We start from the raw sequence: 144,179 nt of genomic DNA, 5'->3' as shown, positions 1-144,179 counted from the left end.
TTTCTAAAGCTCACTTCAGACACGACTCTAAATACCGGAGTTAGAAAGATCCCATTGAAAAGATAGGATACGCAATTGACGTAAGGGGATCTGCGGTATGGAAAAGTCGCGGCTGAAAAGTGAGCGTTAGACCCTTTTTTGAGTGACTCCAAATACCGGAGTTAGCCTAAAACCAGCGTTAGGAGCCTCTAACGCTGGTTTTCACGGCTAACGCCAAACTCCAAATCTAGCCGATAGACTTTAATGTGTCTTCCATTTCTTCTCATCATCCAGTTTAACTCTGACACTTTGTCCCACATTCAGCTCCTGTAAGGGCCTCACAGATTGTTTTCTGTCGTAGAAGAATCAATAACCCCTTTTAATCTTTACCCAATCGCATTTTCTCAAGTGCGCTAACCCGATCCTATGTTCTCAAGTGTGCTAACTCGAACACATGCTCTCAAGTGCAGTAACCCAACATGAAAATATGAATATTTCCCATTTCAATGTTCCTCACATAGAAAAATATGTTGTATATTTTCTTAAATACATATTTTTACATATAGCTGATGTAATTTTGGGCAATATATATCTATACCTAAATATATACATGATTATATAGGTACAGTATAGATATACACAGATATTTATAGGACTATATGTATATACTGTATATATATATATATATATATATATATAAAAAAGAACAACATAATTAGCAAATGGGTAATATAAACACAGTCAGCAATGGTTCCTATGGAAAGTTCCAAAATAATAGTAACAGTTTCCGATATCAGATACTGGTGTGAAAGCTGTTAAAGGTTCCACACTTCAATTAAGCAGGAATGTTCCAAGGTAGAATAAGAGTTCAAATATTGAATGCTGGATCTAGTTAGGTAACTATACACAGTCCCATATTTATGCTGAGTATGATGTAATGAAACAGCATAAAAACGTGTACGGGAGTTCCAGTGTAATCAAAGTAAACCATAGGCGTGACAAATGCTGTATTAGATCCCCGCTGTAATATCTAGGAGCCTTAGCACAACCAGGTGTGCGTGAACAAAAAGTACCATATTGGGTGAAGCATACCTGTTCGCATCGATGCTACTGCCGGACAACTTCCACCGATGTTCCTGGACAGGCAGATGCCAACCATTCCCATCAGCAGGAAATGTCAGCGTCTATCCTACACGATTCCACAGTGGGCGGTTCTCTGACGTCAGAGATCTGTGCGCCGTCGGACAGAAGGTATGCTAAGTCCCAGAGTCAAGTGAAGGTAAAAGGCTCCTAGTTGCAGAGACCAGGCTTCGGGGTCCGAACAGCCAGAGCGGTATCCTACCGCTGTATAAGATATGATCAGAGGCCTATGATGAAGCACATGTGCACATGCGCGAAACGCGTCAGTTCTTAAGATTGTGTTTCCACCTGTGCACTTGTACCAATACTGTTCAATAAACCATCCTTTGAACCAGCACTTTGGGACTTGGATTTGCCTCCTTTCTGTTCTCCTTTGTGGGGATTTACCTTTATATATATATATATATATATATATCTATATCTATGTTAAAGCCTTTTGCCTACCACCTGAGAACTCATATCTTTGAGCACTTATAAATTTTGTATGCAATATTTTTATTTAATAATGTTTAAATATATATATATATATATATATATATATATATATATATATATAAAGGTGTGTATTTATGTGTTTATATGTGTAAATATATATATATATATATATATATATATATATATATATGTCTGTGAATACATAAACATACAAATACATAAATATGCATGTACACACAAATATACATTATAAATATATATATACTGTATATATCTCAAATATACATATTTTGACATGTGCATGTATGTATCTCTATGTTTAAGCTCTTTACAGTCCTTTTTTTTTTACTAACACTTTAGAACTCATATCTTTGAGCCTTTACAACTTTTTATGCAATATGTTTTACTTGCACTTATTCCAAACTGACAATTATACCTGATAAATTATTGGGAGTTAGTGAATAAATATATATTTATCGGGGGCGGAGCCGGCTATCAAAGGAACCAGAGCTCCTGGCTCCTGTCAAGAGCTCCTGGCTCGTATATTGTATAAATGGTGTATATTTGCACTTAAACCAATCTTTTTTATTCTGCAGGGGGTCCCCTCTTTATTCAGCACTACTGGGGATGATAGGGGCCCCCGGATAAACATTCCTAGTTTTGTGACAGGATCAGAAGATCAGCCATGTCGGAGGCCCTGGATGAATGGAGGTTAGCTGTGACGCATCTCCTCCATAACCATTTTGCAAGCTTAACGTCTCTATTGAATAAATGCTGTTCCGGAGTGGTGGCAACAGATGACAAACATACATAACCTGTTGATCAACATGTTGTTCCTGCTGTGCACCTAACCAACGCAACCACTCACCGGGATAGTTTCTCTGATGTCCTAGTTCCTGAGACTGCGTGCCGCCATCTTGACCCTATGCGGCAGGGAGATGCTCTTACCTACCGGTTCAGCGAATGGCCAAGTTGTCCTGTTGGTGATGGGAACTGTCCTATTGTGGACCCTGGTTTGGGGCAGTATATGAGGCCGGTATGTCATGCAGGGGACCAGATCTCATTTTCGGCACTTCCTTTGAGAACTGTGCATACAGCATTCACTGGGGGCCGCATTATTATGGACGCTCTCCCTCCGCTTTATGGAGCCGGTGCCGTGGCAGGTATGACAAAGATACAGGAGTCAACAGAACAATCGCCGACCTTACCTGGATTGATCAGAGGAGCCCAGATGTCTGGTATTCTGAAACCAGTGAAGATCCTGAGGGGAGGCTATGTTATACATTTAAGTTACTTGTGGCTGTCGGCCCGATGTGTATTGCATTCAGTGCAGTATCTTAGCTTCCACTATCGTCGGGTGTATTCTCTGAATTTACAGTGGGATCCTGGAGGTATATTCTGCATTGGCATAGGTTGGGCAAAGATGTGTCCCCAGCCATGCCAGGTGTTTGGTGGTAACATGCTCCACAGAGAGAGAATGCTCCAAAGAGAGAGAACTTTTTAATTTCCCTCACACTGGACTTTCTGATTAGTATAATGTGCATTTGTTCTCTTTATATGGTTGCCTGAGTTGACTGTTTTATAACTATATAAGATAGCAAACTGCATTGCTTACAATGGCCCCTTACAGTTCTGCCTGATCCCTCAGTATTATTTAGAAAATAACTTTTATCTTACATTCTATGTTTGCAAGATTGGTTTTTGCTTCCATTGTTTCATTTATATATTTTGATGTACATGTATAAATTAAGTGTTTCTCCTATGGTATTAAATATAGGGATTTTGGCTTTGTTTAAGGTTACATAAAGCTACTCATATTTTATTCAAAAGAAGCTATGTTTGTGTTGTTTTTACTAAATAATAACTATATATTAACTATAACTAAATATATATAGTTTTTACACCAGGGGAACCTTCAGCTAAACAAACACGGTTTCACATGTCAGCACTGCAATAAACCTCCTCCATGTGTATTGGATAGATATTTACATCTTTCAGTGTGAGTGTGCTCTACCCTATTTGTAACGCCCTGGATATAGGGATGCAGACGAGATTACAATGAGGCCTGTTGTCTCAACCTTTTTGTCCTCTCCAGGTTATAGCTGGGACTATATATACTTTTCTGCACCTCTTGATTAGCCAAGAGTCACATGTGTCATAGCATCTTACGCATTAGATTCCACTAAAGTAACTCTTATGGTACTCTTGTACTGGGTATAGGGCCCATACCTGGCCAACGGGATTTGTTAGAATTACGATTCTTCCTATATCAGTAAAGATGCTTATATATTTTGCCTCAAGCTAACAAAGGCCATACTATATTAATTATTTTATTATAGAAACAGTTTTAGCTTTATAGTACACTTCTGGGTCATCTCTATTTTGGGTTGTCTGTACTAGCTATTTGGCAGTGTCACATTTAACACACTGAAACTTTAGGCAATCTCGGATAAATATTATTTTAACTCCCATTTCTTAATATCTACCAACATTTGTTTATGCTGTCAGCTTTTTTGTAATCCCAGTGGTGATGGTTTAGAAGAGGGCTAACGTTTTCCACACCTGGTGACTCTCTCATATGTTTAGCTGTGCTTTCACTAACAATTTAATGACCCCTATTCTTTTAGAAATTATAGGAGAGATACTGCCCTGCTGTAAGATCAGCTCCGCCTCCCCCCACCCCATTACATACTTTGGGTTAGAACATTTCATTAGATATTTTGTATACTGGCAAATAGAGTGTCCAGTTTGATGATGGATAATAATGTTTACATACTTCTCAACAATATAGATTGTACATTTGTCCTTTTTTATATGTCAGTGCTTTTATATTCTATGTATGTGATAATGCTAGTGCATTCTATATGTATACTGACATATAGAATGTTCAGTTTGATGTTGGATAATAATATTTGCATATTCCTCAATAATTTTGATTGTACATTTGTCCACTTTCATATGTCAGTGCTTTTATATTTTATGTTGTTCTAAAATTGAAAAAGTGAGGTTAAGGTTATTTTTTACTTGGTTGGATTATTCTGTGATGAAACAGAAACGACTCTATGTGTTTAATAATGTGCATATTATGATTTTTTTCTTTTTTCTCCTGTATTCATGCATATTTTGATGTATCACAGTTGCGTTGTATTGTGACTTCAACCTCAATAAAAAAATTATTTAAACAAAAAAATATATATATATTTATCAAATACCAACACATGTAAGTTACTTGTGAACAGTATTGGTGTATTGAAAAAAGGAATAATGTGGATATCACAGATTGTTGCAACAAAAAGGGTTGAAATAGCATTGTTTATTTTACATAATTAGGGCCAGATTAGAAGTGGAGCGCTAATTATAGTGCAGGTCACGATAAGCAATATCGCTGGACCTCCTTGGTAACATTAGCCCGCAACTTGATATTATAGGCCCATGGTAAATCCCATTTACCAGAGAATGTATACATTTAATGACTAATGTGAATTTGCTAACTTGTGTTCATATTACAAGCCGAAAATTATCGTTTGCTCTCGAGTGAAAGCCAAAGCTTCACTTGAATATTTAGCACAACTTGAAGTGTAGGGGTTAAAAAAAATAATCACAAAACACACACACACATATATATATATATATATATATATATATGTGTGTGTGTATGTGTATACATGAGTGTTTATGTGTTTCTAGGTTTAAATATGTATGTGCATGGTGTAAATATGTATGTATATATATATAATGTAACTATATATATATATATATATATATATATGTTATCAGTTTGCGCTGTGTATGAATGCAAGAAATTAATCTGCACAAAACGTCTCTCCTGATGTGTTTTCATTAGCTGCTGCAGCTGATGTATCCACTATCACCAGTGTAAAAAGGATGAAATCTTGGTAGGTAGGTAGGTCAGGAACAGTGCTCATAAAAAGGGAGAGAAGAAAAAAGAAACAGACTTATGGTGTAGTATGTTCACAATAAATGGTGGGTAGCATGTATTCAAAAACTTGCTCACCTTTTTCAACCTCAAACATGTGAAGTATGAAATGTACACGAAGGGGATATATATCCCTATCTGTGGTAAAGATGATGTTTTCTTTTTCTTGCTTCCACTTCTTGGAGTATAATCAACTGTCTGCAGTTTGGTGAAATCTTTCCTTGCTAAATAAAACTCTTGAATCCGAAGTGGTGTTAGATATAACCTAAGTTACAATATTTTTTAATTATACCTGAATAGTAACCTCCAAACGTATTATATATTTATGTAACTATATTTTTATTAAAAAATATTTATTCCTTAGTTCTGTTCAGTTAAGCTTTATATACACACTGGATATATTTATGTAGAAAATAGATTATGAATCAATTACATAAATATATTTATATTTAATTCACTTTATTATAAATACAGGATATCCTATATTTAGTATATTATCTGCATTTAATTATAATTTTGTAGTTTATTAATTATACAGATATAGTTATTGGATTGTCATTCCATTTTAATATAAATATATCCCATATTCAGAATATCTCTTGATAATGTTATTTTGAATGCATGAAAACACGAATGTGATATAATTTATAGGACAACTGATTTAATATGTATTCCTTTACATGTCTGAAAAGCAAAAGAGATGTTATTATTTTAAATATACATTTATATGTTAATTTAATATATTATATAAACCTGGGACATATTTCTTAATAAATTTTGAATGCATGGACTTATGTTTATGACAAATATTTATAGGACTGCTTATTTAACATACATTACTTTTTTATTTGGAACCAAATTCCTAAGACAAAGAAAATTAAATGTATTTTTATTCTCAAAACAGTTTGCTAAACATTTTAAATTCACCAATATAGCTACCCACTCAATTCAGCAGATACTTATCTAAGAGACGTAACATCTGGATATCTGTGTATTTAGTTGGTTCAGAGAGGTTCAGTGATTAATCATTTGCTTATCAACATGCCTGTGTTAATTACCACATCCTCGAGATTCTGCTAGCTTATCTGAACCAAAGTACAGAATTGTGTCTCTGTCACCCCAGGGGGCATCCTGAACTAGATAAGTATCAGGGCAATTATTTTATGTCCAAATGCAATAGTTAACTGTGTGCCCACTTATTGACGTCACTTCCAGTCCGGTGAGACAACAAGGAAACATCAGGAGAAAGTACAGGAGAAAGTCTCTAGCAGGATTAATTCCTCTCAGTATTCCCCAGACCTGGATTTAATGTATTTCACATACCATACTGAATGGATGTTGCATTCCAGCATATAAGGATTGTTGCAGTGACACACAGTTAACTATTGCATTCAAACATCCAACTTGGATTACCCTTCTAAAGAGCATTAACTATTTTAAACAATTATTGCTTTGAGGGAAATACATATGTGAGTCTTTATATATACTGTAAATATATTTATAGTATATATATATATCTTGGTAGGTAGGTGTAGCACTGTAGGTCTAGATCAGGGTCGGGTTAACACATGAGAGATAACTAATAGGCATTTATTCAGCGTGTCACATAGAAAGGGAGGAGTTAGCATGTCTGGGTCTTTCGCTTGCAAGCTAACTTTTTACTTTTAACTTGTAATAGCTTGCCACTTGTAATCTGGCCCTTAGTGTTCAGGAATCTTAACAGTTACACATCTATAGGCACAATGTTTAAGCCAAGGCATATCATATGCTTTGTCTGGGATTTTGTTTTCAACCTGGATTTTATTTTATTCATAAAGGACTTTTGTATTTTAATACCAGTGTGGTGTAAGCCTTTTCTTCAATTGTGGCAAGGAAATAAAAAATCACATTTTACAAGCAAATTGAAAAAAAAAGGTGCAATAGAAACTGCTAGGAAAAGTCTCATTAATGAGAATCCAGCAGAACAAGACTGGAGAATAAGTAACCTAGGTACTAGTGATCATACAAGCTGTACAAGTTAATGAGAATGTCACTACTGAGTTAAAATGATTGTTTTGCCATAGAAAAAAATGGTGAAACTAGATCAGTTTACTTTTGGAGGATATAGTAGAAAGAAGTATAATGAAAAGAGATAAAACAGGATAGAAAACACTGAAATGAGAGGATAAAGTTATTTAGCTGCTGACTGCTGGGAAGCAACAAAGAAGCAACAAAGAAAAAGAGCAAGTGAGAGCTGTGTTTGTTGAGTTTGTTCTATCAGGTTATTTGCTTGGTCGTTGGTCTTTTCTGTTTTGATCTCACTTTTTTCTTTGCTGCTGTTGGGTAGTCAGGATGCAACATAAGAATCTTGCTGTCTTGAAATAAATATAGAATTTACTTCCAGTATATGTTGATTGATCAAGAGACCTCCATAGCTTAAAAACTCAATCTTCTCTCAATGAGTCATTAAATGCTTCTCTCTTGCATCTTTATTATAAAAAACATTCTAGACTGTGCAGAAACAGTGATGTTAGTTGCACATAGAAAATAATAGTTTTTAAATTTGTAATTTTATTAAAGAAAATAATGTCATAACTAATGTACAATGGAATTTGCTTTTGAATATGTATCAATTTACATACTAGCAACTAGTAAAAACTTTCATTAGCACATGTGTTTATTTTTTTAATCAACCATTAAAAAGCAAGGCAATTCTAAACTTAACTGACCCACTTGGGTACCTTGCATGACATCATTAATTACATCACTGAAGGCCTCACATGTGACATAGGTAATGCAAATTTATACCATTATGATATCACTAGTGATATCAACTGCAACATTATGCTACACACGTGAATGAAACAGATTAGCACTATTGCACTCTTTCAGACATCTCTTCCTTATTCCAACCCCTAAATACTTTTTTAGATATCTTCTCCTCCACATGCTATAGACTTTGCCCTATGGGTCTAATGTTAAAAGTATCTTAAGATACACAAGAAATGCTTGTTCCGTTTCACCAGTCTCACAATCTGCCTACCGAGAGATATGCTATAAAAAAGTGTGTTGACCCTCGCTGTTCAGATCAGTGTCAATGTGCCTTCCTTAGTAAATTAGAGGGCTTGATACCTATTCATCAATCTGCCTATATTGCCATTTACCTGAATCAGCCATTTGTATACATTGATTGCTCTAGAAAAGGCAGTATATCTGCTGATACGTATGGAGCTTTTTAAACTGAAGCTGCTTATGTGTTTTTATTAATCTTTTTAAAATTTACCTAGCTGTGAGGATCACTGCTTTTGGATTAAGCTTGTCCTGTTAAAGATTTAATAAACTTAATTTTGGAACACATTTCCCTGTGAGTGCTTTCCATTTAGTGGCAAATTGTCTAAGGGATAATACACAATGCTATGATTTGTTTTCTCCTAAGATTCCTGACTTCAGTGACACTTGAAGAGGGAAGCACTGTCATTACACTCTTGCATATGTATGTATCTCTTTGTTACAGCCCTTTGCAGCCTTTTTTCCTTACACTTGAGACCTTATATTTTTGAGTCGTTATAACTTTTTATTGCAATATTTTTATATTTTTTATTAGATAGTGTTTTTATGAGTGTAACTGTACTTTTAAATGTATTTTTGATGTGTTTGTGCAACTTTTCATTCAAGCATATCACCTAATTAGAACTTTGAAGTAGCACTTTAAATTCAATTGTGCTGGAGCTACTTTGCACACTGCTTGTAATCTAGCCATTAAAGGAATATACTCTATGATTAGGTGCTGGATTGGGAAGACCTAAAGAACATTTATGTGAACCCTTTGAAATTAGTTGGTTTTCTGCAAGAATTGGTCATAAAATGTAATCTCATCTTCTTCACAGTCAAAAGTATAGACAAACACAATGTGCTTAAGCTAACAACACACACATAAGTATAATCTTTTATGTCTTAAGTAAGTAAGTGAACACTTTAATAGCTAGTTGATCCTCCTTTGGACAGATGGCAGATTTTCTTTTTTTGAGGCCACTCTTTAGTGGATTTACTTCAATGTTTAGGATCAATGTCCTGCTGCATCACCCAACTTCTACTCAGATTCAGCTGACGCACAGTAACCCTGATATTATCCTGTAGGATATATTGATAAACTTAAGAATTATTTTTCCCTCGATGATGGCAATTTGTCCATACCTCAAAGCAGCAAAGAAGCTCCAAATCATGATGCCCCCGCCACCATACTTAACCATTGAGATGATGTTTTCATGTTGGTATATAGATATGTGTGTTCTTCTCAAACAACTCCACCTTAGATTTATCAGTCCAAAAAAACTTTTCCAAGTAGCGTTGGGAAGTGTCAAGGTTGTATTTGGTGTGCAGGAATGTATTTTTGGGAAAGCAGCAGCTTTCTCATGTTGTCCTGTAATGTACACCATGCCTGATCAGGGTTTTCTGTATTAGTAGACTATAGATATAGATGTTAACCAGTTTCAATTTTTTTTTTAAGTTTTAAGCTGTCACTATAAGTTCCTCTTTTACCTTATTGAGAATTGTGCGGTGTCCCCTTTGAGTCATCTTGGCTGGACGGCCACTTCTAGAGAGAGTAACCACAGTACTAAATCATGTCCATTTATAGAAAATGTGTCTAACAGTCGACAGATGAATATCTAAGATTATTGAAATAACTTTGTAACCCTTTCCAGCTTTATGCAATGCAATAATTTTTGATCACAGGTCTTCTGATAGCTCTTTTTTGCTATGCATGGTTCACATTGAGGCCTATTTAACAAATGTCTGTCGGACCTGATCTGACAGTGCGGATCAGGTCAGACAGACATTGCTGAATGCGGATTCTCTGTATTCAGCACTGCACCAGCAGTTCACAAGAGCTGCTGGTGCAACACCGCCCCCTGCAGAATCGCGACCAATCGGCCACCAGCAGGGAGGTGTCAATCAACCCGATCGTACTCGATTGGGTTGAATTGCAGCTATTCCTGTCCGCCTCATCAGAGAAGGCAGACAGGGTTATGGAGCAGCGGTCTTTAGACCGCTGCTTCATAACTGGTGTTTCTGGCGAGCCTGCAGGCTTGCCAGAAACACAGGGCCTCAAGCTCCATATGGAGCTTGATAGATAGGCCCTAAAGACAGATGTATTTTGTGAGTAGCAAACTCAAAATGTCAAAGTAGCTCTTACCCACATCTCCAGTCTTGTTTGAATAATTGGACACCAGGTTTGACAATCGCCTTTTGTGGAAGTCATATTTTTTCTAACCTATACTGTGAATATTTGAATGATATATTCAATATGTACAAGAACAATACAATAATTTGTGTTACTACATATTATTGACCATTTGATATTGCAATCTTAAATTGTCTACAGTCCCTTTAACAAAGAAACACAAAATAACAATATTTAACATGAACAAATTATAGGGGGCGCCCTTGTGAATAATGCATTACAATTAATAAATCTCTAGTAAGACACAATAAATGGAACTAAATATATATAAAAAAAGTGTTACAATGTACTATTATTGGATCTCTAATGATACACATTGTATAGGACTGACTATTCAGTTGACACAACGGGCTATATACAATGTACCTGGTTCAGAGATAAGCTATTCTTCTAATTAGTAAAGCAACAACACATACAATAACACCAGCTAAAATTGGCAGTATAGAACATATATATCTGTGGATAAAGATATATTAATATAAAACTAATGATACTGAAATCAACAGTGGGAAAAAGTATATGAAAGTCTCTTGTGTTGATATGATCGATGGAGGCAGCAATCTGTAGAGGACCCAGCCTGGATCCAAGGACAGTAGTCTAGAAAAACAAGAAGATACAGATTGTGCCACATGGCCCAATATTGTTTGATCAAGAGATGTTCAAATAATGTGTATGGTTACACTCACATGTATTAAAGCACTCCAGGTAGTGCAATAGGAGCAGCCTCGGTTCTATAACAGTCACCCAAAAGACCGACTTCTTATGATAGATGTGTGATCTATAATGGGAAAAGACACAATGGTGCCTATATGCCCTAGTACAGTTTAGCCAGAGTAAATGCAAACAGTAGGTATAATATGCACTCACATTTGTTGTAGCATCTCCAATGATGCCAATAGGGCAGGATAGGATCAATTCAGTCACCCAACAGACTAATACAAGGCAAAACAGGAAACTCCAAAAAGAAAAAATTCTTACTTCTCTTTCTAGAGGGCCGGCCGCATCCCTTTGAGAAGAAACTGTGAGGGGAGGATGAATGATATTTGTGTATCTCAGCAGCAGCTAGATTTGGTTTTCTTCCGGGGGTATTTGACTTCTGGGTGACCACATAGCTCCCCCTCTTGGACCCACAAGTTCCAAGTCATCAGTTACTTCCTGTTTAGAGTTATTCCTCTTAATTTTTGTAGATTCAGTAAGATTGTGGAGGCTATCATCCTCTGTTCAAAGTCTTTCAATAGAGCTTGCAGTGTGGTATAGATTTCAGCCATAGAACCTGGAGTGCTGGGGAGGGGTGTTAAGTGCTCTCGGTAGGCCCCCACCTAGTCACCTAATGATCCAGATCAGGGTGAAAAGGTAATTAAAACATCAAAAATTTATATGATTCCATTCAGTAGAAGGCAAGTACATAGAGTAATAGTTAGTGATGATGCTGTGAATTCCAGGACATAACCGGCAGAATACTTGGATCTCTTTTGCAGCCTCAGATATTGCGACCAGCCATGGCCGCTGCCTAGACATGCCATAAACCTGTTTTTTTGTTTGCTTGAAATTGTATTGTAAAAGCAGTTTAAATATAGATTCACACTAATGCTGCAGTTTCAGTTTTGCACTGACTAATATTTGCAAACTGATAGTTACTTTCTATTAGTATTCATTGGTTGATGGTTAAAACATACTTCTTGTACATACCAGCCTATGAAAAAGCTGATATTGCTGTTTTAATTTAATATTTCATTTTAGGAGTGCTTATTAAATATTTTCAGGAAATATTTAATTTAAGAATATATAGATGAAAACAAATTTGTGCTTTAATCCCTTCAGGATCCCTAACAAGAACATGCATTTTACTGCTTCAACTTTTAGCTAAAACAAAGATGAATTTGTCAACTTTTGTCTTTTAAGCACACAGAAATAATTATAAATGATTATTTAACTACTTTAGGATCCCAGCTATATCTGTTTAGTTCTTTATAATATTATCTAGTGCCAAAAAAAAAAAAAAGGTTTCAAACATATTTGCATGGTGCTGTCATAAAACTACAATCTAAAAGAACAAATATAAAGTGATTCACTCTGTGTAAGTGATACAACAATGAAACTATAAGTATAAAAGATAGTTATACATTTCTATCTATGCACTGTGCTTGTTTGATCACATTTTTTATTTGCTTTGTTGTATCACTTACATAGAGTAGTGGTCAAGTTTTCTGACTAAGAATTTAACATGTAGAGTTCAATTCCCCTAATAGCAAAATATATTCTGTGTACTGTGTTTGTTTTTACAAAACTACAATCTCTTTAGAGGCCAATAGGTTTAAGGTATTAGATGAAAGATCCAATCTTTTTGGAGTTGAAGACTAAGGATTATGTCTTAACTGATGCATTTGCCTATTTTACAAGCTGAATTATCAAATTATGACCTCAATCACAATTGATGGGAAACTGCGTTTTCGTCTGTTTTTCTGTCTGAAAGGCTACTTTTTATAGTGATAACAATAGCCTGATTTAATCTGATTCTCACACTTGCAAATGGGTTTTCGGTTGTCAGAAAAAAAGCCCTATTTACCCTATGGAGTCGAAAACTTCTCGGGTATCACAATACGTTGTCAGCTCACTTTTCAACAGCTTTTCACATCAATTATTCACTTATTGGGCCCCATTTATGAAGTTGCAAAAGCAGCTTCGGGGCCCCAGCATTTCTGGCTCCTTTACTGCTACTTAAACTCTTGTCACCTAAAATGTGGTGGAGTGAAATCATCCTGATCAAATCGGAATGATTGACAGCTTTTGCTTGCGTAAGATAAGCTGTTAGCTAGCATTGGGCAGTATTGCCCAGGCAGTGGGTTGTGCAATGTTAAAAGCCAGGTTTAAAGATTTGCGGTAGTGAACCTTGTCCTTTCACCATTAGTAAATGGGGCCCATTGACTTCAGCAGCTCAAGGTGCTTGATAAGTCCTCCGAAGGGCTTTTAAGACACGTATTAGACTATTTCACGGCTATTCCCAAACAGCCTTTTAGCTTGCACCTATGTTATACACTCTGAAATGGCCACTGGAGACATTCTAAAGGTATGTTAACATATGTGGTATCGACTCATTAAAGATTCATACATCCCTATTGGAGAGGCTGCGTACAGTCAACAGTGTATACATTTACCGATTTATAGGAACATATACATATGTAGATATGATGACTACCTGATATCATGTAAAGCTAAGGGCATCTGCAGGAAAATTCAATTCAGTACACCAACAACTACAAATAGCATAATTTTTATTTAAATTTTTCTTTTTATTCGGGTACTACAATCATACAGCAAATATCAAGAAAGACAAAATAATACAAACATAATGGTACAAAATAGATTACATATTAAACAATGCACTAGTAAGACCTTCTCTAAATAGGATACTATCACCTTTCTGTACCAATTCCAATACCCCATTCATTTATTTGAATTTATGCACACAACTGTACCTTATTTAAAACTTAAATAAAGGCTGTTAACCCTCATGGCTAAGTTCTCTTAGCTGTATTAGTGCAATTGTCATCCGAAACACATATACTAGCCCTTCTTAACATACTAGAGTGATAATCTATAATAACTAATAATTTGTTGTGCTTATCTCCTAATACCGTTTTCATCACTTGGAGTTTTTAGAGATAGAAACCTCTATTGAAATTCTTCTCATCTCTCGATATATCATAGGTTCACTAAAGTGCATAGGGAGAGGAGGAAAAAAAAAAGGGGGGGGAAGAGAGAGACAGGGTGAGGGAAAAAGAAAGGGATGAGGTAAAATCAGATATCATCCTGTGATCTGACAATTTTTTAGTCACAAGTATCCTCTCTTCCCTAAAGGGGGAATGTCTATCCCTGGAACATTTCATTCCATTGATACCAAATGTCATAATGTATTTGAAGCCTATCTTGAGTTCTATAAACATATTCTTCCATTTTTTGGGTGTATGTCATTTGGGTAATTACCTCCTGAACCATGGGTCATGTAATCTGTTTCCACGCTCTCGCTATAGTAAGCTTCACTGACGTGAAAAAATAATTGAGAAATAGTTTCCTAGGTAGCACCATCCTTGGGAATGTCAAGTGTAATAAGCCTAATATGGGTGTGTATGGGATATTAAAACTTAGGTCCCCTAGAATTTTTAAACACTTTTTCCAGAAAGGTCGGATTTTGGGGCAGTCCCACCAAATATGTGTCCAAGAACCCAATTGACCACAAAGCGGAGAGGAGTTTGGATATATCTTATGTAATCGTGTCGGCACCAAATGCCACCTAACGGCTACTTTATAGTGGAGTTCTCTAAGCACCATACTGTGCAGAGCCTTCCTAGCAAAGGCCAATTATCTGTTCCAGATACCAGTGTCCACTGAGACACCCAAGTCTCCCAGGCTCTCTCTCTCAGGGTTGGATATGAGTTCAATTTGGACATCTGTCAATATGTAGTAATTAAATTACATAGTTCCCCCTGTCCATCTACCACTCCTTAGGTAGCTCTCCCATTTGGTCAACTCTCTCGTGCCCTCTGTCTGGAAACCCCATTACAAGGCTAAATAGTCTAAAATAGTCTAAAAACCTAAATGGTATTTCTGGGGTATGTTAAATTTTTTTTATAAATTCCAACGGCATTATCCATCTATCCCCAACATACAAATCCCCAATGCAATGGCAGTTTAGACTTTCCCAGAGTGAACTGTGTGTTTCCAGCATACAACTTGTTATGCTCCTAATGGGATGTATTGGTGAAGGGTGAGGTGCAACACCGCAAGAGTGTTTAACTTTATCCCAAAAATTCAAGTTATCCAACAATATGGGGTGATCAATTCCCATATGCCTTCTATAGTGCATTGAGATCCATATCAGGTCTGAGAGCTTTAATGAACATGGTATAAAAGCTTGCTCAACATCTTGCCATCTGGAAATACTCGCTGAGTTTCCCCCATGCTAGGATATGAGATAAACACGCTGCATCATGGTAATGGATTTTGTTCGGGAGTGCAAGCACCCCTTATCAATTGGTCTCTGGAGTATGTTCCTAGATGTTCGCGGGCTTTTCCCCTTCCATATATACTTTGTCACCATACCTTGCAGTTTGTTTAATACAGTTCTAGGTACCTGCACTGGGATACTCCTAAACAAATAAGTAATCTTGGGAAGAAAATACATTTTTAGAGCAGCTATTCTGCCTGTCCATGATATTTTGGCAAACTCCCAGGAGTCTAACAGTTTCCTAAACTCAGATAATCTGTCTACGAAATTTCTGGTGATGACTGTGTCCGGTCCCAGAAATACCCCCAGATGCTTAATAAAGTCTGATGACCAATTAAACGAATATCTATTCTGAAGATGCACCAAATCATCTGCCTCAATGTTTAGATGCAAGACTTCTGTCTTTGTTTTGTTTAGCTTATAGTAGCTAAGGCTTCCAAAAAACTTAAAGATAGATACAACAGCTGGTAGGGATTCGCAAGGGGATGTCAATAGAAGTTTAATGTCATCTGCAAATAGGACGATTTTGTGCTGGGAGTTACCAATCTCTATACCTTTAATGTCGTCTGCCTTCCTAATTGCCTGCACCAAAGGCTCTACTGCCAGTGCAAACAGCAGCGGCGACAGAGGGCACCCCTGACAAGTACCGTTTGATATTACTAGCTTATTGGACATGAAGTTTATCCCCCTAATTCTTGCCGAGGGACATGAATACAGTGCCTGTATCGCTATTCTAAACTCCCTGGTAATCCCAAATACCTCCACTACCTCCCACAGATAATCGCACCTCACCCTGGTGAAGGCCTTCTCCGCATCCAACGACAGGGCAAGGAGGGGGACCCCCTTTTTCTTTGCCTCTGTGAGTATATGCATGAACCGCCGTGTATTGTGTGGGCCTTCCCTACCAGGAATGAAGCCCACCTGGTCCCCGTGTATCAGAGAGGGAATCACTGTAGCTAATCTGTTTGCTAGAATTTTTGAATACATTTTTGTGTCCATGTTAATTAGCAAAATTGGCCTATAGCTACTACAATTTTGGGGAATCCTTGAGGAACTCTGCTGGAAACCTGCCTAATGTGGCTATTTCATAAAAAAAATCTAAGGAGAATAGGGGACAGACGTTCACTGAAATTTTTATAAAATATACCTGAAAAGCCATATGGGCCAGGGGCCTTTCCTAGTTTCAAGTTCAAGTTCAAGGTCTAAGTTATATAGGGACTGGTAATATTTATGAAAAGTTGCCCCTATGTCCCTAGGAGAGAACAGGGTTTTGGGTCCCTCCCTCAGTGACAATATTCTACGCTGTGCTGTCCTATTTCACAGTTTATTTGCCAAGTGGGTGGTCGCCTTATTGTTGTTATAGTAATATATCTGCCTGAATTTTTCTAGAGATCTTTGAACTCTCAAGAGCTCCAAGTCTCTAATCTGGGTTCTGGTTATCTGAATCTGTTCGTTAACCTGGTGAGTGTAGTTTTCAAATAATTGCCGTTGGAGACATCTCAAGCGATATGTTAACTCCGCCAGCGTGCCTCCCCTTCTTTGCCTGGCAACTGCATCAAGTTAAATTAAGCTTAAAGGTGTATTTATTTGTGTATATATGTGAATATATGTGTACACATATACGCACATATATACACATGTATACACATATTTACATATACAAATGCACACACACATATATATATATATATATGTATGTGTGTATGTATATTTGATAACACAAGTATATATATGTACAGTGTGTATGTGTGCACATACATATGTACACATTTAACACATATATACACATGTATATATATATATATATATATATATATATATATATCAGGGCTCAAATTTCACTTGCCTACTTGCCATTGGCGAGTGAAATTTAAACAGGGGTGAGTAAGATAGTGAGTGAATGCTGAAACATCCAATCACTTTCAGTGTCTGATAACAATAGTGAGTAAATCATCCAATCACTATAAGTGTCTGATAACGTAGTCATTACTGGGTTAAAGCACCTTCAAGGTGGAGCGCGGCGGCCTAAAGGCTTTAATGTAGCTGGGGATATTATTAACTTTTGGAAATAGTATACACTAAGATAAAGAGATCTAGTGAATAGTTGAGAAACAACTGATATATAGATATATATTTATATAGATATACTGTAGGACTATTAAGAGGGATTTAATTTAATGATAGTGAGTGTTTGCATTACTTTGTAAAATACATATTCTTGTTGTACCGGGCGATGAAGTGATTGTAAGAGAGAGTTTATATCAATATAGTATTTGGGTTTTATATTCTTCATCACTGATGTTCCTATTATCTAGACTATAGTATCTGGGCTTTATATTCTTCATCACTGATGTCTCTATTAACTAGATTTTAGTATTTGGGCTGTGCATTCTTCATCACTGATGTTCCTTCTATCTAGACAGAGCCATTCAGAATGTCTAAGTGGATTTAAAAGTAACATCCGTCTCAAACTGGAAATATTAATTAATAAATAATTAAACTTATTTTCTTCTTAATCTAACAATTTTTTTTTAAAAAATTAGAAAATAAGAGATGAGAGCCAATGATTGAGGAACAAAACTTAGCTTGGAAACTGTCTCTGTATACAACGCTAGCCAAATAATTTGTAGGATAACATATTTTCAAGCTAATACAGAGCTAAATAAACAATATGGATTCAAATGATAGATAATATTTTCTAGCATGCCCTAACATGTATTTTGCAGAAAAATGTACTTCCATATTGTCTAAATGTTGAAATTGATTTTCTGTTAATCAGTCTGTTAGTACTAACCAATTACGCTGTGACTGCCAGCTGTTCATCCCTGAGTCTCATTAAAGTGGGTATTTAAGGCAGAACACCGGTTACACTTTAGGTCTATGATTAAGGCTAAGTTTCCCAGCTGAAACACGTAAGACTGACTGGTAGCCGATGGTCACAGCGTAATTATTACAAAATCAGCTTTTTATATGAATTATTTTACTCCCCTCACCTATTTTTGTCTATCACTGTGTTGGATTTTTGTGAATTTGATTTGAGACTTTTATTAAACTCACCCCGTTTGATGAAGCCTGAGTTCGCTGGATCTTTATTTCGTTGAATAATCACTATAAGTGTCTGATAATGTAGTCATTACTGGGTTAAAGCACCTTCAAGGTGGAGCGCGGTGGCGTCATGGGAAGAAGCATGGACAATGTGCTGGAGGTATTTTATATTACACAATCCTTACCTTGGCTAGAGTAGGTAATTAGGCACAACCGGAGCTCGTAAACTGTGACCTTGTGTCTCCAGGACAGCACACTAAATACGCTGCACAGCACAGCACAGCTTATAAATCAACATCCTGACACCTTTACCGCATTAGTGGCAGCAGACAGTCGACTAGGCTAGTCAGTCAGTGAGACTGAGCTTAGAGAAAGTGGCAGCCTTGAATGCGAAGTAGCGAACCGAACCGAGTCAGACAGCTGCATTATACTTCGCATGGGTAAGTAAGTATAAAAATGTGAATATAAAGTATTTGTCTGGCATGGGTCACAGACACTTTGCTATATTTAAGTTCAGTATCGTCTTCATCATTCTTTAAACTTTTAATGTGATCAAACATACAAGTCTCCAATAATTCAAATATTTTCATTAAACATGATAAATATTCCTTTTACAGTTTGCCCAGGATACAAAAAATACACAGCTGCACTAAAACAACCTCACAGCAGAAAATCTACACTAAATAGTTTGTAACAACAGTGAGCAAACAAGTCACCTCCAGGAAATAAAAGTCCCAAATCAAAATTAAATGCAGTAGATATAAGAATACAGTCACTTGTGTTGCTATATTTATTTTGTTTTTGAACTTTATTATATTTTCACTGGTTACTCAGAGGGATGTAGAATGCAACACTGGAAGTGACATCAGTGACACCAGAAATTAGCGTATTAATGTATTGAGGTGCAAGGGATAATGTTGAATTCTTAAAAGTAGGTGTATGGTCACAATGCCACTAAAGGACCATAAATGCAAATAATACACAAATTTCAGGGATTTATAAAATGGGGGAAAAAAAACAATTAAAATCATGAGGTCTTGAATACAAGCAGAATAGACATAGCTTGGTCATGTCTAAACTGTTGTATATTAAATCATAGTTAAAGGACCATTATGTGCCAGTTTCCTTGCTACTGTCAATTTATATTTATGTGTTACTGTTGACTAATGACCCATTCATGACCGGACATAATTTGTGTTGAATAATAATAAAATTGGCTGAAATTGCCTTGTAGGGTGGATCAGGGACTACCTTTATTAGCAAAATACTAGTATCACCATCTAATTAAATATATATTTTTAAGAAAATTGTTTCTATGAAAACACTGGCAAGTGCCAGTATATAGAAAATATACAGTATATAAAAAATAAAATAGACACAGGGCAGATAGTAACCACACGTACAGTTTCTCAGCACTGGTGTATAGCACACAGGGAAGCAAAGTACTTTTACACACACACACAGCAGTCACTCTTTTTCCTACAGAATAAAGAACAGCTGCTTTTGTTTTATTACTATATTTATCATTGTTTAATTTGTTATGGTATAAAATAAAAATAAAATTAAAATTACTGCACAACAAGATGTTTTTCAATGGCTAAATATATGCAAAGATTGGTGGGACAGTGGGCGTGGTGCGGGCGGGCAATGGGTGGGATTAGATATGGCTAGTAAAATTTTGGCCTGGCTAGTAAGTTAGGACTTGAAATTCTGAGCCCTGTATATATATATATATATATATATATATATATATATATATATATATATATATATATAAATATATATATATACAGTATATATATATGCACAGAGAAAGTCCAGCACTCGCTAACAAGCTCTCACTGGAAGAGTTAGTTACCGCATCTGGCCATATGGGGCAAGCCTAGGTACCACGTCAAGGTCTCATCCAAAACCTGGGTTCCTAATACAGTCATACAAATGTCAGTTCTTAATCAAACAAACTGGGAACAAGTTAGGGTTCACAGACTTATGTGATCACCCTAGACATATACAAAACACGGAAGGGGACTTCACTCTCAGACTGGACTGGGTACACATCCCATGAACCTGCAACATGCTCATCCCTGGGTGCTAATAACACTCTCAGGAAGCTGTGCTGTCTCCAGAGTCACAGGCAGTTAAGCCCAGACATGAACCTGCAACATGCTCAGCCCTGGGTGCTAATAACACTCTCAGGAAGCTGTGCTGTCTCCAGAGTTACAGGCAGTTAAGCCCACACAAGTCTGGGTGCAAGGCCCATAGGGAAAATTACAAAAAAAATAATACAACACACAGAGAAAGGTCAGCACTCGCTTACAAGCTCTCAGCTAAGATTAAAAGCAAAACTGGAAGAGTTAGTTACTGCATCTGGCCAAATGGGACAAGCCCAGATACCACGTCAAGGTCTCTTCCAAAATCTGGGTCCCTAATACAGCCATACAAATGCCAACTCTCAATCAAACAAACTGGGAGCAAGTCAGGGTTCACATACTTATGTAATCACCCTAGATATATACAAAACATATATACAGTATATATATATATGCACAGAGAAAGTCCAGCACTCGCTAACAAGCTCTCAGCAAAACTGGAAGAGTTAGTTACCGCATCTGGCCATATGGGGCAAGCCTAGGTACCACGTCAAGGTCTCATCCAAAACCTGGGTTCCTAATACAGTCATACAAATGTCAGTTCTTAATCAAACAAACAAACTGGGAACAAGTTAGGGTTCACAGACTTATGTAATCACCCTAGACATATACAAAACACGGAAGGGGACTGCACTCTCAGACTGGACTGGGTACACATCCCATGACTCTGCAACATGCTCAGCCCTGGGTGCTAATGGCACTCTCAGGAAGCTGTGCTGGTCACAGGCAGTTAACCCCAGAAGGCCCATAAGGAAAATTACAACAAAAATTAAAACAACGAACAGAGAAAGTCCAGCACTTGCTTACAAGCTCTCAGCTAAGATAAAAAGAAAAACTGGAAGAGTTAGTCACTGCATCTGTCCAAATGGGACAAGCCCAGGTACCACGTCAAGGTCTCTTCCAAAACCTGGAAATATATATATTTTATTCCAAAGATCAGAAGGCACTCTCCGGATTTAACTTCAATTTAATCTTTTAATCATATTGGGCTAGAAACACACATTTTCTTTTTAAATATCAAATGTCTTTATTAAATACATTAAAAATTGAATACAATTCAAAGTTATTTTCTTAAGATGTTGCTCCACATAATACAATATAATACTATGAGTACTATCATATCATATCATGGGCCCAGTGCTCTAAAACTCTCTGGTGAGGCAAGACTCAATAAGCCTTTCCAGTACTATGAGTTTGATCTTATATCGTTAACTCAATTCTCTAGTGCTCTCTGGTGCAGCGACATTTTATTAAAAGACTTGTCGATACTATGGGGCTCCTCAGGGAAAGCTTTACAGGTCATTTTTACTTTGAGAACTGATTGTTTCATTAAAAAGATTTCCCCTATTTCTTGTTATGAAGGAGACATACTTATGTACATTTCAAGATAGTGCTCAATAAAATAAACTGATGATTTATCTCCATATTGGTGAATTTTTGAGGAACAGTCCCTCTATTATATCATATCATATATTTACCTTATATTTGCTTTTTTTTCTTAATGCACAGAAAATCTTTAAGAAATTGCCCTATTTTTTATTCCATGTTTATTAAAGAGGTTCTGTATTTCCGTTTGTAAAAAGTTTTTCACATCTGTAGAAGTTTAAGTAACTTTTCCATTAAATTTTACAAAGCTCAAAGTATCTATCACATTTATTGACACATTCAAATCAGTGAGTGATTTTAAAGTAATATTCTCCAAGATAATGTTATTTTTTGGGCTGACCTTTTATTTCTAAACCAATGAATTTTATATACATACATTTCATCCTCGTCAAATATGATTTGATATGACATGATTATTTTTATCTTTCTTAGCAACACACTAGCAGATACTACAGCTATTCAGGGAAGACAAAAATTTAGAAAAGACAAGGATTTGAATACCAATTATTTTTATCTTTCTTAGCAACACACTAGCAGATACTATAGCTATTCAGGGAAGACAAAAATTTAGAAAAGACAAGGATTTGAATACAAAAATAAGATAAATTCTCCTTAGTGAGTTTTTAATCTATGCGGTACTGACAATATGTGGGGGTGATTGTATTATCTATGATTTCTAGTCCTTTGTCGATTTCCTTTATATATTTGTTTATCTTTTAATTTATTAGATTATTATTATTATTATCAGGTATTTGTAGAGCGTAAACAGATTCGGTAGCGCTATAAACATAGTCGGTATACAGGATAACATTTATAGGGATCAAATGGGTAGAGGGCCCTGCGGAGACTTGCACTGCGGTAGTCGGCTCTTATGAAGGCGATCTGCAAACAGCTGGGCTCATAGGTTTACATGCTAAGATGTATATGCTGCTGCCAAAAGATTGTGTTTTTGCATGCTTCACAGATTTTACTTTTTTGCTTGACAAGCCTATATGTAGGTAAGATGTTGTAGCATAATTTCAGTAGAATTTCTTTTTTTACTAGAATGCACAACTTCATACATATATGTCTGAAAATTCAGGAGTCCTGGCATATTAATTTAATTTGATGTAAAATTTATAAATAATAAGGCCATATAAAACTGGTAGAACATGTCAAAGCAATTTACCCAACATTCCAAAATGTAATTAGTTGTTTTCGTCTATGAGATCACATAACTGACATATTCTATCCAGGGATCTAACTTAGTAATGTATTCATCCACAGAATATGTTTGCTTTTTTTAATTGTTAAAAAAAAAATCTTTCAAATGATAACATATATTTTGAAGAAAAATAGACCATAAAACATCTGCATCTGAAATATGAGTAACATGATTTTATTCTTGTCAAAATTATCCCTATAGAATATAGGAAATGATCAAACTGTTTTCATGTCTTTTCTCCACAGTTCATCAGCAGCAGCTTTGGGAGTGTAAAAATGCAGAAAATGAAGAATAAGTGTAAATATAACAGACATTCTTGTATTAAAAATGTATGCACAAGAGGAAATAAAGTGTACTTTAATACTGGACTGTTTTAGCCCCACTACCAGTCGTTATATTTTCTTTTAATAGTAAAAAATTAGTTTTGTTTTTCCCTTGGAACCCTTTTTCTGGGTTGCATGTATTTTCCTTTATAGGTTAGTTTTACTTTTTACAATTTTTTTTTTTTTTACTCTTCTAATAGGTGATAGTTATTAAAACACTTTTAAAAAATATATAGGGCTAGATTACAAGGGGAGCGCTAAATTATAGCGCTCCCGCAAACAGGCAAATTTGGCCGTTTGCGGGAGCGCAACAATTAAACAACCATTACAAGATTAGATCTCTGGTTAATTTTCTAAAAGTGGCTCAAATGCCCTAAAAATAGAGGGCATTGACATTTTTTATTTTTAAAAAATGTAGCTTTTTAAAAAACAAAAAAAACAAAAAACATCACTAAGAGGTTTGGGGCTTTAAAGTTGGTGGGGTGTTAGAAAAAAAAGTGCCTTTACATTGCGGTCTATGGGAACTGTGTGTTCCCATAGACTGCAATGTTAATATATATGTACTGTGTATGATTCTATACATATATATTTATGTGTTAATACATACACATATTAACAGATAAATATATATGTATTTATTCATATACAATTAAAAATGCTGCCCATCGCTGCACTACATACCTCCTTCGCTGTGCAAGGTTCTGATGCCATCTCTGACAAATTCAAATTGGCTGACAAATTCAAATCAGTCAATAGGATGAAAGCATTTATTATCCTATAAACCTCATCCTAGAATATGTGAGAAACATTTGGTGAAAACATGTACCATTTTAGGAAATATGTGCATAATAATTTAAAAAGAATCCTTAAATATCAAAGTAGGCAAATTCAATTACTTCAACATGTATTGTATACTGTGCAAACCTCCAGGACACTGATTAAAAAAGGATGTTAATGATTGACTTTGCAATAGATTTCTTCCTTTTAGAAAACGTAAATCATGACGTGTTTATGTAGAATTATGGGGGGGGGGGGTTTATAGAAAATATTTTTGTCAAACTTCAAGCACTTTAGTAAAAAAAAGATTCATGCTTTCTTTGGAGTGACTTCTTTATTTGTTTGGGTGATGGGGGGGGGGGGTGAAACAATGTCATAGACTTCATTTTAATTTTACAGAGGCCTGTCATTTGTGTTTTATATTGTGCTAACTGTACATATTAGTCGTCTTTTTAGTTGTCCCAAAAGATGTTTTCCAAAGTTTATCTACAAGTGGATATAAAAAGTCTACACACCCCTGTTAAAATGTCAGGTTTCTGTGATGTAAAACAATGAGACAAAGATAAATCATTTCAGAACTTTTTCCACCTTTAATGTGACCTATAAACTGTACAACTCAATTGAAAAACAAACTGAAATCTTTTAGGTGGAGGGAAGTAAAAATAAAAAAATAAAATAATATGGTTGCATAAGTGTGCATATCCTTAAACTAATACTTTGTTGAAGCACCTTTTGATTTTATTACATCACTCAGTCTTTTTTAGACATGTGCACATTAGTTTCGGTCCGATTCGTATTATTTTGAATTTAGTTTCAGATCGATTCGAATTTGGATACATTCGAATGTATTTGTTTTGGATTCATTCGGATTTGAATACATTCAGATGTATTCGGATGTATTCGTTTAAGATTCAATTAGTAAATTCGGAATTCTGTATGTGTTATGTTGATTTAGATGGTTCCAAGTTACACAAACAAAATTATTTCACTGTTTTATCTCACTAAATCTCACTAAATTTAATTTTGATACTGAATTGTGATTAGTCCATGGCCATTCGAATGTAACGAATAAATCCAAACTAATTTGGATTTATTCGTTACAAATGCATTCAGCTTAGTTTTGTTTCATTGTTAGAGTAATTCGGAAATTTGAATCAATTTGAATCTCCGAATTTGGCAAATTCGTCCAAATTTCGATTCGGAACGAAACGAAATGCACATGTCTAGTCTTTTTGGGTATGAGTCTATCAGCATGGCACATCTTGACTTGGCAAGATTGTGAGGGCATCTCCTGTGCACAGACCTCTTCTGATCACCCCCACAGATTTTAGATCAGATTCAGGTCTAGGCTCTGGCTGGGCCATTCCAAAACTTTAATCTTCTTCTGGTGAAGCTATTCCTTTGTTGATTTGGATGTATGCTTTGGGTCGTTGTCATGCTGAAAGATAAAGTTCCTCTTCATGTTCAGCTTTCTAGCAGAAGTCTGAATGTTTTGTGCCAATATTGAATGGTATTTGGAACTGTTCATAATTCCCTCTACCTTAACTAAGGCCCCAGTTCCAGCTGAAGAAAAACAGCCCAAAGTATGATGCTCACCATGCTTCACTGTGGGTATGGTGTTCTTTTCGTGATGTTCAGTGTTATTTTTGTGCCAAACATATCTTTTGCAATTATGGCCAAAAAGATCAACCTTGGTTTCATCAGACCATAACACATTTTCACACATTCTTTTGGGAGACTTTAGATGTGTTTTTGCAAAATGTAGCCGGCTTGGATGTTTTTCTTTGTAAGAAAACAAAGTCTTGCCACTCTACCCTATAGACCAGACATATGAAGAATACGGGAGATTGTTGTCGCATGTACCACACAGCCAGTACTTGCCAGATATTCCTGCAGCTCCTTTAATGTTGCTGTAGGCCTCTTAGCAGCCTCCCAGATGATTTTTCTTCTCGTCTTTCATCAATTTTGGAGGGACGTCCTGTTCTTGGTAATGTCACTTTTGCGCCATCTTGTCTCCACTTGATGATGACTGTCTTCACTGTGTTGCATGGTATATCTAATGCTTTGGAAATTATTTTGTACCCTTCTCCTGACTTATACCTTTTAACAATGAGATCCCTGTGATGCTTTGGAAGCTATCTGCGGACAATGGCTTTTGCTGTAGGATGCAACTAAGAAAATATCAGGAAAGACCTACTAGAACAGCTGAACTTTATTTGGGATTAATCAGAGACACTTTAAATGATGGCAGGTGTGTACTGACTCCTATTTAACATGATTTTAATTGTGATTGCTTAATTCTGAACACAGCTACATCTCCAGTTATAAGAGGGTGTGCACACTTATGCAACCACATTATTAGTTTTTTTGTTTACTTCCCTCCACCTAAAATATTTCAGTTTGTTTTTCAATTAAGTTGAACAGTTTATAGGTCACATTAAAGGTGGAAAAAGTTCTGAAATGATTTATCTTTGTCTCTGATTTATTTTTTTTACATCACAGAAACCTGATATATTAACAGGGGTGTGTAGACTTTTTATATCTACTCTATATCTGCTTGATACGTCTCATTCAGGCTTTGATATTCAAAGATTCTCCAGCTTGGAGAGAAATTGTAGTTCAGACTTTATAAACACTGAACTTACTGACTTTTCGAAAGACAAAGAGCGGAATTCTCCAGCATTGCGAGATCTCTCTCATTTATGTGTGTGAAGCAGACAAGCCCAGTGCAGTATAGTATGATATGAAAGTTTTGTTACAGATACACAAGATAACAAGTGGAGCACTAAATTAACCAGCTATTACAAGTGGCTGGTTATTGCTACTGCAAGCTCAGGGTAGCAATTAGCACTCCGAAAATTAACCAGAGATTAGGCCTCTAGTTATCGAGCCGTCAACCGCAAATACGCTGGAATTCTGCAGCGTATTTGTGGCGAGGCTGATTCGCCTTAGTTTTCAACCCCTACTGCTCGGCAAAAGTAGAATATAGTGACGTAAGCTTCGATCTGCCGGACTCAGTCCGACACAGATCGATGCTTACATCACTCCAGATGTTCCGAATGCAAGTTCAGCACAATCTGACTACTTTTGGTAGTTATCAAACTACTAGCAGGTACGCTCGCCACTATTCCTGGCCAGCATACCTGGATTTCAATCCGCGGCGGATCCCATAGGAATCCATGGGAGTCTGGCCATAGCGAAAGCTCATGTTCGCTGCTGCCCAATATCCCATTGATTCCTATGGGAGATGTCTGCACCCTAACATGTACCCCGAAGTCTAAACAACCCTAATCAGTCCCCCCCTACACCGCCGCAACTAAATACATTTATTACCCCCTAAACCGCTGCTCCCGGAGCCCACCGCAACTATAATAAATATGTTAACCCCTAAACTGCCGCTCCCGGAGCCCACCGCAACTATAATAAATATGTTAACCCCTAAACCGCCGCTCCCGAACCCCGCCGCAACTATAATAAATATGTTAACCTCTAAACCGCCACTCCTAGACCCCGCCGCAACAATAATAAATATGCGAATCCCTAAACCGCCGCTCCCGGAACCCACCGCCACATACATAATACCTATTAACCCCTATCCTGCCCCCCCTATACCGCCGCCACCTATAATAAATTTATTAACCCCTATCCTGCCCCCCTACACCGCCGCCACTATAATAAAATTATTAACCCCTAAACCTAAGTCTTACACTAACCCTTACACCCCCCTAACTTAAATATTAATTAAATAAATCTAAATAATATTACTCTTATTAACTAAATTAATCCTATTTAAAACTAAATACTTACCTATAAAATAAACCCTAAGATAGCTACAATATAACTAATAATTACATTGTAACTATTTTAGGATTTATTTTTATTTTACAGGCAACTTTGTATATATTTTAACTAGGTACAATAGCTATTAAATAGTTATTAACTATTTAATAACTACTTAGCTAAAATAAATACAAAATTACCTGTAAAATAAATCCTAACCTAAGTTACAATTAAACCTAACACTACACTATCATTAAATTAATTAAATAAATTAGCTTCCAATACCTACAATTAAAGACAATTACACTAAATTACAGAAAATAAAAAAAATATTACAAGAATTTTAAACTAATTACACCTAATCTAAGCCCACTAATAAAATATATGAAAAAAAATAATAAAAGTCCCTACCCTATTCTACATTACAAAGTAATCAGCTCTTTTACCAGCCCTTAAAAGGGCTTTTTGCGGGGCATGCCCCAAAGTAATCAGCTCTTTTGCCTGTAAAAAAAAATACAACCCCCCCAACATTAAAACCCACCACCCACATACCCCTACTCTAACCCACCCAAACCCCCCTTAAAAAAACCTAACACTAACCCCCTGAAGATCTCCCTACCTTGAGTCGTCTTCACCCAGCCGGGCCAAAGTCTTCATCCGATGGGGCAGAAGAGGACATCCAGACTGGCAGAAGTCTTCATCCTATCCGGACAGAAGAGGACATCTGGACTGGCAGAAGTTTTCATCCTATCCGGGCAGAAGAGGACATCCGGATCGGCAGACATCTTCATCCAAGCGGCATCTTCTATCTTCATCCATCTGACGAGGAGCGGCTCCATCTTCAAGACCTCCGGCGCGGAACATCCTTCTTGCACATGCAATCAGCCAATCAGATTGAAGTTCAATCCGATTGGCTGATCCAATGAGCCAATCGGATTGAACTTCAATCTGATTGGCTGATAGCATCAGCCAATCAGATTTTTCCTACCTTCATTCCGATTAAGTAATATTTAGAGAAATAATGTACCGGAGTCCGCACAAAAATTGTAACAAAGAGCTGTGGGTTGGTAGTAGATAGCAGAGGAGCTATTTTGGGGGCTTATTTATACATGCACAACTTGTGGTATGTGTGTGTGGAGGATATATGTACAAATGCCAGTCTTAACATACAGAGTGGAAGAAATCCAAAGATCACATAAAGCAGTGGAAAAAGCGTTTGGGGTTGTAATTATTTATCCCTCATTAGACACGCTTTGTTTGTGATAAATGTAAATTCAAGCCCTTATTCAAACTGTATGCTGTACTGATTGCACAAAGCAAATGATGAGGTATTCCAATGATATTAGTGCGTGTGTAGAGACCAAATGGCAGCAGCACCTGGGGGAAGAACAATCACTCTACGCTGACCAGGCAGCAATACAGTGCAAACTTGTTTTCAATGCCTCCTTAGGTGAAAAAAGTGCTGCTCACTCTACTAGCACCTTCCGCTAGCTCACACCGCTAAAACTGACAGGCAGAATATTAATGAATAGCACCATCAACAGTTCTATTAGTCCTGTTAATGCTCACAATTGAGCATGGTCTTAGTAACGTTTGTGCTTGGAAACAGCTGTAACTTACGATCCTGATTAGCACACTCCGCTATCACTGACAGGCAAGATTTGAATAAAATAGCACAGTCATAGTTTTGTAAATACTCACAATTGAGCATGATCCTTTTTGTGCCTAAAGAAATCTGCTGCAGCTTGCGGCTTGCGGTCCCGGCGTCCTCACTGATCCTCCTACACACACACATTCTGTTTGGCCCCTAAGCTCCTCCTTCCAGCCTCCTGTGTCAGCAGTTCCCTTGTCAGCTACCTTCAGGGTATACAGGAACTTTTGTGCGCTGAAGTGGAGTCCCAGCAATCCACAACGTAAATGAAGAAAAAAAGGTTTGTTCCAAAACCCAGTTGCAAATAAGTCCGTGATGCTGACACTCAGGTTATATAAAAGATATAAACTTTATTTAGGTAATCCATAGACATACAACTGGACACCAGGATTAAAACAAGGGTGAAGACAGTGTTTGACCGGTTTCGGTCCTCAGACCGTAGTCATAAAACTAAAATCATGCAACATGTGCATGCTATTTAAAACAAATAGGCTGCTCTCATTGGAGAAGCACAACACACCCTAAATTAACCCTTTAGTTACTTGGCTGAAATATGATTGTAAATATAAATATAAATATAAGCATACTAATATCTTCTCATCATAACTGTTGATGCTGTAAATAAACAGGTGTAAGTAAAACCATCCAGTAAGACTTAACCCAAAATAGTAGATAAGAAGTATGCTTATATTCTCTGTGAGATTAATCTCATACATATTGTACTCACAGATGGACTAATTTGTCTCATATGGAGCACACAAATTGTTGAACTGCTTTAAAAACAGATAGTCACCAAACATACCAATATTTAGGGGATACTCGTATATGCATACGGCAGTATGCAGCAAATATATTAATAAAGTATATGTATTCATATTATGGGGAATAATTATAGCTGAATATAATTTAAACTAAATGTAGCTAAAACAATGAGGGGAAGAGATAGTACACAATGTACAGCAGAAAGAAAGAGAAAATATAATATAATATAAATGTACATACATACAATTGGTGTCAAAAAATTGTTATAAAGCAGAACAAAATATGATTCCAAGACAATTTTGCTGAATGCAGACTGTATAGTCCACAAACAACACTGCACAGAATATTATGCATTAATTAAAAAAATTCAATTAAATAGGTTAATGTGCATAACATGGAAACATCCTGTTTTAACAACATAACATAATAACATAATTCCACATAAGAAAATGTATGAATTTACATATTCAAACAATATAAATACAAGATCCCCCCTAAGGAAATCAATACAATATTCAACATAATATAATATTGAACATGTTAGTTGTAGTTTTTCATATCAATATGTGGCAAAAGAGGGTCTGGCAATAGCACACAAGTACATCACCCTCTCGGTATTGCCACAATAGCCTAAATAACAATAGATAATATCAGATGACCTAATTGTAAGGTGTAAGTCAACGGTATATTGAATATTGGGGTCCGTGGTATAATGGATGTTAAAATCCTAACATACTGAGATGGCCGCATGCTATTTTAGCGGTCCCAATAATTAATGATATCAAACTCAGAGTTGAATCCCACAGGTAGCAGGCTACCAAGTTTGGATCCAGTATATCTCTTGTCTCGATAATATCTGGAATTTATCACCACCACGAGGGGGTCTCATAACCTGTTCGATAGCCTGCCACCTGAGGGATCCAACGTTACCCCATGTGTTTCCAGGAAGTGTCTGGAGAGAGCTGATACTGCTCTATCATGGCTAATATGTGCAAGATGTTCCTTGATCCGGGTGCCCACCCCCTTGTTGTTCTGCCCACATATTGCCGACAGCACAGTGTGCACTCCACTAGATAGACAAAAAATTTGCTTGATCATTTCACACATCTCCTAGTCTCAAACACCTCAGACAAGGTATCAGAGACAAAGGTAGTGGAAATGTGAACATGATCACATGATTTACAGGCTCTTTTGCCGCACCTAAAGGTACCCTTAAAGTGCAACCAAGAGCTTTGTGGCTGGTTAGTTTTTAACAGACTGGGAGATAAAATATTTCCCAATGTCACATTACGTTTATAGATGAATTGACATCCATCCATAATGGAACTACGTAATTTGGAGTTACCCCTAAGAATAGGAAGATTCCTCCTAATTATGTCACAAACCTTGTAGTGCTGGTTAGAATATGATGTAATAAATAAAGGCTTCTGTTTGTTCTTTGGTTCACCTGATGCATTTATTACTTTTTCTCTCTTGGGGACCAGCAATTGAGCTCTCTCTAATTCCGATTGCCTGATAGAATCCTATCAGCCAATCGGAATTCGAGGGACACCATCTTGGATGACGTCATTTAAAGGACCAGCCATTCGTCGGGTAGTCATCGTGCAAGAAGGATGTTCAGCGCCGGAGGTCTTGAAGATGGAGCCGCTCCTCGTAGGATGGATGAAGATAGAAGATGCCGCTTGGATGAAGATGTCTGCCGGTCTGGATGTCCTCTTCTGCCCGGATAGGATGAAGACTTCTGCCGGTCTGGATGTCCTCTTCTGCCCCATCGGATGAAGACTTTGGCCCGGCTGGGTGAAGACGACTCAAGGTAGGGAGATCTTCAGGGGGTTAGTGTTAGGTTTTTTTAAGGGGGGTTTGGGTGGGTTAGAGTAGGGGTATGTGGGTGGTGGGTTTTAATGTTGGGGGGGTTGTATTTTTATTACAGGCAAAAGAGCTGATTACTTTGGGGCATGCCCCGCAAAAAGCCCTTTTAATGGCTGGTAAAAGAGCTGATTACTTTGTAATGTAGAATAGGGTAGGGACTTTTATTATTTTGTTTTTTTTATTTTATTAGTGGGCTTAGATTAGGTGTAATTAGTTTAAAATTCTTGTAATATTTTTTTTATTTTCTGTAATTTAGTGTTTGGTTTTTTTTTTAAATTTAGTTTAGTTTATTTAATTGTATTTAATTGTAGGTATTGGTAACTAATTTATTTAATTAATTTAATGATAGTGTAGTGTTAGGTTTAATTGTAACTTAGGTTAGGATTTATTTTACAGATAATTTTGTAATTATTTTTACTAGGTAGCTATTAAATAGTTAATACCTATTTAATAGTTATTGTACCTAGTTAAAATATATACAAAGTTGCCTGTAAAATAAAAATAAATCTTAAAATAGTTACAATGTAATTATTAGTTATATTGTAGCTATATTAGGGTTTATTTTATAGGTAAGTATTTAGTTTTATGTAGGATTAATTTAGTTAATAAGAGTAATTTTTATTTAGATTTATTAAAATAATATTTAAGTTAGGGGGGTGTTAGGGTTAGTGTTAGACTTAGGTTTAGGGGTTAATTAGTTTAATATAGATGGCGGCGGTATAGGGGGGGCAGGATAGGGGTTAATAAATTTATTATAGGTGGCGACGGTGTAGGGGGGACAGATTAGGGGTTAATAAGTTTAATATAGGTGGCGGTGGGGTCTGGGAGCGGCGGCTTAGGGGTTAAACAATTTATTTAGTTGCGGCGGGGTACGGGATCAGCAGGATAGGGGTTAATAAATTTATTATAGGTGGCGGCTGTATAGTTGGGGCAGGATAGGGGTTAATAGGTATTATGTAGGTGGCGGCGGGGTCTGGGAGTGGCGGTTTAGGGGTTAACATGTTTAATATAGGTGGCGGCGGTGTAGGGGGGTCAGATTAGGGGTGTTTAGACTCGGGGTACATGTTAGGGTGTTAGATGTAGACAGCTCCCATAGGAATCAATGGGATGTCGGGCAGCAGCGAACATGAACTTTCGCTATGGTTAGACTCTCATTGATTCCTATGGGATCCTCCGCCTCCAGGGTGGCGGATTGAAAACCAGGTACGCTAGCCCGGAAAAGTGCCGAGCGTACCTGCTAGTCATTTGATAACTTCCAAAAGTAGTCAGATTATGCCGAACTTGCGTTCGGAACATCTGGAGTGACATAAAAATCGATCTGTGTCGGACTGAGTCCAGTCTAGTCACAAAATTCTACTTTTGCCTGTCTGTAGGGCTTGATAACTTAGGCGAATCAGCCTCGCCACAAATACGCTGCGGAATTATAGCATATTTGAGGTTGACGGCTTGATAACTAGAGGCCTATGTATACAATTGCTATTAAGATTGTAGCAGATACTGTTGCCAGATGGCAAAAGACATGTGCATACTCCTGAGCTCATCTAGAATTACTCTTTAAAAAACGGCACTAAGAGAACTGAGCAAAATTTATAACAGAAGTCAATTTTCTAAATATGTTATGCTCTGTCCAATCCATTTAAGTTTTATTTTGACTGACCTTAGCATTACTGCTAGATGAAGAATATTACATGTAGAGTAGTGTTTGAATGGACATTGTTGTTAAATGAAGATAAAATAGTTGGCACAACATTTCAGTGCAGTGTTAATCTGAATTTATTACATTTTAGCTTGTCAATATTTCAGTGCATTATCATTGTATGTTCCACTGAGTTTGAGCATATTGTTGGCATAGGATGTAACCTAAAATATATGCAGAACAAGGATCAGCAATAAGATGTTGCTCAATATTTGCAATTTGTGAAAACAGTGCATTGTTCATGAATCAGTTCTTTATGATAGTATCGGGATGATAATATTGACTAATAAGAAAGCATTTTAGTGAAGTATTTTATTGCAATGTTAGTGCTTGGAGACAGCCAAGGTTTGTAGACATGCTGTGGTTATCTGGTATTGTGTCAAAATTACACAATACAGAATTATTTTTATTTTTTTTCAGGTTACCAGTGGCAGTACAGTATCTAATTTGATTCATTATTATTATAGGGGTTAATATTATTTGTGCAGGATATAGTGAAGAAAAAAGGTTGCAAATATCTTTTTCTTATCTTTTTCTATATTCTATAGACTGGTACAACATTCCACTGGAGACTATTCAAATGTTGTATGAATCAATACCAAAGAGGTTAAAAGGTTTATCAAAAGCAAATGGTGGTCCAACACCTTATTTATGAAGAATTATTGACTATTACCCAGGTGTTTACATTATTTTGTCCAACGCCTGTATGTCCTTCATGGCATCATGTCATTTTATCATTGATGACATATATTATGTTATGTAAGGAATTCATAGCAAAACCCAAAAAACTGTTATGTTCTGAATTTCCTAGATTTTTTTTTTTTTTTTTTTTTTTTTAAAAATAAGCACATAAATCCATGTGTTCTGCATTTAATTTTAAACAAAGTATGTTTTGGAATTTTGCAAAACAAGAAGGGAAAAGCACTCAGCTGGGCAATGACATATATATATATATATAATAAATTTTAAGATGGTAGCCATCTAAGATGCAGTCTGTTTTAGTCTACTTGTGCTTTCACAAAAGAGAACGTTCCTGTATTATTAAGTATGGTCTTATCCAAAGGACTGTCTAGCCCTGAATAAAAACAAGTCTACAATGAACAAATACATTTTTACAGCTAACTCCAGATATATATATATTTATATATTTTGTCAGTAAACATTTACAAATGTTGAAAGAATGGTTTCAAGTCTATGTTTCACCAAATCAAATCAAGTATACATATTAGTCAAATTCTACAAAATAGCTCTAATTAAAAATAATAAGAAGAAAATTGTCAAAGAAAGAATTGTGCAAACAGTTCTGGATATTTATCAAATAAAGTTATATTTTGATATTACATTATCTTTGCTAGATAATGGTCTCTTTTAGTTGTTTTATTGTCCGAAAACACACAAGAATCTTTCCTCTTAAAAATATTCTACATCTTCAGTCTGTCTTCAAAAATACTTAGAATAAGCACAAAGCTTCTGCCTTCTTAATATTATTTTAATTGTACCAAAAAATGTATCTAATAAGTAAAAAATATTTAGAAATTAATGCTATAGTAAAATATAAATTGATGGCACCAGAATGTAACATGTTTATATGTTTTTTAACTTACCTATGGCTAGATTTAGAGTTTTGTCGGTAACGACCCGCGTAGCTAATGCATACTTTTTTCCCCCCGCACCTTTTAAATACCGTTGGTATTTAGAGTTCACAGAATGGCTGCGTTTTCAGTGCGTTAGGCTCCAAAAAAGGAGCGTAGAGCATAATTTACCGCCACTGCAACTCTCGATACCAGCGGTGCTTACAGACGCGGCCAGCTTCAAAAACGTGCTCGTGCACGATTCCCCCATAGGAAACAATGGGGCAGTTTGAGCTGAAAAAAAACCTAACACCAGCAAAAAAGCAGCGTTCAGCTCCTAACGCAGCCCCATTGTTTCCTATGGGGAAACACTTCCTAAGTCTGCACCTAACACCCTAACATGTACCCGAGTATAAACACCCCTAACCTTACATTTATTAACCCCTAATCTGCCGCCCCCACTATTGCTGACACCTGCATATTTTTTAACCCCTAATCTGCTTACCTAATCTACTTACCTGTAAAATAAACCCTAATGTAGCTACAATATAAATAATAATTATATTGTAGCTATTTTAGCATTTATATTTATTTTACAGACAACTTTGTATTTATTTTAACCAGGTACAATAGCTATTAAATAGTTAAGAACTATTTAATAGCTACCTAGTTAAAATAATTCCAAAATTACCTGTAAAATAAATCCTAACCTAAGTTACAATTAAACCTAACACTACACTATCAATAAATTAATTAAATAAAATACCTACAATTATCTACAATTAAACCTAACACTACACTATCAATAAATAAATTAAATAAAATACCTACAAATAAATACAATTAAATAAACTAACTAAAGTACAAAAAATAAAAAAAGCTGTTACAAAAAATAAAAAAAATAATTACAAACATAATAAAAATATTACAACAATTTTAAGCTAATTACACCTACTCTAAGCCCCCTAATAAAATAACAAAGCCCCCCAAAATAAAAAAATGCCCTACCCTATTCTAAAATTAAAATAGAAAAGATCTTTAAAGGATTACTTTCTGTTATAATTTTTAAGCTAAACAACTAACATATTAAAGTTAATAAACATTAATTAAAACCTACTGACCTATATTTTCTCCAAAACTAAGTTTCATAACGTTCTAAAAGTTATATCTTTTATTCGCCGATGATGTCACGTTATCCTGCCCACTATTTTCAGCACTGTGTGTTCAAAATACTTAAACCAATAACTTTGTGTTTAAAGCGCCATTTTGAAACCTAGGTATTGTAAACGGATTGGTACAGAGCAAAAAATACCCACGGAGTGGGTTTGGAAAACAATTAAATTTGCAGACAAGATTTCTGATATACGGTAGAGATATGTTAATGAAATGCTATTGATAAAAAGCGTATTTGGGGTAGTTAGTTAGTAACAGGCATAGAAAATATTTACTTACAGTGGCCCTTTAACCTTACCAGCCCTTAAAAGGGCCTTTTGCGGGGCATATCCCAAAGAATTCAGCTCTTTTGCCTGTAAAAAAAAACATACAATACCCCCCCAACATTACAACCCACCACCCACATACCCCTAATCTAACCCAAACCCCCCTTAAATAAACCTAACACTAAGCCCCTGAAGATCTTCCTACCTTGTCGTCACCATGCCAGGTATCACCGATCGCTCCAGGCTCCGAAATCTTCATCCAAGCCCAAGCGGGGGCTGGAGATCCATCATCCGGCTGAAGTCTTCTATCAAGCGACGGCTGAAGAGGTCCAGAAGAGGCTCCAAAGTCTTCATGCTATCCGGGCAGAAGAGTAGATCCGGACCGGCAACCATCTTCTTCCAAGCGGTGACAAGCGGCTCCATGTTGAAGACCTCCGTCGCGGATCCATCCTCTTCTTGCGACGTCCTAAGTCCGAATGAAGGTTCCTTTAAATGACGTCATCCAAGATGGCATCCCTCAAATTCCGATTGGCTGATAGGATTCTATCAGCCAATCAGAATTAAGGTAGGAAAAATCTGATTGGCTGATGGAATCAGCCAATCAGATTCAAGTTCAATCCGATTGGCTGATCCAATCAGCCAATCAGATTGAGCTCGTATTCTATTGGCTTATCGGAACAGCCAATAGGATGCGAGCTCAATCTGATTGGCTGATTCAATCAGACAATCAGATGTTCCCTACCTTAATTCCGATTGGCTGAATTTTATCAGCCAATCGGAATTTGAGGGACGCCATCTTGGATGACGTCATTTAAAGAAACCTTCATTCGGACTTCGCAAGAAGAGGATGGATCCACGCCAGAGGTCTTCAACATGGAGCCGCTTGTCACCGCTTGGAAGAAGATGGTTGCCGGTCCAGATCTACTCTTCTGCCCGGATAGCATGAAGACTTTGGAGCCTCTTCTGGACCTCTTCAGCCGTCGCTTGATAGAAGACTTCAGCCGGATGATGGATCTCCAGCCCCCGCTTGGGCTTCGATGAAGATTTCAGAGCCTGGAGCGATCGGTGATACCTGGCATGGTGAAGACAAGGTAGGAAGATCTTCAGGAGCTTAGTGTTAGGTTTATTTAAGGGGGGTTTGGGCTAGATTAGGGGTATGTGGGTGGTGGGTTGTAATGTTGGGGGGGGGTTATTGTATGTTTTTTTTTACAGGCAAAAGAGCTGAATTCTTTGGGGCATGCCCCGCAAAAAGCGCTTTTAAGGGCTGGTAAGGTAAAAGAGCTTTTCTATTTTAATTTTAGAATAGGGTAGGGCATTTTTTTATTTTGGGGGGCTTTGTTATTTTATTAGGGGGCTTAGAGTAGGTGTAATTAGCTTAAAATTGTTGTAATATTTTTATTATGTTTGTAATTAATTTTTTTATTTTTTGTAACTTAGCTTTTTTTATTTTTTGTACTTTAGTTAGTTTATTTAACCCCTTAGTGACCAGAGCACTTTTCCATTTTCTGTCAGTTTGGGACCAAGGCTATTTTTACATTTCTGCGGTGTTTGTGTTTAGCTGAAATTTTCCTCTTACTCATTTACTGTACCCACACATATTATATACCGTTTTTCTCGCCATTAAATGGAATTTCTAAAAATACCATTATTTTCATCATATCTTATCATTTACTATAAAAAATTTTATAAAATATGAGGAAAAATGGAAAAAAACACACTTTTTCTAACTTTGAACCCCAACATCTGTTACATATCTACAACCACCAAAAAACACCCATGCTAAATAGTTTCTAAATTTTGTCCTGAGTTTAGAAATACCCAATGTTTACATCTTCTTTGCTTTTTTTGTAACTTATAGGGCCATAAATACAAGTAGCACTTTGCTATTTTCAAACCATTTTTATTTCAAAATTAGCGCTAGTTACATTGGGACACTGATATCTTTCAGGAATCCCTGAATATCCATTGACATATATATATATATTTTTTTAGAAGACATCCCAAAGTATTGATCTAGGCCCATTTTGGTATATTTCATGCCACCATTTCACCGCCAAATGCGATCAAATACAAAAAATCGTTCACTTTTTCACAAATTTTTTCACAAACTTTCAGTTTCTCACTGAAATTATTTACAAACTGCTTGTGCAATTATGGCATAAATGGTTGTAAATTCTTCTCTGGGATCCCCTTTGTCAGAAATAGCAGACATATATGGCTTTGGCATTGCTTTTTGGTAATTAGAAGGCCGCTAAATGCCACTGCGCACCACACGTGTTTTATGCCCAGCAGTGAAGGGGTTAATTAGGGAGCATGTAAGGAGCTTTTTGGGGTATTTTCAGCTTTAGTGTAGTGTAGTAGACAACCCCAAGTATTGATCTAGGCCCATTTTGGTATATTTCATGCCACCATTTCACCGCCAAATGCGATCAAATTAAAAAAAACGTTAAGTTTTTCACAATTTTAGGTTTCTCACTGAAATCATTTACAAACAGCTTGTGCAATTATGGCACAAATGGTTGTAAATGCTTCTCTGGGATCCCCTTTGTTTAGAAATAGCAGACATATATGACTTTGGCGTTGCTTTTTGGTAATTAGAATGCTGCTAAATGGCGCTGCGCATAACACGTGTATTATGGCTAGCAGTGAAGGGGTTAATTAGGTAGCTTGTAGGGAGCTTGCAGGGTTAATTTTAGCTTTAGTGTAGAGATCAGCCTCCCACCTGAAACATCAGACCCCCTGATCCCTCCCAAACATCTCTCTTCCCTCCCCTACCCCACAAATGTCCCCGCCATCTTAAGTACTGGCAGAAACTCTGCCAGTACTAAAATAAAAGGAAAATTTGGGCTTTTTTGTGCATTTTTTTAGCATATTTACATTTGCTTCTGTGTAGGATCCCCCTTAGCCCCCAACCTCACTGATCCCCCACCCAACAGCTCTCTAACCCTCCCCCTCTGACTTAATGTGCGCCATCTTGGGTACTGGCAGCTGTCTGCCAGTACCCATTTTAGTGAAAATATGTTTTTTTATTAAAAATAAATGTCCCTTTTCTGTAGTGTAGCTCCCCCCCCTCCAATACCAACCCCCCACCCTTGCAGATCGCTTAGATGCTTTTTTAAAAAAATGTTTATTTAATTTTTTATTACACTTTTACTCCTAACTTTTTCTGTAGTGTAGTGGTTCCCACCCGCTCCCGCCCTGTGCACTCGCCCGCCCGCCACCCCCTGTGCACACCCCCGAAAGCTCCGCCCCCGATCCCGCCCCCTCAACCTTACAGAGATCACCGATGGCCGCCCACCCACCTCCCGAGTCGGCTCCCATCCACCAACGATACCGGCCATCGATGTCCGGTGCAGAGAGGGCCACAGAGTGGCTCTCTCTGCATCGCATGGCCAGAAAGTGTTATTGCAGGATGCCTCGATGTCGAGGCATCACTGCAATAACCGGAAAGCAGCTGGAAGTGAGCAGGATCGCTTCCAGCTGCTTTCCAGACTGAGGACGTGCAGGGTACGTCCTTGGTCGTTAACTGACATTTTTTAGAGGACGTACCCTGCACGTCGTCAGTCGTTAAGGGGTTAATTGTATTTATTTGTAGGTATTTTATTTAATTTATTTATTTATAGTGTAGTGTTAGGTTTAATTGTAGATAATTGTAGGTATTTTATTTAAGTAATTTATTGATAGTGTAGTTTTAGGTTTAATTGTAACTTAGGTTAGGATTTATTTTACAGGTAATTTTGTAATTATTTTAACTAGGTAGCTATTAAATAGTTATTAACTATTTAATAGCTATTGTACCTGGTTAAAATAAATACAAAGTTGCCTGTAAAATAAATATTAATCCTAAAATAGCTACAATATAATTATAATTTATATTGTAGCTATATTAAGGTTTATTTTACAGGTAAGTATTTAGCGTTAAATAGGAATAATTTATTTAATAAGAGTTAATTTATTTCGTTAGATTTAAATTATATTTAACTTAAGGGGGTGTTAGGGTTAGGGTTAGACTTAGCTTTAGGGGTTAATAAATTTATTAGAGTAGCGGTGAGGTCCGGTCGGCAGATTAAGGGTTAATACTTGAAGTTAGGTGTCGGCGATGTTAGGGAGGGCAGATTAGGGGTTAACACTATTTATTATAGGGTTATTGAGGCGGGAGTGAGGCGGATTAGGGGTTAATACATTTATTATAGTGGCGGTGCGGTCCGGTAGGCAGATTAGGGGTTAATAATTGTAGGTAGGTGGAGACGACTTTGGGGGCGGCAGATTAGGGGTTAATAAATATAATATAGGGGTCGGCGGTGTTAGGGGCAGCAGATTAGGGGTACATAGGGATAACGTAGGTGGCGGCGGTGTGCGGTCGGCAGATTAGGGGTCAAAATTTTTTAATAGAGTGGCGGTGATGTGGGGGGACCTCGGTTTAGGGGTACATAGGTAGTTTATGGGTGTTAGTGTACTTTAGAGCACAGTAGTTAAGAGCTTTATGAACCGGTGTTAGCCCAGAAAGCCCTTAACTCCTGACTTTTTTCTGCGGCTGGAGTTTTGTCGTTAGATTTCTAACGCTCACTTCAGCCACGACTCTAAATACCGGCGTTAGAAAGATCCCATTGAAAAGATAGGATACGCAATTGACGTAAGGAGATCCGCGGTATGGAAAAGTCGCGGCTGGAAAGTGAGCGTTAGACCCTTTCCTGATTGACTCCAAATACCAGCGGGCGGTAAAAACCAGCGTTAGGAGCCTCTAACGCTGGTTTTGACAGCTACCGCCAAACTCTAAATCTAGGCGCTAATGATTTACGGCTAGATCACGAGTTTTGCGGTATGAGGAGTGCGGTAATAACTTGCACGTTATTGTCACCGCTCACTTTCCTGCAGTGCTGGTATTACAGGTTTTCATCAGCGTTAACAGGCAAGAAGTGTGCGTAGAGCAAAATTGAGCTCCATACCGCACTCCAATACCAGCTCTGCTGAAAGCTGCGGTGAGCTGGTTTTACGTGCTTGTGCACGATTTCCCCATAGACATCAATGGGGAGATCCGGCTGAAAAAAAGCATAACACCTGCAAAAAAGCAGCATAAATCTCCATAATGCAGCCCCATTGAATCCTATGGGGAAGCAAATTTTATGTTTAAACCTAACACCCTAACATGAACCCCAAGTCTAAACACCCCTAATCTTACACTTATAAACTCCTAATCTGCTGCCCCAACATCGCCAACACCTACATTATACTTATTAACCCCTAATCTGCCACTCCGGACATCGCCGCCACTATAATAAACATATTAACCCCTAAACTGCTGCACTTCCGCCTCGCCAACACTAGTTAAATATTATTAACCCCTAATCTGCCGCCCCTAACATCACTGCCACCTACCTACATTTATTAACCCCTAATCCGCCGCCCCCAACGTCGCTGCCAGTATACTAAATTTATTAACCCCAAACCTAAGTCTAACCCTAACACCCCCTAACTTAAATATAATTAAAATAAATCTAGATAAAAATTACTATCATTTCCTAAATTATTCCTATTTAAAACTAAATACTTACCTGTAAAATAAACCCTAAGCTAGCTACAATATAACTAATAGTTACATTTTAGCTAGCTTAGGGTTTATTTTTATTTTACAGGCAAGTTTGTATTTATTTTAACTAGGTAGAATAGTTACTAAATAGTAATTAACTATTTACTAACTACCTAGTTAAAATAAATACAAATGTACCTGTAAAATAAAACCTAACCTGTCTTACACTATCACCTAACATTAGACTACAATTAAATAAATTAAATTAATTAAATACAATTACCTAAATTACAAAAACAAACAAGCACTAAATTACACAAAATAAAAAAAGAAATTATCAGATATTTAAACTAATTACACCTAATCTAATAGCCCTATCAAAATAAAAAAGCACCCCAAAATACCCCCCCCCAGCCTAAACTAAACTACCAATAGCCCTTAAAAGGCCCTTTTGCGAAAGAAATCAGCTCTTTTACCTGTAAAAAAAATACAAACAACCCCCCAACAGTAAAACCCACCACCCACAACCAACCCCCCAAATAAAATCCTAACTAAAAAAAACTAAGCTCCCCATTGCCCTTGAAAGGGCATTTGTATAGGCATTGCCCTTAAAAGGGCATTTAGCTCTTTTTCAGCCCAAAAGCCCTAATCTAAAAATAAAACCCACCCAATAAACCCTTAAAAAAACCTAACACTAACCCTCGAAGATCCACTTACAGTTTTGAAGACCGGACATCCATCCTCAACTAAGCAGGGAGAAGTCTTCATTCAAAAGGCAAGAAGTCCTCAACGAAGCCGGAAAAAGTCTTCATCCAAGCCGGCAGGAGTGGTCCTCCAGACGGGCAGAAGTCTTTATCCAGACGGCATCTTCTATCTTGATTCATTCAGCACGGAGTGGCTCCATCTTCAAGACATTCGGCGTGGAGCATCCTCTTCTTTCGATGACTAACGACGAATGAAGGTTCCTTTAAATGACGTCATCCAAGATGGTGTCCCTTGAATTTCAATTGACTGATAGAATTCTATCAGCCAATCAGAATCAAAGGTGAAAAAATCCTGTTGGCTGATGCAATCAGCAAATAGTATTGAGCTTCAATCCTATTAGCTGATCCAATCAGCCAATAGGATCGAGCTCACATTCTATTGGCTGTTCCAGTCAGCCAATAGAATGCAAGCTCAATCCTATTGGTTGATTGCATCAGCCAATAAGATTTTTTCACCTTTATTTCCGATTGGCTGATAGAATTCTATTAGCCAATTGGTATTCAAGGGACGCCATCTTAGATGACGTCATTTAAATGAACCTTCATTCATTGTTAGCCATCGGAAAAAGAGGATGCTCCGCCCCGGATGTCTTGAAGATGTAGCCGCTCTGCGCCTGATGGATGAAGATAGAATATGCCGTCTGGATGAAGACTTCTGCCCTTCTGGAGGACCACTTCTGCTGGCTTGGATGAAGACTTCTCCCGGCTTCATGAGGACTTCTTGCTGCTTGGATGAAGACTTTTCCCAGCTTCGTTGAGGATGGATGTCCAGTCTTCAAAACTGTAAGTGAATCTTCGGGGGTTAGTGTTAGGTTTTTTTTAAGGGTTTTTTGGGTGGGTTTTATTTTTAGATTAGGGCTTTTGGGCTGAAAAAGAGCTAAATGCCCTTTTAAGGGCAATGCCCATACAAATGCCCTTTTCAGGGCAATGGGGAGATGATGTTTTTTTTAGTTAGGATTTTATTTGGGGGGTTGGTTGTGTGGGTGGTGGTTTTTTTTACTTTGCGGGGGCTTTTTATTTTGATGGGGCTATTAGATTAGGTGTTATTAGTTTAAATATCTGATAATTTCTTTTTTTATGTTGTGTAATTTAGTGTTTTTTTTGTAATTTAGGTAATTGTATTTAATTAATTTAATTTATTTAATTGTAATGTAATGTTAGGTGTTAGTGTAAGACAGGTTAGGTTTTATTTTATAGGTAAATTTTAATTTATTTTAACTAGGAAGTTATTAAATAGTTAATAACTAATTACTAATTAGTCTACCTAGTTAAAATAAATACAAACTTGCCTGTGAAATAAATATAAAACCTAAGCTAGATACAATGTAACTATTAGTTATATTGTAGCTATCTTAGGGTTTATTTTACAGGTAAGTATTTCGTTTTAAATAGGAATTATTTAGGTAATGATAGGAATTTTTATTTAGATTTATTTTAATTATTAGGTGGTGTTAGGGTTAGACTTAGGTTTAGGGGTTTATACATTTAGTATAGTGGCGGCGACATTGGGGGCAGCAGATTTGGGGTTAATAAATGTAGGTAGGTGTCGGCGATGTTAGGGACAGCAGATTAGGAGTTAATAATATTTAACTAGTGTTTGCGAGACAGGAGTGCAGTGATTTAGGGGTTAATATGTTTATCATAGTGGCAGCGATGTCCGGAGCCGCCGATTAGGGGTTAATAATTTTATTTTAGTGTTTGCGATGCGGGAGGGCCTCGGTGTAGGGGTTAATAGGTAGTGTATGGGTGTTAGTGTACTTTTTAGCACTTTAGTTATGAGTTTTATGCTACAGCTTTGTAGCGTAAAACTCATACCTACTGACTTTAGATTGCGTTACGAATCTTGCGGGATAGGCTGTACCGCTCACTTTTTGGCCTCCCAGAAAAAGCTTGTAATACCGGCGCTATGGAAGTCCCATTGAAAAAAGTCTCTACTCAAATTGCGTAAGTTAATTTGCGGTACGGCCAAAAAAGTGTGCGGTGCCCCTAAACTCACAAGACCCCTAATACCAGCAGGAGTGAAAAAGCAGCGTTATGAGGCTTAATGCTGCTTTTTCACTCATACCGCAAAACTCGTAATCTAGCCGTTAGTCAATACAAAGCAGGCACCTCATTTTATAAGATTATATTGATGATATTGTATTTTTATTTTGCAATTAAAAACACATTTTAAAGATAGTTTCAAAGATATGTTGATAGTCCATTTAAAATTATTTTCGTAATTACTTAGTACAGATTAGCCCTTGTTGTAATCCATTCAAGCTTGACATGCCAATGGTTTGTCTTTAATCTCCTTTTCTATGGTAAGCCAATCTGTGTCTCTATCAGTGTTTTTCTTTATTGATTTCTATTTATATTATTTTGTCTCACTATTAATCTGTCCATTTGCTGCTTTTGACTACATTTATAGACAACATTCAATTTTGCCCAGAGTGGCAGACAATATGGATCTGTAAAATTGTTCAATGCTTCAGTTTGTATCATTTTATAATATTAATAAACCACTAAAAAGATTACACCTAAACAGCGAATAATTATATCTACAAATGATTGGCAAAAGCTTGCTAAATAATAAATATGGCCATTATTTAAGATACTACAATTCAAATGATTACTTATTAATTAAGGCCTTTGCAAAAAAGGTCCACAAAAACATCACCAACTACATGATGAATAAAAGCATGGGAAATCAGTATCTGTATCCAGGGAACACCAGAGCACTATTATATAGTTCTTCTCAAACAGTCCTGGAGTCAGCAACTGTTTTCAGGATGGTGTGTCCAAAAAAGAATGCAGATTAGGATTGAATGTATGAACATATATTCACAGATAAAGGGCTATAACTATAGTGGGTATAGAATCCTTAACAGATAATACTTCATGCCACTCCCTACCTTATAAAACAAGATATGTTTTCTCTCTCCTCTTAAACACTTCTCACTCACACATACAAGACTTTTCTTGTAAAAGCTGTTCATACTGTATACTAAAAAGAGCTTAACATTCATATCCACCCAGACTAGTAATGCCTTCAAGATATAAAGTAGAATAGACTCTATCTCTACTTATGTGATATATCTTATAACCTGTAGTCATTGTTCAATATGTAGGTATTACAACACGCCCCCTAAAAGAGAGTATCAGGGAAAACCTAATCTCCACAGAAGAGGAGGTCCCAATAACCCCCATAGCAAAACATTTTCGTATACATGGAGAGGGCACATTACATTTCTCCTTTGTGGGCATAGAGCAAGTAAGAAAAGATCCTCTAGGTGGAGATAGGCTCCAAACCTTCTCAAAAGAGAGGTATATTTGTTCTTCACACTAGAAACCAGAGCACCAGAGGGTATTATTAGAAGGTACAATGTTAACTTCTATGTTGAATAAAATATACCTCAACATAAGAGCAACAGGAGAAAATGAGTCATTATACGGGATAAAATAGGATAAAATATGAAGAAAAAATAGAGAAAAAAAGATATGATGTAAAGAGATAAACTTTTTAATTGTGGATGAGTATGTAGATATAGTTAAGTCAACAATCTTTCATTATAGACAAAGTCACACCACATGATTTTTAATATGGAAAGTGAATCAGATTATAATTTATACACACAGAGTATTAATATGTTAAAATATCCCCCAAGTAAAAGGTAAACTAAAATTAAAAATATAACATCATAAATACTGAATTTTAAAGAAACAATTGTAAATTAAGACAGCAAATTGATTATTTTAATATTAGTAGTAAGAAACATTATCTGTGATTAAGCCATATAGAAAAAGCAAAAACACTGGAGTTAAACTATATAAACAATAAGAGACAAGTATTGATCCAAAAGATACAAATTAGAATATAATTCAGTACTTAGCAAATAGCAATTGTGTTATCCCTTGTCTCATTGGCTACAATTGATTACTTAAGTGTGTCTATGAGGGCTAACAATGGTATCTGATGAAGCGCATGTACGCATGCGCAAAATGCATCAGTTTGTTGGGAAGGTACTTGTAATCTGTATTTTCAGCACTGAATAAAGCGTTGATTGGCAAAGAAGTAAGGAACTGGTTTCATCTTTTTCTTTATGTATTTTCTTGTGTTATGCCCATGCTATGCCCATTCTTTCTTTTAGTAGTGGTAGTAGTAGAAATAGACTAATAGATTTTATGTGTGGATAACCATTATACTATTCTAATATCTAAAATGAATGCATCTGTTTTATATAGGGTAAAGGTTGAGAATAGATGATCTAATACAATATTTTGTGAAAGATCCCTTAGACATATGACAAAAGCACAATGATATAGTTAATTTCTGATTGATAACTTAATTATCTTGTCTCAAACTTTACTATTTTAAAATATTTGCGACACTTAAAAACCATATGTAACCAATATATCTCAAAATCATTATCAAGTTTAATAATTCCAAGTAATCATCAGGTTCCATTCTTCTATGTATCTCAAGTAGATAAAAGACATAAATAAATGTACATTTTTTGCATGTTTAACCCTTTAATTTGTGCAGTTAGAAGCACAGACAACCCAAAGTACTAAATCAGAAAAAATATATTTTGTGAGCCAGAAAGCTAGTTGACATGATAATCAAAAGTCTGTGGGGACTCAGGTTGTGCTATGGGTGTTATTTAAAGAGGCAATAAAAAGTAAGCTCTAAACAAATATTTTTCCGTTATCTTTTTTTGAAGTTTAAAAAATAAAATCAAGGAAACCTTTCACATCCCTTAGATTAAGTCATTTATTTTAGTGTATTTAAGTTAGCCACACAAATCATATTATCAGGATCGCCACTAACACCACTACATAAAAGTTCACCGTCCCTATTCCCTATATAATGAAGCCAATTTATCAAGTGTCGGGCGGACACCGCTGAATGCCGACAGCATACGCTGTCAGCATTTAACATTGCACAAGCATTTCTAGTGAAATGCTTATGCAATGCCGCCCCCTGCAGATTCACGGCCAATTGGCCTCTAGCAGGGGGTGTCAAGTATCCCGATCGTATCTGATCGAGATGATTGCTTTCCGCCGCCTCGGAGGTGGAGGATAATTAAAGGAGCAGCATTCTTAAGACCGTTGCTTCTTAACTTATGTTTCCAGCAGCGCAGAAACTGCTGCATTCGCAGCTTGATAATTTGGACACAATAAATAACATATTAGGCTAGGGTTAACCTTTTTTGAATGGGTCATCACATTGTTATTTTAAATTGTTTATAGCCAAACGCCACCACTTAACTTATTTGGAGGAGCCAATCTGAACTTGTAACTGGAGTAGATGAGGCTTGCCATTAAATTCAATTAAAAAAACATATGTGTGGCAGGGTTAAGCTTGTAAAGCCTGCCATGAGAAAAAGGAACAAAATAAATAATGAAAGTGTACTACACACTTTTTGTACTATGCTTAATTAAACTTAATATATTATAATATCAAAGTATTTGCAGTCCCTTTATGGGGTCTCATTTCAATCTCTTTATTTTCAGTCCATTTAAGTGATCTCATGTCCATTTCCTTATTGTTTTATTTCATATGGATATCATTATAATGGTAATAATTGGAGAAGGGATAAAGTAGAACATTATAAGGAGACCAGGTCCAATGACTTTAGAGAAAGGGATTCTAAACATGAGCCTACAGATGTTTTATTTTAGAAGTGAACAGGCCAGGGGGGCTGCTTCAGTGAACAGATTAATTCAAGATCAGATAGAGGAAGAGAGATAACATTTAGAAAGGAGGAATATGCCATCACAAAAAAGATCTTTAGAACAAGAAGGGGAACCAGAGCTGGACAGAGAGTACAGACAGGCAGACAGAAGGCCAAGGTACTAGAGGAAGGAAAGTCAGCTGTGTTTAACCTTTCTAGCGTCATTTTAGACAATACAGATATTAAATTACTCAGTAAAGGTTTAAATTTTGCACCTAAGGCACCTCCAAATAACTTTGAGGTCTTTGTAGACGTACAAAAGTTTGTTTGTAAACTTACACTAAAACGTTACTTAAAGAATCCTTGTAACAGAGCTAATTACAATCCTGAGTATTTAGAATGTAAAGATCTAGATACGCTAAGAATCTTGCGTGATTTAGAAAGAGCTAGCTGTAATGTAACAAAGCAATCATTTGAGGAATCTCTATAATTACTGAATCTTATGGATTTATCCATTTATGAGGAAGAATAGCAGATTATTCACTCCCATTTTAAAAACAAGTCTAACTTTTATCCCATAGGGGCACAAGGTGATCACATTCCGGTATTTTGTAAATTGGTCATGGATGATCTTGAAAGGGCTTTTGCTCACACTAAGAATTTTTTAAAAAAACATTTAGATAATCTCACCACTCTTGAATGTAAATCCTGACAAGGGTGGGGGGATTGTCATCCAGGATCGGGAGATATATTTAAAGGAAGCATATCGCTTATTAGATGATTGCACTACTTACTCCATGCTGGACAGGGATCCCACCGCTGGTTATGTCAGAAATTTAAAAAAACTTATGGCTAGATTTAGAGTTTTGTCGGTAAGGACCCGCGTAGCTAACGCTGGCTTTTTTTCTGGCCGCACCATAAAAATAACTCTGGTATTGAGAGTCCACATAAAGGCTGCGTTAGGCTCCAAAAAAGGAGCGTAGAGCATATTTAACGCAACTGCAACTCTCGATACCAGAGTTGCTTACGGACGCGGCCAGCCTCAAAAACGTGCTCGTGCACGATTCCCCCATAGGAAACAATGGGGCTGTTTGAGCTGAAAAAAACCTAACACCTGCAAAAAAGCCGCGTTCAGCTCCTAACGCAGCCCCATTGTTTCCTATGGGGAAACACTTCCTACGTCTGCACCTAACACTCTAACATGTACCCCGAGTCTAAACACCCCTAACCTTACACTTATTAACCCCTATTCTGCCGCCCCCCGCTATTGCTGACCCCTGCATATTATTATTAACCCCTAATCTGCCGCTCCGTAAACTGCCGCTACTTACATTATCCCTATGTACCCCTAATCTGCTGCCCCTAACACCGCCGACCCCTATATTATATTTATTAACCCCTAATCTGCCCCCCTCAACGTCGCCTCCACCTGCCTACACTTATTAACCCCTAATCTGCCGACCGGACCTGAGCGCTACTATAATAAATTTATTAACCCCTAATCCGCCTCACTAACCCTATAATAAATAGTATTAACCCCTAATCTGCCCTCCCTAACATCGCCGACACCTAACTTCAAATATTAACCCCTAATCTGCCGACTGGAGCTCACCGCTATTCTAATAAATGTATTAACCCCTAAAGCTAAGTCTAACCCTAACACTAACACCCCCCTAAGTTAAATATAATTTTAATCTAACGAAATTAATTATCTCTTATTAAATAAATTATTCCTATTTAAAGCTAAATACTTACCTGTAAAATAAATCCTACTATAGCTACAATATAAATTATAATTATATTATAGCTATTTTAGGATTAATATTTATTTTACAGGTAACTTTGTAATTATTTTAACCAGGTACAATAGCTATTAAATAGTTAATAACTATTTAATAGTTACCTAGTTAAAATAATAACAAAATAACCTGTAAAATAAATCCTAACCTAAGTTACAATTAAACCTAACACTACACTATCATTAAATTAATTAAATAAAATATCTACAATTGCCTACAATTAAACCTAACACTACACTATCAATACATTAATTAAATACAATATCTACAAATAACTACAATGAAATAAACTAACTAAAGTACAAAAAATAAAAAAGAACTAAGTTACAAAAAATAAAAAAATATTTACAAACATAAGGAAAATCTTACAACAATTTTAAACTAATTACACCTACTCTAAGCCCCCTAATAAAATAACAAAGCCCCCCAAAATAAAAAATGTCCTACCCTATTCTAAATTACTAAAGTTCAAAGCTCTTTTACCTTACCAGCCCGGAACAGGGCCCTTTGCGGGGCATGCCCCAAAGAATTCAGCTCTTTTGCCTGTAAAAAAAAACATACAATACCCCCCCCAACATTACAACCCACCACCCACATACCCCTAATCTAACCCAAACCCCCCTTAAATAAACCTAACACTAAGCCCCTGAAGATCTTCCTACCTTGTCTTCACCTCACCGGGTATCACCGATCGGTCCTGGCTCCGATATCTTCATCCAACCCAAGAGGGGGCTAGACATCCATCATCCGATGGCTGAAGAAGTCCAGAAGAGGGTCCAAAGTGTTCATCCTATCCGGGAAGAAGAGTAGATCCGGACCGGCAACCATCTTCTTCCAAGCGGCATCTTCTATCTTCATCCGATGAGGACCGGCTCCATCCTGAAGACCTCCACCGAGGACCCATCTTCATCCGGCGACGTCCAACTGAAGAATGACGGTTCCTTTAAGGGACATCATCCAAGATGGTGTCCCTCGAATTCCGATTGGCTGATAGGATTCTATCAGCCAATCGGAATTAAGGTAGGAATATTCTGATTGGCTGATGGAATCAGCCAATCAGAATCAAGTTCAATCCGATTGGCTGATCCAATCAGCCAATCAGATTGAGCTTGCATTCTATTGGCTGTTCCGATCAGCCAATAGAGTGTGAGCTCAATCTGATTGGCTGATTGGATCAGCCAATCGGATTGATCTTGATTCTGATTGGCTGATTCCATCAGCCAATCAGAATATTCCTACCTTAATTCCGATTGGCTGATAGAATCCTATCAGCCAATCGGAATTCGAGGGACGCCATCTTGGATGACGTCCCTTAAAGGAACCGTCATTCTTCAGTTGGACGTCGCCGGATGAAGATGGGTCCGCGGTGGAGGTCTTCAGGATGGAACCGGTCCTTATCGGATGAAGATAGTTGATGCCGCTTGGAAAAAGATGGTTGCCGGTCCGGATCTACTCTTCTTCCCGGATAGGATGAAGACTTTGGACCCTCTTCTGGACTTCTTCAGCCATCGGATGATGGATGTCTAGCCCCCTCTTGGGTTGGATGAAGATATCGGAGCCAGGACCGATCGGTGATACCCGGTGAGGTGAAGACAAGGTAGGAAGATCTTCAGGGGCTTAGTGTTAGGTTTATTTAAGGGGGGTTTGGGTTAGATTAGGGGTATGTGGGTGGTGGGTTTTAATGTTGGGGGGGTATTGTATGTTTTTTTTTACAGGCAAAAGAGCTGAATTCTTTGGGGCATGCCCCGCAAAGGGCCCTGTTCAGGGATGGTAAGGTAAAAGAGCTTTGAACTTTAGTAATTTAGAATAGGGTAGGGCATTTTTTATTTTGGGGGGCTTTGTTATTTTATTAGGGGGCTTAGAGTAGGTGTAATTAGTTTAAAATTGTTGTAAGATTTTCCTTATGTTTGTAAATATTTTTTTATTTTTTGTAACTTAGTTCTTTTTTATTTTTTGTACTTTAGTTAGTTTATTTCATTGTAGTTATTTTTAGGTATTGTATTTAATTAATGTATTGATAGTGTAGTGTTAGGTTTAATTGTAGGTAATTGTAGGTATTTTATTTAATTAATTTAATGATAGTATAGTGTTAGGTTTAATTGTAACTTAGGTTAGGATTTATTTTACAGGTAATTTTGTAATTATTTTAACTATTTTAGCTATTAAATAGTTCTTAACTATTTAATAGCTATTGTACCTGGTTAAAATAAATACAAAGTTACCTGTAAAATAAATATTAATCCTAAAATAGCTATAATATAATTATAATTTATATTGTAGCTATTTTAGGGTTTATTTTACAGGTAAGTATTTAGCTTTAAATAGGAATAATTTATTTAATAAGAGTTAATTTATTTCGTTAGATTTAAATTATATTTAAGTTAGGGGGGTGTTAGTGTTAGGGTTAGACTTAGCTTTAGGGGTTAATACATTTATTAGAATAGCGGTGAGCTCCAGTCGGCAGATTAGGGGTTAATGTTTGAAGTTAGGTGTCGGCGATGTTAGGGAGGGCAGATTAGGGGTTAATACTATTTATTATAGGGTTAGTGAGGCGGATTAGGGGTTAATAACTTTATTATGATAGCGGTGCGGTCCGCTCGGCAGATTAGGGGTTAATAAGTGTAGGCAGGTGGAGGCGACGTTGTGGGGGGCAGATTAGGGGTTAATAAATATAATATAGGGGTCGGCGGTGTTAGGGGCAGCAGATTAGGGGTACATAGCTGTAATGTAGGTGGCGGCTCTTTGCGGTCGGCAGATTAGGGGTTAATTATTGTAGGTAGCTGGCTGCGACGTTGTGGGGGCAGGTTAGGGGTTAATAAATATAATATACTGGTCGGCGGTGTTAGGGGCAGCAGATTAGGGGTACATAAGGATAACGTAGGTGGCGTTCGGCAGATTAGGGGTTAAAAAAATTAAATCGAGTGGCGGCGATGTGGGGGACCTCGGTTTAGGGGTACATAGGTAGTTAATGGGTGTTAGTGTACTTTAGAGTACAGTAGTTAAGAGCTTTTTGAACCGGCGTTAGCCCAGAAAGCTCTTAACTACTGACTTTTTTTCTGCGGCTGGAGTTTTGTCGTTAGATTTCTAACGCTCACTTCAGCCACGACTCTAAATACCGGAGTTAGAAAAATCCCATTGTAAAGATAGGATACACAATTGATGTAAGGGGATCTGCGGTATGGAAAAGTCGCGGCTGAAAAGTGAGCGTTAGACCCTTTTTTGAGTGACTCCAAATACCGGAGGTAGCCTAAAACCAGCGTTAGGAGCCTCTAACGCTGGTTTTCACGGCTACCGCCAAACTCCAAATCTAGGCCTTATTGTGTAGAGCTAAGGAGAAGCTGATTATAACTAATGATGAATTTTCTTTCCACTTTGAAGCTTCACCTAAAATTTCAGGATTCTACCATAGTTTCTGGTATTGATTCTTTATGTAACCATCTGTCCCAATATGTGGATTATTTTTTTACAACCTATTGTACAGAAAACTAGGGCCTATCTGAGGGATAGCACACAAGTTATTAGAAATGTTGAGGGTGTTCCTTGGGAAGGGGACTATTGGTTAATCACATGCGATGTAACTTCGCTTTATACTTGTATTCCCCATGATCAGGGTAGTAGGGCTGTCTTTACAGAACTCTTGAGATGGAATATGCCAAAGGACCACATAGATTTTATCATTGACTCTATAGTATTTATTCTCAAACATAATTATTTTTTGTTAGAGAAAAAATTCTTTAAACAAATCAAGGGGACGGCAATGGGGACTACATTTGCACCCTCATATGCCAACCTTTATGTCAATGATTTTGAAAATAAATATATATGGTATAATAACCCTTTTTTATAAGAATATTATTAAATATATCACTATATTGATGATCTCATTATTTTATGGAAGTGAGATGAAGCTGACATTGGTATGTTCATTAATTTTATGACTAATAATAGTCATAACCTCATATTTACTGCGAATATTTCTAATATTAAAATTGAATTTTTAGATCTACTCCTCTATGTGGATGAAAATAATCAGATAGCTGTTAGTAATTACAGAAAGCCCACTGAGAAGAACAGCTATATAGAAGCTACAAGCGGTCATAAGATGAGTTGGATTTCTAATGTACCATATGGCCAATATCTCCGTATGCGGAAAAATTGCACTCATATGTCTAATTTTATCTCTGAGGCAGCCATTCTAGATAAAAAAATTACTGACAAAGGGTATAAAAAGGAACTATTAGAGACAGCTAAAGATAGGGCCCTCAATACTAATAGATTTGATCTTCTGAATAATTCTAAAACACAGAGTAGCGCAGGTGCAGATTTTGATACCCCTAGATTTATTACTAGGTACAATGAAGGGGCTACCACTATCCAGAACATTTTAAAGAAACATTGGGTTATCTTAAAAAATTACCCGGTGTTGGGAACTAAGTTGGCAGATAAACCGCAGGTAACCTTTAAAAAAGGAAAAAAACTGATCTACTTGCACCAAGTAAGCTTAGGTATCCTACACCACCCATTAATAAATCCAATTGGCTGACTGTGATTAAAGGAACCTTTAGTTGTAAGAAAACAGTATGTAATATGTGTAGCCATGTTGATAAATTGCCCACTTTCACTAATTGGAACGGTACACAAGAGTTCAACATTAAATGTAGAACTACTTGTGATTCGACCTTTGTGGTATATCTAATTAGCTGTGGGTGTGGTCTCTTATATGTAGGGCGCACCAAAAGAAAGATATGATCTAGAACTAATGAGCACTTATATAATATAAAAATAGCAAAAGAAAAAGTAATTAAACACAGTATTCCAATTCATTTCTCTGAAATTCATAATTGTAATTCATCATCTCTCAAGGTTAAGGTGATAGATTGGATTTCTCCAAATATTCACAATATACTGCTTGCTCTGAGGCAACAGGAGACCTACTGGATTTATAAAATTGGTAGTTTACATCCTAGGGGTCTGAATGTTGATTTAGATCTCACAGCCTATATGTGATTTTATATACATACACTTTGATTCTGGATTTGGCGACTTTATTACTAGTTTGTCATCCCTTATAATTATTAGTTCATGATCCCCTTTAGATAATATGTGCTAATATATGTTATGTTTTACTTGTTGGTATTAATGATTTTTTATGGGCTTTTGATCAATTATTAATTTAATTGATTAATAGTTTAATTAATTAATTTTTTATTAATTCATTTTTCATTTCTTTTTGGGTATTTATTATTATTATTATTATATATATATTATGTATTTATCTATTTTTGTATGAGTTTATTATGATTTTTAAGATTATTATTATTAGAGATTGTGAAACATATTGATGAATGGTTTTTAATATATATAGTTCATCATTTGATTTTTAATATTTTTTGTTATGATGTATCAAATGTTATTTAGATGTACTCTGTTTTAGGTTATTTTAAAATTAATGTTTGTAATTGCAATTTAAGTCACCAGAGGGCGCTCTCTCTTGAATATATAAAAGAGTCACGAAATTTGGCTCCAATATCCGACTTAGAATCTGTTTCAATCCAAATGAGCCCTTGAGAAAGTCCGGCCGAGTCACGGACATACGCGTAGGGATATTCTCACTTAGACTTCACTAACAACTGTACAGCCTGAGAGGTACTTGCCTGACGGGGGACACTCCGGATCCTTTCTCCATGCCAACGTCAGAAGCTGTCTTTCTTTGAGACGGCCAATTGTGAACTTGGACATTTCCATGTCGAGTGGGACTCAGACTGCTGCTGCCTTTGATCTTTTCCTGATTGGGGACTTTTGACTGTGCTTACCTGAGTTTAAGTTTTTATGTATTCTTGTTTCTATATATTTAATAAATTATTTAAGTAGTTTTTGCGCTTCTCTTACATTTCTGCTCCATATGTCAGATGATAACTGTTCTGGTGTGCTTATCATCTTGAAACCACCTGATCGTTTGTCCCCTACTTTAAAAAAAAAGGTGTTACTAGCTTTATTTTATTGCTGTAACAGGGGGGCTAGGGCCTCTTTTAGTGTCCAGAAAGCACTAAAAGTCATCTAGCAGAGAGATGATTACAATTCCTATAACTATCACCTGCTGTTTAGAAGGACACCCAGTAGCCCTAATTTGGAAGAGGCAAATTCCCTATTTAAATGAGAAGTAATTTTGTTTGTGGTGCCACCATAAGAGCCTTCCCCTAATTCTACTACCAATACAAAACTGTATGTGAATCTTAATCTGTCACAAAGGGGATAAGGAGAATAAGGAGAGACCTCTGGTTATAGCATACTCTCTCAGTAGATAACAATAATTCTGCCTGTGTATAAGACAATAGCACTATTTCTGCTTTCAATTGACATCTTCTAAACAAACTGAAAAATATTTATATTTCTTAGCATCTTTAACATATAAAATAATGCATATATTTCATTTAAATATTCCTAAATAAATATGTGTATCCAAAATACAGTAAGATGCTCAGATCTTCATTCTGTCAGCTAAGTGATCTATTACATTATAATTCATGTATTGTTAGTCTGTAAAGTTCTGGGATTTTATAAACATTTATTTTTCTAACTCAACTTCTCAGAACACTTGGCTAATGACATTTTATTTTTTGAAGTGGAAATTAAGTCTAAAACTGTATATCATGCACTGAAAAACAACATTAAACAATATTTTTCTTGTATGAAAAACTAATTATCCACAGCATATTAATGTTATCCTTTAGCACAACCATAATTTTACAATGTGTGAGCAGCCATTGCCACACTGTTTTTCATTTCCATAATTTGTTATATAGTTCTGAGTCGTATACACACCATTGACCTACTGTGTTTGTTATATATTTGTACAGGACATGATTGGGTAAACAAAGGAAGCAAAGTTGGTAGATAGAAAATAAAACAATAATTAACCATTTAAAGGGACATTCTATTGCAAAAGTGACATGCCACAATTTGTTTAGCATATTGATAAAATACCACTTGGTAACAGCAAGGCTTGCAGCTCCCAAGCAGAATTGTCCTCAAAAACAGGAGTTTTCTGTTTAACCTTTTTATGTTCTTTTTATTTTTAAATATATATGTCTATATATATCTGATGTATTTTTTTGTAAAATACATATCTATACATATATATATATATATATATATATATATATATATATATATATATATATATATACTGTATGTATATATATATATATATATATATATATATATATATATATATATATATATATATATATATATTCCAAATGTAGTAAAAAAGCTGGACTTTTTGAGACTGGTCCGGTCCCTTTGTCAAATGATCACCAATTGTACGTTCGGGAAAACCTATATAACACCCCCCTCACCTGGTTTGACAAAAGGACCGGACCGGTCTCGAAACGTTATGATGTTTTAAACTTTCTATTAAAAGCTACACTTTATTGAAAGAAGTCTAGTGAGTGCTTTCTTACTACATTTTGAATATTACTATTTTTGTCATATGAGGAGTGCATACTGTTCTGCTATTGAATATTATATATAATGATGTTGCGAACTTAAAATTTTCTGTTTGCGAACAGCGGACGCGAACTTCCGCAAGTGTTTGCGAACGGGCAAACCGGGCGAACCACCATAGACTTCAATAGACAGGCGAATTTTAAAACACACAGGGACTCTTTCTGGCCACAATAGTGATGGAAAAGTTGTTTCAAGGGTACTAACACCTGGACTGTGGCATGCCGGAGGGGGATCCATGGAAAATTACATAGTTGATGCAGAGTCTGGTTTTAATCCATAAAGGGCATAAATTACCTAACATTCCTAAATTGTTTGGAATCACATGCTTTACAACATCAGGTATGATGTTGTATCGATCAGGTAGTGTAAGGGTTACGCCCGCTTCACAGTGACAGACCAAACTCCCCGTTTAACGCACCGCAAACCACCGCAAACAGTCCATTTGCACAACCGCAAACTCCCCATTGCCACAAGATAGATTTGATAGATAGATAGATAGATACATAGATTAGATAGATAGATCAATGGATGCAATAGATACATTTGATAGATACAATAGATAGATAGATAGATTTGATAGATCAATAGATAGATTTGATAGATAGATAGATAATTTCCAAGACAGAGAATTACATGACGTGCGGTCTGTGACCCATGGTAAGGTTCCCAGAGGCAGTTGCTGTGCCCGAGGCTCTGATTAGAACAGAGCACTCTGTAACATATCTGCCCTCGGCCGAAATCGGAACATTCTTTTGCTTTCTGCCTGTCGGCCAAATGTCCGTCTGCCAAATGTCCGTCTGCCAAATGTCCTTCTGCATTTTGTCAGAGCACCGCGTGCAATCTACTGTGCCACCAGATATGAGTGGTGTGTTAAGTAGTACTTTTCTTATCAGTTTAATCCCTGTTACGTCCCCTATCAGGGGACGTGTATATGGCATGGATTTTAGGAACCGGGAGTTGGAAAAAGATGCTTGGTCGGTCCTCCTACTTCAAATATTGGGGCACTGCGCGTGCAATCTACTGTGCCACCAGATATGAGTGGTGTGTTAAGTAGTACTATTCTTATCAGTTTAATCCTGGTTATGTCCCCTATCAGGGGATGTGTATATGGCATGGATTTTAGAAACTGGGAGATGGAAAAAGATGCTTGGTCGGTCCTCCTACTTCAAATATTGGGGCACTGCACGTGCAATCTAATGTGCCACCAGATAGGAATGGTGTGTTAAGTAGTACTATTCCTATCACTTTAATCCCTATTACGTGCCTTTTTTTGTTTTGCTTTTTGAAGCCACAGTGCAGCACCAGAGGCCAGAAAAATTTGGCATGTACACATGCCTGAAAAATTAGGTATTGTTGCAGCCGCTGCTGTAGCAGCGGCCAGAAAAATTGATGTTTGTTTCCCTGGCAGAAAGTGCCCTAAAACATTGCGGTTTGAACCCTAGTTGGTGGCGGATAAGTCATGCAAGTCTTTCACATATAACATACAGCAGCTTGTGGACCATTTATAGCCCAAGGCAGATCATTTCATCAGGCCTTTTTTACTGGAATGTATCGCCCAATGTCAGTCCCTTCGGGATCCATCCCTCATTCATCTTAATAAAGGTGAGGTAATCTAGACTTTTTTGACCTAGGCGACTTCTCTTCTCAGTGACAATACATCCTGCTGCACTGAAGGTCCTTTCTGACAGGACACTGGAAGCGGGGCAGGCCAGAAGTTCAATCGCAAATTGGGATAGCTCAGGCCACAGGTCAAGCCTGCACACCCGGTAGTCAAGGGGTTCATCGCTCCTCAGAGTGTCGAGATCTGTAGTTAAGGCGAGATAGTCTGCTACCTGTCGGTCGAGTCGTTCTCTGAGGGTGGACCCCGAAGGGCTGTGGCGATGCATAGGAGTTAAAAAGCTCTGCATGTCCTCCATCAACAACACGTCTGTAAAGCATCCTGTCCTTGCCGGCGTGGTCGTGGGAGTCGGAAGATTACTTTCACCTTTTCCCCTGTTAGATTCCCGTTGTGCTGTGACATCACCCTTATACGCTGTGTAAAGCATACTTTTTAATTTATTTTGGAACTGCTGCATTCTTTCCGACTTGCGGGAATTTGGTAACATTTCAGGCACTTTATGCTTATACCGGGGGTCTAGTAGCGTGGACACCCAGAACAGGTCCTTCTCCTTCAGCTTTTTTATACGAGGGTCACTCAACAGGCACGACAGCATGAAAGACCCCATTTGCACAAGGTTGGATGCCGAGCTACTCATGTCCAGTTCCTTGTCCTCAGTGATCTCACTGAAGGTATCTTCTTCCCCCCAGCCACGTACAACACCACGGGTACCAGATAGGTGACAACGAGCACCCTGGGATGCCTGTTGTGGTTGGTCTTCCTCCTCCTCAAAGCCACATTCCTCCTCTGACTCCTCTTCCTCACAATCCTCTTCCAGAGTTGCCACAGGTCCAGCAAGCGATGCTGATAAGGCTGTTTCTGGTCGTGATGGTGACCACAACTCTTCCTCTTCACGCTCATCTACCGCCTGATCCAGCACTCTTAGCAGGGCACACTCCAGGAAGAAAACAAACGGTATGATGTCGCTGATGTTGCCTTTGGTGCGACTGACTAGGTTTGTCACCTCCTCAAAAGGACGCATGAGCCTACAGGCATTGCGCATGAGCGTCCAGTAACATGGAAAAAAAATCCCCAGTTCCGCAGAGGCTGTCCTAGCACCCTGGTCATACAAATACTCGTTAACGGCTTTTTCTTGTTGGAGCAGGCGGTCAAACATTAGGAGTGTTGAATTCCAACGTGTCGGGCTGTCGCAAATCAAGCGCCTCACTGGCATGTTGTTTCGCCACTGGAAATCTGCAAAATTCGCCTTGGCCATGTAGGAACACCTGAAATGGCCACACACCTTCCTGGCATGCTTCAGGACATCCTGTAAGCCTGGGTACTTATGCACAAAGCGTTGTACGATCAGATTACACAAATGTGCCATGCACATGTGTCAACTTGCCCAAATTCAATGCCGCCAACAAATTACATCCGTTGTCAGAAACCACTTTGCCGATCTCCAGTTGGTGCGGAGTCAGCCACTGATCCACCTGTGCATTCAGGGTGGACAGGAGTGCTGTTCCGGTGTGACTCTCTGCTTTCAGGCAAGTCAACCCCAAGACGGCGTGACACTGCCGTATCCGGGATGTGGAATAGTACCTGCGGAGCTGGGGGAGTGCCGTTGATGTGGAGCAAGATGCAGCAGCAGAAGAGGACTCAGCCGAGGAGGTTATGGAAGAGGATGGAGTAGGAGGAGTAGAGGAGGTGGCAGCAGGCCTGCCTGCAAGTCGTGGCGGTGTCACCAACTCCTCTGCAGAACCACGCATTTCATGCTTGGCAGCCATCAGCAGGTTTACCCAATGCGCAGTGTAGGTGATATACCTGCCCTGACCATGCTTTGCAGACCAACTATCAGTGGTCAGATGGACCCTTGCCCCAATACTGTGTGCCAGACATGCCATTACTTCCTTTCGGACAATCGAGTACAGGTTGGGGATTGCCTTTTGTGCAAAGAAATTTCGTCCGGGTACCTTCCACTGCAGTGTCCCAATAGCTAAAAAATTTATGAACGCCTCAGACTCCACCAGCTTGTATGGTAAAAGCTGTCGGGCTAAGAGTTCAGACAAGCCAGCTGTCAGATGCCGGGCAAGGGGGTGACTTTGGGACATTGGCTTCTTCCGCTCAAACATGTCCTTGACAGACACCTGACTGTGGGCAGATGAGCAGGAACTGCTACGGAAGAGAGACGGAGTGGCGGATGGTTGAGAGGGGGCAAGGAGGACAGCAGTGGTTGACGTGGATGAAGATGCTGGACCAGGAGGAGGATAGCGGCTTTGAGTTTGTGTGCTGCTTCTACTCATGTGTTCATCCCATCGGCGTTTGTAGTGTGAGATCATGTGCCTTTGCAAAGCAGTTGTACCTAGGTGAGTGTTGGACTTCCCACGACTCAGTTTCTTTTGGCACAGGTTGCAAATGGCATCGCTGTTGTCAGAGGCAGACACACAAAAAAAATGCAACACTGCTGAGCTCTGCAATGACGGCATTCTGGTGGTGGCAACAGCATGCGTTGATTGGCGTGCTGTCTGGCTGACCCCGGGTGCCGATGCATGCTGTCTGACTGTGCCACTAGCTCCTTGCGACGACCTCCCCCTGCTTCCAACTCGTCTCCTCCTCCTCCTCCTCTGTGTCTCCCCATCTGAACTTTCCCCCTCTTCTTCTTTTGTATCTGACAAATCAACAAAGGAAGCAGCAGCGGGTACAACATCATCATCATCACCCCGTACGTCCATGTCTGTAATGCTGCCTGACTGAGACATATCACTGTTATCTACATCATCTGTCAATTATGGTTGCGCATCACTCATTTCTTCAAACTGATGTATTTATAACTCCTCTGACAGGTCAAGTGAAGCGGTTGTGGTGCTAGTGTTTATGGTGGCGGCAGGCGGGCGAGTGGTCACTTGAGAGGTGCCCGAAGCTAAGCTGGAGGTGGATGGTGCGTCAAGGTTCCAAGTGGAAGCTGAAGAAGATTGTCCTGTGTTAGCCAGTCAACTAGGTCCTCCTCAGAACTTTTCGCGTTCATGGTACGTGGCCTCTGAACACTGGGCATTATTGTAGGGTCAAAGGGAATCACAGCACCACGACCACGACGGCACCTGCGGGGTGGCCTGCCTCTGCCTGTCATTTTTTTTTAAATGTACACTTACACTACTATTAAACAAGATATGAGTGGTGGCACTGGGCAAGTGGGCACAGTATACGCTGTGAGCCTGACACAAAAAAGCAGACTGATGTTTCACAATCCAAAAAGTTTTTTTTTTTTAAAAGTACACTTACACTACTATTAAACAAGATATGAGTGGTGGCACTGGGCAAGTGGGCACAGTATACGCTATGAGCCTCACACAAAAAAGCAGACTGATGTTTCACAGTCAAAAAAGTTTATTTTTTTTTAAATGTACACTTACACTACTATTAAACAAGATATGAGTGGTGGCACTGGGCAAGTGGGCACAGTATACGCTGTGAGCCTGGCACACACGCTGGCAAGCAGGCAACTGCAATTAGATTACACATGCAGGCTGATGTTTCACAGTCAAAAAAGTTTTTTTTTTTAAATTTACACTACTGTTACAACAGATATGAGTGGTGGCACTAGTTGGCAAGTGGGCCTGGCACACACGCTGGCAGGCAGGCAACTGCTATTAGATTACACTAGCAGACTGATGTTTCACAGTCAAAAAAGTTTTTATTTTTAAATTTACACTACTGTTACAACAGATATGAGTGGTGGCACTAGTTGGCAAGTGAGCCTGGCACACACGCTGGCAGGCAGGCAACTGCAATTAGATTACACTAGCAGACTGATGTTTCACAGTCAAAAAAGTTTTTTTTAAAATATTTACTTTACTGTTACAACAGATATGAATGGTGGCATTAGTTGGCAAGTGGGCCTGGCACACACGCTGGCAGGCAGGCAACTGCAATTAGATTACACTAGCAGACTGATGTTTCACAGTCAAATTTTTTTTTTTAAATTTACACTACTGTTACAACAGATATGAGTGGTGGCACTAGTTGGCAAGTGGGCCTGGCACACACGCTGGCAGGCAGGCAACTGCAATTAGATTACACTAGCGGACTGATGTTTCACAGTCAAAAAAGTTTTTTTTTTTTTAAAATTTACACTACTGTTACAACAGATATGAGTGGTGGCACTTAGCAAGTGGGCCTGGCACACACGCTGGCAGGCAGGCAACTGCAATTAGATTGCACTAGCAGACTGATGTTTCCCAGTCAAAAAAGTTTTTTTTTTTTTTTAAATTATACTACTGTTACAACAGATATGAGTGGTGGCACTAGTTGGCAAGTGGGCCTGGCACACACGCTGGCAGGCAGTCAACTGCTATTAGATTACACTAGCAGACTGATGTTTCACAGTCAAAAAAGTTTTTTTTTTTAATTTACACTACTGTTACTACAGATATGAGTGGTGGCACTAGTTGTCAAGTGGGCCTGGCACACACGCTGGCAGGCAGGCAACTGCAATTAGATTACACTAGCAGACTGATGTTTCACAGTCAAAAAAGTTTTTTTTTTTTAAATTTACACTACTGTTACAACAGATATGAGTGGTGGCACTAGTTGGCAAGTGGGCCTGGCACACACGCTGGCAGGCAGACAACTGCAATTAGATTACACTAGCAGACTGATGTTTCACGGGCAAAAAAGTTTTTTTTTTAATTTACACTACTGTTACAACAGATATGAGTGGTGGCACTAGTTGGCAAGTGGGCCTGGCACACACGCTGGCAGGCAGGCAGGCAAAAGTTTTTTTAAAAAAAATTACACTACTGTTACAACAGATATGAGTGGTGGCACTTAGCAAGTGGACCTGACACACACGCTGGCAGGCAGGCAACTGCAATTATATTACACTAGCAGACTGATGTTTCACAGTCAAAATTACACAGGCAAAAATTAAAAAAAAAAAATTATGTTCTAGCCCTAAAAAGGGCTTTTTGGGGTGCTGTCCTTACAGCAGAGATCAGATGAGTCCTTCAGGACTGTAGTGGACACTGAATACACTAGCCTAGCTATCAATTTCCCTATGAAATCAGCAGCAGCTACACTGTCCCTCCTCTCACTAACAATTCAGCTTCCGAATGAATCTAAAATGGCTGCTGTCCAGGAGCTGGGAGGGTCTGGGAGGGAGTGTCTGCTGCTGATTGGCTGAAATGTGTCTGCAGACTGTGAGATACAGGGTCAAAGTTTACTCAATGATGACGAATATCACATATGTTCGCCCGCTGCTGTGAACGCATACAAGCTATGTTCGCCGGGAACTATTCTCCGGCAAACAATTTGCGACATCACTAATTATGTAGCAAATGTTAAGCTTGTTAGGCTTATAGATAAAGAGGGCGCCAGAAGGCTAAAAATATCAAAACACCATTCTATAATAACAAACACATTATTTATTAAAAACACAAATCTATATAAAAAAGGGACGTCTCCTTATATCATAAAATAATACCAATGTTTTAAAAATACAGTTGTGAGAAAATATACTTATATATCACAAAGATTAAAACGTAACAAGTCGCTATGCCTGACTACGATGTATATGGCAATCTATATTCCTCTAAGTGAGAAATACAGAAAGGACTATGTTCATATATGGAAAGCTTAGATCAAACAATACACATAGATGTGTGTGGATATCCACTTGTAAATGATGAGCCAAAATTAAAAGTCAGATTGCAAGCTTCGCAAGATGTTACAAATTATGGATCATAACATTTGGGCTGAACTTTCATACAGTTCACATATATACCATCATAGTGATTAATACTTCTTGTGTGTATGATGATTTGTACTTTACCACCCTCTTGATGTGTAACAAATCTTCGGTCCAAAGCACGGTGGACTGCTGGAAAGACTGCAAGCGCTCTCCCGAGCTGCAGGCACAACCACACACGTGTTTTGGACGGCGTCTGACGTCATGATTTGTCCGTTGGTCTTCAGTGAAGACAAATAACAGCGCTTCAGAAACAGCTGTTAAAAAATTCAAATCTTTAGCAAATAGTTATTTTAGAATCCTGTGTTGTATACTTCAGGTTAAAATTTATAGTGGGGTAATTCAATTCTTCCACACTATATTTCACAGTCAAGTTTGCAGGATAAGTGTTGCTAAAAATTGACCCGGGTTGTTTAGCAATAATGATGTAGCTGAGGACAGTTATTTCAAAGCTGTCAAGTCACATAAAACCATTGACGCGTTTTGCCCTCTTATGGGCTTTATCAAGATGTGTTTGACTTGCAGCAATACTCCTTATAAATGGTGTGAATGTGTGTCATTGTTTGTGCGCTTAATTGGTGTTCTCTGTCTTCCAATTTCTTAAGGTAGTATATACTTCTATAATCCAATAAACTTTTTTGTTTCCAAAGTTCGTTTTGTTCAATTCTTATTTCCTTCTGTCACAAGTGTATGTTTAATTGTGTCTAAGCTTTCATTCTACATAATTTCAGATTTTTTCATATTCGAAATACATCATTTTTAAGATTAATTCATAATACAATATGTTTATTTTTACAAATGCTAAATTTCTTAAGGTGTTTCTATATATCTCTCTATAATATAGTTCCTCTATTTTATATAACTAAGTTATAGCTGTATCATATTATGTTCATATGGGGTATAATTACCAGAGGATCTTTTTGTATTCTTTTTTAAGGTGGAGTTTTTTTTTAAATTAAATACAGGTGTTGAGGGAAATCTATTTTGAAGGATTTGAGTGCCAATTTCAAAATAGAATAAACGGAGAAAAGAGAAAAGACAGAAGTGTACAGTTTCTATTTGTTATTAATTGAGGTCCTACTCTTAAACGAAAGAAAAAAGAAAAGTGATAGTTGTTTGCTGTCATATAGAAGAAAATGTGTATGTCTTATTCAAATAAAAACGGTGAAAGGTCTAATTCAGAATTGAGACCTTTAGGATATAAAGTGTCATATTTGTAAATTAATTTGGCTTCTTTTATTAAAAGTGTCTTCTCTGTGTTTCCCCCTCTCCAATGTCCTTTGATTTTGTGTATACCACAATAACTTAAATCTTTAGTGTTTCCTTGGTGTGTGTCTTTAAAGTGTACTGTTTATATAATGATGTGTCATCCCTCCCTTTCTCTATGCTTAAAAGGTGCTCCCTTATCCTATCTTTGAGACATCTAGTGGTCTCACCTAAATAGAATAAATTACATGAACATTTAAGTGCATAAATAATATTTTTATGTGTACATCTTATTACTTCTTTAATTGGTAAAGTTATCATTTGAGCTATTAATTTTAAGAGCCTTCATTTTCGAACTGTGTTTGCATGCATCATTAATTATATACCCTTGATGCTGGATTAACTCACAAGTATGATGAAAACCTTACTGAAAAACCGTACTACCTCTGTTCAGTCTCCAGAACCAGCCCCAGCAACTGTCTTGCTGCCTGCTGTCTCTGTGCCTCCTTAACTACAATTGCCTGATAAATTTGGGGGTGAACTGGACGACAGTAAAGGATTTCTGAATGTGTGTTGCCTACATTTTAGAAATTATCTTCAGATCTTTTCCTTCTATGATGCTAAGGTAACTTTCAACATATAGCTTCTTAAAGGGAAGGCCCTAGCCAGGGTCTCGCCTTATTTGGAGCGTTACGGCCCACTCCTGCATGATGCTGAAAAGTTCCTATTGTCCCTTAAGACTCTCTTTGATAAGCCTAGCAGGTCCGCTGCAGCTGAGTGTTTTCAACTGGCTATCCAACAGCACACACAAACAGTGGCACAGTATGCTGCTGAGTTCTGCATGCTGGCAGTAAACATGTTGGGATTCAGGGGCTTTATGGTTAACTTTCCGCATGGTTATGTAAGACCAAATAAAAGATTAATTGGTCTACCATGATCTGTCAGAGGATCTTGAGGCCTATAATGATTTATGCATCCAACTTGATGTCAGCAGACATCATGAAATAATGCAAGAGCATGAATAAGCGCATAGAAGCACATGTTTTGGAAGTTTTACCTATAGTACAGTCTAAACCTGCAGCAGAGACTATGTATACCAACTGCCTTTGTCTTACTGAGGCAGAGAAACTGAGAAGGAGAACACTGGGTCTTTGCTTATACAGTGGCCTGAACGGGCATTTGGTAACCTCCTGTCCTACATGTCTAATAAAAGGGAAATTCTAATTTGTGTCGGAGGAACCGGGTTAGACATTATGAACAATTCCTCCAAGACTAAAATCCTACTTCCAGCACTCTTCCTTCTTGAAAAGACCTATGTGGCTTGAGAAGCATTTGTGGACTCAGGAGCTGCCGGTATTTACCTAGACTTTGAATTTGCTAAGAAACACCACATCCTTTATCTTTAAAAAACAAACAAAAAAAAAACCACCCATCTGTGTAACTACTCTATGTGGTCAGACATAGATAGGAACAGGTATCATAGAGTTCAAATCTGCATCTGTAACCTTACAAATTGGGCAACTGCATGTAGAGAAGGTCACTTTTTTTTATTGACTCTCCCTTCTACCCAGTTATTCCAGGGTTTCCTTGGTTGTAGCAACATAACCCAAGATTTAAATTGAACCACAGGTAAGCTATCCTCCTGGAGGTCACACTGTTTTCTGTCTTGCATTAACTTGCCTAACAAGTGATATAACTATCTGTTGGCTAATGTGGACTGTATTCCTTCCTTGACCAAAGAATATGCTGATTATATGGAAGTTTTATGAAAAAAGAAGCCAGACGTGTTGCCTCCACATCAATGTCATGACTGCCCAATCAATCTAATGCCTGGAGCACCACTTCCCAAAGGAAAAACCTACCCTCTCTCTCAGCCTGAACAAAGGGCATGAGAGGAATAATTCCAGGATAGCCTATGTTTATCCATTCCTTCATCTTCACCTGCATGGGTTGGCTTCTTTTTTTAATGTAAAAGAAGGACGGAGGCCTTCAACCTTGAATTTCCACTGATCTTGGAATTCTTTGAGGTACTTAAGGGTGCTACAGTTTTCACGAAACTCCATCTTTGTAGCTCTTATACCTTAATTTATATCAAGCAGAGAGATGGAAAACAGTGTCTTATACTCATTAAGGCCATTATGGGTACCTGGTAGTGCCATTTGGCCTGTGTAACATGCCAGCAGTATTCTAAAATATGGAGAATATTGTCAATGACTACAGAAATTACTTTGTAATAGTCTATTTAGATGATATCTTGTTTTTCTCAAAATAATTTCTGAAAATATGAATCATGTCTGCAAAGTGCTTCAACATCTGCAAGACCACAGCATGTTTCATCAAGCCCAAATACCCTCCCTAGGGTGTATTATCAGTGTTGATGGTTCTCTTATTAACCTACACAAACTTGATACTGTACTGCAGTGGCCTCAGCCGAATACTCTAAAAGGAATCAAAAGTTTTTTGGGATTTGAAAACTATTACCAGAGTTTCATTAACGGCCACTATTGCTGCTCCTTTTACAGCCATGACAAAAAGGGGCAAACTGTAAAATATGGACACCAGAGACAGTTCAAGCATTTTCTAATCTTAAACAGATGTTTAGTTCTGCACCTGTACTTCAGTATCCCAACCCTAATTTATAGTTTATCATAGAAGTGGATGCTTCTGGGGTAGGATCTGGTGCTATACTGTCCCAAAGACAACCTGTATCTGGAAAAATGAATCCTGTGACTTTTTATTCCCAATTTTTTCTCACAATGAAATGAACTATGACATTGGTAACAAAGAGCTGTTGGCCATAAAACTGGCTTTAACCGAATAGCGACACCTTTTGGAGGGCACCACTAAGCCATTTACTATCCTCACAGATCATAAGAACCTGCTTTAACTTTTAAACTGTTAGATGCTTGAATTATCTCCATGCCAGGTGTTTCCTATTCTTCTCTCATTTTAACTTTATTTTAGCCTATGTCCTGGGATACAAGAAAAAGAAAGCTGATGCTCCCATCTAGTCAATCAGTTCTGCCCTCCGTTCCAGAGCAACCACCTGAACAGTTCATTATACCACAATATAAGATTTTGGCTCAAATTTCTACCTCTCTGCTTCATCATCTTCAGGAAACACAACATCATCTTCCAAAAGGGCTGTCTATTCCAACTGGTAGGCTATATGCCATCCCTAGGCCAAGAAAATGTACAGTCATATATAGTCAGTATATCAGAGATAGCTATAAATTCTCATTATCATAGTGCTACTTACACTACACCATTTCATGTGGCCTTTGGCTATCATTCACCCATGTCTCCCTTGTGAAATCTGTCTACTGGAGTTCCTACAGTGGACACATATGTCTGAAATCTTCAAAGACATTGGAGTAAAATCTGAACTCTCTTGGATAAAATATCTAGCAGGTTTAAAAGCTTTGCCAATAGTAGACGCAGGTATGTCCCTCCTTTGGCTGTGGGTGTCAGGGTTAGGCTATTTACTAAGATAAGGCTGAGACAACCATCCAGTAAGCTGGAGACCTGATTCATTCATCCTTACATCCTTACACCCCCTAAGTTAAAAATATTTTAAGAAATCTAACTAAAATAACAAAATTTAAAAAAAGCCTAAACTGAAAAAAAAAGAAATCTAAAACTACTCTACATAACCTCCCCATCTAAACAACCGCCCCTCTAAACTAAGCCTCCCCTCTAAACTAACCCCACTAATTTACCAAAAATAAGTTACAAAAAATAACAAAAAGCTAAGTTACAAAGAAATAACAAACTCCATTATCCAAAATAAAATATAATTATACCTAACTCTAAACTACATGCCCCCCCAAAAAATTGAAACCCTAACTCTAAATTACAATAGCCCTTTTGTAGTGTATTGCCCTAAAGTGATCAAAGCTCTTTTTGTGACAAAAATAAAAAAATTTAATCTAACTTTAAAAACCAAGCATACAAGATAAATGTGAAAATAGCAAAGCCTATTCTTACAAATAAGCCCCAAAAATCCCAAACTAACCCCAAAAGTGTTACTCACATCTGATGTGGACTCCAGCTCCTCTTGATCCAACATAGGGCACATTTTCATCCAAGGTCCAGGTGCTGGGGGCCAATTTCATTGAGGCGGACTTCGGTGGTCACTTTCGCCGCCTCTGCTCCACGCTTCTTTTCTTCATGCGATCTCCGCCACACACTGAAAACCAGGAAGCACAGAACCCCACTATATATCAGGGTACCACTTAATTCCAATTAGCTGACTTCAAATCAGTCAATCCCTATTGGCTTAAATGAATCAGACAATAGCAAGAACTTTCTTAAATTAAAATTCTAATTATTATTTTCTATTGGATGATTCAAATTTAAAATAAAAAAAATGTGAGTAATGCTTTTGGAGTTAGGGTTTTTTGGGGTGTGTTTTTTATTTTTAAGAATAGGCTTTGTTATTTTGGAGGGTTACTTTAACCCTTTGAGTGCTAAGCTGGATTTAATATTTTTCTGATTTTTACTATTTGTAACAAAAAAAAATGTTTTGACTTCCCCCCCAGATCCACAAGACTCATATCATTGGAAAGGTTAGACAATTACCTTTCCAATGGTGGTCTTGGGGGTCTGTAGCTGCACAGATCCCTGAGATACAGGTTTCTAAGCAGCATGCCCCCTTTCCCTATACTTTGTATTGTCAATTTTAAATAAAGTTGTGCGGTGACGTCATCACGTCATTACGCATGACGTCATTACGCATGACGTCACCACACGTAACGGGAAGCCCCAGCAATGCCTGTCACTATGCAGGCCTGATCGCCGGGGTAGGAGCGGGTGGGAGCCCCCAGATCACCAAAAAGGTAGTTGAGTGCTAGCGACGGCTCTGATCCATCGTTAGCACTCAAAGGGTTAATGTAGGCGGGGAGTTTTGTAAGTTTTTTAATTTTTTATGCAAAAGAGCTTTGATCACTTTGGGGTAATACCTTACAAAAGGCACTTTAAAGGCTATTGTAATTTATTTTAAAGTTAGGGTTGAGGGTTTTATTATTTTTTTATTTTGGATAATATTTTCTTTTGTAACTTAGCTGTTTTATTTTTTGTAACTTAGTGGGGTTAGTTTAGGTGGGGGGGTTAGTTTAGAGATGGGTTAAGATGTTAGTGTAGTTATAGTTTGTGTTGGGAGGTGGGGGTTTATGCTTTAATCTCCTATCCACCCCCATACCTGTATGAGGGATGATTGGGTGATTATTGTTAGTTATTATTTAGTAGGCTTTAATCTCCTAACCACCTTCCATACCTATATCCATGTATATAGGTGTGTACATATGTATTTATATGTGCATATATGTATTTACAGACATATATACATATATCAAGACATAACTACATATGTATACATATATAGACATATATATATAAGTACTCCGGAGCCCTTTGCAGTGAAGTACGTGTAAACATAAAAAATCATATTTATGCAATATTAATTTTTAATAAAATGTTTAACTGTATAATTACTCTAAATATTTCACATTCCAGTGTTCTTCACATTGGGAAATACTGTATGTTCTAAATATTCCTATATATAGATCTGTATGTATTTATACCTATACATAATTTTGCTTGTGCAATGCCATCACCTGCTTGGTTGTCAATAACCCCAGTCAAAGAAGTACAGGGGATTGACAGACGCTACTTTAGAGTTGGTAAAAAAATGAGTAGAGAAGAGAGAGAGAAGCACTATAATGGCACACTAATGAAGCATAGAGAGCGTTTGTACCAAGTCAATGAAAGGGTAGGAAGGGGTGACCAGGATTATTAAAATGTAACATTTAATCCTTAGTAATATAAAAATAGATAGACAAATTAAAATTCTAAAAATCACATATACTCATGCCTGCCCTCTCTCCCTTCTCCATTTGTATTTTTGCTGCTCTCTGTTTTTTTAGCACCTACCCCCGCTCCAGCTTCCCAGCTTCGCAGCTAACCAATCCGCTCACCTCCCTGCTGTATTTAATGCTGCTCCCAGCACTACTGAAGTAAGTCCCCTCTCCCTTCTCCCTTTGTATTTTTGCTGCTTTCTGTTTTTTTAGCACCTACCCCACTCCAGCTTCTACGCTACTACAACGCAAGCACGCTCCACGCGCTCAACACCGGTAGATCGTCCAACTGCCACCGCGCACCCCGGACCAACACCTTCAGACCCTTCACCTGCCGCAACTGCTCCTTCCCCTCCCTCCGGACCACAACCCAACCAACTAACCCACACAAAAACAGCTGCAATTATCTTAACTGCATACTCCTCAACACCCGCTCCATCCACAAGCATGCCCTCGAAATCTGGAACCTGCTAGACTCCACCTCCCACGACAACACCTTCTTCACCGAGACCTGGCTGAACCCTGCATCAGCGCCGGACATCACCACTGCAATACCCGACAGCTACAAGATCTGCAGCAACCGACCTGGAGGAGGCATCGCCATCATTCACAAACACACCATCCAAGTCACAACCAGCTCTGACGACCACTCACCAGGCCTGGAACACCTACACTTCAAGATCCAGGTCAACCCCAACAACACCCTCCATGGCACCCTCATCTACAGACCTCCTGGACCTCGTTAAGCCTTCTGCAACTCCATCACTGACCACATCGCACCCCATGCCCTCGCCTCAATGGACTATATCCTCCTTGGTAACCTCAACTTCCATCTTGACAACCCCAATGATCACAACACCTCCACCCTCCTGGAAAACCCCAGAACCTTTGGACTGAAGCAACTTGTAAACTACCCAACCCACGCAGCCGGCCACACCCTTGACCCGATCTTCTCCGCAGGCAACCACATCTCGGTCAATCACATCACCGAACTCCTCTGGATTGACCACCACTGCATACACTTCTCCTTCAACAAACCCACCACCCACCTCTGGCAGTAAACCCCCCCCCCCTGCAGAAACTGGAACAACATCACCCAAGACCAATTGCACTGCACCCTAAACAAATCCTCCTCACCTACCTCCACAGATGCCAACTCCTCCTCCCGCAACCTCCACCGCTGGATTACAGACTGCTCCAACACCCTCACCCCCTCAAGAAACCGTCCAGCTGCCAAACCATCAACAAGGCCAGCTGGTTCACCCAAGCCCCCCAGGACTCCAAACACCACTGCAGACGATTGGAAAGAACCTGGAGATCCAGCAAAACCCTTCTGGAAAAAGCTGCCTTTAAGGAAACAATCACCACCCACCACCACCTCATAAAAACCACTAAAAAAACAGCCATCCAAGACAGAATCAACTCTAACGCACACAACAGCAAGGAGTTGTTCTAAGTCATCAAGGAATTCTCTAAACCCAACACCACCGACATCCAACCCTCCCAGGACCTCTGCAATACCCTCGCTGTACACTTCCACCACAAGATCCTTGACATCTATGACAGTTTCACGCCTCATAACTCAACTTCCACCTCCCACCCCCCTACACCCTTTGACCCACCACACCCCACACAGACTATCTGGAGCCCTCTCACCACAGTGGACACCCTCAGAATCATGAAATCCATCCACTCCGGCGCACCCTCGGACCCATGGCCCCATCACATATTCAACAAAGCAATAGACACCATTGCCCCTGAACTCCACAGCACCATCAACCTCTCCATCAAAATCGGAACCTTCCCAGACATCTGGAAGCATGTGGAATAAAACCCCTGCTGAAGAAACCCTCTGCAGACTCCAAGGACCCAAATAACTACCGCCCCATCTCTCTACTCCCCTTCCCGGCCAAAGTCATAGAGAAGTCCATAAACTTGCAACTTATTGACCACATTGAGGCCAACCAAACCCTGGACCACTCCCAATATGGTTCCAAAAGCAACCACAGCACCAAGACTGCCTGTCTCACTGCCACCGACGACATCCGCACCATGCTCGACGAGGAAAAACCGCTGCCCTCATCCTCCAAGACCTCTCAGCAGCATTCAACACTGTCGACCACAGCACCCTCCACACTTGCCTACATGACACCAGCATCCGCAGCAAAGCCCTGGAATGGATCACCTCCTTCCTTACAGGCAGGACCCAGAAAGTCAGACTCCTGTCCCTCTCCTCCAAACCCACACCAGTCAACTGCGGTGTACCGCAAGGCTCTTTTTACATGGCCCCTCTAATCGTCCGACGTCACAACTTCAACATTGTCTCCGCTGATGACACCCAGTTAATCATCTCACTCCCCCAAGATCCCACCACCACCAAAAAGAACGTCCACGAAGGCCTGACAGCAGTCACCACCTGGATTAATGACAACTGGCTCAAACTGAACACAGACAAAACAGAAGTCCTCCTTCTCTGACCCAATAAATCCACATGGGACAACTCCTGGTGGCCCACAGCCCTTGTTCACCCTCCAACCCCAACCGACCACGCATGAACTCTAGGCTTCATCCTGGACTCTTCACTCTCCATAGACCGACAAATCAATGTCATCATCTCAACATGCTTCCACGTTCTCCACCTGCCATGAAAAATCTTTAAGTGGATCCCTACCAAAACAAAGAAAACAGTCACCCATGCCCTCGTCAGCAGCCGGTTGGACTACTGCAACACACTCTACGCCGGCTCCACCATCAAACTCCAAAAGAGACTCCAACTTATCCAGAACGCCTCCGTCAGACTCATCCTCGACATCCCTCGCCCATGCCACATCACCTAAGGAACTTTCACTGGCTCACCATCAACAAGAGAATCACCTTCAAGCTCCTTACCCTTGTGTTCAAGGCCTTACACAATATCGGACCCAAATACATCAACCACTGCATATATTTCTACACCCCTGCCAGACAACTCCGATCGGCCAACCAAGCACTCACAGTCATCCCCCGCATCAGCAAATACACAGCGGGCGGGAGATCCTTCTCCCACATGGCACCAAAGACATGGAACACCCTCCCGTTGCACTTCAGACAATCCACCTCCCTTACAAAGTTCAGAAACGACCTCAAAATCTGGCTATTAAACTAAATGCCCATCCCCTCCGCCCCTTCACCCCCTCCTCCTATCCACTTTCCCTTAGCACCTTGAGACCCTCACAGGTGATTAGTTAACGCTAGTACCCAATAGATATACAGATAGTTCAGCTCATATAAAAACATATTAGCACTGTAAAAGTATCAGGTCTCCAATAAAGTACCTTAGATTAGCACAAAATGGATAATTAAACCCATTGCACAGTGTACTGTGAATAAAAAGATCCCTATCTAGGTAGATGCCATAATAGATTTATCTATACTCTTGCAGTACTCCTGTGCAATTATTTAAAAACTCTGGGTATCCCCATGCTTCATCTACTAGAAAAACATCAACAATTAAGCAAGCATGTTGTGGAGCAGCAAACAGGGGCAGTGTGAATGTTTTGCAAATGCTTTTTCAAAGGCTACTTTAGAGTTTGCATAGCAGGTTACAAATAACCCTAATACCTATCACTCACGCACTAACTTGACCATGTTTAACCAAGTGTATAGATATATATTTTACAATTTTATATATATACTATATATATATATATATATATATATATATATATATATATATATATATATATATATGTGTGTGTATTTATGAATAGAACATATTCTGCTATGTGAAGCACATTGGAACAGTAAAGTCATAATTATAGATTCATGATTTAGACAGAGCATACAATTTTAAACAACTTTTCTATTAAAGGGACAGTCTACACCAGAATTTTTATTGTTTTAAAAGATAGATAATCCCTTTATTATCCATTCCCCAGTTTTGCATAACCAACACAGTTATAATAATATACTTTTAACCTCTGTGATTATCTTGTATCTAAGTCTCTGCAAACTGCCCCTTTATTTCAGTTCTTTTGACAGACTTGCAGTCTAGCCAATCAGTGCCTGCTCCCAGATAACTTCACGTGCACGAGCACAGTGTTATCTATATGAAATCCATGAACTAACACCCTCTAGTGGTGAAAAACTGTTAAAATGCATTCTAGAAAGAGGTGGCCTTCAAGGTCTAAGAAATTAGCATATGAACCTCCTAGGTTAAGCTTTCAACTAAGAATACCAAGAGAACAAAGCAAAATTGGTGATAAAAGTAAATTGGAAAGTTGATTAAAATTAAATTCTCTATCTGAATCATGAACGTTTATTTTGGCCTAGACTGTCCCTTTAAGTTCTATTTTTTTAATTTGCTTCCTTCTCTAGTTATCTATTGCTGAAAGGTTTATCTAGGAAAGCTCAGGAGCAGCAAATAACCTAGGTTCTACCTGCTGATTGGTGGCTGCATATATAAACCGATGTGTGCAAAAATCTTACTTCAAGCAGAGTTAACACACTAGCTGGAGGGAGCGATAAATAGAACTCCACTTAAAATCTAGAACTAAATTGCAGAAGTTGTAGCGATTAGAAGAGAATGTTTTTACTTTGAGTGTTGGTAAATTATATTAATAGAGATTAAAATTATAATCAGTTAAAAAAAAGTGATACATTAATTTCCCACATTGAGTTGTTGATTACAATATTTCAGCTGAGGTGTTTTCGGCTACTTTTATGGTGACTTTTATTAGACATATTTTTTCAAGTATTCCAAGTCTATTTGGACTCATTCTATTATGTTGCACGACATTGTTAAATGACCACAAAAGGCATTTTAGCATACACAGTATTGATTCATTAAAGCTCTATTCATCACTTTTGTATAGTTCATCTGCCGTAGCCAGGGCACACATTTACATATGTATAAGTTCATCTTCATATGTATATGTATTGATTACATGATATCTTGTGCAGCTAAAGGGGAACTGCAGGAAAAGTAAGATCAGGACCCCAACAGCTAGAAATGGCATGGAGCAATTTGTTTATGTTAATGTTTGTTTCAAAGTTGCATATGCATATAGCCTGCAAGAAAAGTGGATGTTTCAATGTTCCAAGTACAAAGAAGACCATCATCTCTCCTTTCCACCATGCAGTTTCTTCACCAGATTTATTGTCAACCAAGCAAAGACCAGAAATGATCCAAGCTTCATATTCTCAAAATGCAGCAACCAAATTCCAGTAAATGCAGAGAAGACAGGAACAAGGTACAGTAAAAAAAACAACAGTGTCAGTCAGAAAGACAGAAATGTCAGCTACTAATGCAACTTCACAAGTAAACAGTCCTGCAAGGAAATCCATGGAACCAGACAGTCCATGTCCAATTCATAATAAACCACACCCACTGTCAAAGTGTCCTGGGTTCAGAAGCAAGCACATTGATGAACATAAAGCTTACCTAAAGGAAAGTTCTATCTGCTTTAGATGTTGTGCATCCACCAGAAACATCGCCAAGGACTGCATAAAATAACATAAGATGCAGAGAATGCAACAGTGACCAGCATACCTCAGCATTACAGCGCCCTGGGCAGCAGAGACTCCTTTACCTAAGGGAGAGCAATGCGGGGAGCAAGAGGAAGATACTTCATCCACTGTCGTATCCAATTGTACAGAGGTATGCGGGAAAGGGACAAGGCCCAGATCATGTTCTAATATTGGTTTAGTGACTGTATATCCCTCTAATAAAACCTGACTGTTCTGTAAAGATGTATGCATTGTTATATGATCAAGGTGACCGTTCATTAGCCAAATCAGAGTTTTTTAATGTGTTTAACATTAGTGGTGAAACATTTTCCTACTCTCTTTGAACATGCTCAGGCATTACAGAGAAAACAGGGTGTAGGGTATACAACTTCACTGTTCAGTCTATTGATGGGAAAATACACATAAAACTCCCCACACTTATCGAATGTGACATGATACCTGATGACAGGTCAGAAATTCCAACACCTGAGATTACAAAGCAATTCCCTCATCTGAAATCCTTAACAGACAAGATCCCAGCACTTGATCCTAATGCACAAATACTTCTCTTGTTAGGAACAGAGATTCTGAAGGTGCACAAGGTACGCAAGCAGATGAATGGGCCCCACAAAAGTCCTTTTGCACAACATTTAGATATTGGTTGGGTCAGAGTTGGGGAAGTATGCTTAGGAGGAGCTTATAGACCAGCAGATGTGAACTCTTTCAAGACAAATGTGCTGCCTAGTTGATGCACTTCTCTATTCAGTCCATGCACTAGCTATATACAGGTAAAATATACCTTTAATGCTTGTAAACAACAGCCATACACCCCTCATTGCGTTATTTAGGAACAGCAACTCACACTTTGGACAGTTTAGATGATAATGTGTTTGTTACAACTCCAAATGATGACAAACCTGCTATGTCTATTCAAGATGGTATGTTCCTTGATGCAGTTGAAAAAGAGATGTTTATTGATTAAACAAATTACTGGGTAGCACCCCTACCATTTCCCTCATCTCTCCTTAGACTACCAAACAACATAGAGCAGGCCCAGAAAAGACTCCTTGCTCTACAGCGTTCCCTTGTGAAGAAACCCGAGATGAAGGAACATTTTGTTAACTTTATGCAAAATATCTTTGACCATGACCAAGCAGATCCTGCCTCACTATTGGAACTAGGTGAAGAGTGTTGGCACCTACCAATCTTTGGTGTCTATCACCCTCAGAAGTCAGGACAGATCAGAGTAGTTTTCGACTCAAGTGCTCAGTTTGAAGACATCTCACTGAATGACACACTCCTCAGTGGACCGGATTTAAATAATACACTACTAGGTGTCCTTTCACGTTTCTGCAAAGAGCAAGTTGCAATTAATTATGATGTATAACACGTGTTTTACTGTTTTATGGTTAGAGAAGATCACTGCAACTATTTGAGATGTCTTTGGTTTTGTGACAATGACCTTAACAAAGAGATTACAGAGTTCTGGATGAAGGTACATGACTGTGGGAACAGCCCTTCTCCAGCCATAGCCATTTATGGCCTAAGACAAATAGCAAAGCAAGGAATGAGTGAGTATGGCGAAGATGTAGAACAGTTTATCTTGAGAAATTTCTATGTAGATGATGAGCTTGAATCTGTGCCTTCTGAAGCTGAAGCAGTCAGTCTCCTGCAGAGAGCTAAGGACATGCTTGCAGGATCGAATCTCAAGCTACACAAGGTGGCATCCAACAGAAGTTCAGTAATGGAAGCATTTCCCGCAGACAACAGAGCTAAAGATCTAAATGACCTTGTTTTAGGTGTATATCCTCTATCCCTTCAACAGAGCTTGGGAGTAAGTTGGAACCTAGAGACTGACAGTTTCACTTTTCAAGTGTCTAAGGAGGTAAAGCCATTCACACAGAGAGGTATCCTGGCTACAGTAAACAGTCTTTATGACCTACTTGGGTTTGCAGCTCCAATCACTATGCAAGTTAAATATTTAGTTAGAGAACTCTCAACAGACCAATGTGATTGGGATTTTGCACTCTCACTAGACAGAGAAGCTCAATGGAGAGCATGGACAGAAGACTTGGTCTACCCCAGACCCTATGTGCCAGTGTCACTATCATCCACAGTGAGAAAGGAGGTATGTGTTTTTTTCTGATGTTTCTACTGTAGCAATAACAGCTGTGGCATATCTCAGAGTTATAGACAGTAATGATCAATGTCATGTAGGCTTATGGATCATCAGAGCTAAAAAACTCATTTCCAGTGTTGTCCACAAGTGTGTGATCTGTAGGAAGCTGAGAGGAAGGCTGCAGGAACAGAAGATGTCAGATCTCCCAATAGACAGATTGACTGTAGCTCCTCCATTGTCACATGTAGGGCTTGATGTTTTTGGTCCTTGGAATGTAGTATCTCGCTTACTAGAAGACACTCTGCAGAGAGTAAGAGATGGGCTGTGATGTTCACTTGTTTAAGCACTAGAGCAGTTTATTTGAAGCTGATTGAATTCATGTCATCTCCAAGCTTCATTATTGCTCTGAAAAGATTTATTTCCCTTTGCGGACCAATTAAGCAATTCTGATGTGACAAAGTGACAAACTTTGTAGGAGCCTGTAAGAAACTACAAATTAACTCAGATGATCCTGAGATTCAAAACTACCTACTGGATCAGGTATGTACCTGGATTTTCAATGCCCCTCACTCATCTCATATGGGAGGAGTGTGGGAGAGAATGATTGGCATGGCTAGATGTATTCTAGACTCAATGTTGATGCAAAGCAAAAACACTTGACTGTACCATGAAGTTCTTATTTCATTGATGGCTGAAGTTACAGCTATAATGAACGCTAGACCATTGGTTTACATTTAAACAGACCATGATAGACCTGAATTTCTTACACCAGCAAAGCTCTTGACTCAAAAAGCTTGTGCAACATCAGCTCCACCTGGTGAGTTCACCTTGAAAGAACTTTACAAGTGTCAGTGGCAGCAAGTTCAGTACCTTTTGGAAACATTGGAGGCAAGAGTACTTGTCATCACTCCAAACAAGAAGAAAGTGGAAAGAGGAGAAACCAAATGTTCAAGAAGGAGATCTTGTATTGTTGAAAGACTCTCAAGTAAAGCGCAATGAATGGCCAATGGGTCTTATTGTAAAAGCCATTCCTAGTGGTGATGGTAAAATTTGCAAAGTTGAGGTCAAAATCGTTAAACTGCTAAAGTATATAAGGGACTGCTAAAGTATATCTCAGACCTGTGTTAGATTTGATTGTTCTTTTTCAAGGTAAAGAGTTATCTGGTTGAATTTAATAGTAATTCATAGATCATGTAGTAGTGGTATATGTTTATACCAGGCAGGAAGGGAGTGTACTGTCTATTATATGGTTATTATGTTGATGACATCTGGTGGTTGTATATTGCAATTACAGTATTAGTTCCTCTCAAGAATGAAATAGGGAGTGTCCTGCCTTTTGCTAATAAAGTTCAAAATTTGAAAAAGTATTTTGTTTCAGTTTTGAAGAAGCCATCTTAACTGTTAGAAGCATATTGGCCTCTAGATATACATATGCCTGAAAGTTATTTATTGTTTGCTAGGAGTTCATTATACATTTGAATTGCATTTCTATTTTGCTGTAAGGTTTAAATGTAAGCTCTCTGTATAAGAAATATGTATTATTGTATGTATTGCAAGCACCACGTGAAAGTACATATTGTATTTTCAACTTTTTTTATTGTATTGCAGTTTTACTAAATTCAGAAGTAAAATCAGTTTGGAATAAACACAAAGCTATTTCTGTCTGTTTTGTTAACTAGCTGTCTAGCTATCAGTAGTGAGGACAGTATAGGTATACTGGCATGTTTGCTCAATCGCTATATTTTATTTTTTAATTTATTTTTAAATATGTACTTTTATTGATTTCAAAACATCATTTTCCAGTTTGGTGTGATCTACATCTGAAAACAAGAAGAAGACTATAGGTTCCTATTAGAAGAACTTATGTCCTCACCTTAAACTGAATATTAAAAATACTGAAACTGTAAAACATGAAACTGCTTTATTGCACTAGGGTAGCTGCAAAGAAAATGTTCATATAATATTGTGCCTTTGCAAATGTGTTTTTAAATGGTAATGCACCTTGTCCACATAACCTAATGAGTTGTCAAGTTCCAGCCCTCCCTTAACCACCACACATTTATAACAAATTCCCCATTCCTAAAATTCCTCCGCGAGGTAATTTTAATCTGCAGCTCTTCCTGCTCAGCCCCCTTTTTAGCATCCTCTTTTTGCTCCTCCCCTCCTCTCTACGTCATATCCAATCAGGGACCTTCTCTTCCCCTCGTCACGTGACCCCTCCGGCAGATAAACCGCCTCCAGTGACCTCCTTGACCTAATGAGTCGTCGAGTTCCGGCCCTCCCTTAATCATCACACATTTATAACCAATTCCCCGTTTTAACAATTGCGTGAAGAATAAAAACCAGACTTCTCTTGGTATAAAAATCTTTGGCCGCAGCCACCTTTAATAAATAAATAAAACTCTTTTATAACCATATAAATAACGGTATAACAACAATATACATTAAACACACTGTTCTTAATGCAAACCTTATTTCATTGAAACCAGTAAGCGGTGCTAGTTCCCCTATTCGTATACTGGCCGTCCTTCCTCCGAACACAACCTTTCCCGGTTGAGTCCGTTCACTCCACATCTAATAATTCACCTACATATGACCCATGGACTCCCACCCTGTGGGGAGGCAAAAATTACCCTTATCCTTATGGCCATATACTACATTTAAACCCGAACTAGCACCCCCACCAACAAATGGCCTTATTTATCAGCCCAGTCCCGCCACCACATCAAATAACCTTCATAACCTCCTTAAAATCCAAAATAAATAGCTGCAAGCCAAAATCATTTAAATGGACACAATCCTTCAAGTAGAATTCCACTTGACCAACCTCTTCCAAATCCCTATGATGGACCTCTACCCCTCCAATCCTCCTAATAAAGAAGCCAATCAATGTATTCACTTTCTTCCTACTGCTCTCCAGTTTAATTGAGTCCCATGCCACCCTGCACACCATTCTAGGAACAATATCGGACCAGCCAATTGTTAATTGGGGGAACAAATCATGCAATCTACCTAAGTCCCGTTTTTTTATTCTCACAATTTCCCTCTGGGGCATGAACCCCAAGTCATTACCACCTGCATGTACTATTAAAATATCCGGGGGGGTTAAACCTTCTACAATAGTCCACCACTTGTGGTAACATTCAACCAAAGTCAGACCCCTCACCCCCAAACATTTTACCTCCCAGGCCGAATCTGAGAAACCTAACTGTAGGCCATCTACTTTCATTGCCGTGGTTTTCCTTGGCCAATAAATAAATGAAAGTCCCACCAACCAAATTCTCTTGATACCTAATACAAAACAAGTAAATATAACCTTTACACTCTCATTTCCGGTTGAACATACAATTTAAATCTGTTAGACGCCCACCTCCGAATGCTTCTCAACACATTCTCATTCAACCCCAACATTGACGCCTCCGTAGCAGCCCCTATCCTAAAAGAATGGGACTCAAACTCTGAAGACTTCACACCTACTGTCTCCAGAGCTTTTGAAAGCACCGCCCTAAATTCTAAATGTGATTAAAAAACTACCGTACCGAGGGGGCGGAGCTAGCTACCGTACAGGATAGAAGCATATAGCTAAAGCTCCGTTTAAAGCTCATCATTATAACTATCTTAAAGGCTCTAAAGTTTTGAAATTTGCCCTAGTCTAGCTGCTAACTTTGAGGCAGACTTTGGCAGTTAACTCTGCAAACTTTATTTGGTGAACTAGAGGAACTTTGAAAGCATAATAATAGCAAAAGAAGAAGCAGAGGCCTTGTAGTTGGGCAGCAGACGCCGGAGAGTTGGGACTCTGCTCCGACGGCTGTAGGAGATACCCAGAGAGAAGCACTCAGAGAGAAGCAATCAAAGTCCAAACAACCGGACATCTAAGAAAAGGGAAGAAGAGGAGAAAAGCAATTGTAAGGCTGGCGACGCTGCAGCGGTGGTTTGTGATCAGACCGCACGGTCCAGTTGGCGGCAAGATAGAAGACAAGTTCAACAGTGCAGGGATATAGTCCGGAGGGTGGGGGCTCCGCTCCATACGTAGGTGCAACTTTTGGTCACTAAGTGCAGTTGCTGCCCTGTCACCAGACAGGCTTTCCCCAAACCACAGAACCGTTGATCTGGTCCACTGTGTGGAGAATCTGAAATAACTAGACTGATCTCACAGAGAAACGGACCGTCTACAGCTGCTCAGATCCCCACTGGAGGATTTACAAGTAAGCAGTTTGGGGAACTTTTAACACATAGCCAAGCTAGCACTGTAACACTAGGTCCGCAAAAGGCGTGAAAAGATGCCATTTTCATTTCTGATTGTCAATACTCGGCAGCCACAGTAAATCAGCGAGCTGAATAATACGGCATAGTAGGGATCCGGGTGTCTGGGGTTGCTGTTCCCAAGAAATGCCTGACAGCACTCATATTAATACCCTTTCTAGCCCCCTGCACAGCTCAGCTTTGGGTCACTATAAACCTACTGTGCCCCTAAGCACGTACCATTATTTTCTCTGTTTCCTGCAGAGGCCTGGGGAAGTAGCGTTTTTTAAACAATAAAAAACACTGACTCTTTTAACTCGGCTGGTAATAACCGGATTGTTCTACTTCACTTGCCATCACAGATTAGAGACTCATTATCATCTCAAACTAGACAGCATTATCTAAGACCCAGGAGACTGTCTCCACTGAATAGGCTCATTTGACATTACAGACAGGGCCACCAGATAACCTGCCTAATCTGCTACTGTGAGCAGACCTCATCTCAAATACTCTTACCACAAAGCAGCATTTCTGTACTAAGTGCAAGTGGGAGACATTAGCACTTTTAGATAGGCCTTTCACTAAGGAGACTCCTAAGTATATTGATTAATATTAAACATTAAGGGTGCTGACCTGCTTTGAGGGGCATACATTTATTATATTGCATGCTGTAATTTCCCACAGTACACTCTCCCCCCCCCTTTTCCTGGTGACCCCTGTGTCAGTAGGTCATACCCAAAGCACCATTTCCCGAGATCGTCCTGTGAGGGCAACTTTCCTGGAGAGCAGCGTATTGGTGGAAATCCCTAAAACTCCTGAGGAGATCTGATCTGTGGGGAGCAGGCATTCCTGGGACCTCTTCCTCCAACACGATCCTTAGCTAAGAGCTTGTATACATTGTGCCTGTAATAAGGTGATACATGTGGATCTAGAACAGCTATTCTGGTACTTTTTCCCTGCACTTGGAGGCCCTATAGATGCTCTAAATAGAATTGGGACATAACAGTCTTCTTAGAGGCAAATCAGAATTCTTACTATCAGGCACCTGGTTTGAGCTATAGAAAAAGAGGTGAAATAAAGTACAGCACTCCCTGTGAATCTGTTTTACTAAAATTACACTTATCACACTGTCAACTTAACCTCTGCATACGTTAAATTCCCCCTACATATTTGCATACTACCTACTTGATTCTCCGCATGAAATAATTTTGCCCTCTGTCTGTCCAGGCAAACAGTGAGGGCTTAGCAGTGAAATACATATTCCCACCAACAGTAATATTTTTGAATAAGAGGACACTTTTTTAACCTCTTCTCAAGCTACATTTTAATTGCAAACTCCCTCTCCTCTTTCTTATTGTGGTCCTCACCCCAGAATGAGGGGGTAAGCTGAAAAGCTAGGAATAGGAAGACACCCCAATTCAAGCATATTATAAGAAGCACAAGTTCAAAGGGTCCTCATATTGTCTCGCTGCCTATTGTGGAGATTATAGGCTGTGAAAATGTCTCACTCTAACAGGGAAAAAAATATCAATAAGCATAATGAAGGTCCGAAAAGGACCGTAGCAGACCATTTCCACAGTAATTTTTTTTCTGAGAGAGATTTATCTAATGATGATTCCAGAGATTCCCCGTCCGGAACAAGGGGAAGATATAGTACACACCCTATGTAAAAGCACTCTTGACAACTTTGAAGATACTACTCTTAAAGCGCTCATTAACTCTATCTCTGCTAAAATGGATTCTCACCACTCATCATTAAAACAAGAAATCAGAACTTCAGTTGCAGATCTTAAGAGGGATATCTCTGCTCTTGGTGAGAGGACAGATAATCTTGAGCATAAACATGAAGACCTAGCAACGGATCATTCTAATCTTCTGTCATACACCCAATCACTTGCAGAGATGATCTCAGACCTAGAGGTGAAGTTAGCCGACCTAGAAGATAGGTCGAGGCGCAACAATATACGCATTAGGGGCATACCTGAAAGTATCTCTACTGCTGATCTCCCTGCATACCTTGCTGAGTTATTTGAAGTTCTACTAAATTCTCCACAAGATCCTGAGGCTAAGATTGATAGGGCTCACAGAGCACTCAGGCCTAGAAACTCCAATCAAGCACAACCCAGAGATGTCATCATAATTCCACTACTTCACTTATAAGGAGAAAATTTTGAAAGCTGCCTTCACGAATAAAAACTTATCAGACCCCCTATAAAGAAATACAGTTCTTTCCTGACCTATCATCTCATACTTTATCAAAGCGGGGATCTTTTCAGCCAGTAACCCAGTGCCTTCGTAAACACTCGATCAAGTACAGATGGGGGTTTCCTGTGAAGATATTTTTTCAGCATGATGGACTCTTTATACCATAACTAACCTAAAACAAGGAATGGAGACTCTTAACAATTTGAACTTACTGCAGAACCCCCCTACTGTCTCCCCTACACAGCGAGAACCTCTCCTTCTTCAACAAGAGACCCTTGTTCATGATCCCTCACAACTAAACTCCTCTCTTCTCTGGGCAGCAGCCTCTGAATGGGATCCTAAACCAAGACGTATGTCTCCAGCATCCAATAGACGAAATACCACTCAGCAAGACCTTTAAATACATCGCTACACACGAAGAGCTTCACTATCTTCTGTAGTTCATCTGCAGGACTGATTGCCTGAGAGATGACCCTGCAACTGCTGGCACCATGTACCCTTTTCTGTAATCCTTATCTTCTTTCCCTATACAGGTTAAAAACTGATCTGCGGACTTCTAAGGTGGCTTTGAAATGACTATTACCTATTATGTAATTTGTGCATGTTTAAATTAATGTGAATTACGCATCTAATGTTCCCGTCAATTAGAGATTAATGTTAGCTGGAGGCCAACTCACCTGTCTCTTGAATTGCTACAATCCAAGAACATGCTTTGGTAAATACCTGCACTAAACATATATTATGGACTGTTTTCAATATTACTTTCAAACATTGATCATTTAGACTAATCTATTTAAGGACACAGATGACAAGATAGTTTGTGTATTCCATTTTATTAGATAATTACCCTATAATTATAACCCCTAGAGATAGCTGTGGTCGGCTGACATAAAAATAATAGATCCAATATGTGTACTGTCTTTAGCTTTCCCATAGCTTTCAAATATCTAAAAGGATAACTGAACAGTTATAATATAATTGGCTGTAACACTAGGATGTCATATTATAAAATAGCAAACCAGTTAGTAGTAAGGCCCTTATGTAAGCTGTCAATAGGAGGATAACCGTTCATTGCAAGTAGGAACGCTCTCCTAAAGAAAAATTCTTAGCTCTTTTACCCAATGCGAATGTATGTGTCATTTATATATCTCATAACCCAGTCCCAGCTTCTAAAAAAATAAATAAAAAAAAAAATAAAAAAAAAATAGACTAGATGACTTTTGAAAAGGGCTGCACTTAACCTAATAAAAGTTATTACCCACTAGCTACATATGAAGTAATATCCTACACTTATTAATATGTCAAATTAATTGAGGAATTGAGGAGATAGGAAAAAAAGGTGATGGAAAATAAAGCAGTAAAGGTTGGTGACCTTGTATTAGTAGTTCAGTTAAAAGTTTTAAAGCTGCAAGTTCTGGAACAGCTTCTTTATGGTTTTACTACTGTTATTCATTTCGGAATTGGGGATATTCCTGTTTCCTGCTCATTTATTGTAAAGTTATTTTTGTTCACTCATTTGCCTAATTGTATTTCTTTGTTCCTATTGCCCCTTCCTTTTCTTATTTTTGCCCATACCCCCTCTCACTACTATCCTCTCTCTCTTTTTGCATATTGGTTATCCGCCCCCCCAGACGGCTACCAATACTTTATCCCTTGATTTTATATTTTATCAATGATATATAAGAACCCCACACTTCTAGCGGTGCTTACCCGCTGAATATCCCCCCCCCCATTTACCCTATTACTACCTATTTATCTGCGATAAATTCTCAGACTCTTCAAAACTCCTATGCTCGCTAATACCTAGATTTTTCAACTGGACCACTCGGCCAGTATCCTAGTCACTTATACTCCAAAAGCCTCCCTCCTTTACCCTCCTACACCTGTTTATTTATTCTTGTCCTCCCTTCTTCCCCCCCCCCCCTTTTTTTTTTCTTTCTCTCTCTTCTTCCTCCTCCTCCTCCAACAATGGACCTACGAGTAATCACACATAATGTCCAGGGTCTCAACTCCCCGACCAAAAGGAGCCTCCTTACTTCTACAGGGAGTGCAGAATTATTAGGCAAGTTGTATTTTTGAGGATTCATTTTATTATTGAACAACAACCATGTTCTCAATGAACCCAAAAAACTCATTAATATCAAAGCTGAATAGTTTTGGAAGTAGTTTTTAGTTTGTTTTTAGTTATAGCTATTTTAGGGGGATATCTGTGTGCAGGTGACTATTACTGTGCATAATTATTAGGCAACTTAACAAAAAACAAATATATACCCATTTCAATGATTTATTTTTACCAGTGAAACCAATATAACATCTCAACATTCACAAATATACATTTCTGACATTCAAAAACAAAACAAAAACAAATCAGTGACCAATATAGCCACCTTTCTTTGCAAGGACACTCAAAAGCCTGCCATCCATGGATTCTGTCAGTGTTTTGATCTGTTCACCATCAACATTGCGTGCAGCAGCAACCACAGCCTCCCAGACACTGTTCAGAGAGGTGTACTGTTTTCTCTCCTTGTAAATCTCACATTTGATGATGGACCACAGGTTCTCAATGGGGTTCAGATCAGGTGAACAAGGAGGCCATGTCATTAGATTTTCTTCTTTTATACCCTTTCTTGCCAGCCACGCTGTGGAGTACTTGGACGCGTGTGATGGAGCATTGTCCTGCATGAAAATCATGTTTTTCTTGAAGGATGCAGACTTCTTCCTGTACCACTGCTTGAAGAAGGTGTCTTCCAGAAACTGGCAGTAGGACTGGGAGTTGAGCTTGACTCCATCCTCAACCAGAAAAGGCCCCACAAGCTCATCTTTGATGATACCAGCCCAAACCAGTACTCCACCTCCACCTTGCTGGCGTCTGAGTCGGACTGGAGCTCTCTGCCCTTTACCAATCCAGCCACGGGCCCATCCATCTGGCCCATCAAGACTCACTCTCATTTCATCAGTCCATAAAACCTTAGAAAAATCAGTCTTGAGATATTTCTTGGCCCAGTCTTGAAGTTTCAGCTTGTGTGTCTTGTTCAGTGGTGGTCGTCTTTCAGCCTTTCTTACCTTGGCCATGTCTCTGAGTATTGCACACCTTGTGCTTTTGGGCACTCCAGTGATGTTGCAGCTCTGAAATATGGCCAAACTGGTGGCAAGTGGCATCTTGGCAGCTGCACGCTTGACTTTTCTCAGTTCATGGGCAGTTATTTTGCGCCTTGGTTTTTCCACACGCTTCTTGTGATCCTGTTGACTATTTTGAATGAAGCGCTTGATTGTTCGATGATCACGCTTCAGAAGCTTTGAAATTTTTTATTTTTTTTTAACAATTTTTTTCTTTATTTAAATCCAGCAAAATTTAACAAAAACCATATCAATAAATGAAAACATTCTTCAAAACTTTTCCAAATCTTATCTTTTTGCACCACGCAGGGTCAAATCATTGTACATCACATAATCTCATAACAAGGAAAACCAAATTCTATAATAAAATTAGTAATTTTCTCAAAGATCGATTTAACTGCTGGATTTTAAATTCTTCCTTATCCCCTGGGTGGGGAGGACAACACATTGACAGACAGAGAACGAGACAACACAGTGGAAAAGGGGGAGAGAAAGAAAAAGAAAAAGAAAGAGAGAAAAAAAAAACAAAAAAAAACCTCCCAACTCCTCCACCCCTCTGCAGCCCACCCACCGTTTATTTTCAAAGACCCTCAATCCATGACTGTGGAAAAACATCTAATAATGTCAATTCAGCAAAACTAATTGATTGCAAAAATGGGTAAAGAATCCGTTTTTGAAGTGGTCTTGGTTAAGTTAGAATAGCTGGAGACCATTTCCATAAGAAGTTCTTAATCCTCTTTTCTGACGCATTCTTAAGATGGTATGATTCATATACTATTTGTTCCTGGATATATTTAAAGATCAGAGCAAGCCCTGGTACATGCTTAGCCTTCCAATTTTTAAGCAAGCAGCTTCTAACCACTAATATAATAGTATTAAGACTATTTCTAGTACTATTACTAATAGCATTCTGTGAAGGAACCAAGAGCAAGACTTCTTCCAAAGACAATCCTATCGACACTTTGTATAGTTTATTAAACCAAAAAATTTTCTTTAACCAGAGCTGTCTAACTCTAGGACAAGACCAAAACATGTGCCCTGTATCCGCTTTATTATAATAACAGCGTGGACATCTGCTAACCATTGTTATATAAAACTTAGATAATCTAAGAGGAGATAGAAATTATTAATCAACTTAATATGAGATTCCCTCATGCCCATTGGAACTCTGCATTTATAAAGAGAGTCAAAACTCTGTTTAATTTTTTTATGATCCATTGCAGGCATTAATGAAGACCAAGAATTACAGATATTATCCAGATATACCAAGCTTTGTTTATTCAACATGATATCATATAACAATGAGATCGATGAATCTCCTGCCAAGAATTTTTTAATAGAGAGTCTAATATCTGACCAAGCAATTGATAATGGAAACAGCCAACTTTGTGAGAAGAAAAAATGGCGAATTTGGAAATATGCAAACAAATTCGCCTGGGGTAACTCATATTTATTAAACAAAGATCGACACGTATATATTTGACAATTTCCATCTAATAACTGATTCACAGAAACTAACCCTTTTTGAGCCCATTCCTTAAATACTTCCTGATACATTCCAGGTAAAAAGCTAGGATTACCTATAATAGGTAAAAATTCAGAGAATGAGAAATCTATATCCAGGCATTTACAAAACTTTTGCCAGGCAATAATTATATTTTTAATTGTAAAAAGTCCAGATACATTCTGAGGTAGCTTGCGTACCGGCACATGCAAAATAGCCTTTAAAGAAAATGGTGTGATTAAAAAGGTTTCCATATCTTCTGAAGAAACAATATTAGTTCCTGCAAGCCAGTCTACAGCTATTTTAACCATTGCCACTACATTATATAATTTGAGATTAGGAAGAGCCAGGCCAGCCGATTCAGGTTTTTGCATTAATCTAAAAAGCGATATACGAGGTTTTTTATTATTCCAGATAAATCTAGAAAACTGTGTATAAATCTTCTTTAAATCTTTATTTAAGATGAATAATGGAAGATTCTGAAGGGGATAAAGAAGACGAGGAAATATGATAGATTTTATTAGATTAATCTTAGCCATAATTGACAACGGAAATACGGCCCATATCTGAAGATCTCTTTCAATTTTTTGAAACAGGGATTCAAAGTTTGCCTTATACCATTGAGACGGATTTTTGTGCAAAACTAAACCCAAATACTTAATAGTGTCAACCACCTTAAACGGTATATTAAATATAGGGGAGATAGTACCTAAACACATTAACTCACTGTTTTCTAAATTAATCCTGTACCCAGAGAAGGAACTAAAATCGTCAAGAGCTTGTAAGATCACCGGTATGGACTGCTGACAATTAGCTAAGAGCTTTGAAATTTTAAGAGTGCTGCATCCCTCTGCAAGATATCTCACTATTTTTGACTTTTCTGAGCCTGTCAAGTCCTTCTTTTGACCCATTTTGCCAAAGGAAAGGAAGTTGCCTAATAATTATGCACACCTGATATAGGGTGTTGATGTCATTAGACCACACCCCTTCTCATTACAGAGATGCACATCACCTAATATGCTTAATTGGTAGTAGGCTTTTGAGCCTATACAGCTTGGAGTAAGACAACATGCATAAAGAGGATGATGTGGTCAAAATACTCATTTGCCTAATAATTCTGCACTCCCTGTAGTCTCAGATGCTCCAAAGCCAATATTGTCTTTTTGCAGGAGACCCATTGGACTAGGACCTCAAGCATCCTCTACTCCTTTAAACATTTCTCCACTAAATTGGAAGCCTCACATTCTACTAAAACTAGGGGAGTTGCCATCTTAATTAAAGATGAATTAAAAGTAGAGATCTTACATGTCGAATACGACCCAGAAGCCAGATATGTTATAACTATATGTAAAATAAATGAACAAAAGTATACACTAGCAAACCTTTATGCCCACGAACACTCAACAGATACCCTTTTTGAAATATACGCTTAAACTTATAGCTAAAATCAAACAGGGAACCTTAATCTTAGGAGGTGATTTTAATCTTATTTGGGACCCCCTTGTAGATAAAAAAGGAATTTCAAAATCCTGTTCCGATCGCTCAGCCAGTTCCCTAGTGAGTGCTTTTAGATTTCTGATGTCTCAATATGGATTGTATGATGTATCGAGAGCAATTCACACCTCAGACCGTGACTTCACATTTTATTTGAATGCACATAAAATGTTCTCAAGGATTGATTATGTATTTGTTGAGTCCTGGACACTGAATGAAATTCATAGTTCCAAGATAGAGTGATTACCTTGGTCTGATCATGACCCTGTGGTCGTCTCCTTCTTACCACCCCTGTCATCTCCTAGCAGAAAAGGGAGATATAACGACTAGATTCTGGCAAATCCTAACACTTTGGAAGAACTTAAAACCGAACTACAGGAGTTCATACAGATTAATGAAAAAGAACAAATGGATGTGCAATACATATGGGCCTCTCTGAAAGCATACCTCAGAGGTACTAATCAATAAAACAGCTCACATTAAGAGTATACAAGGCAGGTGAGGTCACTAGCCGAACTAACATGTGCGTACAGACGACAGTCCTCCCTTCTAAAGTCGAACCCGACTCTGCAAGGTGCAAAGCAGTTAGAGACCATTAAGGCTGAACTTAATAGACTTGAACTAGTTAAAGTTCAAAAAACCCTCAGTAAATTTAAGCAAATTTTCTATTACCACAGTAATAAGGCTAATACCTTATCAGCATCTAAGCTCAGATTTAGACAGGCACAACGCACCATATCCTCAATTATGTATGAGAATAGGGTAGCAATCTCTCCTGGGGATATAGGTGAGTCATTCCGGACTTTCGATACTAAACTTTACAGTTTAACCAAAGAAGGACCTGCTAATGTTTCCTCTGTTCAGGAGTTACAGGGGCTTCTGAAGTCCCTGGATTTACCAGAGATAGACGAGGGAGCAGCAGATTTATTATGTTCTCCAATTTCTATGATGGAACTAAAGGCAGCTATTGCTCAACTTAAGAGCAATAAAGCTCCAGGTCCTGATGGATACACAGGACAATTCTATAAAACCTTTAGTGAGATTTTGTGCCCCATATTACTAAGAACTTTTAACACTTTTATGAATACTGTATCTTGTCTTAGGGAATTCCTAGAAGCAGACATTACCACCATATTGAAACCTGGTAAAGATCCTCACCTATGCCAGAGTTACATGCCCATTTCCTTAATTAATTCAGACATAAAATTATATTCCAAAATTCTAGCTGATCGGCTTGCCGTAGTCTTGAATAAGATCATCAATCCAGATCAAGTCAGATTTATTCCGAGCAGAGAGGCTCCTGATAATACATGCAGACTCTTCTCTATTCTGTATGAGGCTAAGAGGAAGAAGTTCCCCCTTCTGGCCCTGTCCTTGGACGCTGAGAAGGCATTTGACAGGGTCAGGTGGGACTATCTCTGGAGAGTTCTGGAGATGTTTGGTATTCCCCCCAATTTATTAGAGCAACTAAGGCCCTATATTCGGCCCCCTCGGCGAGAGTTAGCGGAGCAGGTTTTAAATCGACATCCTTTGACATCTTAAATGGCACCAGACAGGGGTGCCCCCTGTCCCTGCTACTCTTCACAATGGCTATTGAGCCCTTAGCCCGATTAATTAGAATTGACCCCGGCATCTTGGGTATTGATCTTGATTGTTCGATTCACAAGATCGCCTTATTCACTGATGATGTGACGCTACTACTTACATCTCCTACCAGTTCTATGCCAGCGTTTTTTAAATGCTTAGAATTATTTGCACATTCTAGTTTCTATAAATTAAACTATACGAAGACGGAGGTACTACATATGAATATCCCAACTCATGATCTAGAATCATTGCAAAGAAAATATAATTTTCAATGGTCTTCCACTTCTATTAAGCATTTAGGTTTTTATTTAAGTCCAGACCCTGACATAATGATTACGAGAAACTTTTCTGACCACATTCCAGAGTTCCGAAAGCTTTTGGAGAGTTGGGAATTTAGGGAATTCTCATGGATGGGCAGAATTGCCACAGTCAAAATGTACTTCCAAAACTCACGTATCTTTTTAGATGCATAACTCTCTCAATCCCAAGACCGATATTAAATAAACTCCAAAGCATCATATTGAAGTATATTTGGAAAGGTAGGAACCCAGGACTGCCACCACGGTGATTCAACAACCAGTTCACCATGGTGGGCTGGCATATCCAAGTATTTTAACTTATCACGACAAGGCTAGGTTAGCTCATATTATGGGATGGAGTATAAAGGACTCTAAATTGCATTGGCAAGAAGTTGAACAGGCGTTTCTCCCCAAAGGCAAGCTTCTCTCTGATCTTCCATGGATACCTGTACATGTTGTAAGACTATAAAAATAGAGCACCCGCTCATTATGGATGCGTTAAGGCACTGGGACTCCAAAAAGCATATGGAGACAATCGCCCCTCACCCCTCTCCTCTCTATAAAATTTGTAATGTTTTAGTCTCAATGTGTGAAACACACGTAGGTACCTGGTCAGCTGCAGCCAACGTGTCTATATCTTTCCTGTATAAGGATGATTCTCTCTTAACATTTGAGGAGGTGAGTACTAGACTCTCTTTACCTCCTTCACTTGGCTTTGAATTCCTTCGGTTAGCCAGTATCCTTAAAGCCTGGGGGCTTGCAGGTCGACTGGCATGACTGCCCACTAAGTGGGAGCAAAGATGGGATTTAGGCAAATCGCTCAAAGGCTCTCTTTCATTTCACTACAATCTAATGATCCCCCCCCCTCATCCGACTAAACATAGTCAATATAAAGCCTGGGAGAGGGAACTTAAAGTTGACTCTGAGATATCGATTTGGCTTAGGGAGCTGGCTAGAGCTAAAAAATACTACATAACGCAACCCTGTTGGAGTTATACTTTAAAATAACAACTCATTGGCATTTTGTGCCGGTCACACTGCACAACTTTTACCAAACAGCTTCTCCCCTATGTTGGAGGGATTGTGGCAGTCTGGGAATGCAATTACATATATGGTGGGAGTGCCCCACAATAAAGGGTATCTGGAGATCTGTTTTTGATATTTTGAGTGCTCTAGACATTTCAGTGCGACCCTCCCCGTCTGTGGGTCTCCGGCATCATGGCTTCCCAGAAATGTCGGAGGCGGAGAGAACTCTTGCCTCCTACATACTCATGGCCACTAAGCTGGCCATTGCCAGAGACTGGCAACAGTCTTCTTCTCCGTCCCTCAAAAAAGTAATTACTATTATTGAATACATAGGTATGGAGGAATTTGCCTTTCGACACTTAAACAAACTTGAGTTATATCATGAGATCTGGAATAAATGGAGTGAGTTTCACAACCCGTAGAAGTTTGGGTTTACTAATGCTTACACCATAAAGTTGGAGCTGATTTAAAACCCCTCCCCCTAAATTTCTCCTTTTTTATCTCTCTCCTCTTCTTCCCCTTCCCCTTCTACTGTATTACCCTTACCTATTAGAGGCCTAGAGTTTCTAACTGCTACTTGCAAATTTTCATTAACGTAATGCTCCTCTGAGATTATTTAGTAAGAGCCGAATATATATTATAGCCTATATCTTATGGGCCTGCTATGTAGCCACAGAGTTTTCTCTAAAGTTCTTTTGATTTGATAGGCTTAAGCTAATGGCTACTTATTCTCAACTATATAAATAACTTAAAATGAGGATTCCATACAACTGATTATCACTGTACCTCATGTAACGATGCTTTTTCATTGCTAATTGTATCATTATAAAAGTGAAATACTGTCTTTATAGTTTGTTTTATTGGCATGAGGTTGTCTTACAATTTTGACATGTAACTCTTTGTATTTGTTATACTTCTAACATTCCTCAATAAAAAAACTACCGTACCCATAAATTAATAATGGGCCTCCCAAATGTGGGCGCAACTGCAAAAACTGCCCCAACATTTTCCAAGGACCCTCTTTCCACTCGGAAACAGCACAACAGTTTTTCCCCTACCATATTGGTCAATTTTGCTTCCTCTCAGGAAAATATCCACCTTTGCCTCTGAAAATGACACATCCTCCACTCTCAAACTCGGCCTCTGCTTACTTGCACTTATCAGCTCTGAAATACGAAACGCCCCGAAAAAGGCCAAGACAAAGGCCGTACGAAATAAACAAACTTCAAATTCTGAAGCGCAAACATCTCCTAGTACCTCATAAAGCCATTCCAATAAAACAAAAGTAATAGACCTTCTGCTGTCCCTCACTGAACCCTTCTTTTTCATGCCTCTCAATACCTGTTTCACACAAAAAGACTTGGTTACATCCTAAAAGTTTAAAACAAAATGCTAATGCCACTAGTTTACAATCCATAGCTGAGGCTTACAACCCAAAGAACTTCCAATGCCACATCCATTCCAGCAAGTACCCTACAAGGCTTTCCCGAACCTCAAGAACAGCCAACCACATTTCCCATTCCCTCTCAATTCTAGAATAAGAAGACAATGTACCAGGTGCTAGAGATGACCTCACCAATCCAGCCAATCCTCTGCCCCAAGCATCCACAGCTGCTCCGGACACTGCAGCCCTTCCACATCTGCTTGCGGTGCCAAGTCTTGAAATCGCTGCCACTGAAAATGAGACAAAGCATCCGCAATTGAGTTACACACACCCGGAATGTGTTTAGCTATAATTAACACATTCAACTTCAGGTACTTAAACACATACAACCTCAAAAAACGCAACACAGGTGGAGACGAAGCCGACAGGCTGTATAATGCAGACACAACACCCATGTTGTCCGTATAGAAAACCACCACCTTATTACACAAATCTCCCACACATACAAAGAGACGACCACGGGAAAAAGCTCCAAAAACACTAGGTTTCAAATCAAACCACAAGAAACCCAGGAGTCTGGCCAAGGTGCCGCGCACCAGTGCCCTTGGAAATAGACCCCAAAACCATGGGCCCCAGCGGAATCTGTCACCAATCCCAATTCAGTATTGGACATCTTCCTCTCCTGAATCAAGGATGACCCATTAAACTGCCTCAGGAACATATTCCAGACCTTCAAATCATCCCAATGCTCCTTAGTCAACCTAACGAAATGATGAGGCAAAGCTACTTTTGCCGTAGCCATAGACAACCGCCTACAAGACACTCGCCCAATAGGAATAATTTTGCACACAAAAATAATTTTTTCGACCAAAGACTGCAGTTCCCTCAGAGTAACCTTTTCTACTGCCAAGAAATGCTGAATAACACAAACCAACTCCACGAGTTTATCATCAGGCAGCCTACACTCCATTCTCACACAGTCAATGATGATACCTAAAAAACTAAGAGACGTGGTTGGACCTTCCGACTTCTCTCTCCCAATAGGGACCCCAAAATCCATAGCCACCTGACAACAAACGGCTTTCAATGATTCACAAACCTCCATACCTGCCGGACCAACAAAAAGGAAGTCGTCAAGGTAGTGAACTGATGACTGAAAACCCGACTGGACTCGAATCACCCATTCAAAAAAAGAATTGAAGCATTCGATTAGCGAACAGGAAATAGAACACCCCATGGGCAAGCATAATTCAATATAATAAGAGCCATCAATATAACACCCCAACAGATAATGAGATGTTGGGTGAACTGGTAACAACCTGAAAGCAGCCTCAATGTTGATTTTTGCAAATAGAGCAAATCGACCAGCCTCCCTAACCAACCGAATCGCCTGATCAAAGGATGCATATGATACAGATGACAAATCTTCGGGAATGCCATCATTCACCGACTGCCCTTTTGGAAATGACAAATGGTGTATCATTCTGAACTTGCCAGGTTCTTTTTTGGGGACCACTCCTAGGGGTGAAATTCTCAAATTACCTAAAGGAGGGGAATCAAATGGACCAGCCATATGACCCAATCTAACTTCTTTGTCTATTTTTTCTTTTAAAACCCCGGGCCACTGTCTCACCGATTTTAGATTACCTTTAAATTTTTCAACCCCCCTAGAAGAATGAATCCTAAAGCCAAATTCAAAACCATGCATTAACAGGATAGCCTTCTCCCTACACCCCTTAGCATATCGCACGAGCCACTGCTCCATCTCTTTTAACCTCACTGGGGTTGCTCCCCTTTTCAAAGCCTGTCTGAGCCTCCAGCTGGCTTGCCCCTCTTAAAACACTTGACATAAGGGTGTGATCCGCAACATCCTGAGCATTCATGCCTGAATTTGCAGGAAGCTCCAAATTTACACCCTTTGTCATTGAACGTGAAAAACCTTTTATAACTGCTGCCGAGGACCCTGTGGTATATTGACCACTGGCACCACGCCGAAAGGGCTGGGAGCTCCTGAGAGGGGTCATCATTTTTAACCAGAGCCCCATATCTCTGTCATCCCATTTCATGTCAGGCTTTAGTGACAGCCTCTGATGAAAATGCTCATCATAGGCCCACCAAGCCATACCCCCATACGTCCTCTGCGTCACTGTTATCTCGTAGTGGTAGCAAAAAAGTGGAGCACCCTGCTCTGGAAACTTAACCGCTAAAATGCTAGCATAAATCATGAAAGCATGAAACTAGTTCCTGAACGTTTTAGGCAATTTTATGTATCACTTTTTCTTTACTCCTCCTCCCTTTTAACCAAATCTTTTTTAGAATCCTCCGGGATCTCAAACAGTTGATCCAAGGGAAGGAGAGAAAAAAGTTCAATAAATTCCCTCTCTAAAATCTTTTCTTTAACTTCAACAGTTAAATGCATACCCAGAGGGCCAATAGAGCACAAACATGACCTAGACATTGCGGTGTCCACAACCTTAATTTTGGCCCCAGCGACCACCTTGGAAACACCACTTGCCACTACCCCACTAGACTGAGTCACAGGGGGAGGGCAGGTAATGCCAGCCACCAAAGTCTGGACTGTTTCAATGGAATCTTGTGCTGCAATACCACCACTAGAGCTCTCACGTAACTGAACGGGATTGGCAATCCACAACACTTGGCGAACCAACCTCATCAAATTTTGACAACTATTCCCTCAAACCCGCTACCAACTTCCCCGTCACAGAGTCACCCACCTTCACACTCACACCCTCTTTTCCAACAACTTTATTGTCTACAGGCAATGTAATCTTTTCACAATAGGAGTTCCCGTTAATGGTGGTTTTTCTGAAGCCTGGAACTCACTAGTGTGAGACTCGGTCACTTTTTGACCTGGATAACTGGCTGCTGCAACTGTTCATGCCGTACTCGGCTGTTGGAGCTGCCGTGAATGATCCTGCAAAACATGTACACGTGAAACCCCCCCAACATGTCAACCACTTCATTCCTTCTCCCATGAACCCCAGGGACATAAGACTGTGCCCCACCTTGTCCCCTCTTAGGGGCCGGAACACCAATCCCCCTGAACCATCTCTCATTCGCCGCTTCCCTTCTCCTCGCTCTATCCCTAGCCACAATCACACCAGCACCCTGCCCAATGGGTCATTTACTGTTACCCTTTGCAATTATTTTAGTATAAGTTTCACCCTTGTGCCCACCTCTACAAGCAAACTGGGCCAAACCAGAGGCCGTGCTCACCCTGACTCCTCCATTCCTTGCATCCTGGTGCCCTTCCTGAGTAACACCGCCCCCATTAGCCTCTATCCATGAGGTAGTCCCCCCACGGACGTCATCTACAGTTTCACTCCCAAGGCCGCTTGAACAGCCGGCTGTGACCTCGAATCCATTCTTCCTGCAAAAGACAAAGCCACAGAAGATAAACCTGCCCCCTCACCACCCCTTTCCTGAAATCTAACTGGCTTTCCGTGAAAAGCCGTAAGTTCCAACCTACCCTGTGGATTGAGGGCCTAGACAGGCTACCCCCATGCACGGGCCTACGATGTTCAGGAGTCTGAGGGGCAAACTCCTCCTCCGAAGAATGTAAATAAAGAGACATGTCCCCCACATCTTCCCACAACTCCTCTTCTGACACCTCAGCATTCCCCACCTCCCATTCCCCAATGTTGCCTAACTCCCTGTGACAACACATACCCTCCTTACTAACCTGGGAATCCACCTCTGTTATTTCTAAATCCTCCTCTGATATTCCCACCACCCTAACCCCTTCTTCCAAAACACCAAATCCCCCAATTGGCTGTAAGGCAGAAGGCCCAGCCATTCCCTCAGGCACCTGAACTAAACCCTCAGGTCCGCTAGGACCGTCACCCTTGTCCCACAAAGGCCATATTCCAGCCCATAAAACATGTCCCTCAGGCCCCTCAAGGCCGTGCAGTAACACTTTAGGCCCAGCCTTACCCTTCACCTGTTTGCTTGCTGATGCCCCCAGCTCCCGCTCACTGCTGCTCTTGTCTCCTGCCACCTCAGCTCCCTCAGTCCACCTCTGACCTGCTGCCACCGGACCTGGCCTTCCGGATCCTCTACCAGCACTTGGGCTCCTTCTTCTTTCTTTTTAAGGCCCACACACCCTCTCAGGGCTTAGTCGTGTCAGCGGCTTAGCTCTCCTCCTTGGCCTGGACTTTCCTGCCTCCAGAACCATTTGAGGCCCCAGCAGATCCTTCACCCAGCTTTCCAGCCAAGCTGGGCCCTTCAACTCAGCTGCTTTCCTTAACAGGGAGAACATTTCCTCCAATGACACCATCTAAACTCTCCCTGAGGTAAAAGGGGGCGGGAGAACTCACAGACAAATTCCTAAAATTGCTCCATGAGGTAATTTTAATCTGCAGGCTCTTCCCTTTCAGCCCCCTTTTAAGCCTCCTCCTTTTGCTCCTCCCCAACTCCCTACATCATATCCAATCAGGGGCCTTCTCCTCCCCCCCGTCACGTGATCCTCCGGCGGAAAAAACGCCTCCAGTGACCTCCTTTCACAACAGTGCATTTCATAGTGCTTGCATCCCTGAATCATTCACAAATTGGAAGATGCATTAAAGTTTATCAAGATACACTGTAACATGGAAAAAAAAAGCATACTCCTTTGGTGAGGATCACAGGATACATTCTCCCAAAATCCAGGTTGTTCTTTTTAAAATTGAAGAATGCATTGTGAAATGCATTTATCCTACCAAGAGCTGTAGCTTAAAAGGATATGAAACGCAAAAAAAATCTCTTTTGGTATTCAGACAGAACTTACCATTTAAAAAAAAAAGTCTCCAGTTTACTTCTATATTAAAATTTGGCAGGAAATAGTGCTGCCATCTAGTGGTCTTGCAAATGGATAACATTCTTGCAAAACTGCTGCCATATAGTGTTCCAGAAATAGGCCGGCTGCTAAGCATACGTTCCTGCTTATCAACAAAACATACCAAGAGAACAAGGAAAAATAGAAAATAGAAGTAAATTACAAAGTTGTTTAAAATTGTATCCGACTCTATCTGACTCATGAAACAAATTTTTAGGTCTCATATCCCTTTAACTGATAAAATGCATGGCTCATAGAAAAGGCTTTTGCTTTGAATGCTTTTACCCCCTTGGCTTAAAAAACATTGCATAGCAATACATACAACCCAAACGGTTAGGAAAACTTTTATATCTGCTACAAAAACTACAGGAATTAAATGATAAAATGAACAACATTTTTGGCACTTAAAAATAATCAGTCTTTTTTTTTCATCAAAATAAGATTTTTTTGGGGCTTAGAGGTAACTTCTCTGGAGCAGCAAAATAAAATAAATTCACTGACATACATAATATAAATTCCATACCAACATAATATAAATTCCATACTTACATAATATAAATTCAATACCAACATAATATAAATTCCATACATACATCATATAAATTCCATACATACATAATATAAATTCCATTACTACTTGGTCAGCTTGTTGTTTTGAAGGCAGAATATATTTCAGCTCAGTAGAAATTATCATTACTTTATAGATTATCATTACTGGACTTTCCTATTTTTCCTTACAATATCTGTTTTTGTGTCATACCACATTTGTCAGATTAAGTGGGTGAAGTGAATGCTACAGATAGCCAAGATTGATGTTTCCATAAGAAAATATCCTGCCCTTTTATAAAGCTCAAGGTCAAGTTTGCTTTGGTAGAGAAAGAAAATCATTAAGCTGCTGTAAAGTGTTACCGTCTTTTCTTTTGCACACAGTTTACATATTTTCTCATTCTGCATGAACATTTTGTAAAGTGTTAACCCTCGTCCTATTTCTATTTAATATCCAGCAATTTGGTAATTCTCAGAAGAAAATTTGTGTGTTTCTTTGCAACTCTTATAAGTTGGTGTAAAAGGCTGACTTTGGGCTTGCAACCTTACAACTTATAAAACTACACTTTTTATTATATAGGCGTATTTCATACTCCTGTGTTTAGTTACTATCGGCTAGATTACGAGTTTTTGTCGGTAAGGCTTGCGGGGTTAACGAGCAGTTTATGCTCACCGCTCACCTACAAACAACGCTGGTATTACAGGTTTTTTTCAACCCGGCTTTAGCAGCAAAATAGTGAGCGGAGAGCAAAATTTAGCTCCACATCTCACCTCAATACCAGCGCTGCTTACGGTAGCGGTGAGCTGGCTAAACATGCTCGTACATGATTTCCCCATAGGATTCAATGGGGCTGATTCGGCTGAAAAAAAAAATCTAACACCTGCAAAAAAGCAGAGTTCAGCTCCTAATGCAGCCTCATTGATTCATAAGGGGAAATACATTTTATGTCTACACCTAACACCCTAACATGAACCCTGCGTCTAAACACCCCTAATCTTATACTTATTAACCCCTAATCTGCCGCCCCCAACATCGCCGCAACCTACATTATATTATTAACCCCTAATCTGCCGGACAGAAAATGGAAAAGTGCTCTGGTCACTAAGGGGTTAAAACTAAATACCTATAAAATAAACCCTAAGCTAGCTACAATATAACTAATAGTTACATTGTAGCTAGCTTAGGGTTTATTTTTATTTTACAGGTATATTTGTCTTTATTTTAACTAGGAAGTTATTAAATAGTTAATAACTATTTAATAACTATTCTACCTAGTTAAAATAAATACAAAGTTGCCTGTAAAATAAAAATAAACCCTAAGCTAGCTACAATGTAACTATTAGTTATATTGTAGCTAGCTTAGGGTTTATTTTATAGGTATTTAGTTTTAACCCCTTAGTGACCAGAGCACTTTTCCATTTTCTGTCCGTTTGGGACCAAGGCTATTTTTACATTTCTGCGGTGTTTGTGTTTAGCTGAAATTTTCCTCTTACTCATTTACTGTACCCACACATATTATATACCGTTTTTCTCGCCATTAAATGGACTTTCTAAAAATACCATTATTTTCATCATATCTTATCATTTACTATAAAATAATTTATAAAATATGAGGAAAAATGGAAAAAAACACACTTTTTCTAACTTTGAACCCCAAAATCTGTTACATATCTACAACCACCAAAAAACACCCATGCTAAATAGTTTCTAAATTTTGTCCTGAGTTTAGAAATACCCAATGTTTACAAGTTCTTTGATTTTTTTGTAACTTATAGGGCCATAAATACAAGTAGCACTTTGCTATTTTCAAACCATTTTTTTTCAAAATTAGCGCTAGTTACATTGGGACACTGATATCTTTCAGGAATCCCTGAATATCCATTGACATGTATATATTTTTTTTTAGAAGACATCCCAAAGTATTGATCTAGGCCCATTTTGGTATATTTCATGCCACCATTTCACCGCCAAATGCGATCAAATACAAAAAATCGTTCACTTTTTCACAATTTTTTTCACAAACTTTCAGTTTCTCACTGAAATTATTTACAAACTGCTTGTGCAATTATGGCATAAATGGTTGTAAATTCTTCTCTGGGATCCCCTTTGTTCAGAAATAGCAGACATATATGGCTTTGGCTTTGCTTTTTGGTAATTAGAAGGCCGCTAAATGCCACTGCCCACCACACGTGTATTATGCCCAGCAGTGAAGGGGTTAATTAGGAAGCATGTAAGGAGCTTTTTGGGGTATTTTTAGCTTTAGTGTAGTGTAGTAGACAACCCCAAGTATTGATCTTGGCCCATTTTGGTATATTTCATGCCACCATTTCACCGCCAAATGCGATCAAATTAAAAAAAATCACAATTTTAGGTTTCTCACTGAAATCATTTACAAACAGCTTGTGCAATTATGGCACAAATGGTTGTAAATGCTTCTCTGGGATCCCCTTTGTTCAGAAATAGCAGACATATATGACTTTGGCGTTGCTTTTTGGTAATTAGAATGCTCCTAAATGGCGCTGCGCATCACACGTGTATTATGGCTAGCAGTGAAGGGGTTAATTAGGTAGCTTGTAGGGAGCTTGCAGGGTTAATTTTAGCTTTAGTGTAGAGATCAGCCTCCCACCTGAAACATCAGACCCCCTGATCCCTCCCAAACATCTCTCTTCCCTCCCCTACCCCACAAATGTCCCCGCCATCTTAAGTACTGGCAGAAACTCTGCCAGTACTAAAATAAAAGGAGAATTTTGGCTTTTTTGTGCATTTTTTTTTAGCATATTTACATATGCTTATGTGTAGGATCCCCATTAGCCCCCAACCTCACTGATCCCCCACCAAACAGCTCTCTAACCCTCCCCCTCTGACTTAATGTGCGCCATCTTGGGTACTGGCAGCTGTCTGCCAGTACCCATTTTAGTGAAAAATATGCTGTTATATATTTAAAAAATGTCCCTTTTCTGTAGTGTAGCTTCCCCCCCCCCAATACCAACCCCCCACCCCTTCCTGATCCCTTTGATGTTTTAAAAAAAAATAAGTTTATTATATATTTTTTGACAATCAACTTGTACCTTTTTTCTGTAGTGTAGCGGTTCCCACCCGCTCCCGCCCCGTGCACGCGCCCGCCCGCCACCCCCCGTGCACGCGCGCGCACCCGTGCGCGCCCCCCGGCGATACCGCAACCGATCCCGCCCCCCTCTCTCACTAAGAAGCCATCGATGGCCGCCCACCCACCTCCCACTTCAGCTCCCACCCACCAACGAATGCGGCCATCGATGTCCGGTGCAGAGAGGGCCACAGAGTGGCTCTCTCTGCACCGGAGGGGTAAAAAATGTTATTGCAGGATGCCTCAATATCGAGGCATCCTGCAATAACCGGAAATCAGCTGGAAGTGATCAGGATCGCTTCCAGCTGCTTTCCAAACCGAGGACGTGCAGGGTACGTCCTTGGTCGTTAAGTGACTTTTTTAAGAGGACGTACCCTGCACGTCCTCGGTCATTAAGGGGTTAAATAGGAATAATTTAGTTAATTGTAGTAATTTTATTTAGATTATTTTAAATTATATTTAAGTTAGGGGGGTGTTAGGGTTAGGGTTAGACTTAGGTTTAGGGGTTAATACATTTAATATATTTGCGGCGATGTTGGGGGCAGCAAATTAGGGGTTAATAAATGTAGGTAGGTGGCGGCAATGTTAGGGACAGCAGATTAGGGGTTAATAAAATTTAACTAATGTTTGCGAGGCGGGAGTGCGGTGGTTTAGTGGTTAATATATTTATTGAAGTTGCGGCGATGTCTGGTCAGCAGATTAGGGGTTAAAAATTTTATTTAAGTGTGTGTGATGTGGGGGGGTTGCTCGGTTTAGGGGTTAATAGGTAGTTTATGGGTGTTAGTGTACTTTTTAGCACTTTAGTTAAGAGTTTAATGTTACTGCGTTAGCTCATAAAACTCTTAACTACTGACTTTTAAATGCGGTAGGAGTCTTGACAGGAGAGCTCACTTTTTCCAAGACTCGTAATACCAGCGTTAGGCAAATCCCATTAAAAAGATAGGATACGCAATTTACGTAAGTGGATTTGCGGTATGCTCGAGTTGCGGAAGAAAAGTGAGCGGTACACCTGTACCTGCCAGACTCGTAATACCAGCGGGCGTTAAAAAGCAGCCTTGGGACCTCTCAACGCTGCTTTTTAAGGCTAACGCAAAACTCGTAATTTAGGTGAATATTTTTCCTTATGGCTTTAAACAATACATTAATATGTAATATTTCAGTATTTAATAAAATAAATATTCAAATTTATAGGTAAATATTAGTGCCAAAATAATTGTTCGTTATGTATATGATTTTATTGAATCGTTGCATGTTTACATGGTTTAAATGTATGCCCAGACACACCCCATGTTAAACACACCCCTAGACACTTGTTCATACACACATTCAAAATAAATTCTCCCACTCTTACACTCATATCCTTAGGCACTCTCCTGTTCACCCACCTTAAGCATGCACACCAGGACATTCTAGGCTCTTCTTAGTCTTATGCACACTTCCAAGCTCTTAACCACTGTTGCACACAGCTACTGAGCACTGAGCAGTTGTTTAGCAGGGTAAGGAGCCAAGGAAAGGGACTCCAGGATCCCTAAAGTTAGACACCTAGGGGGCCGAATTATCAAAGTGCGCGTGGACATGATCCGCTGTAGCGGATCATGTCCGCCACACATCAATAAATGCTGACAGCATACGCTGTCTGCATTTATCATTGCACAAACATTTCTCGTGAAATGCTTGTGCAATATCGCCCCTGCACATTGCATCAGAGGTGGCGGATGAGTTACGGCAGTCGAGATGCATACGGATGCATTCGGGCCTTGATAAATCAGCCCCCTAGCCAAAATGTATGGCACCTGGGAAAAACAAAGCCTGAGCTAATGGATAGTATAATTTTATTATGAAAATGCCATGCTTGCGCAGGCTATTTGGGGTTTTTGACAAAATATGAAAAAATATGGTGTGAAGGGGGCGTCCAAGGCTCTCTGGATAAGAAAAATTAAAAATTCTTTCTATTGATATTTTAAAATAATATGTAAAATACAATAGTTGGATTAAAAAGATAAAAACGTTGGGGCTAGATTTAAAAAAACATAAATTTATTACCTGTAGAACAGTTGTTAAAATTAATAAACCTGAATAATATAAAAAACCTAAAATACCTGTAACCCTTTAAAAATGACACCGGTGTCTCTGTGATTCTAAATTAACTTCATCCAAGTTAAACAAGTCATATGTTCAAAAGTAGACAATAAAGTATATAACCCAAAAAACTAAAACAATTCAAATTGGTATAATAACCTCAGTGTTCCATTCTTAGTTATAACTGGCATGCAAATAATTAAAGTGCAGACTGTACAGAAAATATATATACAAAAAACATGTGATTAAAAATATTGTTTCCAGTTTTAAGATTTGTTAATATCCCATCAGTTTTTTCAAATCTTCCGAGTGTGCGCACACTTTGTGTTTTTGAATCTTCAACTCCTAACGCCTCTTGTATATGCTTACTTAATTAGGTGAGCTTGGGAGTCAGCAATTGTTTGTTTGTTTGTTATACCGTTGTTCACATCTCCTACCGCTAATCTAAATATATTGACCATCCTCTCATAGAGGGTTCCAGCACAAGTATCTTATTGTGGTGGTCCTGGGAGTGGGAACTTATTTAAAGTATTAACTGAAGCGTGTAACTGATTGCTATATAGCAATTTACTTCTCCTACCGCTAAAAATAAAGATATTGTCTGCCCTCTCTCAGAGGGATACCAGCAGCGAACATCTTTTCATAGTGGTCCTGGGAGTGAGAATGTCTCTGAGTTCGAGCTGAGCTGTGTATGATCTATGCCTTTCGGCTTCCGTTTTTGCTTTTGTCAAGATGATTTACTGCTCAGCTGTGTGTACTACTTATGGGCTGTCACATTAACCCTTCATTGTCTTTTTTGGGAGTCTCATTTCCTTCAATTGCCACAGTTTTAAAAAGTCTTTCTGTACTTTTATTACTTCAAAGATGGAATTTTATAGATCGTTGCATAACATAATATTCTTAAGATATATTTATTCAAAACTTATCTTTCAAAAGTATTTTCTTAAACTTAATGGTTGTGAATTTCAGCCTCCATCTTTAAATGTAAGAAATAATCATATAAAAGTGATCGATATAAAAATGATCGATATAAAAAGGTATGCCACTTAAAAAAGGGTTGCCACTTTATTCACCTTAAATTTTATATATATATATATATATATATATATATATATATATATATATATATATATATATACTCAAAAGAATATATGTAAGTATCCAATGATATAACCATTATCAATTGAGGACAGAAAAAAAAATATATATTACAAAGAACATATAAGAGTGTATATATTAAAAATGTATATATTATACATATATAAAACTTTTTATTAAAAAATGATTTCATAAAAAATTATGTAAAAATTATTTCATAAAAATTATTTCATAAAAATTATTTCATAAGAAAGGGGGGAGTCTCTTAACTTATAGTGATACAATTAATTCATATCAGACTATTTAGGTCAAACTCACTATACAGACCATAAGGAAAAAATTCATATATTAGTTCTGCTTCTTGCCTAAGTAACTTTTTCTCCATATGACCTCTTCTATTATCTTGTATAATTTTCTTAATACCCCAATATTTCATAGTCTCCAATTTTCCTTGATCTTTTTCTTTGAAATGTTTTTATAGTTTTGTGTCTTCTCTACCATGTTCTATAGCTAGTAAATGTTCTCTTATTCTGTCTTTGAGCTTTCTACTGGTTTGTCCAAAACATTTTAAATTACACTCACATTAGATCATGTATACAACATTACTTTCAGTACATTTAATTAATTCTCTAATTTTAATTTTTTTCTTTGATTTTTCAGATTTAATACATTTTATTTTATTGCTGTATTTACAGGACTTGCAACTATTACAAGGAAAAAAAACAACTAGTTTCTAACATTTAAGTTTAGAATATTATCCCTAATTCTCTTCTTTTAATATTCGCTAGGAACAAATACATTTTTAAAATGTTGAACTTTTTTGTATACAAATTTTGATTGAATGCTTAATAAATGTCCTATTATTGGATCATTTTGTAACAAAGTCCAGTGTTTATTTACTATCTTTCTGAACATCTTGTGTTGGGCTGAGTATGTTGTAACAAATGGTATTTCTAATAGGAACGAGTTCTCTGTTTCTTTTTTAAAATCTTTAGTTTTTCTTTCAAGTAAAATCTCTCTATCTATGTGTTTAACCTCTTCCACTAATGTGTTTATTTTTGCTATATCATATCCTTTAAATTTAAATTTATCAACTAGAGTTTTTGATTGTTCTTAATAGCTAGATGTATCAGAACAGTTTGTTCTAATTCACAATAATTGACCTTTAGGTATATTTTTCTTCCAGTTAATATGGTGGCAACTTTTTGCATCAATATCATTGTTTGAGTCCACTTTTTAAAAAATATTTTTGTTTTTAACATATCTTCTTCAATAGTAATTTCAATATCAAGAAAATTGATTCTATTTTTACAATATTCATGTGTGAAGTTTAATCCATAGTTGTTTTTATTTAATCTTCCATGAATAAGTGTAGTAATTCAATGTCCCCTTTCCAAATTAAAAACATATCATCTATACATGGCTTGTGGAGCACAAGGTTCGCACCCCATGGGGAGTTATTGAGAGTTCTCTCTTCGAACTCACCCATGAATAAATTTGCATATCTGGGTGTGAACCTTGTGCCCATTGCTGTCCCTTTAATTTGGATATAATAATTATTATCAAATTTAAAATAATTATTTTTAAAAATAAAATTAATACACTCTAAAATAAAAGTTGTTTGAGTCTCTAACATTTCCTCATCTTTACTTAAACAATTTTGAATAGCATCAATTCCTAGTTGGTGGTCTATGTTGGTATATAAAGAATTCACGTCCATTTTACATTTTTTAGACGATTCAAAAAGTGTGTTGAATCTGAAAGATAGGATTCTAAATCTTTAACATATTTTTGCAAAAAGTGATCTATATATTGTGACAAATTTGATGTGATGGAATCTATGCCTGAAATTATAGGCCTCCCTGGTGGGTTATTGTAATTTTTATGAATTTTAGGTAAAAAATAGAAGATGGGAGTTCTAAATTATTTTACTAAGAAAAATTTATATTCAGATTTTGTTATCAAATTATCCATATTAGCTTTCTCTAATAGAGTTGCAAGTTGTTTCTGGAAACTATCACCTGGATCATTCAACAGTTTTTTATAAGTTGTTTCATCCTAATAGTCTATGAGCTTCTTTGAGGTAATCATTTTCTTTCATAATGACTATGCCACCATCCTTGTCTGTCTGTTTGATCGCTATGTATGTTCTAGATTGTAATTTTTTTAGGGTATCTCTTTCTGCTTTGGTCATATTAAAATTTATTTTGCATGTTTTGTCTATATCCAGTTTATCTAGATCTTGTTTCACTCATTTTTCAAAAGATTCAATAAAGTTTCCTTTTTCTTGTATTGGAAAAAATGGGATTTTGGTTTAAAATTGGTTTGTATATACTCCCTTCCTTGCTGTTCATGTTTAGAATGTGATATTATTGAATTTTTTGCAAAGTATTTCTAAAAGGTAAGTTTTCTAACAAATTGGTTTATATGTATTAGATGTTCAAACTTATTTAATTTGGTGGTGGGGGCAAAATACAACCCTTTGGTCAATACTTTCTCTTCTTCTTTTGTAAGAGGGGTTCCACTTAGATTAAAAACACCAGTGTTAGGGGTATCTTCAATATTACTGGTAATTTTATTTGTTTTTAAATCGGCCCCCTAGCCAAAATTTATTGCACCTGGGAAAACAAGGCATGAGCTAACGGATAGTATGTTTTTATTATGAAACTGCCATGCTTGCACAGGCTATTTGGGGTTATTGCCATGCCCTACTTTTGCACAATTTGTTGTGCAGGAGCAGGGAGTGGCATTGAACATGAAACATCTTGTGTAATGTTACATTTCACCATGTGATGCAGTGAACTTTGCTGCCTGCAATGATGAATGATACGTTATATCCTAGGTGTTAAAAATCTGCCAATAATATAGAAAGAGGAGTACATTCTCTCCAAGAATACAGGACACTGATGTTTGAAGCACATCTTGATTAATTTCAATGGATAATGATATATTATGTAACTTTATTTTCCTTGTACTATTAGATAATATATACTTTTATGGGTTTTAATAGGTTTTTGGAATAGTCTACCGCTGATAATAAAAAGATAAGATATTTTTAGTTCTGTTGAGAAAACACCATACTTGTGAAGGCCTGTGACATGTAGCAAAATTGTCTACAGTGCTAACCATGGGGTAAAGAAAATATTTATAGATTCGTATATATGTGTTCAGGAGATTTTTGCTCTTCTGCTAAGCGTGAGTGAAAACCTCACAAAAAGAATAGGGGGTTAAATGTGCTCCAAACACAACACTAATACATTAAAATAAACTGTTACAATCATATGTACACTATGCACGTGTCAGGTTTTTGCACGTGTCGGGTTACCCTGGTATTATGAGTTGCAAGAAATAAGTTATCGCACTTGCACTAACCCGATGCGAGCTAGAAGCCAAACTTACAATATTACGTGCACATTCACATATTCCCTCATAGAAGTCAATGGAGAAAAAAGTGGAAAAAAACACCGCCACACGTGCAATAAGCCATCTGCATATTCTCATGTGGGCTAACCTTATTCATAAATACATATTTCTATATATATATATCTGATGGTATTTTGGTACAATATATATATATAGATATATATACATACAGTATATATATATATATATATATATATATATATATATATATATATATATATATATATATATATATATATATATATATATATATATATATATATATATATATATACAGGGAGTGCAGAATTATTAGGAAAGTTGTATTTTTGAGGATTAATTTTATTATTGAAAAACAACCATGTTCTCAATAAACCCAAAAAACTCATTAATATCAAAGCTGAATAGTTTTGGAAGTAGTTTTTAGTTATAGCTATTTTAGGGGGATATCTGTGTGTGCAGGTGAGTATTACTGTGCATAATTATTAGGCAACTTAACAAAAAACAAATATATACCCATTTCAAGTATTTATTTTTACCAGTGAAACCAATATAACATCTCAACATTCACAAATATACATTTCTGACATTAAAAAACAAAACAAAAACAAATCAGTGACCAATATAGCCACCTTTCTTTGCAAGGACACTCAAAAGCCTGCCATCCATGGATTCTGTCAGTGTTTTGATCTGTTCACCATCAACATTGCGTGCAGCAGCAACCACAGCCTCCCAGACACTGTTCAGAGAGGTGTACTGTTTTCCCTCCTTGTAAATCTCACATTTGATGATGGACCATAGGTTCTCAATGGGGTTCAGATCAGGTGAACAAGGAGGCCATGTCATTAGATTTTCTTCTTTTATACCCTTTCTTGCCAGCCACGCTGTGGAGTACTTGGACGCGTGTGATGGAGCATTGTCCTGCATGAAAATCATGTTTTTCTTGAAGGATGCAGACTTCTTCCTGTACCACTGCTTGAAGAAGTTGTCTTCCAGAAACTGGCAGTAGGACTGGGAGTTGAGCTTGTCTCCATCCTCAACCCGAAACGGCCCCACAAGTTCATCTTTGATGATACCAGCCCAAACCAGTACTCCACCTCCACCTTGTTGGCGTCTGAGTCGGACTGGAGCTCTCTGCCCTTTACCAATCCAGCCACGGGCCCATCCATCTGGCCCATCAAGACTCACTCTCATTTCATCAGTCCATAAAACCTTAGAAAAATCAGTCTTGAGATATTTCTTGGCCCAGTCTTGACGTTTCAGCTTGTGTGTCTTGTTCAGTGGTGGTCGTCTTTCATCCTTTCTTACCTTGGCCATGTCTCTAAGTATTGCACACCTTGTGCTTTTCGGCACTCCAGTGATGTTGCAGCTCTGAAATATGGCCAAACTGGTGGCAAGTGGCATCTTGGCAGCTGCACGCTTGACTTTTCTCAGTTCATGGGCAGTTATTTTGCGCCTTGGTTTTTCCACACGCTTCTTGCGACCCTGTTGACTATTTTGAATGAAACGCTTGATTGTTCGATGATCACGCTTCAGAAGCTTTGCAATTTTAAGAGTGCTGCATCCCTCTGCAAGATATCTCACTATTTTTGACTTTTCTGAGCCTGTCAAGTCCTTCTTTTGACCCATTTTGCCAAAGGAAAGGAAGTTGCCTAATAATTATGCACACCTGATATAGGGTGTTGATGTCATTAGACCACACCCCTTCTCATTACAGAGATGCTCATCACCTAATATGCTTAATTGGTAGTAGGCTATCGAGCCTATACAGCTTGGAGTAAGACAACATGCATAAAGAGGATGATGTGGTCAAAATACTCATTTGCCTAATAATTCTGCACTCCCTGTATATATATATAGATAGATATATACAGATGTACATATGAAAATCTATTTATAAATACATAGAACACATTTTGCTATGTGCAGAACATTGGAATGTGAAATGTTTACATTAAATACACAGTATAACACTTTATTAAATATGAATATTGCATAAATATGATTATTCATGTTTTCATCTACGTAACTGCAAAGGGCTGCAATGCACTTATATATATATATATATATATATATATATATATATATATATATATATATATATATATATATATATATATATATATACAGTATATATATATATATATATATATATATATATATATATATATGTGTACATACTGTATGTGTATATATGTCTGTAAATACATATATACACATATAAATTCATAAATACATATGTACACATATATAGACATATATATATATATATACACAGTACATACACATACATCTTTAGACATGTATATGCATGTATCTCTATGTTAAAGCCCTTTGACTGCCTTTTTTTCTTCTAACAGCTGAGATTTCATATCTTTGAGCCCTTAAAACTTTTTTTGTGCAATATTTTTAAGTAATAATTTTTATTAGATGGGGTTATTGTAAGTGAAACTTTGTAATGTATTTTTGTGACACTTTTTTTGTTTTGCAAAACAGTTAACCACAGCTCTGAGTACGCAGTAATCATTCTAGAGTAAATTGAAATTGCGCTCAAGCGATCGCATTTACTTTCAACTTGCAATGCCAGCGCAATTTAAACTGTGCGCAAATATCGTAAAAACCCGATATCGCTTGCGCAAGAGAACAAAGCAAATTTGATGATAAAGGTAAATTGGAAAGCTGTTTAAAATTACGGGCCCTATCTGAATCAAGAAAGTTTAATTTTGACTAGACTGTCCCTTTAAACATGAAAAATGATTTTTAATCAATTTAATTATTTAATAATGTGTTTAACTGTGTATATACTGTAAATATTTTACATTCCAATGTTCTTCACTTAGGGGAAAATGTTCTTAATATTTGTAAATGGATATTGCTATATATATTAGTATGAGCATGCGCGAAACGCGTCAGATCTAGCACCCCTTGCACACCTGTGTTAGTGCTACTTACCAATTATAAATGTAAGCAGCATATTGCCTCCTTTTTCCAACCGGCCATTAGTAAATGTAGGTCTATTATAGATAATAGAAATCAATTACAGTATTTCTATGCACAAAGGCCTTTAATGGAATTTTATATTTCATAACGTGTTAACCTTAAGGTTCTTAACCCTGAAAACTAAAAGATAGTATTTTGATTGCTAAAACTTTGACAAGCTACCTATTTATGGACTCTGCAAGCTATCACCAAGATAACAAGTTTTGCGCTATACCGGGTGCATAAATAACGCCAAAAAATGAGCGTTATCGCACTTTCCATAGCGCTGCCATTACAAGTTACTGAAAAACTTCTCTTGTTGTGCAGTATGGTGCGATAAGCTCCATACCGCACAAAACCCAAGGCCTGACTTTACGTGTTTGTGCACACTTTCCCCCATAGTTATCAATGAGAAGAAAGTGTTAGAAAAAACAAACACCTGAGATCGCAGAATGGCGATCACCGTAACGCAACCCCATTGATGTCTATGGGGAAAAGAAAGTTATGTTAAAACACCCTAACATAAACCATTAGTCTTAATACCCCTAATCCGCCGCTCCCCGACATCTCCGGCACTAAATAAACCTATTAACCCCTAAACCGCCGGCCTCCCACATCGCTAATAAAATAAACCTATTAACCCTTAAACTGCCGCCCCCACATTGCTACTAATAATATTAACCTATTAACCCCTAAACTGCTGCCCCCCCCACATCGCAACACACTAAATTAAACTATTAACTCCTAAACCTAATACCCCACCCTAATTTTAAATTAAATTTACAATGTAACTATCTTGAAATAAATAAAAACTTACCTGTGAAATAAAAAAAAACTAAGTTTAAACTGTAAACTAACCTAACATTACTATTTTAAACAATAAAATTAATGAAAAATAAAAAAACCCAAATGACTAATTAAAAAATCCTAACACTACAAAAAATTTTTAAAAATTACATTACAAAAAAATAAAGACTCTAAAGACTCTAAAATTACGAAAAATAATAAACTCTAAGATTACAAAAATAATAAACAAAATTATCCAAAATAATAAAAATTACACCTAAGATAATACACCTACAAAAACAAAAAGCCCCCCCCAAAATAAAAACACCACCTAACCTAACAATAAACTAACAATAGCCCTTAAAAGAGCCTTTTGTAGGGCATTCCTCTAAGTTAAACAGCTCTTTTACCTAAAAAGTCCTCTTAACAGTAAACCCACCACCCAACCAACCCTCAAAATAAAAAATTCAGCTCTTTTACGGCCCATCCCTAATCTAAAAAAAAAAACCACAAAAAAAAAAAAATCTAACACGAACCCCAGAAAATCTACTCACAGTTCCTGAAGTTCTGACATCCATCTTCATCCAGACAGCGATAAGTCTTCATCCAGGCGGCGACATCTTCTTCCATCACAGGGGCATCTCCTATCTTTATCCCAGTGGCGCGGAGCTGTGGAGGTGTGAAGCTGTGGAGGTGCGGAGCATTGTCGCCGGCGGCACAGACATCCAGCATGGAGGATCCTCTTCATACGATCCCCTCCGTACACTGAAGCTTGAATGCAAGGTACCCTTTTAAAAATGGGGTACCTTGCATTCCTATTTGCTGACATTTTCAAATTAGCCAATAGGACATCAGTAGCTCTCATCCTATTGGCTTATTTGAAAATGTCAGCCAATAGGAATGCAAGGTACCCCATTTTTAAATGGGTACACTGCATTCAAGCTTCAGTCTACGGCAGTGATCATATGAAGAGGATCCTTCATGCTGCATGTCCGTGCTGCCGGCAATGATGCTCCATGCCTCCACAGCTCTGCGTCACCGGGATGAAGATAAAAGATGCCCCTGCGATGGATAAAGATGTTGTCATCTGGATGAAGACTTCTCGCCACCTGGATGAAGATGGATGACTGGACTTCAGGAACTGTGAGTAGATTTCCTGGGCTTTGGGCACAAAACAGCTGAATGCCCTTTTAAGGGCAATGCCCATAAAAATGCCCCTTTAGGGGCAATGGGTAGCTTAGTTTTTTTTTTAGACTTAGGTTTTTTATTGTGGGGATTGGTTGGGTTAGGGGTTTACTTTATAATTTGTTATAGTAAAAGAGCTGATTGCTTCAGGGCAATGCCATACAAAAGGCCCTTTTAAGGGCTATTGGTAGTTTATTGTTAGGTTAGGGGGTGTTTTTATTTTAGGGGGCTTTTTTGTTTTTGTAGAGGTATTAGATTAGGTCCCAGAAAAGCAGAAATACAGCAGCACCTTCTTAATGCAGAAAAACTTCCTTTATTAATGGAACATCATGACAGACAAGAAAGATACAACGTTTTAGTCACAGACTGACCTTAATCATGTTCTAAACAACATCATCACTGCTCACATTTTATACCCTTAGCAAGAGGGGAGGGGCTCAATTACCTGGCTCAGGTGTATTCAAACATAGTCCTAAACTACACACTCCCTCTAGTGGTTGTTAGCAGAGAGATCACTCTTCTTTAACCCTCAGAGACCTGAAAATACATACAATCTCAATTAAAAACAATATATATCACTCATATTTAAAATTAAAAACTTCAAACTAGCAATATATTCAATACAACATGCAAATTCTCAAATTTAAATATATTGTCTAGTGTAAGTATATTTTAACAAGTTACCAACATAGTACTATCATACAATTATCAGAAAGACTTGTATATTACAAGGTGACCGCCCAGTCTATTTCCTTATTCATTCCTACAGGAGCCATAGATTGTAGAGTGTAGATCCAGAAAGTTTCCCTTGATTTCAACAACTTAACCCTATCACCTCCTCGCCTTGGTCTTCTAATATGTTCAATGATTTGAAACCTAAGTTGCGAGATTGAATGGCCTGCCTGTAGAAAATGATTAGATACTGGGGCTTCAAGATTCTTTGTTTGAATATTAGATTTATGTTCATTTATACGATCTCTGGTCCTGCGTGTTGATTCCCCCACATAGATCTTGGAACAGGGGCATTTAATCAGATATATAATAAACTCTGAATTACATGTATGGAAGCCAGAAATCTTATATTTCTTTCCCGTTAGTGGGTGTAGAAATACCTCTCCTTTGATCATGCTGTTGCAATTGCAACACCCTAAACAGGGATAGCAACCCATTTGTGGATTACCAATAAATTTCTGTCTTAAACCCTTCTCAGGGCCAATGTCAGCCTTGACCAAAGTATCCCTAATATTCTTACACCTCCTATACGCTGGCATAGGGGGCTCTTGAAATTCCTTAATATGTTTATTTAGATCTTTTATCACCGGCCAATGTTTCCTAATGATACCATTTATTTTGTTGCTAAGTGGGTTAAACTCAGTAACAAATACAAGTCTATCATTTTTCTGAGATTTCCTATTTACATTTACTCCCTCAGGAGCCAACTCCCTCTTAGTCACCTCAATCTCTTTAATTTGTCTATCAATAAGGGATTTTGGAAAACCCCTCTTGAGGAAGCAACTACCTATTTCTTTGAGTCTACAAGCCATCTTATCCTCATCAAAGACTATCCGCTTGACGCATAGAAGTTGGCTCTTGGGTAAACTTTTAATCAAGGATGGAGAGTGTGCGCTATCAAATCTTATTAGACTGTTTTTATCACTCATTTTCTTATATAAATCAGTCTTTAAAGATCTTCCATCCTTGATTATCAGAGTATCCAAGAAAGGCACAAATTCCTCACTAGAGTTCAATTGAAATTTTATAAGTCTTGTTGAGATATTCAAATCTGCTACAAACTCATACAGGGAGTCAATGTCGCCCCCCAAATATGCCAAATACATCATCTATGTATCGAAACCAGCATAACCCATACTTTTGGAATATGCCATTAGTGTATACAAACTTTTCCTCATACATATTCATATAGATGTTGGCATATGTGGGGGCGACATTTGACCCCATAGCAGTCCCCTGACATTGAATGTAAAATTGACTCTGAAAAAGGAAATAATTACAATACAGAACCAGTTGCAACAACTCCATAATAAATTCCCTTTCATAAGTTGTCAATAAGGCACTGGATGTGATAGCCTGTCTAGTTGCATCTAAGCCACTATTATGTGTAATTGAAGTATACAGGCTACTCACAACCAGTGTATAGAGAATAAACTTGTCACTCTGCAAGACCACCTCCTGTAATTTATGTAGGAAATCTCCTGTATCCTTAATGTAAGACATGGCTGTAGTAACAAGAGGTCTTAATACCCTGTCTAAGTAAACAGATACATTAGTGAGGATAGAATTGGTACTTGCCACAATTGGACGACCGGGCGGTTTCTCAAGATCTTTGTGTATCTTCGGCAATGTGTAAAAAACTGGTATAGAAAATTTGTCTGGGATCAAAAAACTTTTCTCTTTTCCAGTGATTAAACCATTACACATTGCCTTAGACACACATTTCTCAAGTTCTTTCTTAATTTCAAATGAAGGGTCCCTATCCAGTGGCAAGTAAACACTTCTATCCTGTAACTGAGTCTTAATTTCCTGTACATAATAACTCTTGTCGAGTATAACAGTGGCTCCGCCCTTGTCGGCCGGCTTACATATAATCTGCTTATTGCTGCTAAGATCCCTCAATGCCTTAAATTCAGCTGGTGTAAAGTTAGGCTTGATTCTACCTTTATTCAATACAGCCTTGTTCTGCAATAAACTTACATCCCTTAGCACCAACTGAATGAAGGTTTCCATGCTGGAATTGTGAATAGCTGGAGAGAACCCACTCTTATTTCTAAGGTTTAATTTTTCAAGTGCTAGATTGTTATTCAAATCAACGTTATTACAATGTCCAGCAACAGTATTACCAAAAAATAATTTTAGTTTTAAAGTTCTGAAAAAAGAGTGAAGGTCCTTATGTAAGTCGAAAAAATTGCATTTAGATTGGGGACAGAATGACAGTCCTTTTTCAATAACAGCTTGTTCAGTCTCTGACAAGAAAGATACAACGTTTCGGTCACAGACTGACCTTAATCATGTTCTAAACAACATCATCACTGATCACATTTTAATTTGAAATATGAGTGATATATATTGTTTTTAATTGAGATTGTATGTATTTTCAGGTCTCGATAAGATATGTAAATAAGTCATGCTGACACAAGGATAAGATATGTTAACATTCATGCTGACACAAGACGAGCTACACACCAACTATTGTTATTATTATAGGTGCAAAGATGTGTGTTTCTTGGAGAAAGTTCTAAATGAATTGTGTTCTGATTTGCAAAAAGAATGCCGTTTTAGCAATTTATAGCCCATTGTACATGATGGGTTAGGTTTAAACAACATAAAATGTTGACAAATCCGATTTTCTAATGTGAAGCTGCAAGATAATTTGGTACATACAAAAGCCATGATGTGGTAGTTGTAAATAGTGTATATAGTAATGATCAGTTCCTATATTGTGCAACTTGATACCGTGTTGAAAAAACATTTGTTTAAATTTCAGCTGTTATGCAAGCGAATGCTGTTTAAGGGGTGGACTTTCGAGCCAATGGTAGTATAAAGTCTGATACACACCCCTCAACCAATACATCTGATGAGGCCCCGACACTCAGCCCTATGTGGGAGGGGAGAAACGCGTCATGATTGAGCATGCACAGGAGGTGAACAGCTGAGAACAAGCCAGCGAAATTTGAATCCGAATAGCAACGCTGAAGCGTACATGGCGGTAAGCAAGCGAAGAGGCCAGAAACAAACAAAGAATTTTTCAGATTGATCCGACTGGGAAGTAGGTACAGCTGAAATTATTTCTTGATAAGGCTTGAAAGTCTTGCGGTTCACAGCCTGGTCTGTCCTGCCATGGTACATTGTGCGTTGTCTATTAAAGAGATTTGAGTTAATTATGGAGCCAGTCATATGCCCGAAATGATATAATACAGCAGTAATGATGTTGCCATATTGTACAGATATCTGAAGGAATCATACAGACCAGAGCGTGTTTTTGACACTAATGTGCCTGGACTTTTGAACTTTCCTTAATAATTAGTACAACTACAATTTTGGGGCCCCGTGAAAAATTATATGGACTATATGGAAGTTAACATATGAGATAATGTTCATATTTTTACGGTCTCAAACATCATAGCTGATAAATATTGTAATTGTTGCAATTTGACTTGCAAGCTGGCCAGCCTGTTCTAATATTTATGTAATTCACTAGGTTTTAGTTGCACATTTTTAGGAATAGGGTGGAAGGTAGACGGCCTGTTTGAACTGTTTGAGCTTTATGGTAATAAAAGCTTTTGATTAACTTTGTGCAGCCTGTGTCCCGCTTTGATTGACTTAGATATATGTTCAATCCTTCCTTTTTTAGCTGTATTTCATATTATTTGGGACAGCTAGCACAGTTTAAAAGCAATGGAATTTTGAGCTAATTGTGCACCACCACACATTTTTATATTTTTTTGCTAAAATTATGAATAACTATATAAAATTGATCCCAGATAATTCAAGGGAACTGGGACTTTTTTAAAAAATGTTTACTTTCAGTAAGATATTTGACTTTGTTAAAGATACATTGTATAATATCGTAAAAAAAAAAAAAAAAGATTTATTCCATCACATCTTAAAGGAATAGTCTAGTCAAAATGAAACTTTCATGATTCAGATAGAGCATGCAATTTTAAGCAACTTTCTTGTGGTGATAGGTTTAAATATCTATTTATGTATAGATATGTGAGTTAAGTAGTGAGAACAGGAGATATAAAGGGGGGAGAGGTGCCGGGGGTAGAGGCGCCCCCCCAGTTTATGTAAGGTAGGGTAGGAATGTAGGGAGGTCTGTGTTACTGAGAGTACAAGAGAGCAAGGTTGGGCTGAGTTATTCCTAGTGAGCGTCAGAAAGGAGAGTAACATAAATGCGGAGTTATGTCGTCATTAATATCATTGTGTAGTAATGTGTTTCGCGGCATTAAATGTTTACATCCAGTATCAGGTCAGGGTGTCAGTTGTTCAGGGAATTGTTGAAGAGACATAACATATAAATACATTTTGCAAATAATTGTAGAACAATAACAACCATATCCTAACTAAGCAATGCAAGAACATATGAGAAATAAACTAAATATCACATAACTTTTGAAGGGATAGATGTAAGAGATAACATTTTTAGTGTGCTTATAGAAGATCATCCCAATAGGCTTGCTATGCTGACTAAGAAGGATGGGAGAATAAGGGTATCTCCTTGAATGGAGTAACATCAAAGATAATGACATTGAGGGAATACCAAAGCAAAGTGTAATGAGGTAAGGTGGGATAAACTGAAAAGCCAAGAGCTAAAGGAGGGTAAGATATGTACCCATGTGTGAGCTCTGGGCGTACCTGATTAAGGGTGATCTGAGGAGGTAGGCTTCATCATAAAGACTAGTAGCTATGGAGCAGATTGAGAGTAAGGTATGTACCCGTATGTAACTCAGCTATGTCTTGATTCTAAAAGACCCAGTCTAGAGAATTGGGAGTTCAAGAACTGTCAGTCTCCTGGGTGAAAAAGTCTATCAAGCAAATCAATCTTCTTCTTGATGGGGATCATCGGCATTCGGGGGGTGCCACTTTGGGACTGTGGCGTTGAGATTCTTGGGATGGTTTCGGTGTCGAAGGGTAGGATCTGTAGGGGTAGATAGTCCGAGAGTGTGTAGCAATTTCAGTCCTTGTTCCAAGGATGTAATGACATATGAGTGATCTTCATGTTGGAGAAAAATCTTCACTGGGAACCCCCATCTGTATTTTACCTTATGATTTCTCAAGGCTTGAGTGAATTGCTGGAATGATCTCCTTTTGGCTAAGGTATGTGGAGACAAATCTGGAAAGATTTGTAAATTGTGGTAAGGTTCTTTGAGAGGCTTGGTGTTGAAGGATGCCCTTAGAATTCTTTCTTTTGTTGTATAATAATGCAGATGCAGGATGACGTCTCTTGGGGTGTCAAAAGTTGAGTTGCGTGGGCGCAGTGCTCTATGGGCTCTGTCAATTAGGAGGTCTGATTCTGTAGTAGTACCCAGAAGGACTTTAAAGAGGTTAGTTAGGTAGTTGTGGAGTTCAGTTGGTGATACTTCTTCAGGAATACCTCTGATCCGAAGATTATTTTGGCAGGATCTATCCTCTAGATCTGCCAATTTGGTCTCTAAATCTGAAATTTATTAAGCAAGGTTCTGGGAGTATGAGAGCAAATTGGCGTGATCCACCGCTAAGTCCTCATGCTTCCTCTCAAACGTTTCTGTTCTTTCCCCGAGTGAGGAAATGTCACGTTTAAGTTCGCTAACAGATTGACGTAGGTCTTGTCGTAAGGATGTATAGTGAGTGTCCATCTTATCCGATAGAACCTTGATCGAGTCTAGAAAAGTGGATTGTGACAGAACCGCTCTGTCTTTACGAAGACTATCATCTTTTAGATTTCTTTGGATGGAGGCTATGGAGTCTCTGGAGTCCTCTTCAGATAAGTCTGGGTCAGAAACATTTTTACTGCTACTGAAATCATCTGTCAGAGTCCTCTTGGGGATTTCTTGGTATTTCGGCTTCTGTTTCCCAGAATGTGCCATAATTAGTGGTGTGCACCCCTCTGGGGCCCAGGAAGAGAATCTACTCCCTGCTTGGAATGAAAAACTGGGGGGGGGGGGTTCAAACCGGCACCTCTCCTGTTTAAGGACCTAGTACTCCATCAATAACCCTCCTGTTTAGAGGTAGAAGATTGAATTGGGTAGGTCTCTGATAAAGCTATACTTCCAGAGTTAAGATTCTTTCTCCTGAGGTGTGCTGCAGAGCTGATTAAGGCAAAATATGTCTGCTGTGGAGGATAAGTTGCTTATGTGAGATCCCTCTCCTTCGGCAAAAGGAAGGTGGGTATGACCCGCAGACCGTAAGGGCTGCGGGAAAGGGAGGAGAGGGGTCGCTGCACAGTGAACACAAGACTCAGGTCTTCAGGTGAGGAGGCAGTGTTTGAGCTTCTTGTGCAAGTAGGTAGCAGATCCCTATTAATGAGCTCCCAAGTGTGAGGGAGAAGGCAATTAGGAGATTTGTCTCTGTTGCATTAGGTGGGATGGTTTGATGATGGGGGCTGAACAGTTATATAATGTCTTAGGTAGGCCTAAGTACCAAGGGATGTATAAGGTATCTTCAAGACCCTCTATAGATATGTACTTTTTATTTTTTGATGTTGCTTCTTAATGGTGTATATGAAGGAATTGGGGAGAAGAGTTTGCCTAGAAGCGGTATTTAGGAGAGCTAATCTTGTTGTTTGAAGCCTGCTAAATATATTGGTGTATGTCCCTGAATTGATTTCTTAGCAGCCGTTGTAGGTGTATGTGTTATCACTTTAAGGACAGGCTGCATTGCGGGTCAGAGGCTCTCGCCTTTATTCCGGTGTGGGGAGTTGGGGACTCGCAACAGAAGGGATCTCTGCGGTCTTAGTGTGTGAGAAAAAAAAATGGTGTTTGTTCGTGCCAAAACAGGACCGTCTATGATGAGATGCTAGAGAACTGCAGGGAGTATCATACACTCACCGGACATGTCATTTTATGCCACTCTCTGTATGTCTGTTTATCCGGATCGGAATAGGTGAGATAGGGCGGGTATTCCCCCAGATTGTGACATCTGGATGGGGCTGCAGGGAAAATCGCTGTTAGCGGAGGCGGGGAGTGCCAGTGAAGTCAGAGTGTGGGACTCAGAGGCTGCAAACTTCGCCGGAGGGGTCCACTGATGAAGTCGGGTCGGCACCCGGATGAAGAGGCAGGTGTTACTGGTTATCCGATTGCCTCTAGAGAGTATCCCAGCAGCTTAATCTGTTTGAGCCAGTACCGCCTGGATTAGCGGTGTAAGGGCTTTCACTGTTCCCGAAACTTAGTAATTGGGATATCCAAGGGTGTAAAGGGTTAAAATTGGGTATATTTGTCCAGGTAGGAAGAGGGTAAGAATGCTTTAAGGGGTTTTTAGAGGGAGAGCTCTTACTGTTTGCGGCCGCTCAGTATGGCTGTTGGCTCCGCCTCTTTAAGCAACTTTCTAATTTACTCCTATTATAATTTTTTCTTTGCTCGTAACTTCATTTGAAAAAGCAAGAATGTAAGCATAGGAACCTGCCCATTTTTGGTTCGGCACCTGGGTAGCACTTTCTTATTGGTGTCTAAATGTAGCCACCAATTAGCAAGTGCTGCCCAGGACCAGAACTAAAAATGGGCCGGCTCTAAGCTTACATTCAAATAAAGATACCAAGAGAAAGAAGAACAAATTATAATAGTACATTAGAAAGTTGCTTAAAATTGCCTACTTTGATTAAAAGGAATCAAATAAAAGCTGAATTGAGGTTGCAAAAAGCAATATAAAGTTTACCTATGTACATACATATTTACTCTTAGGAATGAAGTCCAAATGGATGTTCAGTAAACTTTTAAAAATTTTTGGTCTCTAGCAGTAGAAACATTTCTCAAGTCCTGGTACTGACGGGACTAATGCTTAAGAGTATTTTATTTTTATTTTAAGTCTTCATCAAGCTTAGTTACAAACTTATACTTATGATTCTAGCACTCAAGTAAAATATGGACCTTTTTTAACCCCTAATCTGCAGACCGGACATCGCCGCCACCTACATTATACCTATGAACCCCTAATCTGCTGCCCCTAACATCGCCGACACCTACATTATATTTATTAACCCCTACTCTGCCGCCCCCAATGTCGCCGCCACCTACCTACAATTATTAACTCCTAATCTGCCAACTGGACATCGCCGCCACTATAATAAATGTATTAACCCCTAAACTGCCGCACTCCCGCCTCACAAACACTAGTTAAATTTTATTAACCCCATAATCTGCCCCTCAACGTCGCCGCCACCTACCTACAATTATTAACCCCTAATCCTCCGACCCCAACATCGCCGCTACTATAATAAAGTTATTAACCCCTAAACCTAAGTCTAACCCTAACACCCCCTAACTTAAATCTATTTTTAATAAATCTAAATAAAATTACTATAATTAAATAAATTAATCCTATTTAAAACTAAATACTTACCTGTAAAATAAACCCAAATATAGCTACAATATAACTAATAGTTACATTGTAGCTATTTTAGGATTTATTTTTATTTTACAGGCAACTTTGTATTTATTTTAACTAGGCACAATAGTTATTAAATAGTTATTAACTATTTAATAAATACCTAGATAAAATAAATACAAATATACCTGTAAAATAAACCCTAACCTAAGTTACAATTAAACCTAACACTACTCTATAATTAAATTAATTACCTAAACTACCTACAATTAAATACAATTAAATTAAATAAACTAAATTATGTAAAAACAAACAAAGAAATTACAATATTTTAAACTAATTACACCTACTCTAATCCCCCTAATAAAATAAAAAAGCCCCCCAAAATAATAAAATTCCCTACCCTACACTAAATTACAAATAGCCCTTAAAAGGGCCTTTTGCGGGGCATTGCCCCAAAGTAATCAGCTCTTTTACCTGTAAAAAAATACAATACACCCCCCAACATTAAAACCAACCACCCACCCACACACCCCTACTCTAAAACCCACCCAATCCCGCCTTAAAAAAACTTAACACTAACCCCCTGAAGATCACCCTACCTTGAGCCGTCTTCACCCAGCTGGGCCAAACTCTTCATCCAATCAAACAAGAAGAGGTCCTCCAGAGGGTCCGAGCAGAAGAGGACATCCAGACCGGAAGAAATCTTCATCCAAGCGGCATCTACTTTCTTCATCCTTCCGGAGCGGAGCGGCACCATCTTGAAGACCTCCGACGCGGAACATCCTCCTTGCCCGACGACTAGACGACAAATGACAATTCCTTTACATTACGTCATCCAAGGTGGCGTCCCTCGATTTCCGATTGGCTGATAGGATTCTATCAGCCAATCGGATTAAGGTAGGAAAAATCCGATTGGCTGATCCAATCAGCCAATCGGATTGACCTCGCATTCTATTGGCTGATCAGAACCAATAGAATTAGCCAATCAGAATTTGAGGGAAGCCATCTTGGATGAAATCATTTAAAAGAACTGTCATTCGTTGTCTAGTCATCGGGCAAGGAGAATGTTCTGCGTCGGAGGTCTTCAAGATGGTGCCGCTCCGGAAGGATGAAGAAAGAAGATGCCGCTTGGATGAAGATTTCTTCCGGTCTGGATGTCCTCTTCTGCCCGGATAGGATGAAGACTTCGGACCCTCTGGAGGACCTCTTCTTGCGGGATTGGATGAAGAGTTTGGCCCGGCTGGGTGAAGACGGCTCAAGGTAGGGAGATCTTCAGGGGGTTAGTGTTAGGTTTTTTTAAGGGGGGATTGGGTGGGTTTTAGAGTAGGGGAATGTGGGTGGTGGTTTTTAATGTTGGGGGGTACTGTATATTTTTTTACAGGTAAAAGGGCTGATGACTTTGGGGCAATGCCCAGCAAAAAGCCCTTTTAAGGGCTGGTAAAAGAGCTGATTGCTTTGGGGCAATGCCCAGCAAAAGGCCCTTTTAAGGGCTATTTGTAATTTAGTGTATGGTAGGGAATTTTATTATTTTGGGGGGCTTTTTTATTTTATTAAGGGGATTAGATTAGGTGTAATTAGTTTAAAATATTGTAATTTCTTTTTTATTTTCTGTAATTTAGTGGGTTTTTTTTTTCGTAATTTAGTTTATTTAATTTAATTGTATTTAATTGTAGGTAGTTTAGGTAATTAATTTAATTATAGAGTAGTGTTAGGTGTAATTGTAACTTAGGTTATGGTTTAGTTTACAGGTATATTTGTATTTATTTTATCTAGGTATTTATTAAATAGTTAATAACTATTTAATAACTATTGTGCCTAGTTAAAATAAATACAAAGTTGCCTGTAAAATAAAAATAAATCCTAAAATAGCTAGAATGTAACTATTAGTTATATTGTAGCTATATTAGGGTTTATTTTACAGGTAAGTATTTAGTTTTAAATATGAATAATTTATTTAATTAGAGTCATTTTATTTAGATTTATTAAAAATAGATTTAAGTTAGGGGGGTGTTAGGCATAGACTTAGGTTTAGGGGTTAATAACTTTAGTATAGTAGCGGCGACATTGGGGTTGGAAGATTAGGGGTTAATAATTGTAGGTAGGTGTCAGTGACATTGGGGGGGGGGGCAGATTAGGGGTTAATAAAATTTAACTAGTGTTTGCGAGGCGGGAGTGCTGTGGTTTAGGGGTTAATACATTTATTATAGTGGCAGTGATGTCCGGTCGGCAGATTAGGGGTTAATAATTGTAGGTAGCGAGGTTGGGGGTGGCAGATTAGGGGTTAATACATATAATGTAGGTGTCGGAGATGTTGGGGGCAGCAGATTAGGGGTTCATAGATATAATGTAGGTGACGGCGGTGTCCGGAGCGGCATATTAGGGGTTAATAATATAATGCAGGTGGCGAGGATGTCGGGGACGGCAGATTAGGGGTTTATAAGTGTAAGGTTAGGGGTGTTTAGACTCGGGGTTCATGTTATGGTGTTAGGTGCAGACTTAGAAAGTATTTTCCCATAGGAAACAATGGGGCTGCGTTAGGAGCTGAGTGCTGCTTTTTTGCAGGTGTTAGGTTTTTTTTCAGCCAGCTTAGTCCCATTGTATCCTATAGGGAAATCGTGCACGAGCACGTTTTGCCAGCTTACCGCTACCATAAGCAACGCTGGTATTACAGGTAGAAGTGGCGCTAAATTTGCTCAACGCTCACTTTTCTGAGGCTAACACAGCCATTCAGAAAACTTGTAATACCAGCGTTGTTTATAGTGTGCGCTGGAAAAAAAAGGCTCATTAGCAACGCAATTTTTTACCGACAAAACTTGTAATCTAGCCGTTTGTTTTTACATTTTTATCATATTGTGTCAGAGTTACATTGAATATTTGACTATGGCCTAGATTTGGAGTTTGGCGGTAGCCGTGAAAACCAGCGTTAGAGGCTCCTAACGCTGGTTTTAGGCTACCGCCGGTATTTGGAGTCATTCAAAAAAGGGTCTAACGCTCACTTTTCAGCCGCGACTTTTCCATACCGTAGATCCCCTTACGTCAATTGCGTATCCTATCTTTTCAATGGGATCTTTCTAACTCCGGTATTTAGAGTCGTGTCTGAAGTGAGCGTTAGAAATCTAACGACAAAACTCCAGCCGCAGAAAAAAGTCAGTAGTTAAGAGCTTTCTGGGCTAACGCCGGTTTATAAAGCTCTTAACTACTGTGCTCTAAAGTATACTAACACCCATAAACTACCTATGTACCCCTAAACCGAGGTCCCCCCACATCGCCGACACTCAATTAAATTTTTTTTAACCCCTAATCTGCCGACCGCCATGTACGTTATACTTATGTACCCCTAATCTGCTGCCCCTAACACCGCCGACCCCTATATTATATTTATTAACCCCTAACCTGCTCCCCACAACGTCGCAGCCAGCTACCTACAATAATTAACCCCTAATCTGCCGACCGCAAAGAGCCGCCCCCTATATTATATAGCTATGTACCCCTTATTATAGCTATGTACCCCTAATCTGCTGCCCCTAACACCGCCGACCCCTATATTATATTTATTAACCCCTAATCTGCCCCCCACAATGTCGCCTCCACCTGCCTACACTTATTAACCCCTAATCTGCCGAGCGGACCGCACCGCTACTATAATAAAGTTATTAACCCCTAATCCGCCTCACTAACCCTATAATAAATAGTATTAACCCCTAATCTGCCCTCCCTAACATCGCCGACACCTAACTTCAATTATTAACCCCTAATCTGCCGACTGGAGCTCACCGCTATTCTAATAAATGTATTAACCCCTAAAGCTAAGTCTAACCCTAACACTAACACCCCCCTAAATTAAATATAATTTTAATCTAACGAAATTAAATAACTCTTATTAAATAAATTATTCCTATTTAAAGCTAAATACTTACCTGTAAAATAAATCATAATATAGCTACAATATAAATTATATTTATATTATAGCTATTTTAGGATTAATATTTATTTTACAGGAAACTTTGTATTTATTTTAACCAGGTACAATAGCTATTAAATAGTTAAGAACTATTTAATAGCTAAAATAGTTAAAATAATTACAAATTTACCTGTAAAATAAATCCTAACCTAAGTTACAATTTAACTTAACACTACACTATCAATAAATTAATTAAATAAAATACCTATAATTATCTACAATTAAACCTAACACTACACTATCAATAAATCAATTAAATACAATTCCTACAAATAAATACAATGAAATAAACTAACTAAAGTACAAAAAATAAAAAAGAACTAAGTTACAAAAAATAAAAAAATATTTACAAACATTAGAAATATATTACAACAATTTTAAACTAATTACACCTACTCTAAGCCCCCTAATAAAATAACAAAGCCCCCCAAAATAAAAAAATGCCCTACCCTATTCTAAATTACTAAAGTTCAAAGCTCTTTTATCTTACCAGCCCTTAACAGGGCCCTTTGCGGGGCATGCCCCAAGAAGTTCAGCTCTTTTGCCTGTAAAAAAAAACATACAATACCCCCCCAACATTACAACCCACCAACCACATACCCCTAATCTAACCCAAACCCCCCTTAAATAAACCTACAGTACCCCCCAACATTAAAAACCACCACCCACATTCCCCTACTCTAAAACCCACCCAATCCCCCCTTAAAAAAACCTAACACTAACCCCCTGAAGATCTCCTTACCTTGAGTCGTCTTCACCCAGCCGAGCCAAATTCTTCATCCAAGCGGAGCAAGAAGAGGTCCTCCATTCGGTAGAAGTCTTCATCCAAGCGGGGCAGAAGAGGTCTTCCATCCGATTGAAGTTTTCATCCAAGAGGCATCTTCTATCGTCATCCATCCGGAGTGGAGCGGCAGCATCCTGAAGACCTCCGACGCGGAACATCCATCCTGGCCGACGACTGAACAACGAATGACGGTTCCTTTAAATGACGTCATCCAAGATGGCGTCCCTCAAATTCCGATTGGCTGATAGGATTCTATCAGCCAATCGGAATTAAGGTAGAAATATTTTGATTGGCTGATGGAATCAGCCAATCAGAATCAAGTTCAATCCGATTGATCCAATCAGCCAATCAGATTGAGCTCGCATTCTATTGGCTGTTCCGATCAGCCAATAGAATGCGAGCTCAATCTGATTGGCTGATTGGATCAGCCAATCGGATTGAACTTGATTCTGATTGGCTGATTCCATCAGCCAATCAGAATATTCCTACCTTAATTCCGATTGGCTGATAGAATCCTATCAGCCAATCGGAATGGATGAAGCCAATCGCTTGGATGAAGACTTCTACCGGATGGAGGACCTCTTCTTGCTCCGCTTGGATGAAGAATTTGGCTCGGCTGGGTGAAGACGACTCAAGGTAGGGAGATCTTCAGGGGCTTAGTGTTAGGTTTATTTAAGGGGGGTTTGGGTTAGATTAGGGTTATGTGGGTGGTGGGTTGTAATGTTGGGGGGGGGTATTGTATGTTTTTTTTTACAGGAAAAAGAGCTGAACTTCTTGGGGCATGCCCTGCAAAGGGCCCTGTTCAGGGCTGGTAAGGTAAAAGGGCTTTGAACTTTAGTAATTTAGAATAGGGTAGGGCATTTTTTTTATTTTGGAGAGCTTTGTTATTTTATTAGGGGGCTTAGAGTAGGTGTAATTAGTTTAAAATTGTTGTAATATATTTCTAATGTTTGTAAATATTTTTTTATTTTTTGTAACTTAGTTCTTTTTTATTTTTTGTACTTTAGTTAGTTTATTTCATTGTATTTATTTGTAGGAATTGTATTTAATTTATTTATTGATAGTGTAGTGTTAGGTTTAATTGTAGATAATTATAGGTATTTTATTTAATTAATTTATTGATAGTGTAGTGTTAGGTTTAATTGTAACTTAGGTTAGGATTTATTTTACAGGTAAATTTGTAATTATTTTAACTATTTTAGCTATTAAATAGTTCTTAACTATTTAATAGCTATTGTACCTGGTTAAAATAAATACAACGTTACCTGTAAAATAAATATTAATCCTAAAATAGCTATAATTATAATTTATATTGTAGCTATATTAGGATTTATTTTACAGGTAAGTATTTAGCTTTAAATAGGAATAATTTATTTAATAAGAGTTAATTAATTTCGTTAGATTCAAATTATATTTAATTTAGGGGGGTGTTAGTGTTAGGGTTAGACTTAGCTTTAGGGGTTAATACATTTATTAGAATAGCGGTGAGCTCCAGTCAGCAGATTAGGGGTTAATAATTGAAGTTAGGTGTCGGCGATGTTAGGGAGGTCAGATTAGGGGTTAATACTATTTATTATAGGGTTAGTGAGGCGGATTAGGGGTTAATAACTTTATAATAATAGCGGGGCGGTCTGCTCGGCAGATTAGGGGTTAATAAGTGTAGGCAGGTGGAGGCGACGTTGTGGGGGGCAGATTAGGGGTTAATAAATATAATATAGGGGTCGGCGGTGTTAGGGGCAGCAGATTAGGGGTACATAGGGATAATGTAAGTAGCGGCGGTTTACGAAGCGGCAGATTAGGGGTTAAAAATAATATACAGGGGTCAGCGATAGCGGGGGCGGCAGAATAGGGGTTAATAAGTGTAAGGTTAGGGATGTTTAGACTCGGGGTACATGTTAAAGTGTTAGGTGCAGACGTAGGAAGTGTTTCCCCATAGGAAACAATGGGGCTGCGTTAGGAGCTGAACGCAGCTTTTTTGCAGGTGTTAGGTTTTTTTTCAGCTCTAACAGCCCCATTGTTTCCTATGGGGGAATCGTGCACGAGCACGTTTTTGAGGCTGGCTGCGTCCGTAAGCAACTCTGGTATCGAGAGTTGAAGTTGCGTTAAATATGCTCTACACTCCTTTTTTGGAGCCTAACACAGCCATTCTGTGGACTCTCAATACCAGAGTTATTTTAAAGGTGCGGCCAGAAAAAAGCCAGCGTTAGCTACTCAGGTCGTTACCGACAAAACTCTAAATCTAGCCGTATGTCTTTTTATTGGTTAAGCTTTCTCCATATCTTGTGAATACTTCAGAAGTATTGATTAAATGTCTACCTTTTAAATTACATGTTGCACACTACTGCCTGATTCACCAAATAATTATGCATGTTACTGTTATTTACTTCAATAAATAATTAATAATATATTTAAAGGGATAGTCTAGTCAAAATTAAACTTTCATGATTTAGATAGAGCATGCAATTTTAAGCAACTTTCTAATTTACTCTTATTATGAATTTGTCTTCGTTCTCTTGGTATCTTTATTTGAATTTAAGCTTAGGAGCCGGCCCATTTTTGGTTCAGCACCTGGGTAGCGCTTGCTGATTGGTGTCTAAAAAAATGGGCCGGCTCCTAAGCTTACATTCTTGCCTTTTTAAATAAAGATACCAAGAGAACAAAGACAAATTCATAATGGGAGTATATTAGAAAATTGCATGATCTATCTGAATCATGAAAGTTTAATTTTGTCTAGACTATCCCTTTAAGAATAAGACTGCATCCTTGTGTTGAATAAAATTATGATTTTTCTGTTCCAAAAACTAGGAAAATCTCAGTTCATTATTTCCTATTTAGATTAAATTGTTAACATCTATTTGCATATCATCTCCCTTTCATCGTGCTGATATAAATAATCTGCAGCTCTAATATTTGCATTATTCATCATATGAAAATATATTTCAAACATGATTAGAAAATAATTTTAGGCATTGTACTTCTTAAGTGATTAATCTTGTAGAATGTCAGTGTAACAACCATAACTTTAATTAGCTGGATTGTAAATGTATTATTGTTCACAGTTTTGTATTTTAAAATTATGGATGCTGCATGGGTGCATATCAAAATGAGTAAAACCCAAAACAATAGTACAAGAAACATTGTGTAATATAGATGGAGCAAAAGCTAAAGGTTATTGTGTTTTATCAAAATCTATCCCAGGACCTATTTAGGGCTATATAGTGGCTCCCGCTCACAAGATAACTCCCCTCAACTTCTGCGCCTGTCAGGTACTGCACACATTACAAATTAAAAGTAAATGTTTTGCTTTCGTGCTAACCCAACAAGCGCAAAGTGCAGAAGTTAGAATATTGTGACCACTTTAACGTACTACCCCATAGACTTCAATGGAGACACCCTAAATACCATAAGCCAGTGACGTGCGGTGACGTCAGAGGCTGGTGAAGAAGTGGCTAGGATAAACCTTCATTCTTTAGATATCCTTTGTTGAAGAAATAGCAATGCACATGGGTGAGCCAATCGTATGAGGTATCTATGTGCAGCCACCAATCAGCAGCTACTGAGCATATTTAGATATGATTTTCAACAAAGGATATCAAAAGAATGAAGAAAATTAGATATTAGATGTAAACTGCAAAGTTATTTAAAATTGCATGCTCTTTATAAATCATGAAAAAAAACATATGGGTTTCATGTCCCTTTAAATGGTGTCTTGGAAAACTGGTCAACTGATTTTAGTCTAAAGGATTGTAACAGAAACTCTTGCCAGATAACAAAATTCTCAGAGGGGGAGGAAGAGAGCCAGAGAGAGAGAAAGAGACCAGGGGGGAGAACGACACATAAGGAGAGAGACAGAGGGAGTGGGAGAGACAGGGAGAGAGATGGATAGAGAGAGAGACAGATGGATAGAGAAAGAGAGATGGATAGAGAGAGACACACACAGAGGGAGAGAGAGAGAGACAGAGGGGAGATAGAGAGACAGAGGGGAGAGACAAAGGGGGAGAGAGAGACAGAAGGGAGACAGAGAGAGACAGAGACAGAGGGGAGACAGAGAGAGAGACAGAGGGGAGACAGAGAGAGAGACAGAGGGGCGAGACAGAAAGACAGAGGGGAGAGACAGAGGGGGGTGAGAGAGAGACAGAGGGGAGAGAGAGAGATAGAGGGGAGAGAGAGAGACAGAGGGGAGAGAGAGAGACACACACAGATGGGAGAGAGAGACACACACAGAGGGGAGAGAGAGACACAGGGGGAGAGAGAGAGACACAGAGGGGAGAGAGAGAGACACAGGGGGGAGAGAGAGAAGGGAGAGAGAGAGAGAGAGGAGAGGGACAGAGGGGAGAGAGAGACAGAGGGGAGAGAGAGAGAGACAGAGGGGAGAGAGAGAGACAGAGAGAGACAGAGGGGAGAGAGATGAAGGGAGAGAGAGAGACAGAGGAGAGAGAGAGAGAGTCACAGAGGGGAGAGAGAGAGAGACACACAGAGGGGAGAGAGAGAGACAGAGGGGAGAGAGAGACAGGGAAGAGAGAGAGACAGAGGGGAGAGAGAGACAGAGGGGAGAGAGAGAGAGAGACAGACAGAGGGAAGTGAGACAGAAGGGGGAGAGAGGGAGACAGAGGGAGGAGAGAGACACATAAGTGGGGAGAGAGGGAACACTGAAATGGGGGAGGCACCACTGAATGCTTAAGTAATATTTTAAGTGACTATCAAATGCTAATAGTCTACAATCTATTTTAAATATCTAAAACAGAACAGCACATATGAATGGGAGCATTAATAAATTATTATTTATTGTCTACATCAGGGTTGTCCAACATACACCTAAGGAATCCCTGGTTTAAATGAAATACTATAGCTACAGGAGCCATGGAGAATATTTGCTATAACTCATTCTAAACTGCTTGGTTTCATTTTACATTACCATACTGTTGGTCTAGCTTACTCTTGTCAAATAACTACTCATCCATACAAACAGCATAATAGGAAGATAATGTGAGAAAACACAGTTGCAGAGCTACAGAGAGTTCATAAGTCAGTAAGAGAGTGATGAGACTATATACTAGTGTGCAGTACAGAGGCAAGCTGCTAAGGTAACATTAATAAATCAGTAAGAGAGTGAGACTATATACTAGTGTGCAGTACAGAGGCAAGCTGCTAACGTAACATTAATAAGTCAGTAAGAGAGTGAGACTATATACTAGTGTGCAGTACAGAGGCAAGCTGCTATCGTAACATTAATAAGTCAGTGAGAGAGTGAGACTATACACTAGTGTGCAGTACAGAGGCAAGCTGCTAAGGTAACATTAATAAGTCAGAAAGAGAGTGATGAGACTATAAACTAGTGTGCAGTACAGAGGCAAGCTGCTAATGTAACATTAATAAGTCAGTAAGAGAGTGAGACTATATACTAGTGTGCAGTACAGAGGCAAGCTGCTATGGTAACATTAATAAGTCAGTGAGAGTGAGACTATACACTAGTGTGCAGTACAGAGGCAAGCTGCTAAGGTAACATTAATAAGTCAGAAAGAGAGTGATGAGACTATAAACTAGTGTGGAGTACAGAGGCAAGCTGCTAAGGTAGTGGGTGTAAAGTTTGAGTAAACAAAATACAAAAATGATCCTTAAACTGCTGTAAAAGAGTAAATAAACCAAAACCACTAAACCACATTTATTAAATTATCATTTTCACTAACAGAATCCCTTTCAGCAAAATCTAAGGTTGCAGAACTTACTTCAATAAAATGTGGCTAAAACACTGCTCTTGAACATTCCACTGCACTTGGAGGGGAAGTACAGACCTCTCTTTTTCCCTGTAGCAAAGCTGGCAGCTGAACAGGGCAGCAACAAAATAAATTAAAGTATTTTTTTTCCGTTTTTGTTTTGTTTTATATGACTTAACATCCAGCCTCAACCCAAAATTCCCCTGATTGATGCCTCTCACTGGATTGGGTCAGCCCCAAAGAGGTCTACCTCAAATAAGCACTTATGGGCCATGCAATCATCTGACCACTTTCATCCAGTAGGTGGTGCAACATGTTGTGTAATGGAGGGCAGCAGCTGGTAGACCTGCTTGTGCCTCTCCATTGCACAACTTGTATCTGTGAAAAAAAAAAATGCTGGAAAAAAAAATTGCAATATTTTTTTTATTTTTTTTTAAAGCCAATAAAAAAATATATATTTTTGCCCATATGAGAGGTGAAGCCCTGCCTCACCTGCCTCTAGTGACTGCACATCATTGCCATAAGCCCCTTACTGTATTAACTCCTAACCCACCACATAGTCCACCCCATATCTAACTTCACTATTAATCCCTAAACTGACAATCACTCATATCACAAACTACCCCACTACACTATTAACCAATAAACTGCCACAACCTCCTCCCCAAAATACCCACCAAAATCTAAACCCCCTAACTTAACACCCCCTAAGTTACCCCCCCCCAAAAATAAGCTTACTTTAAAAAACAAACAAACCATCTAACAGTACCTTTAAAAGAACCTCCTAAAAGTACCTTTAAAAAAAAAAAAACGGTACCTTTAAAAAAAGCTACCATTATAGAAAATAAAAAAACTGCCATTACAGAATTAGTTTTTTTAACAAAAATAAAAAAGCAGTTTTGCCTATTCTAAAACAAAAGCCCCACTTAAAAAAAAAAAAAATGAAATAAAAAAACCTAATCAAACTAAATTATTGTAATATCCCTTTTTTAGTAATCTAAAAAAAATCCTATCACTAAATCCCAAAGATTATACTCTCCAAAGTTGAATCCAATTGGCGATGCTCCATCTTTAAGATGTGGAATAAAGAGAAATAAGTGCGCAAAAATGCTGAAGTAAACAGGAAAAAGGGGGGGGGGGGGGTATCAACAATTAAATATATCCAAAAATTAAAATATATCCAAAAATTAAAACTAAAATATCTCTAAATTTCGATTAGAATATGTTTTCAAACTTTAGGGGTATTGTTTTCACTCCAAAAACATTATATGATTATGTGATTGTAACCACGAAAATGACACACACGTAGGTAAAAAAAAAAAAATTAAAATCACAATTTATAATTTTCATAAGCACAAATCAGAAAACAGATATTCCTAATAGAATAATTCATATATATCTCTCTCTAATATTTATTATTTCTCAAAGACACAAATTAAAAAACAAACAAATAATCCTAACAGAAAATCCTAACAGAAAATTCTAACAAAAAATTCATATAAATCTCTAGTATTTATTTTGTAGAATCAAATCTACTAAGGACCGGTCCTAATTCCTAAACCTATTACACATAAGAATCAAACAGATAAAAATACAAAAAAACTGTTTAAAAGTTGATACAAACGATCAAACCAATGTACTAGAATAGAATGTTGCTATTTCATATAGATAGAAACTCTGTAGACAGGCTCCCAAAATGATATCCAAAATTGAGTATCCTTCCCAGGCTATCCGTAAAACAAAGTGTGCAAATGGCGATCTTCTGATTTCTTCCAATTTGTTTGGAGTGGCGTCTAGGTGGAAGACAGAAATGTCCGCTTGAGATAGACGTTTAGAATAATTCAACAAACAATTATAGGTACTTACACATTGGTACCGGAAGATCAGTGCCGCAACCGACTCTCCTCAGCAAAGGGGTCCCGTTGTAGGCTGATTCTTACACAGGCTCCTCTCACAGCCTCGGTCGACAGCCGACTAAACAGAATAGCCCAGGGGGATGGTCAGAAAGGCGCCAAAAAGGAAACACCTGTAGAGGTGAACAGAAACCTGCAAAATAATTCTTTAAGTCCCAAATTCAACTGGTGACCAGTAAGTTCTGAAAGATACAAAACAACATGAGCAACTGAGCAACGCGTTTCAAATTCTTTTTCAAGCTCAGTTTGTAAGTCCCAAGTGCCGGCTTTTTATACCCTCAAGCGCTTCTCAAATTCTTAAAGGGGTAGCCGCTCCATTATAATGTTCCATCTTAAAGTGTATATAAATTGTTCTTGCATAGACGATACTATTTGATAGCTCTCTATATGTGGGTAAATGTATAATAACGGTTTGACAACTCCCAAAAAGACAAATGTTTAAAAAGGAGCACATTACAAGAAACCCTATTTCAAATTACAAGATCATAAATATATGCAACAAAAATCAATATATAAACAGTAAAAAGCAATTACTAACCTGATTAATACTATTAAAAATTCCTTGTATATACAATTAAAATATAAAATGTTTCATTTTCAAGTTCACAATCACATTTCATATTCTAGAAAACATCGCTACCTCTTTCCCCAAATTATGAAAAAATAACATATTTCTTCCTCCATTAAAAACCATATATAAATAATATAATATATATAGAAATATATATAAAAATATCTATATAAAAAACATATATATATATATATAAAAGAAGAATTCTTTTCACAACTAGATGCACATAAATAAAAACACTATAAAAGATCTCCAATTCAGCCTATGATATTAAACTATGATATTTAAAAATTATTAAAAAATATTAAAAATTATTTCATAAAACTATTTCATAAAAACACTCAGATCAAAATCTAAATTTAAACCATCTGGGTGTAAAGTTTTTAAATCAAAAATCCATTTGGCCTCCAATCTTAAAAGCTCATCCCTTACATTGCCCCCTCTCCAGTTAGGCCTCACTTTATCTATGATAGTATATTTAAAGTGGCTTAGATTTCCCCCTTTGCAAAACTTAAAATGTTTGGGGACTGGTAGATCTAGATTTCTAATATTGTTCATATTTTCAACTGAATTTAAATGCTCTCTAATTCTATCTTTTGCAGTCCTTTCGGACTCGCCAATATATTGAGCCCCACATGAGCATTCTATCAAATAAATAATATTGGTGTCTGTACACCTAAAAACCCCATTAATTATTTAAATTTAGATTTTGATCTGGGTGTTTTTATGAAATAGTTTTATGAAATAATTTTTAATATTTTTTAATAATTTTTAAATATCATAGTTTAATATCATAGGCTGAATTGGAGATCTTTTATAGTGTTTTTATTTATGTGCATCTAGTTGTGAAAAGAATTCTTCTTTTATATATATATATGTTTTTTATATAGATATTTTTATATATATTTCTATATATATTATATTATTTATATATGGTTTTTAATGGAGGAAGCAATATGTTATTTTTTCATAATTTGGGGAAAGAGGTAGCGATGTTTTCTAGAATATGAAATTTGATTGTGAACTTGAAAATGAAACATTTTATATTTTAATTGTATATACAAGGAATTTTTAATAGTATTAATCAGGTTAGTAATTGTTTTTTACTGTTTATATATTGATTTTTGTTGCATATATTTATGATCTTGTAATTTGAAATAGGGTTTCTTGTAATGTGCTCCTTTTTAAACATTTGTCTTTTTGGGAGTTGTCAAACCGTTATTATACATTTACCCACAAATATAGAGAGCTATCAAATAGTATCGTCTATGCAAGAACAATTTATATACACTTTAAGATGGAACATTATAATGGAGCGGCTACCCCTTTAAGAATTTGAGAAGCGCTTGAGGGTATAAAAAGCCGGCACTTGGGACTTACAAACTGAGCTTGAAAAAGAATTTGAAACGCGTTGCTCAGTTGCTCATGTTGTTTTGTATCTTTCAGAACTTACTGGTCACCAGTTGAATTTGGGACTTAAAGAATTATTTTGCAGGTTTCTGTTCACCTCTACAGGTGTTTCCTTTTTGGCGCCTTTCTGACCATCCCCCTGGGCTATTCCGTTTAGTCGGCTGTCGACCGAGGCTGTGAGAGGAGCCTGTTTAAGAATCAGCCTACAACGGGACCCCTTTGCTGAGGAGAGTCGGGCGCAGCGCTGATCTTCCGGTACCAATGTGTAAGTACCGATAATTGTTTGTTGAATTATTCTAAACGTCTATCTCAAGCGGACATTTCTGTCTTCCACCTAGACGCCACTCCAAACAAATTGGAAGAAATCAGAAGATCGCCATTTGCACACTTTGTTTTATGGATAGCCTGGGAAGGATACTCAATTTTGGATATCATTTTGGGAGCCTGTTTACAGAGTTTCCATCTATATGAAATAGCAACATTCTATTCTAGTACATTGGTTTGATCGTTTTTATCAACTTTTAAACTGTTTTTTTTTGTATTTTTATCTGTTTGATTCTTATGTGTAATAGGTTTAGGAATTAGGACCGGTCCTTAGTAGATTTGATTCTACAAAATAAATACTAGAGATTTATATGAATTTTTTGTTAGAATTTTCTGTTAGGATTTTCTGTTAGGATTATTTGTTTGTTTTTTAATTTGTGTCTTTGAGAAATAATAAATATTAGAGAGAGATATATATGAATTATTCTATTAGGAATATCTGTTTTCTGATTTGTGCTTATGAAAATTATAAATTGTGATTTTAATTTTTTTTTTTTTTTACCTACTTGTGTGTCATTTTCGTGGTTACAATCACATAATCATATAATGTTTTTGGAGTGAAAACAATACCCCTAACGTTTGAAAACATATTAGCCTTCTAATCGAAAACAGAGATATTTTAGTTTTAATTTTTGGATATATTTTAATTTTTGGATATATTTAATTGTTGATAACCCCCCCCTTTTTCCTGTTTACTTCATCATTTTTGCGCACTTATTTCTCTTTATTCCACATCTTGTTCACTTTTTGGAGGTTTTATTGGGAATCCTCCTTGTATATAAGTGTCTGTATCAGGTCATATTTGCGCTGGTCTCTAACTGTTTCTCTCTTTTGATGCTCCATCTTCATCCCGGCAGTGTTCCATCTTCCTCCTGGCGGTGGTCCATCTTCATCCAGGCAGCGGTCTTCTATTTTCGTCCCAGCGGTGGTCTTCTATCTTCATCCTCTTATCTTCAGTTTCTGATGTCCTCTTCATTCGGTTACCCACCGCTCACTTTTGAATTTTGAATGCGAGGTCTCAACTTTATATAGGAATACACTTGAATTCTTATTGGCTGATTTTCATTTTCAAATTCAAATCAACCAATAGAAAATGCTTTGATTCTATTGGCTGATTTGAATTTACTGACCACTCAGCTAAAATGTAAGCCAATATTAAGCTAAAATGAACAAATATTTATTTGTTTAAATGTTTAATTCACAAATTATAACTAAATCTATTTATGTTAAATTATGTAATCATTTGTGCTTGGATAGCTTAAAGGGCCACTGTAAGTAAATATTTTCTATGCCTGTTACTAACTAACTACCCCAAATACGCTTTTTATCAATAGCATTTCATTAACATATCTCTACCGTATATCAGAAATCTTGTCTGCAAATGTAATTGTTTTCCAAACCCACTCCGTGGGTGTCCTTTGCTCTGTACCAATCTGTTTACAATACCTAGGTTTCAAAATGGCGCTTTAAACACAAAGTTATTGGTTTAAGTATTTTGAACACTCAGTGCTGAAAATAGTGGGCAGGATAACGTGACATCATTGGCGAATAAAAGATATAACTTTTAGAACGTTATGAAACTTCGTTTTGGAGAAAATATAGGTCAGTAGGTTTTAATTAATGTTTATTAACTTTAATACGTTAGTTGTTTAGCTTAAAAATTATAACAGAAAGTAATCCTTTAAGTAGCATTTATAAATAACAGAGAAAATCTTATAGTATTGCAAAGTATTACACCAGTCTACTTGATAATGCCCCCAAAAAAGAGTAAAATTTAGCTGCACCAGTTATTTTATTCCAAGGCTATGAAAAGATACAACAATGTTTTCGGGAGTAACCCCTAATCATGCTGAATCAAGAATTTTTCTGGTATGGCTACATTTTAATTTTTTTTTAATTTAATTGATGTTGGCCGGCATCAGTGGCCAGCACAGGATGATCAGTTGTGACTGTGCGGAACTGTTTTGTGTTACACATTAATTACTTAATAATGCCCCCTGGCTGCCACAATTCTATAGGGAGGGCACTGTTTTCAATATTGTATGATGTATGCATGATTTTCTTTGTATTAACTGATTTTTGTGAGTATGCTGAGCATCATACCATTGTTTGTTTTTTTTTGTTTTTGTTTTTTCAAATAAGCTTTATTAGCGAAATCAGAAAAAGTACATACAAATATTTAGTGTACATCGCTTCATCCAATATTACATGAAACCATACATATGTACATATTGTCAAGGACACTTTGCAGTTAGCAATAAACTCTGTTCAAACAGCACAGAGAATCTCGTCAGATACAAGGAAAAGGTAATCTGACTATTTTACACAAATATCAAACTTAGGCTGTTTAAATATATAAATTATTATATCAGATATTTCTTTTTATATTTTAAATATAGAACATAAAGAAAAGTATAAAACATTGGGTATAGTTCTGCATAAGAGATAGTATTTCCACAGCTTACTTATTGCACACAGCTGTGGATTAATATGTACCCAATGTAAAGGTCCCTATCTAAAAAGAGCGAAAAGTCAAAGTAACAAAGGGCAGTAAGACCAGAAAAAGAAATAGGAAGGGGAGTCAGAAGGAGGAAGCCTAGGAAGGTTAAGAGGGAAGAGAGAATAAAAAAAATAAAAAAAGGGGGGGGGAAGGGGAGGGAAAATGAGAATACATTGGTGCAATGCCTCATCAGCTATTACTGTTTTGCAAAAGAATTAGAGTCCCCGCCCTTCCCATGTCAACAGCATCATTTCATGCGTACACAGTTTCCCTATTTTAAGGTAATGGTACCTCTCAAGTCTCAGCAGGTCAGCTATTTTATTTTTCCATTCCTGAACACTGGGGACATTCTGTTTTTTCCAATATAAGGGAATCAACCCTTTCGCTCCATTGAGCATCAACAAGAGAATCAGGTACTTGTCTTTCCCAACAATCTTAGGTAATTGATGGTATAATAAG

This window comes from Bombina bombina, chromosome 5 (assembly GCF_027579735.1).
Source record: "Bombina bombina isolate aBomBom1 chromosome 5, aBomBom1.pri, whole genome shotgun sequence".
In the NCBI taxonomy this organism is placed as follows: Eukaryota; Metazoa; Chordata; class Amphibia; order Anura; family Bombinatoridae; genus Bombina; species Bombina bombina.
This window is presented reverse-complemented; position numbering follows the sequence as displayed.